We start from the raw sequence: 144179 nt of genomic DNA on the forward strand, positions 1-144179 counted from the left end.
GGATTTACGTGTCCCAATATGGAAGAAGTATTCTAAAGGAAAGATGACACAATTGTGGTTGACAAGAGAAGTCAAATTCAACATAAAAGCAAAAGAGAGGGCATATGAGAGCAAAATATAGTGAGAAGTTAGAGGATTGAGAAGATTTTAAAAACCAACAGAATGCAACTAAAAAAGTCATAAAGGAAAAAAGGTGGAATACAAAGGTAAACTAGCTAATAATATTAGATTAGATTATGAGGACACACAGTCCTCTTTTATTGTCATTTAGTAATGCATGCATTAAGAAATGATACAATGTTCCTCCAGAATGATATCACAGAAACACAAGACAAACCAAGGCTGAAAAACTGACAAAAACCACATAGTTATAACATATAGTTACAACAGTGCAAAGCAATACCATAATTTGATAAGGAACAGACCATGGCCATGGTAAAAAAAAATGTCTCAAAGTCTCTCAAAAGTCCCATCATCTCACGCAGATGGTAGAAGGAAGAGAAACTCTCTTCCTGCCATGAGCAGGATAACAAAAGTTTCTAAAAATACATAAAATTTAAGAGAGGCAAGAGTGAAGAGTGAATATCAGACTGCTGGAGATGTAGTAATAGGAGACCAGGAAACAGTGGACAAACTGAATAAGTATTTTGTATCACTCTCACTGTGGAAGACACTAACAGTATGCCAGAAGTTTGAGTGTGTCAGGGGGCAGAAGTGTGTGAAGTTGCCACTACTAAGAAGGTTCTTGGTAAACTGAGAGGTCTGAAGGTAGATAAGTCAAATGGACCAGATGGTTTACACCCCAGGGTACTGAAAGAGGTAGCTCAAGAAATTGTGGAGTCACTTAGTAATGATCTTTCAAGAATCAATGATTCTGGCATTTTTCTGGAGGAGTGGAAAACTGCAAAATGTAACTCCTCTCTTCATGGGAGAGATGGAAGAAAGGAAACTATAGGCCAGTTAGTCAGTTGGGGAAATGTTAGAATTGATCATTAAGGATGTGGCTTCGAGGTACTTTGGAGGGACATTTTAAAATAGGCTGTAGTCAGCTTGTTTTCCTCAAAGGAAAATCTTGATGACAAATCTGTTGGAATTCTTTGATGAAATAACAAGCAGGATAGACAACGGAGAATCGGGGGATGCTGTGCACTTGGATTTTCAGAAAGCCTTTGTCAAGGTGCTACATGAGGCTGTGTAAAGTTAAGAGCCCATGGTATTATGGGAAAGGTACCAGGATGGATAGAGCATTGGCTGATTGTCAGGAGGCAAGAAGTGGGAATAAAGGGAGACTTTTCTGGTTGCCTGCCAGTGACTAATGGTGTTGCACAGGGGTCTGTGTTGGGACTGCTTCCTTTTATGTTATTTGACAATGATTTGGATAACAGAATTGATGGCTTTGTGGCCAAGTTTGTGGATGATACAAAGATAGGTGGAGAAGCATGTAGTTTTGAGGAAGTAGAGAGGCTACAGAAGAACTTAGATTAGGAGAATGGGCAAAGAAGTAGCAGATGGAATATAGTGTCAGGAAGTGTATGGTCAAGCATTTCAGCAAAAGAAATAAAAGAGTAGACTGTTTTATAAATGGAGAGAAAATTCAAAAATCTGAGGTGCAAAGGTTTGGGAGTCCACATGCAGGATTCCCTAAAGGTTAATTTTCAGGTTGAATCTGGGGTGAGGCAGGCAAATGAGTTTTTAGCATTCATTTCAAGAGGACTGAAATATAAAAAGGATGTAATGTTGAGGTTTTATATAGCATTGGTGAGGTCTCACGGAGTATTGTGAGCAGCTTTGGGCCCATTTTCTAAGAAAGGATGTGTTGACACTGGAAAGAGTTCAAAGGAGGTTCATGAAAATAATTCTGAGTTTGAAAGGCTTGTCAAACGAGGAGGATTTTATGGCTCTAGGCCTCTACTCTCTGGAATTCAGAAAAGTGAAGGGAAACTTTAATGAAACCCATCGAATGTTGAAAGGCCTCAATAGAGCGGATGTGGAGAGGATGTTTTCTATGGTAGGGAAGTACAAGACTAGAAGACACAGCCAGCAAATAGAGGAGCGTCCTTTTAGAACGAAGTTGAAGACAAATTTCCTTAGCCAGGGAATGGTGATTCTGTTGAACTTGTTGTCACAGGTGGCTGTGAAGGCAAAATTATTGGGCATATTTAAGGCAGAGGTAGATAGATTCTCGATTATTCAAGGTACTAAGCAATATAGGGAAAAGGCAGGAGATTAGGCCTGAGAGGGAAAAAATCATCAGCCAAGATGAAATGGCAGAGCAGACTCGATGGGCCAAATGGCCTTAATCTGCTCCTATATCTTATCACATCCACCCCTTAACTGAGCTGAGCTGGCTGATGCTGACCTTCCACCCCCCCCCCCATCACCCCACCCTCAGTGAGTGTCTTTCCCATTATTCAGGCAGACACCAATCTCTGGTAAGGGGAAAAAAAAAGGATTAGAGGTTATTAAGGGGTAAAAGGGGTATTTAGAAAAAGCCACTGAAAAAGAGGATTGGAGAAAGTGATTACAGTTAGAGAATTTCCCAGCTTCATTTGCCCTCACTGAAACCCACACAAGCCAGCCCAGTTAAGGGGCTCAGTCATTTTTTTTTTCCGCACTAAAGAATCAAAGGGAATAAACGGATTGGATTCTTAAAGCAATCTGATACTGAGCTTCTGAGGAAAGGGATGGATGCTAGGGCTAATGTGCTGAACTTCAGTGGACATGTTGGAATGGACGATAGAAAGATGGATGGTTATTTGGTATGGAAGAGTCGAAAAGGGATTTATCCTAGGCTAGGTTAAATGTCAGCACAAGATCTTGGGCCAAAGGATCTGTACTGTTCTATGCTTTGTGTTCTATGAATGTAGCTGCCAGCTCCTTTCCTTGGTGTGGAAGTGAAGGTGACAGGGGAGTAATTGGGCAGCACTGCTGTATTTTTATTTCCTAACTGCACAGAGGCAGATACATTAGGGGTGTTTACCAGACTCTTAAATAGGCAAAACCCCAGAACAGACAGATGACCCTGTAGGAATGAGGTGTGGAGCAGTTTCTTTAGCTAGAGAGTAGCGAGTCTGGGGAATTCACAGCCCCAGATGGCAGTGGAGGTCAAATCATTGGGTATATTTAAAGTGAAGGTTGATAGGTTTTTAATTAGTAAGGGTGTCAAAGGATACGAGGGAGAGGTGGTGGGGAGAGGGGGAAGGCAGATTAATAGGGTTTCAGAGGGATAAAAAAAAAGCCATGATGGATTGTAGAGCAAATTCAATGGGCCAAGTGGTCTAATTCTGCTGCTATGTCGTATGATAGTATGGTGCACATAAGCACAAGAGAGATGTAATCCCCACTCCCCCTCAGATGTCAGGGCTAGGGGTGAGTGGAAGACTATACAGGAATCTTGAAAACAAAGATTTCAATACTGAGCTACTGAGTAGACCAGTGAGAACTGGAAGATAGATGGAGAGGTATGGGTGGATGTCACCTTCACAAAGTGCAAGGGCACATTACACACTGGCAAGCTCTTGGTACTGACACTGTAGAATACAATCAAAGGTTTTCAAAAGGTTCACTTTATTGTCAAAGTATGCAGGTAAAATACAAATGATATTCATCTTCTACAGATAGCCTCGAATTAAAGTAAAAACGAGAAGACATCAACCCCCTCCCCACATGAAAAGAAAAAGAAAAAAAACTTGCTAATACCAAACTCCCAATCCCTCCCTCACCAAAAAAGCGATATCAAACCCCCAACACCCTCCCTCCCAAAAAAAATCAAATTCCCAACACCACCCCCTTGCAAAAAAAAAACAGCGACAATAGCATCAGCCCCCCCAAAATCACATAAACTAGCAGATCACCCACACAGAAAAACCAACAAGAACATCAGGCCCCAAATTCCCCAAACCCCACTCCCTTACAAAAACTAACATATTGTCTACCCGGAACCCCAACCTGCCAATCGGGAACAAGAAAGAGAACACCGAAAACTGATGGAGAGCAATACAGTCCAATAATCACATAAATCTTAGAACTTCAGGTTCCAAGGTTGTCAAGCTGAGGAGTGTTAGTGGGGACAAGCTCCCACTACCTAACAGTACTCCTCATGGCATGTGCCTCAAATAGCCTCTGACAACCAAGTCCAACTCCTGGCCTTTTCGTGTAGTTTAGCCTCTAAGCCCGGTGGAACTGTTTCTACTGACGGGAGAAGGGGCGAAGGCGGGTCTTGGCGCCTTAAAACCAGTGCTTTGGGTAGATGCAGCTCGTCAGCCTGGGAAGGCAGCCCATCTAAGAGAGGGAAAACTCTGATTTCAAACTTCTGCTGCCTTGCGGCCATACCCACTCATGGGAAAGGCTTTAGGAGTAAATCCTGAGAACAAATCCGGAGCTGGAATCCCTAAGGCAGTCCGACATTGCCTTCAGCCTCGTTCTGGCAACTCCTGCGACGACAGTGGTGCCAAGTTGTATCGGCCCTTGCCCTTCCCTTGGACAACATCAGTGTCATGAAGAGGGACACTTACTGCATTGGCAACTGCCGGTCTTCCATACAACCTTGCCCAGGACTGCACCCCGGAGAGGACACTCCAGTGTCACCTCACCACGACGGCTTGAAGCAAGATTTTCCAGGCGCAGATCCATGGTCTCATGAGACTAACGGATGCCACCACTTACAACTCCGAAAACATCCTCCTGTCAGAATCGAACTTAGCCCTTCTGCGAAGAGCGACCGCCATGCCCCCATGACACCATGACACCGACCCGTGGCTACGAACCCAATAGCCTGTGGCCTCCGTGAAGAACGACCGCTGACCTCCTCCGCCAATCACCTTGATACTTCAAAACTGAGCCAGTCATGGCCCCGCACCCACAGTCTTTCCCCAGGAGGTGACTTTCAGTCCTCTCCAGGGACAGCAGAGCACTAGATTATTCGATGGAATTCCACACTGCACGTCACAGGCTCCAACAGTTTCCAAAACGCATTCAAGACCAAAAGAAGCAGCACAAGACATAGGAAAAGTGAAATAATTGAAGAGATTAGCTATCTGAAAGATGTAGCCCGAGGAATCATTGCTCGCTGGCGCCATCTTGACTAGAAGATAAAGGAAGTACAAAGGTAGCATTATGGAGACAAATCCTTGACAATAACCTTAACGCTGCAGTCGGTGCCTCTGGACATGGAGGCTGTGACCTGGATACCAGCCAGCGTGACTGAGATGGATTGGTTCTGGTTAGATCCGAAAACCGCCAAGCACTGGAGAACAGCGGACTGCTGCCTATTCTTGATCAAACCATACATGTCGTCTCGCTCAGCAGGATCAGCTGTCACATATAAACCAACCTGCTGGCACAGCTCTCCTTCCACCACAGGGTTTTCGAACATCACCCCAAAGAAGCACGATCCCACCTCGTAACTCAGGAGTCCACAGCAGAGAATTTCCCCCGGGTTGGTGGAGTACTTGCTCACACTCTCTGCATTAGGGGGGACCACCTCTGGTTTAATGACTGTAGAATTACCATCAAGGAAAATCCTGAGAATGCAAGAAGATTTAATCAAAATAGTTCTTTTCTTTAAAAAAAAGTTGGTAATTATCATTAGTGTGGCATGGTAGCGGGGTAGCATAGTGGATAGTGTAATGTTTTATGATACTGACCCGGGTTCAATTCCCGCCACTGTCTTTAAGGAGCTTGCATGTTCTCCCTGTAACCACACGGGTTTCCTCCAGGTGCTCGAGTTCCCTCCCACATTCCACAGACCTACCGGTTATTGAGTTGTGGGCATACTCTTTTGGCACCTGGTCTATGACAACACTTGCGAGCTCCCGCCCAGCCCCCTGCACATCCACAGACTGGCTTGGCCACCGATGCAAATGATGCACTTCACTGTATGTTTTAATATTCTGATGTATGCGTGACAAATAAAGTTAATCTTTAGTTTCATCATGCTTTGTAAATGTTTACCTAACTTAGGGCTGCTGTCTGGTTCGACGACATGGCTGGGGACATACTCTGTGGCAAGGAGGGGGTGGGGAACAGGAAAACACAAATGAATTATAATCAATAATGACACATAACAAACCCAGCCATATGACACACCATAATTCTTCCTCTGCAAGGAAGGAAATGGTTACATTATCCAATGCTCCACATCCAACACATTATCGTCCACAACTTCCACCAGCTTCAACGGGATCCTACCACTAAACATATATTTAGCTTTTCCCCGTTCCACGGGGATCGAACCTTCTGCTATTCCCTGCCCATTTGCCCATCCCCACTAATCTCCCTTCAGGAACTTATCCCCGTTAGTGGTCCAAGTGCACCTCCACCTTCCCTTCCATTCAGGGCCTCAAACGGTCCCTCCAGATGAGCCAACACTTCACTTGTGAATGTGCTGGGGTTGTCTATTGTATCCAGTGCCCCCGATGCAGCCTCCTTTACACTTGTGAGACCCATGGTAAATTGGGTGGGGGGGGAGCGCTTCATCGAGCACCTCCACACCATCTGTCACAAGCAGGACTTCCCAGTGGCCAGACACTTGAATTCTGATTCCCATTCCAACATGTCGCTCCGCTCCATGGCCATCTCTTGCACTGAGGAGGCCACCAACAAGGTGGAGGAGCAACACCTTATAATATGTCTGGGTAGCCTCCAGCCTATTTCTCCTTCTGGTGAACCAAATTCCTCCCCTCCACCACCACCAACCCTTCCTCCATTCCCCACTCTGACCTTTTACTTCTTCTCAACTGCCTATTACTCCCTGCTAGGTCCCCCCCTTCCCTTTCTCCTATTGTCCAATCTCCTTCTTCTGCAGTCCTCAACTTTCCCACGCACTTGGCTTCATCTATCATCTTCCAGCTAGCCTCCTATCCCTCCCCCACCTTTTTATATAGGCATTTCCACCCACCTCCCCCGCTGTCCTGAAGAAGGGTCTTGGCCAGAAACATCGACTGTTTACTCATTTCCATAGATGCTGCCTGACCTGCTGAATTCCTCCAGAATTGTGTGCGTGTTACTCTGGATTTCCAGAATCCGCAGATTTTCTTGCATTTGGGACTGCATTATCATTCCCATCCAGTGATCATAGACAGAATTACACAGCTCAGAGACAGGACCGCTGAATCCACACCAACCTCAAATCGCATGTCATTGTGTTTATTTTATTCAGAGAGACAGCATGGTAACAGTGCCTTCCGGCACAATGAGCCTGCGCCACCCAAATACACCCTTGTGACTAACTAACCTGCTACCTGTGTGTTTTTGGAATGTGGGAGGCTACCAGAGCATCCAAAGGAAACCTATACAGGCACAGGGAAAATGTGCAAACTCCTTATAGACAGAGGTAGGAATTGAACCCAGGTCGCCCATCATCTCCTTCCAGGTTCTCCCACTCAGCGATGCATTGTGGGTAATTAGCCTACCAGCCCACACAGCTTCAGGAAAGCAGTGAGTCTACGGCAAACCCACAGAGTCATAAAGCACCAGACATCAGGACTGAACCAAGGTCACTGGAGGTGTGATGGGGCTGCTCCACCTTCACCAGCATTCATTCTCACAGAATGCCAATTCACAGAGCAGACTATTGCTGTCCTCTGTAAGAAAGCAGAATCCATCATCAAGGGGCCCCCACCATGCTCTCTTCTCACTGCTGCCATCGGGAAGGAGGTGCTAGAGCCTGAGGTCCCACACCACCAGCTTCAGGAACAGTTATCACCCTTCAACCATGATGGTCTTGAACAGGCATGGATTACTTCACTCACCTCAACACTGAACTAATCACTAAACACAACACTGAACTAATCACTAAACACTTTCAAGGACTCTACAACTCATGGTCTCAGTATTAGTTATTATTTTTTTTGTATTTGAACAGTTCATGTTCTTTAGCATGCGGGCTACTTGCCAGTCTTTGGGGATAGTTTTCATTGATTCTATTGTATTTCTTTGCTCTACTGTGAAAGGCTGCAAGAAAACTAATCTCAGGATAAAATTTAGTGACAGATACACAAGTTGATAATAAATTCACTTTGAAGTGTCCTTTGAATAATCATACCCCAAGCACGGCAGGCCTATAAATTATGATCAGGAGAACGCAGTGCTGTAAGTTCGCACACCACCTACCTGGGATCATTGAGAGACAGAGTACTACTGTTGTTAATAGTTGTAACCTCAACAGATGCCATTTTCATCTTAGCAGAAGATCAGCTGGAAGAAAACAAGAGTAATCAATGCTTACATAACAGAGTCTGGACTTCACAGTTCTCAGTTGGGTATGAGTGGCGTGGAGGCCTCAACTCGTGAAGAGAAATAGCCGAACAAGAAAAGACAAACTACTGAATGCACCTTCCTTTATCTGATCCCCACCATCCGAATCCATGCTTTCTTCTCACCGCTATCATCAGGAAGAAGGTACCAGAGCCTTCGGTCCAACACCACCGAGTTCAGGAACAGTTCACCATCAGGCTCTTGAATTAGTGTGGACAACTTCACTCACCTCAACACTAAACACAACCTTTGCACTCATTTGCAAGGACTCAGCAACTCAAGTTCTCAAGCATTGTTTTTATTACTTGACTCATGTTTGTATTTGACCAATGTGTCAGTCTTTCCTTGGGCATATTTTTTTCATTGTTTCCATTGCACTTTTTCGTTCCACAGTGAGTGAATTTTAAGAGTTGTATTTGGTAACATACATGCACTTTGATAATAAAATTTACTTTGAAATTTGAAATGGAAGGCCAAATTGTTTTTCAACCTCTCCCAACACCTGTAGTGCATTAATATGGATAACTTTGATTAACAGAAGGCAGACTGGAACTAGAAATCCTGAGGGTGTGGTCTGTTATCTGGCGATGGATTGGTATTTCATAATCAGAGATGATTAAGTACAGTTTTTTTTGGGGCGGAACAACAAGACATAGGGTATTAGGGACAGGAATCTCAAAAATTGCATTCAGGCAGTTGTTATCATTATCTTTGGTGAAAATGATCTAATATTTTTAAAGTATAGAGGGTGGATACCGGTGGCATTAGTGTAGTTCAGAGGCATTGATGTAAATGCTTAGCCATGGTTTTACAGCAAAGAACAGGAGCAAGCTCAGGGGTCCGATAACCGATTCCTGATTCTACATCAGATATTACAGAGTATAATAAAGGCAAGACAGCGGCTGTACTTCATCAGGAGTTTGAAGAGATTTCGTTTGTCACCTAAAACACTCGAAAACTTCTACAGATGTACTGTGGAGAGCTCTCTGACACCGTCTGGTATGGTGGAGTTGGGGGGTGGCTACAGCACAGGACCAAGAGCTAGAATTAGTCAGCTCCATCTTGGCTACTAGCCTCCATTGTATCCAAGACATCGTCAACGAGTGGTGCCTCAGTAAGGTGGCATCCATTGTTAAGGACTTCCGTCACACAGGACGTGCCCTCTTCAGGAAGGAAGTACAGAAGCCTGATGGCACACACTCAGTGACTCAGGAACAGCTTCTTCCCTTCTGCCATCCGATTTCTGATTGTACATTAAATCTATGAACCTCACTTGGTTTTTACAATATCCCTGTTTTTCACTATTTTTTGATCGAACTATTTAATATACATACATAATTACTGTAATTGATTTTTTTTCTATATCATCATGTATTGCATTGTACTGCTGCTGCTGCTAAGTTAACAAATTTCACGAAACACGCTGGTGATAACAAACCTGATTCTGATGCTGACGAAAGTGTGGGGGATGAGCATACACAGACTGGAAAAAATTCAACCAAGTCCTAAATAACTAACATTATAGTCATGCCAGCTGAATGTGGCTATTTTATAGTTAATTATTATCTAGGCAATTTTGCTTATCTCTAGCCTGAGTCCACTACCTAACATCCAATGAGAGGCCTAGGAAAACTTACTTTCAAGCGCCCAATTACTTTCCAAGGCGCTAATTTTTAGTCTTTGCTTTCTGACACAGTACTCCTCCACCAGTAGAGGGCAATGCTTCCCTTTATTTCAGACTTCAACATCGAACGCTTTCCCATACCCAAGTACCAGTTTTAGCGATACAATTTCTGCAATTCGCAAGTGGTACAGAAAGTCCTGTTGGATTAGGCTGTAGAATTATTATTTTCTTGTATTTTTTATAAAATTGTGTACAAGTTCAACGATTTGCCCAATATTTATGGTACAGTTGCTTCTCTATTTTTCTAAAAGCTCCTTGGTTTTCTGTAGGAGGTGTAACGCCACCTGAATCTGGCTATTTTATATTTAGTCATCATCACTGCAATTTTATCTCGAGTAAGACACAACCACAACTTTTTTTTTTGTCTTTTCTTCATTCACTCTTGTAACCCTTAAGCAAGTTTTAATCTTGACTTCTGAAGAACCTCTGGATTGCAAAAACACCAGGATCCAACAGTGCTAAAGTGGTTTAAATCCTGAAACAGAAAAAAACAACAAATTGCTGGTGAAAACTCAACTGGTCAGGCAGCATCTGTGCAGGGAAATGGATGGCAAATGTTTTGTGTCCAGACGCTTCGTTGTGCATTTCCTGTCCTAGAGCACCTTCACCAGAAGTCCTGGACTAGTTCACCACAAGCTTCTCACGGGCAACTAGAGATGGATAGTTAATTATGGCAACACCTCAAGCCCAAATTATATTAACATTAGACTTTTTTTAAACTTTGTCCTTCCTTCTCACCTCTAACAGATTCTCAGCAGAAAGAATTGACTTTATTTCTGACGTCCTTCATATACATGAGGAGTAAAAATGTTTATGTTACATGTTCATCTAAATGTGCAATTTATAGTAAGTAGTATGGTTCAGCATGAATTAAGGAGTCCGATGGCCTGGGGGAGGAAACTGTCCTGGAGCCTGTTGGTCCTGGCTTTTATGCTGCAGTACCGTTTCCCGGATGGTAGCAGCTGGAACAGTTTGTGGTTGGGGTGATTCAGGTCCCCAATGATCCTTTGGGCCCTTTTTACGCACTTGTCTTTGCTGCCTCTCAAGCTCAGCGACCCAGTTTTGATTCTGACTCCTCTGCTGTGGTTTACTTGTTCTCCCTGTGACTCTGTGGGTTTACTCCTCATGTTCCAGTTTTCCACCAACCCCACATTCGAAAGGTGTGTCGGTCAGTAGGTTAATAGCCTACTGTGAATTTCCTTAAACCAAGTGGATGGCAAAATGGGGGGGGGGGGGGAGAGTGTTGTTGATGGAAATTCATGAGATCAAAGTTAATATGGCAATAAGTGGGGAGCGGAGCATATTTATGAGATTGCCCTGAAAACTAGCATGTACTCATTGGGCCAGATGGCCTCCGAAGCCAGTGGGGGAGGCACAGATGACTGGAAAGAAAAGCCACTTGCTCATATCACTTTTGAAAATCACCCTGCCCAGAGGACATCAAGGAGCCCTTCGCAAGTACCAAGTCACAGGTAGACAGAGTTTTGGTCTTCATGAGTCCAGGGACATTGAGTATAAAAACTGTGGAGACCACACATCTAGTGTATTATCAGCTTTGGTCACCCTGCTTTAGGAAAATGTTACTAAACTGAACATTTTTCCCCTTCTGTCTTTCTGTATTTGCAGAAATCATGTTTAAGTGTCTTTATGATTTAAAAAAATGATTCAATAATTAAAAAGGTCACTCTTGCACACAGGGACATAAATGGAGCTTCTAGGAATGCTCCCCAAGGACACGTTTTACTACATACATAAAAATGACACACAGATCAGTTATAAATCTTTCACACTGCAAAACATTCTTGAAAGGTCAAATTGCTCCAGGTAGGGTGCAGAACTACCACAACCACATGAATTTAAATAATACCTTTGCTTGACCAGAATTACACACACACAAACTGAGGCAGTTTATTCAAAGGTGTAAATTTCATTTTAAAGAAGGAAAGAGGCTGAGAGCTCGAATGTGGCTTCTGAACCTGATGACGGTGAAACTGATGAAAATCTGTGACATAAAAAGGCCCTCAATGTGGTAAATTCAATCAATATAAAAACTGATAGCTTTAAAAATCAATTTGATTATTTAGTTATGCAAATCAATTATAGTAGCTTTCTGCTACCTTGGAAGCAGTGCATTGTATATTGTACAACAAAGATAGAATGGAAATATATGACAGGCACTCATTATGAAGGCATACTCCCTCATAGTGGTTGGATAATTGGACTTGATAAACTCCGGTACAAGATAATTGAGCTTAAAACTACGTGCTTGCTTCTGCTGTGTGGAGTTTGGACATTCTCTTCGTGACCGCTACTCCGATTATTGTCTCTGATATCTCAAAAGATAAGTTGTTAGGTTAACTTGCTAGTTAATATTTTAACTATAAACGTAGTTGCATGACAGGGGAATGAGGGGTGGGGGAAGTTAATGAGCATATGAGAGAGAATCAAATTGATTGGGAATTCTAAGAGCCGGTAACTCAATAGAGAATAGAAATGTCAAACCCAATAACTAATTCCTTCAGACTAGATCCTAATTCCATCAATTCTATCCCAACCATCGCGCAGTCAGTTTCAAAAGTTTGTTCAGAAATTTTAAAACTTTTCCTTGAAGATACTCCACCACTCCTTTTAGTTACAGCATTGCACATCAAACGCACCCACAATAAACAGTTGAACTTGGATGACTCCTGTCCCGTTTGTTAAAGTGAGTTTCAATACAGACTACACCTGTCACTTCAGAAACCACACCTCTCCTTTTCCAAAGAAAAGTCCTGAAAACAAACGTTTATAATCACAGCACAATCAAAATTTCCTGAGTGCTCAGCATTCTTTGTGGCGCAGACCACTCGGAAAAATAAAGCAAGTTCACCCGGATTAAACGCGACAGTAAATATATATTTTGCATGCTGGTGTGCCAAGTTGTCATTTTCTTTCCATCATTAATATAATAACTTTAAACAATAAGGAAATACTTCACACAAACTATCTATTAATAAACACATTTTAACCAGGGAGAAAAAGACGGGTACCTTATCTGCAAGGTTGTATCCAAATTTGTAACAGCTGTTTGCAAAGTTTGTATCATTGTAGGGAAACCCCACCCGCCGGAAGTGACATTTAACTCCTCGGAGAGGAAAGCCGAACGACGGGGAAACAAAGGGAAGGCGAAAGCCCCGCCTACTTCACTGAGCATGCGTGGCTTTCGATCGAAACGAAGGGGCCGGGACAGATGTCTCCCCGCCCATCCGCTCCTTTCGTCTTCCGCCCCGCCGGCCGAACTCATTGGAAAATTGTCCCAAGGATCCTGGCTTCTCATTGGCGGAAGCCGTTGCCAGTCAACGTATATGACATCCAGCGGTGAAAGAGGCGGGCGGAAAAAAAGTGAGAGAGAAAAGCTGCTGAGATTGAGTCGAATCGTCAACACGGAGAGCTGGAGAAAAAAAAACACTAAATGTAAGTTTTTTTTTCCATCTAATAAAGTATTTTTATGATTATTGTAAGTACTCGATGTTTTATGTCGATTTATGTTGTGGGAGTTTTGAAGTGGATTTATTTTCAGACCTTTCGGGAATATTTTACTCTTTTCGTTCTGTACTTTGTAGTTTTAATTTCTTTTCCCCTTTTTTTCTAGTCAATTTCTCTGGACAAAACGCTATTAATAGCCTTTTTATGTAACCCTTCAACAGGGACGGATTGACTTGATAAAAGAAAAAAATCAGGAATTTGCAATCAGATTAAAAATCTTACTGTAAATTACAAGTTTCATCTTGTAAATCTACATTTCGTCTTTTATGATTTCTCTGTAGTTTTATACTCTAGGAATAGATCGCAACATTTTTTTTAGGGGGAGGATGGTTCTGTATTTTCAGGTCAAAATAGATAACGACTAAATGTTTTATTTTTCTTAAAAATTCTGCTTCGATTTCTTTCTGAACTTCGTTTGCACCCTGCTCTCCCAATTCTGATTTGAGTTTTGTGTAGTTGAAGCACTTTGCCAAGTGAGGGGGAGGGTTTTGTGAATGTCCCGATTGGAAGGGGAGAGATCAGCTCCATGGAAAGCCCCTTACTGTTGATAGCTGTTCAACTCCGTACTTTCTTCATGCCCCATCTAATACTAAAAGGCTGCATAGTCGTTAGTGGTGCCCAGTCACTGGGAAAGCATGCTTATTGTATATTAATCAATAATAGTTTAAAAGTACTTAAATGACTGTAAAGGACATTCCATCTGTCGTGGAAGATGTCATATAAGCAATTTGTTTCCTTCCTGCATTTCAGAGGAAGCACTTTGGGTCATCCTTAAGCCATACAAGATGAGACAATTTTTCTTTTAGTTGGTTGTGGAGAAAACAGTTATCACCCTTAACATTTTTTTAAAGTGCATGCTTTCGTTTGCATGTAAAGGAAATACGGATTTAAGCAGTTTCTTTATGCTGATATTAACAGTTCGGGAAGAAATTGTCTCTTGTAATAAAGAGAAAGGGCTACAATTTACTAAAGCAACAATGGCATAGCTTGAAATTTCCTTGGAGGGCCATTAATTACAGAAACAACTTGGGTATTCCCTTCTCTTTGGAGAGGAATGTTTTCTTTTCATTTTTTTGTAGTTCTTAATTTGCATATATAATTTAATTGTACTTTGGTGTGACTAATATTCAGAACCTTATTGACTCATATCTTTCATCTGCCATTTTTCATTGTGCTACTTAAATCTTTAAGGTCTGTTCTGTATTTAATTACCCACATGCATTTATTTATTGATTTATCACAAGTTGTTCTTTGCTGTCACTACCCTGCACAGTAGCTGGCAGTGGATCACACTTTCTATAATAAGCTCATGAATATACATTTAGAAGTACTAACCATCTGTGGCAGGTATTGATATATAGAAGAATTATGAGTAACATCCTTTTTGTTTAATTCATTGCCCTTGAAGTATTTTTGACAAGGCTTTTGTTTATTCAGTAGCTACCAATTACATAATTGAATGTTTATGGATAGGTAGTTAAGCCTAGCAATGTGAGAAGTCAGAATTAATCTAACCTCTACTGTCATGTGTCCTGTGTTAATCATTGTCACTGCTGATCTCCTAAAGCCAGTCTGGATACCCCTCTGTTAATATTCTTAATTGGAAGAAAATAATAAGGTGTAAAAAGTATAAAGAGATAATAAGCTAGTTGAGTGGTGTTGCAGCTACAACCTTGCACTCAACGTCAGTAGGACCAAAGAGCTGATTGTGGACTTCAGAAAGGGTAATGTCGGGGGAACCCAAACCAATCTTCAAAGAGGGATCAGAAGTGGAGAGAATGAGCAGTTTCAGGTTCCTGGGGATCTAAACTGGTTTCAACACATCAATGCAGCTATAAAGAAGGCAAGACAGTGGCTTGGGGTTTGAGGAGATTTGGTATGTCACCTAAGACACTCGTAGATTTCTACAGATGTACCATGGAGAGCATTCTAACTGGCTGCGTCACTGTCTGGTATTGGGGGGGGGCGCGGGCTGCTGCACGGGATCGAAGTAAGCTGCAGAGAGTTGTAAAATTAGTCAGCTCCATCATGGGTACTAGCCTCATTGATATCCAAGATATCTTCAAGGAACGGTGCCTCAGAAAAGTGGTTTCCATCATCAAGGATCCCCATCACCCAGGCCATGCCCTCTTCTCATTGTTACCATCAGGAAGGAGGTACAGAAGCCTGAAGGCGTATACTCAGTGATTCAGGCTTATATATACATATACACACTGTAATTCATAGTTTTTCTATATTATCATGTATTGCATTGTACTGCTGCCGCAAAGTTAAATTTCATGATATATGCCAGTGATGTTATACTGGATTCTGATTCTGATTCTAATTCATTGAAGTTTTTGAATTTACATGTTAGGTTGCCATGATATTGAATGCAACATTTAAGAGAAGTTTGAATAAGTACTTGGATGGGAGGAGTATGGAGGGCTTTGGCCCAGATGTGGGACTAGACAGAATAAAAGTTCAGCTCAGATTAGATGGGCCAAATGTCTTGTTTCTGTTCTGTAGTGCGCTATGACACTATGACTCTTTGATGATGTAAAGTCCAGTATGTGACACTTAGTCATCATTAAATATAACCCAATATAACCTTTCAGTCAATAAGTGTTGCTGTGGGTTGTTAGCACAGAGTTTACAGTATAATGTTTTATCTGGAATATTTTAAATATTGTGATTGATCATGATTTAAAATCATTTAATTTTGTTCAGAGGCTTAGCTAAACCAAGAATTACAGTAATTGTTTTCCTCCTCACAAGTTCCTTATTTGGTGGGCATATTAAATATAAGTTTGTTGGTGTTAGCTGGCTGGTGGCGTAGTGGCATCAGCGCTGGACTTCGGGGCGAGAGGTCCCGAGTTCGATTCCAGCTGGCATCCTTGCATGCTGTCCATCCGTGGGTTAAGAGCTGGTGATCTCTTAAAGAAAAAACTCACGTGGCAGAAGGCAATGGCAAACCACTGCTGTAACTTGCCTTGTACACGATTTCCCAATACGTCAGAACGGCGTGGAAAGAAATAGCTTGCTAACCAGAAAATTCCGGATGCAACATACCTTTTTGTTGGTGTATCATGGATTTATTGGCTCAGAGTAAAATAACAGCATGTTATGGGATACCTTCTTATAAAAGCACGAAAAATAAAGTAATTTAAGCTGTGGACACAAGTGTGGCCAATTGCTGAATGATTTGTGCGCCTCTGTCATTAGCTTAACAGATATGAAATCACTCTTGTCAACTTGCCTCTGAACAGTAAAAAGTTGTTGAAACTATGCCAGAAGTATGTATTAAACTCGCCATAGAAATGCAGAGCGTATAGGACACAGGAAATGTAGTACTTTATGGTTCTGAACTGCCAGGTCAAGAAAAGGAAAAAATGGAACTTAACTGCAGATGGCAAATCGTTCCTAGAGATGATATATATTAAATTTTCAGTTTTATTTTATTTCTCCTTTTAAATCTTCTCACTTGATCCAGTCATATTGTCCTTTCTTTATATGTCCCTTTCGCCACTCATGTTGAACTGTTCAGCCATTGTCAGTTATGCTGTTCCAACCATTTGCAATGCAAAATGTGGTGCGAACTGAAGGAAATAAGCCAACTCATGGCAACTGCTGCAAGAATCCCTGCTCAAGCAAATTCTAGGCCATTATGCCTTTGATTGGTTTCCAAGTGCTACCTAACTGAAAGCCAATGGTCTGATGCGAGCCCATTTGTGCATGCTTTTTTCATTATTGCACAATGTTAAACATCCAAATTTAGGGGACAGTGGCAAAAATCATCAAATTTGCGAATCTAGTGTGTAGTTTGTTGTTGTTAATTTCTTTATCTGGGTATTGAGGCGTACAGAAATCTCCTAGTCACCACTGAATGCATCTAAATCAAGCTGCATCTATGGACATGGATACTGCTGATGTTTGCTTAATGGACAATAACACTTAACTCTTTATATTGTTCTGTAGAATATCTATCTATTAAATATATAATTACCTTAATTTTATACTGAAAGACTTGGACTGGAATTCCATTTCTCATAAAGACCTTTTAGAGATATTCCCCAGTATGTCGGTGTCACGTTTTCAGTAATCTTAATTCTCTAACGAAATACAGTGTATAAGTTTTTGAATGTTTGATTCAAGCTGTTGACTCAAGTCTTTTTAGCACCTTCAGTTACTCTGAGTCAAAGGATAATTTTTATTGAATAAGCTTGTGCACTCCTGTATTTGGAAACATCCGCTTGTTGTTTTGCTTGGTAATCAGAGATTTTCCATTATTGGATTACCTCCATCTTTCATTCCCTTCGCCAAGAAGGTCTTTTACTTGGGGGCTGGGGAGGGAGAGAAGTTTTTCTTTTAAGAAAATCATCCTTTTCATTATGATTCTTGAAGTATAGCCAATGAGGAAATTATATCAGTGTAAGGGAAGTTATCATCAATTAATGCCATTTAATTGACTTATTGTAACTTCATATGTCTCAGTAAATTTTGTTCAATATAAATTTAGAAGTCAGCGTTTGAACATCTGGTGTGCCACTGCGTAATGGTTTATTTACATGTTTTATTGATTTTGTTTTGAGAATGTATACAAATTTTAAGTGTGTGTTTAACCTGATTTGAAATATGGTTTAAATTCAGCTTTTGTGCTCCAGTTTTAGTTTTAAGCACATTTTTCACAATTAGGCTATTGGATTCAAATCGAATATGCCTTAATTAACTTGTCACATCCATTAAATTTACTTGAAGCAGAAGAAATTAAATCTGGAAAGTAATAAACTATACTTACCATGGAGTGGACAAAGAGCTGGTGTGTTCAGTAAGGAACAGCTGCATCAAGGTCACAGAAGAGCAGATGTGGCAGGAAAGCAGAGGAAAAGAACAATGATCTGAAATGAAGGGATTAAACATTTTGTTGTTTCCAAGCTGAGCTGCTTTCAGCCAACAATTTTGAAGAGTAACGTGCTGGTTACTCACTTAATCACATTTGAAAAATATACTTAACTGTTTGAAGCAGAAAATTTTATTTGAAATCTTAAAGCAATAAATATTTAAGGGCAGAGGGTTGACTGCTGTGCATGTTCCTTTTATTAAACTAACTTGTAGTTTATTGAGTAAACATTTTTCACCATTCTCACTACAATTTGAAATCTTAATAATGAACACAGTAGATGTATTACATGAATGAACTCATTTTCCATTATTTGAATGTAGGTATGCCATTTTGCTTCTCATTTAACTTGCTTAAAGCGAACTAATAATGTCATGGACCATGAAAACAAGAATCAATGAAACATTTGTTGAGGTATACGGTTCTCAGTTGGGAAATAAATAAACCCAGCTGGTCCCCTATATATGTAGTTTATTAAATTCCCGCTTTATGTCCCGAAGCCCAGTAATGTCATGTTGACTCAGGGAATACTCAGAAAAGGAATCTGGACAACATACTTGTATAACAGTATTGTCCTCTCTAAATAGCAAGTCAGGCAGCATCTATGGAGGGGAATAAACAGTTGACAATTTGGATTGAAACCTTTCATCGGTATGGGAAAGGAAGGGGACAAAAGCTAAAAATGCCATGCTTCTTCCCCCTTCCTTTCCAGTCCTGATAAAGGGTCTCAACCAAAAACGTTGATAGTTTATTCCCTTCCATAGCTGCCACATGACTGCTAAGTTCCTCAAGTACTTCAAAGTGCATTGCTCAAGATTTCTAGCATCTGCAGAATCTCTTTTGCTCTCTCCATCTAGTTATCGTGTTTAACCATTTAAAAAAAAGGTAATTTGTATTGTCCCACATTAGTATGGCATTTGTGTAGCCGTTGATCTGCAGAATTATTTTACAATTTGTGTTTGAATCCCTCTACTTCACTTTGCCTTCCACTAGCAACACTGAGGTTATGTCGTTAGCTCAGCCATTCAAGGAGGTGGATCCATCCTCTCTGTTACCACCACAAGGGCTGTTTCCACTGGCAGTGAAGTTCTGAGTGTGCAGGAGGGCTCTGATAGACTTCCTTTCTTGCTGCTGATGAATCACATTCTTGGTGCATGTTCGAATGCTATAGTGATGAGGCATTCTGCTAGTCTGCTCAAGGAACCAGCTTGACAGGATCTACAATTTCCCTTTTCCTGTAGGGTCTTAAAGGCATTTCCTGTAAACCAATACCTAATTAACTTTTGATCAACAGATTTCTTTCACTCAAACTTTTCTGTGAGGGTCAACAGATATGGAATAGTCCAACTGAATGGTTTATTCTGCAACAGTATGTCCAGACTTCTACCTAAATAGATAGCTAGGGGCATGGGGATAGACAGAGAACCTCAGCACTTAGCAACGCATAGTTTTGTACAGAAGCAGCACAGAAATCAATATAGGTACAGATAGCCATCTGGTTGAGGGAATGTTAGATATGTTTTTCCTTTCATACTTTTTAGAGCTTCTCTTGTTATTAGTCTTTGTGGTGTGTGTTAAAGTATCCGAATTTGTCTATCCCTCCTATTAGCTAATACTCTCTAATCCAGATAACATCTGGTCAGCCTATTCTGCACCTTCTCTAATGGCTCCATCTCCATCCTGTAAAAAGGCAACCAGAATGGTAACGTAGTGGCTAACACAATGCTTTACAGTACTGGTGACCTGGATTCAATTCCTGCAGTTGCCTGTAAGGGGTTTGTATGTTCTCCCCTTGACTGTATGGGTTTCCTTCAGGGGCTGTGGTTTTCTCCCACAGACCAAAGATCTACCAGTTGGTAGGTTAATTGGACATTGTAACTTGTAAATTGTCCCGTGATTAGGCTAGGACAGGGGTAGGCAACCTTAAGCACAAATAATTTTCTAGCATGCGTTATTCATTAATTTGAGACAAAACATAACTATATGTATTTAAATGGATAATTCCCATATTTCAAGTTTTTTTATGGCATTTATCTGGCCCACAGTCCCTCATTAATACATGATCCGGCCCACAGAGACAAAAAGGTTGCCCACCCCTGGGCTAGGATATAATTGGGGGATTGCTGGGTAGCACAGCTCAAAGGGTCGGAAGGGTCTATGCCACGCTGCATCTCAATAAATAAATTGCCTGCAGTGCTCCATATCTGACCTAAGTGAAGTTTATACAGCTGTAGCATTACTTCCTGACATTTATACTCTCACACTGATCAATAAAGGCAAGTATGCCTTATGCCTTCTTTACCACACTATCTGCACTTTTAGGATGTTATGGACTTGCACTCCTATTGTCCTCTGTGGTCTCTGTCTATATTTCTTGCTAACTCACTTAAAGCACTAAGTATAATCAAAAACCCACCGACCTTGACCATTCTCTCTTCTCCCTTCTCCCCTCTCCCATTGGGCAGAAGATACAAAAGCCTGAAAACACGTACCACCAGGCTCAAGGATGGCTTCTATCCCACTGTTATCAGAGTCATGAACGTACTTCTTGAAGAATAAGATAGACTGTTGACCACACCATCTGTCTTGTTATGACTTTGCATTTTATTGTTTCCCTGCACTGCCCTTTCTCGGTAAATTTTACACTTTATGATGCTTTCCTTGTTCTACCTCAATGCACTGTGCAATGATTTAATCAGTATAAACGGTATTCAAGACAAGCTTTTTACTTTGTCTCTATATATCTGACAATAATAAACCAGTACTAATACCAACATCCTTTATAGATCAATGCTCCTAAGGGTCCTAACATTAACTTCTGGTTAATTGGGCCATCAGTTAATCAGGGCAGCTGCTTATTTGGAACAACTCTTAAGAACAAAAACTAATCAGGAAAATTGCCATGATCCCCGTCATTAATTTTGGATACCATGCCACTTAATTTGGGCAGGAGACTGTTACGGCAGTTTTGTGGCCATTAGATGCTACACCATGCTCCGAGTGAACAGTTTTTAAATAGCGTCATACACAGTTTATGGTACTGTAGTATTGGTTGTGTTCTAATTTGTTCTGTATTTCATTTAGATACATAATTTGTTACTTGGTTGTTGTTTTTTATACCTTTTTAACTATTTCTATGAAACTTTGGCTAACTGGGGCATTTGCTTAATTGGACCAAAATGTACTAGTCCTGATGTCTCCCAATTAAGCGGAATACACTATATATATACTTCCCTCTCGCTTTAGGCCTCCAGAAGGCACAGTACCTCATACTTGTCCAGATTAATCTCAGTCTGCCATTTCTCAACCAGTACCTCCAACAGGTCTGGAAATCATTGAGAACCCTCCTCATTGTCCACAACCCTGGCAATTTTTGTGTCATCTGCAAAGTTACCAGTCAGCCCGCCTACATTTTCGTAAAAGGCATTTTATCATCAAAACAGCAGAGGTCCAAAATCAACTGATCCTTGAAGAGCACCACTGACCGTAGACCTCCAGTCAGAATACCGCCCCTCCATTTCTGGCCTCTGTCTTCTGTGCTGGAGCAAATTTTGAATCCAATCTATAAAATCTAATGTGCTGTCATTTCAGTGATTCATTTTGTTTTGTTCAAATACTTTTTGCAATTTTTGTGATGAAGAAAATTAGAAATGTAGTTTATTTTTCTCTGTGATCGGTCCCAGCTGTTGGCATGTTAGATTTTTGTAGCACTCCTTGTTAACTTCTAATTAGCATTACAGTAGTAAGTCGATTCTCAGCAGAAGAGGTGCTAAATAGAAGAAAAGATGTGAGAATTTGAGTCTTGTGAAGCAGAAGGCTCACAGCAATTTTTTTTTTGGAAATTAAAGTTTTGAGGTAAAACATTATACTTAAACTAGGAACCACTGCAATGCCAGAAGATAGTCAAAGAGGAGGAGGCATGGTCGGAAACTTCTGGAGATATGACATGCAGTTTGGAGTCCAATTGAATGATCAAGGTCTCTGCTGTGTCCGGAGAGGATCAAGAGCTGCCTCGTGGAGAAGACCAGAGATGGGGTGTGGGGTCATGTTCGACTCTTCAAAGTGTCAAGGAAGATTGAAGCATCAAGACAAAAGCAGGGGAAATCAACGGTCACTCTCCACGGAAGCCAGAGGTTGGCAGCATTCGGAAGGACACATGTCTGTAGGACGGTGGTCGCTCTTCACAGAAGGGCTGAGTTTGATTTTGATGGAAGGGTGTTTTTGAAATTCTAATATGTAATTATTTTACTATAGTTTATATTGCTCTCCTTCAGTTTTCTGTATTTTCTTTCTTGTTGTCAATTGGCAGGTTGGGGTTCTGTGGACGATATGTTATTTTTTTGTGAGTTGAAGGATTTGGGGCTTCGGGGTCTGATGTTCTTGGTTTTTCTTTGTGGGAGATCTGTTAGTTTTTATATATGAGAGAGAGGGTTGTGGTTTGATGCTATCATTGTTTTTTTTTGCGAGAGGGGGTGGGGATTTTGGAGTTTAATGTTCCGGCCGCTGTTTTTCATGTGGGCGATCTGTTAGCTTTTGTGCAAGGGAGGGGGTGGGGGTGTTTGGGGTTTGCGAGTTTTGTTTCTTTTTCATTTTTTTATGGGGAGGGGATTGATGTTTTTTCAACGACACCCATGTTTTTTCTGTGTTTCATGGCTATCCATAGAAGACAAATATCAGAGTTATACTCTACATGCATAATTTGACGATAATATGAACCAATGAGTAGGTCAGGCAACATCCATGGAAATGTAAACACGAGGAATTCTGCAGATGCTGGAAATTCAAGCAACACACATCAAAGTTGCTGGTGAATGCAGCAGGCCAGGCGGCATCTCTAGGAAGAGGTACAGTCGACGTTTCAGGCCGAGACTCTTCATCAGGACCAAGGGTCTCGGCCTGAAACGTCAACTGTACCCCTTCCTAGAGATGCTGCCTGGCCTGCTGCGTTCACCAGCAACTTTGATGTGTGATCCACGGAAATGTTTTCATTTAATTTAGTACTAGCTGTCCTTAGGATTTGCAGTTGACTAAGACCGCAGTCCAGGTTTTATCTTAATATTATCTTATAATTTTCAAAACTTGATCTTCAGAATTATTGAAATTTAACTCAAAAGGTGTGTGCAAAACTAGTTGGTGGTGAAGGCAGAGGGAACCAGAAAATGTTGCTGAAAAACACAACAAAAACTGTGGAAAATTAATGACTGGGAAGAAAAGACCACTAGGATTGAAGAAACTCAACTCATTACTTACTGTAATTCACAGTTTTTCTCTCTATTCTGATGTATTGCATTGTACTGCTGCTATGAAATTAAATTCACAACATATGCCGATGATATTAAACCTGATTCGGATTAATTCACCAGACTCCATTCATTTCTGTGAAAAAGCACCTGACCAGGGTGAGACTGGGCAAGATGTGCTATACCCCTAAAGATGGCATATTTGGATTGTAAAGAGGTGTTAGCGAGGGGAGTAATAGAGCAGCAGGAATGGTCAGGTGGCTTTTTCAGAGATGTAAACGAGTGTCTGCTGAATAAGTTGATTTTTTTTTAGTCCAAGTGACTCTTTCTTTCCAACCAGTAATTTTCTACATTTTTTGTTGTGTTCTTGACTATGCTTTCTGCCTCCCACTGCCATCACCACCAAGAACTGGTTTTACTCCCAGCTTTTGAGCTTAGATTTCAGTACTACTTATGTCAGGGTTAGCTTTTAAATTTACCTTTAAATTAAGCTGAGTCCCACATTTAGATAGGGTGAAGAATCCTCTTCTGCCATGTCATAGTCCATCTCCTTTGTGCCCTCATTACTCCTTAAAGATACCCCACCATCCCTGCCCCACCTCCGCCTCTTTAATCTACATCCTAACAGTTGTTCTGCTTGTTAATTATTTTGGTTCTGTGCCATCATTTAATCTGAAAATTTAACTTTTTTTCTCTTTCTCCACAAAATGCTGCATGACCCAATGCAGTTCCAGCATTTTCTGTCTTTATCTTTTTAGCACCTATGTACTTGTGCTCCACTAAGGTATTGGCTTTAAATAATATGCTTTAAATTACTATTCACATACTGATTCACATTCACTAACAACACAAGTCCAAAAAAAATACCCCAGTTAAATTGCACAAATTTATCATTGGTTTAACATGTGTTGTTTCTGAAAGTGCCCAACATGTATTTAAAATCAAGCAGTTGTATATTAAAATGACATTATTTTGAAAATCCATAGTTTTTTTCCATAAAATAATTATGCATGAAAAATATTTCCAAATGGATTGCTCTTGAGTGGTTTGAACTCAAGCTATCCTTTGTTTCTGAACTTTGGAAAGTCACGACTGACATATTTCAAGTATTTGTGAGGCATCATGGGAGATGCCTTTGGTCTCTTCAGAATTAGTGCAGAACAATAATACACGTTGTAAGTTGAAGATGGAAATTTACAAATGCGTGTACTGCTTGTTAAACTTTAAGCTGGAACAATTCCTGAAGTTCTACCTCAAAATCAGCACCTGTAACATAGTAGAAAAGAGAATTCTCAATGAGGAATTATTGTGGAAAATGTACTTGTTTCTTTGATCTTTAGACCTTAGTTAGGATGCTACCTATTCGTACAAAGCCGTACTCCAGCTCCTTGAATACAATGCAGAACTCGACAGGTATATTTATATTATAATTTAGAGGCTTATCATAGGTTTCCTGAAGTAGATGAGCTGCATAGAAAAGTACTTGTGGAGGAAAAATTATTACTGGTCTTCAAAGAGGAAGAATGCTAATGTGATATTTCAACATAACTGTCCTTTAGAAATAGATAGCTTTTCTAGAAAAGCTACCTTGTTGTGTGCTTGTAAGTAGTTTGCACTTACACAGTGTATTATCTCAACAACATACACAAAATGCTGGAGGATCTCGGGTCCTGAAGAAGGGTCTCGGGCAGAAATGTCGACTGTTTATTCCTTTCTATAAATGCTGCCTGACTTGCTGAGTTCCTACAGCTGTGTGTGTGTGTGTGTGTGTGTGTGTGGTGTTGCTTTGGAATTCCAGCATCAGCTTTGGATTATCCAAATCCTGAGGTCCATAACATTCACATGGAGAACATGGGATATGAACCTATGTTGCCAGATGCTATTGCACCGAATTTCACCAGCACAATCCTTGTTAGTCACAAACCTGAAACTTCATTAGATTTAAATGTGGAAATCCACATCGAATTTACATCTCTAACTTTTATCCATCATGCATGAAATTGAAGTTTAATTGTCATTCAACCATACATGAATACCCACAAATACAACTAAACAAAACAACATGCCTCTGTAGCCAAGGTACAAGACACAGTACCAACAATCATGCACAGCACAAGGCACATACTGTATAGGATGGCAGTAAACATACAGTCACACAAAAATATATAATATAGACCAAGTCCTTAAGACCATGGATGTTGTCAGTAAGAACAAGCCCACAACAGTCTGCAGAGAAACGCAATTGAGCTGATCTTCCACTGAGTATACACTGGAGAGCAGCACTGATAGGAGTCGCCAGCCTCCAATCCAGCATAGATGCTGCACCTTACCGCCTCTGGCATCACTTCCATTGGGCAGTTGCAATAGGCAGCATTGCGGCATGAGGCCTAGTCTGCATTGCAACTGAGGCCATGCAACTCCGCTGCCATTGGTCCCTTTAATAAACCAATGAATCGGATATGTTTTTTTTAATATATTGCTCAGTGTAGTGTCCTGGTCAGGACACTCTCAATGATTTTCCTGTTTTCAAAAAAAATTGTTAAAATGGGTTTCAAAGGTTCATTTTATTGTCAAAGTATGCGTGTAGAATACAACTCTGATAATTGCCTTCTCCAGATAGCCATAAAATACAGAAAAACCATGAGGGTTGTTGAAAGAAAAGACATTAACTCCCCCCACACAAAAAGAAAAAGAAACTAAACCCACACCCCCCCTCCCTCACAGAGGAAAGTAACCAGCAACAATAGCGTCAAATCTCCAACCCCCTCACACAGAGAAAAAATCAGCAACAATAGCATTAAACCCCCGACTTCTTTTCTCACACAGAAAGCTAACAGATCACCCACACAGAAAAACATCAACATGAAAATCAGACCCCAAATTCCCAACTGCTTCTTCTCACAAAAACTAACATATTGCCCCCCACAAATTAGCCACAAGAAAGAAAAAAAAGGAAAAACTGAAGGAGACCAATATAAAGGACAGTCCAATAATCTCATGAATCTCAGAATATTGAAAACATCTTCTCCTCAGCATTTGAGGAGAACAGCTGCATGAACTCAGTCCTTCCGTGAAGAGTGACTGCCACGCCAGGTCTAAACGCTGCTGATCCGGCTACCGACTGTCATTGCCCCTGTGTCCTCCATTGAGAGTGATCGCTGACCCCTTCTGCAATTGTCTCAATCTTCATTCTTTCTCGACGTTTCGAAATGGAGTCATTCATGACCCGTGCCCCATCTTTGGTCTTTTCCACCAGTCAGCTCATGTTCCTTGTCCTTTTTGGGACCAAAATTATTATTTAGAATAGAAATACTGCCTGCTTGATAGAATTGAATTTGGAGGGTAGCATGGTAATGTAGCAATCAGCATTCTCCTATCGTTTTGGGTCTCCCCCTCCCCCTCCCCCTCCCAATTTCAAATCTCTTACTATCTGTCTCTTCCGTTAGTCGTAACGAAGAGTCTCGACCCGAAACGTCAACAGTTCTTCTTCCCATAGATGCTGCCTGGCCTGCTGCATTCCACCAGTTTGTGTGTGTTATTAGCAATTAGCATAATGTTTTACAGCACCAGAGTTCAGAACATCAGGGTTTAATTCCTGCTGCTGTATGGATGTTTGCGATGAGTAAGGATTTCAGGTTGTATACTGTATATATTTTCTGACGTTAATTTGAACCATGAATTTCCTCTGGATGCTCCAGTATCCTCCCACATACCAAAGTCATTTGAGTTAGGATTAGTAAGTTGTAGGCATGCTATGTTGGCACTAGAAACATGGTGGTTTTTACAGATTGTCCCCAGCACATCCCCAGACTGTGTTGAGCGTTGAAGCAAATGAAGAATTTCACTGTATGCTTCTATTTACATCTGATAACTAAAGTTAATCTTAATCTTAAATTTTATCTCGAATTAAGATTTCATTAGTGTATGCATAGGTTGAAAATGTGATTATAAATACCTTTTTATTTCCAGGGCAGAGATATTTTGTTTAGTAAAATGGTAGCTGGTTTAGAATCAGAATCAGGTTTATTATCACCGGAATGTGACGTGAAATTTGTTAATTTAGCAGCAGCAGTTCAAAGCAATACATAATCTAGCAGAGAGAGAAAAAAGAAAATAATAAATATAATAGTAAATAAACAAGTAAATCAATTACAGTATACATATATTAAATAGATTTAAAAAGCATGCAAAAACGGAAATACTGTATATTTTTTTAAAAATAGTGAGGTAGTGTCCAAAGGTTCAATGTCCATTAAGGAATCAGATGGCAGAGGGGAAGAAGCTGTTCCTGAATCGCTGAGTGTGTGCCTTCAGGCTTCGGTACCTCCTACCTGATGGTAACAGTGAGAAAAGGGCATGCCCTGGGTGCTGGAGGTCCTTAATAATGGACGCTGCCTTTCTGAGACACCGCTCCCTGAAGATGTCCTGGGTACCTTGTAGGCTAGTACCCAAGATGGAGCTGACCAGATTTACAACCTTCTACAGTTCCTTTCAGTCCTGTGCAGTAGCCCCTCCATACCAGACAGTGATGCAGCCTGTCAGAATGCTCTCCATGGTACAACGATAGAAGTTTTTGATTGTATTTGTTGACTTGTCAAATCTCTTCAAACTCCTAATAAAGTATAGCTGCTGTCTTGCCTTCTTTATAATTACATTGATATGTTGGGACCAGGTTAGATCCTCGGAGAGATCTTGATACCCAGAAACTTGAAGGTGCTCACTCTCTCCACTTCTGATCCCTCTGAGGATTGGTATGTGTTCTTTTCCCACAGTTGGTAGTACCTACAGGAAGCGCTGAAGGCAACGTCCATGGTTGAATCATCGACAAATTTATAGATGATATTTGAGCTATGCCTAGCCACACAGTCATTTGTATATAGAGAATAGAGCAGTGGACTGAGCACACACCCCCGAGGTGCACCAGTGTCGATCATCAGCGAGGAGGATATGTTATCACCAATCTGCACAGATTGTGGACTTAGAAAGTCGAGGATCTAATTGCAGTGGGAGATACAGAGGCCTAGATTCTGCAACTTCTCAATCAGGATTGTGGGAATGATGGCGTTAAGTGCTGAGCTATAGTCCAAGAACAACATCCTGACGTAGGTGTTTGTGTTGTCCAAGTGGTCCAATGCCACATGGAGAGCCATTGAGATTGCGTCTTCCATTGACCTATTGTAATGAGTCCTCGTCCTTGCTGAGGCAGGAGTTCAGTCTAGTCAAGACCAACCCCTCAAAGCATTTCATCACTGTTGATGTGAGTGCTACTGGGCGATAGTCATTAAGGCAGCCTACATTATTCTTCTTAGGCACTGGTATAATTGTTGCCTTTTTGAAGCAAGTGAGAAGTTCCACTCGTAGCAGTGAGAGGTTGAAAATGTCCTTGAATACTCCCACTAGTTGGTTGGCACAGGTTTTCAGAGCCTTACCAGGTAATCCAACAAAATTTTGATTTTTGTCAGCAATTACTCCTTTTTAGTCATTTAGTAATTTTTTTTCCATAGGGTTTATTAACTTATTTGTGTAACCTGGCAGTCTGTAATGTCACAGGAAGTAATTGCATAGCATTTAATGACTTCTGTGCACTGTTACATTGCAGATAATGCTGTTTGATAGACAGTAAGCAACAGAACTTCTTCAGTAAGTTTGATTACAGGGAAGAAAGATGAGTGAGGGAGAGAGAAGGATTTGGAATGCTCAGTCTAATTTCTATGATTGATCACAAATAACTTGCATCTTTATAATGCTGATAGATGCAAACCTTGTTACTGGAGCCTTGCTCCTGGATCCAGCACACAAGCGCCATTGCAAAGAAGAAATGGCAGGGCCGCTAATTTCATAGAAGTTTGCGACAGTTCAGTATGTCATCTTAAGTTTTGGCAAACGTCTATACATGTATGATGGAGAATGTACTGATTGGTAGCATCATGGCCTGCTATGGAAACACCAGTTCCGAAGAATGGAAAAGCCTAGAAAAAGTGGTGGATGCAGCTCAGTCCTTCACAGGTATGCCCTCCCCACCGTTGAGCACATCTACAAGGATATAAAGGCATCCATCAAGGACCCCTACCACCCAGACCACTGGTGCCATCAGGAAGAAGGGACAGGAACCTTGTCTCCCCCACATCAACGGGTTCAGGAACGGTTACTGTTCCTCAACTAGAGTGGATAACTTCACTTATCCCAATACCAAACCGATTCCACAAAATATGCACTCACTTTTAAAGACTCTACAACACCTTCTCAATATTATTTTCACCCACAGAACTGTGAATCACTGGATTTTTTTTTCTTTGGACCATCCTCTGTAAACTCTAGAGACTCCAGTGAAAATCCCAGGAAATTAGAATTTTCCAAGATACTCAAACCACCCATCTGGCACCAACAATCAAGCCACACTTTCCAGCTACCCCCAGTATAACCCTAACCTAATCATGAGACAATATACATTGACAGTTAAACAGGTATGTCTTTCGACAGTGGGAGTAAATCAGAGCAGCTGGAAAAAAGCCACACGTTCCATGGGGAGAAAGTACAGATCCCTTACAGAGGATGGATGGATTGAACTCGGTTCTGAGCTATAAAAGTACTGTGCTAACCAGTACACCACCATGGCATCTTCACCATTCTGTTGTTTGGTCTGAGAAACAACTGAACCTCTTGACCATGTTTACATGATTTATGCATTAAGTTACTGCCACATGATTGGATGGTTACATATTTGCATTAATGAGCATGTGCACCGAATAAAGTGGCCACTGAGTCTATGGACACCACAAGCTTCCAAAATACAATTAAATCTGGAGGCATTAACACATCACACATATTCAGTTATGTACATGACAGAACTAGTTTCATTTCTTCACTTCAGCAATGTTCTTATCAGGCTTGCATGCTTTTGATGCCATTCATTATCATTCTGTGACACCGTCACTGACTCGCAAAATAGCACATATTACACATATCACTGACTCACAAAATAACATTCTTTCATTGTTTTTCAAGATGTCATTTTTAACAGGAACATGAGGGCATCTTCATTCAATCTGCACTGGTTCAAAGTGCAGTTTCCCATTTGGTTCACCTGTTGGGATTGGGTGATCAAATACAGCCAGAATAATTGGGTCCTGTAAATGTAATTAATAAATTCATTGAATGGAAACAAGACAAGTGTTGAGATTGATACTTATAGATTTCTACATAAAGGATGATTACATGTGCAGCAAATTTGGCAAACTTTTAAAATTAAAAGGTCATAAATTGGATTAAGATCAAAAATGCCAGAAATGTTTTGCATATCAGGCAGCATGTGGTGTAGGAAATAGTCAACCATTCGTTAGAACTTGGAAAAGTTTTTAAGTCAAGCACAAAAGAGTTGGAGGGGGGAGGGGAGGGAAAACAAAATGAAATTTTTTAAAGATGTTCACCCATTTGGCTCCTGTTACTCCATCAATTTAATGTACTATACCTATACTGATCAAGCAGTCAGATGAATCTTTACAGTACCCTAAAGAGCGGAACTCAAAAGATTTGAACACTGAAGAAATTTCTTACATCTGTCATAAATACCACCCACCTTTCTGTTTTAAAAAGAGGCAGTGTTCTATTGTTGGATAGGAGGGTGGCAATATGTCTCTACGAAAAGAGATGTAAGGTGCTCCTTCCCTCTGCTAGTCTGCAGATCACCCTTAGGCAAGGTGTAGCATCTGCTTAGCCACCCCCCCCCCCCCAAAAATCTGGGTCACGTGAAGCCATGGGAGCAAGTGATGGATGGTTGTATGATCAGCTGGTGCATATCACCATTCTTAGTTGTGCAACCACTGATGCCAGGCAGAAAAATCTCTGAAGAGAATTGATAATGGCTAGGGTCGCCCATCTTGTAAAGACACTGCCCAGAAGGCAGCAATGGCAATCCACTTCTGTAGAAAAATCTGCCAAGAACAGTCATTGTCATGGAAAGACCACAATCGTCCACGTCATATGACATGGCACAAAATGAACAAACAAGTCTTCTTGACTCCTAAGCCAGGTGAAATGTCTTATCTGCATTAACACTGTCAGGATCCCTATGACCGAATGGGAGATAGAGGTTGAGTGACAAAAGCAGAGATGGAGCTGATGGAAAAAGGGTTAGTAAAGACAGGTGTGTAATAACAGGTATGAATGTTGGCCTTTAGAATGGAATTGACTTGAAAAGCTTGAATAGCTGCTTTGGTACTAGCAGTATACATTGCTTGCATCAGTGGTAATCTTCCTGCTAGCAACTCAGAATAATTTTCAGAGCCTGTTCTTAAGTTTGAGTATAAAAGATCTGCTCAACACAAAGGATCAGTACTGTAATGGAGCAGTCATTCTCTCGGAACTCATCGCTCCTCAACATGTGTAATGTGCCAATATAGTGTTACACAGTGTTGAACAGAAGACCCTTGTTCCTGTGATTTGCTAACTGGAAAGGCTGTATGTCCTGTTATGATTTTTTTTTCCTGTTTGGACAATGGAAAAAATCAGAAATAAAAATGCACAATGCTGGAAATACTCAGTGGATCATGGAGATACTGCAGAAAGAAACAAAATCTATTCCATAGACTAAAACTTGTGATAATTTAAATGAAACTTAAATAAAATGGTGATGAAGAATGAGTGTTGTATATTTAATACACTGTTGAATTATATTTAAAGGTGTTTCTAGGCTAATGAAATTTAACAAGGTTCAAAAAGCCTAAAGTTGGCACAGATTTGGATAGTTCCAAAGATAGGATTTTTCAACATACAAGCCTATTACAAAGAAATATTTGTTAATATATTGGACCAGCCTTGATTAATTCTGTCTAGAGTCGTCTGTGCTTTGCAGTATATTTCTTACACCTTGCATCAAAAGAAGAGAAAAGTAAGTTTAATAACATTAACTAATGGATGAACTTTTGTTTCGCAGAGCCATCATGAACCTAGAAAATCTCAGCAAGTCAGAGCTGCTGATGTTCTTCAGTGTGCTTGAGGGGGAACTTGAAGCAAGAGATATGGTGATTGATGTGCTGCGAGTAAGTATCACAGAATCTCCTACTTTGCTATTTCTCATATAGCGGTAATATTAAGCGGTGCATTAGCTTGTTCCAAAACAAATGTATTGATCTTAATTCCAATTGAAGAGTAATTTTGAGAAATGATTAGTGTCATCACTTTTCCTAGCCTTTTGTGATGCTATGTTTGAAGTGATTCTATTATCGGTATTAGTTATTTATCCTTTGGCAAGGACTATTAATATATTGACAATTCTTATTTCTCTATTCCAACATCCCAGAACTGTCAGCTTTGGTGAAATGCTGATCTGCTTAGGTAATTAGTTGATGTGCTGTCATCAGGTAAATATGCAATAGAAACACACAAAAAATGGAAATATTCAGCAAATCGGGCAGCATCTGCGGAAAGAGAAACAGGGTTAGCATTTCAGGCCAATGATCTTTCATCAGAATTGGGAAAAATCTAGAAAGCAGGTGTGTTTTAGGTACCATAGAAGAGAGTTTGAGTAAAAATAATGAAAATGGGTGGTAGAACTTAGACAGTTGCAGTTGATATTTGTGTACTAGATAGGGTGGATGTGAAGAGAATGTTTCCTATCGTGAGGATATCCAGAACTAGAGGGCACAGCTTCAAAATTGAGGGGTGATCCTTTAGAACAGTGGTAGGGAGAATATGTTTTTTTAGCCAGAGAGTAGTAAATCTGTGGAATGCTCTATCACAGACTGAGGTGGAGGCCAATCTGTTGGTATATTTAAGGCGGAAGTTGATAGTTTCCTGATCAGTCAAGGCATCAAAGGATGTGGTGAGAAGGCAAGTGTATATGGTTGAGTGGGATCCAGGATCAGCCATGATGGATTGGCAGAGCAGACTCGATAGGCAGAATGGCCTAATTATGCTCCTATGTCTTGTGGTCTTATAGTAGAGTTAATCTGGAATGATGAAGGAGAAGACCAGAAAAATACAGAACACTGTATTTGCTGTACATTAAAAGACAATGCTAGAAATACCAGCTGGTCAGGTAGCATTTGTAGAGGGTAAAACTCAAGTAATATTACAGGTTGATCACATTGTATCTAAACTAATCATCACAAACTGGAAACTGAAAATTGCTGAATTTGCCATCAAATACTGAAGGCTGTGAAGTGTTTGGGTGCTTAGAAGATAAAATGCTATTTCTCAAACCTGTGTTTGGTTTTGTTAGAACAGCCAAAATCTGTCAGAGTAAGAATGTGATGGAGAATGAATAAAGAAATAATTGGAAGTTCAGGGAAACTCGTCGACTGAACAACAATGTTCTGCAAAGCCATCATCCGGTCTGCATTTGGTTTCTGTCGTATAAAGGAGACCACATCATGAGCATTGAATGCTGCGTACTAAGTTGAAAGAAGTAAATGGCAGCATTGCTGGAAAATAATTTTTGGGCTTCAGTAATGGGAAGGTGTTACATTTTTGTGGATGGTGCAATGTATGTTGGTGGAGTTAGAAGAATGTACAGCATCAGGAATGCTTGAGAAATATGTCTGCTGAAGCCATCTTGTCAAAAATTTGAACTAAACATGGAGCTTCAAAGTGGCTGATTCCTTCCCACTGACATCTTTCAGCATGATATAGCAAAGAAACATTTTTTAAAAATTATTTCTGTGGTGTTAAGAAAATGAGAAAGTGGATGGACAGACAAGTATAATTTCCATTCATAGTATTTACACAATAATTCATGCAATTTTCCATTTCTAAATGCATATGTCAGTGAAGAGACTTGATACAAAGTTATTACTAATTGTTTCATTTTCACTCAGATAGTAGATCTATTTGATTTATAATTAATTAATGCAAAAAGGAGTTTCTTTATAATTAAAGCCGTTGGGTGTCATGTGACAGAATCCTCCTGGTTTTTGGTGGCCAATATTTAAAGTGATCTTATCACAATTGATGTGTTTCAAAATTAAGTAAGTGACATCTACAGAGCTAATTAACTTTCAAAAATTGCAAAATTTGTTCACAAATATTGTAAGAAAATCTAATGGCCTTGCTACATTGCTGGGTATCTATATTTTTCACCAAGGATCTGTCATGCCCCTAATGACTGGTTGCAGAGCTTTGCAAGACCAGTAGTTTGCAATAAAACCCTAATTGCTAGTGAAAAGAAATCTTGTATGACAATAAGAAAGATATTTTGAAGAATACAAGTGCTATATTATTTCTTTAAATGCTGACCATTACCTGTCCGCTAACAGATCCTTTAAGGTAATTTTCCACATGATTACAGCAACCTTAATCTCTCATACATTAGCAGTTTACTTTTATTTAGATTTAAGACCATAATTTTCAACTTAACTGCAGAATTTTGAATATGAAATTCTACCATTATCCTGCTTTTTTTTTTGCTTATCACTCTAAATATGATGGAATGGTGTAGCAGACTCGAAGGGATGAATAGCCTAATTCTTCTCCTATATCATCTGGTCTCAGTCTCTCATTCTACTTGCCCTTCATTCCTTTATCTATTTATTTTGTATACTACTTTTCTGTAAGATGATAACTAGTGTTAATTATTACAATATTGTTTATAAATCATTGAATATATTATAGGAAAAATCTACCAACTCAATGAGTGGTGAGGATTTGAAACTTAATTGTTGTAGGTGCAAGTTTGAGGTCAGTGGCATAGTGTCATCAAGAGGAAGGTGTGCATCCAAATGAAAGAAATACAAGGAATAGGTCAGTTTGATGAAGTTGTCAACAATCCCCCAGTGCTTCAAACTTTTAAATGCATATCTTTCTGTAAATTCTGTTTGTAGCCCTGTCCAGCCATACACTTTTCAGTCCTTCCTAGTAGTTTTTTTCTGCATTAAAACTTGCACCCCACCTGAGTTGGCTATCTCCCCCCACCAGATTCCCTCAACCATTAGGTTCTTGAACCAGAAGGAATAACTTCACTCACTACAGCACTGAACTGTTCTCACGACCGATGGACTCATTTTCAAGGACTCTTCCTCATGTTCTCTGTTTATTATTTTTTTTTTCCTTTTTATATTTGCATAAATTGTCTTTTACATGCTGGTTGTCTGTCTTGTGTGTGTTTTTCATTGATTCTGTTATGTTTCTTTGTATTTACTGTGAATGCCAGCAAGAAAATGGATCTCAGGATTGTTTCTGGTGACATTTACTTTGAATTTTAATGGTACCTCTCTAGTGCTTTCAGATGCTTAGTAGTCGATGAATCTGAAGCATGCAGGTGCATGCCTAAACTTCTTCATAAGATCGGCTACACTTTTCAGCAGTGCTGAAAGCACTTTTCAGAGCTTACAGATAATTAGTTGATGTGGTTAATGGCTTTTCTGCCTTCAGGAACCTCGCTATACCAGCTGCCGGACCCTTTAAACTCTGGACCAGTCTGTTTTTTTCATATTATCTGAGTACTGCCACTCAGCCATTAACTGACACGTCTGCTGTGCCTGAGCCTCATACTCTTCGTCCCCATTGGGCGCGGGCTTGACTCCAGAGAACACTCATAGCCTACGATAACTTTGACAGTGATGTAATAGCTGAAACCAGCGCAGGATTTCCTTCAACTGCTGAAGAACCCATTACACAACTCTTTCCCCTCACTTTGCAGCAACCAAAACAACTTGTCTTTAAAGTCTTCACCCTCAGCTACGTGCTCCCCTTCTCTAAAAGTATGCACTGCCCATGACCCCTCCTCTCCAGGGTATCCCATCCGATCAGGTCACACAACTCCTGTTACGTCACTGCTAGTCTCTATTTTTCCCCAACACTTTTACAAAACTCCAGTTACGTCACTGCTAGTCTCTATTTTTCCCCAACACTTTTACAAAACTCCACAGTTTCATCCACCCCACTCAGAACACAAGCATTACTTATGGATAACCACTTCATTTGCGCCAACCCTTTATCCCTGCGGCATCCATATTAAAGTACCTTAATCAATTTCCTCTGACACTAGCCTGACCACTGGCTTAAACACACAAACCGCATAATCAATCCTAAAACAGCAGTTGTACAGCATCCCAAATCTCCAGGGGATGGCCCCCCACAATTGTAACCTCTCACAAGGGCTCGTATACATACTCTGCTTATTAGCTAACTCTTCCGACAGCCATGTGACTGACTCTGGTGAGAAGCCCACCTTTCATAAACAATATACGTCTAGCTTCAGTATGATTTATGGTTCAACCAAATGGGAATGTCGTGATTTTCTGTTTAAAGGAATCTCAATTTGAGCGAATGCCTTGTAAATATTGCCCGTACACAATTATTGGTCAGCAAGAAATAACAGATCGTACACTGCATACAATTATAAAGAAAATATATTTACCAATTTCAGCTTTATTAAACAGTTAATAGGAAAAAGAAAAGGGCCCATTACAGTTAAACCAATCCAATGTGCACATGGCTGTTGGAGCTCATGCTGGAGTATTTGAGGGTGTATCTCTTACTCACAAGCTGGACCCACGATCTGTGTGAAAGCACCTGCCACATTCTGAACTTCCCTCAAAGTCCATCTCAAACAAACTGGCTCTCTCTCAGGAGCATTGGCCCTTCTTCCTTGGAGTTATTCATCTGAACGAAGCATTTCTTGCAATGGGTACTCTCCCTCCAATGGCGTTCTATGGCATATTCCAACTTCTGGTTCTGGTCATGCATTATCTGAATTAATTCATGAGCTAGATGCTGGACCATCAGGATTTCTGAATAATTGAATGCTGGATTACTAGTGTTTTGCTGGAATCTCCAGTGTTCAGGCCAATATTTATTCCTGGACAAACTGTAAAACTGGTCATTGAAAGTCAAAAAGATTGCAGATACTGGAAATTCTGAAATAAAAGCAAAGTTCTGGAAATAATCAGCACCATTGTGGAAAGAAAAAATCCATTTCCACACATATCTTTCCACAGATGCTGACTATTTCCAGCATTTTGATTTTATTCCATGATTTCAACATCTGTAGTATTTAGAGCCACGCTTCCTAAAATAAGGATATACTTTTTAAGGAACACAATGATTGTCGAGTGCTTTGGGGTATCTTATGGTTGTGAAAGTACCACAATAATCCAAGGTCTGTTTATTGCCATTGAGAAGGAACCATTTATGGGCTGACCATCAGCCTAGTATATTGAAACTCAAATCCACTTGCAAGAAATGTTGGGGAAAAAAAACATTTTTACAATCAAATGAAGAGGGTTTGAAGGGAAGATGACAGAGAATAGTTGCATGGAAATGCATCTAATAAAGGGTAGGTTGATAGATTTAAAATGTAAGTTAGGTATACCTGTGCTTGTTGATGCAGATATCTAATCAGCCAATTATGTGACAGCAACTCAAAGCATAATAGCATGGTCAAGAGGTTCAATTGTTGTCCAGACCAAACATTAGAATGGGGAAAAACTGTGATCTAAATGACTGTTGGTGCCAGATGTGGTGGTTTGAGTGCACAATAGTCTCTAGAGTTTACAGAGAATGGTACGAAAATTATCCAGTGAGCGGCAGTTTTGTGAATGAAAATGCTTTGTTAATGAGAGGGATTAAACAGGCACTCAACATATTGAATGCTGCCAGCAGCGAATAAGAAACAGCCCCTCCCCTCAATGCATTTCAATTCATAGTCAGGGACTACAAGCAGACTTGTTTGAAGAAATCTCTGCCCAGTTATCATCAGCATATAACCTGCAGCACTAACGGTCACAGTACAGTTGACCACTGCTATATTGTAATAAGGAATGCCTACTGTTCCATGCCTGGACCAGATTTCAGGAAACCTGATCACTTGGCTGTCCTCGTACCTGTATTCAGGCAGAGGCTAAGCGTAAGGCTCCAGGGATAAAGACAACAAAGAGGTGGTCGCAGGAGACAGAGGAGCAGCTATGGGATTCCTTTGAGCAGGTGGACTTGGATGTGTTCAATGACTCAAAGGATCTGAATGAATATACCACAGTCGTCACAGACTTCATTTAAAAAAAAAGTCATAAACAAGTGTTTCCCTACAAATCATTCAGTCTTCCCCAACCAGAAATTCTGGATGAACCGCGCAATCCACAATCAGCTGAGTGTCAGATCAGTGGCATTCAGGTCTGACGACCAAGTAAAATACAAGAGGCGCAGGTATGATCTTAGGAAAGATCTCTCACGTGTGAAAAGGCAATCCCATACCAAACTTGAATCACTGAAGGTTGTGCAATAGCTATGGCAGGGCTTAAATGCTATTAACTTTTTCAAAAGTGAAGCCAAGCTCAATGCCTTCTACGCTGTCAAAACATGGTGACACTGGGTATTCAGTCTCTGAAGCCAACATGAGAGCATCCTTCAGAAGGGTGAGCGCACTGAAAGCATCTGGCCCAGATGGGGTAACTGATCAACCGGCTGGAATGTTTACTGTTGTCTATAACTTTTTGCTTCGGCAGTCCGAGGTACCCACCTGCTTCAAGCAGGCTCCATTGTACACCTACCTAAGAAGAACGTACTAACTGCCTCAATGACTCGTCCAGTAGCACTTACACATCCACTGTGATAAAGTACTTTGAGAGATTTGTGATGAAAACTACCAACTCCTGCCTGTAAAGCTATTTGGATTGGCTTAAATTAGTCTAGTGGCATAACAGATCCACATCAGATGCTGTATGGAAAGTTGGCTTGTCACTCAACTTTAGAAAATCTAGATAGCAAAAATGCACACATCAGAATGCTCTTCATTGACTACAGCTAGGCATTCAGTAGAATCGTCTCCTCAAACTGGTGGGAGGAGGAGGTGGCGGCACGACGCAGCTTGCAGCGGCCACTCCGGTGGTGATGGCTGTTATTTGTCAAGTAGGGTGCCGTGCACAATCCTGATTTGATGGAGACGGACTAGAGAGCACGGAGGAACATCTGGTGAAACTTCTGAAATGCCCGCTTTACTGCTGCTGTTGCTACTGTGTGGTCCAGAATCTCTGGAGGAGAAGGCCCTGAGTCCTCGGCTTTGCTTGTTGCTCGGTGACCGGGGCGGGATCGAAGCACTCGGCAGAGGATGGTGCATGGAGAGGCTGTTTCGGAGGGGCTGGTCAGAGGCTCGCAGTTTTCGGACAGACTCAGAGTCCGCTGCGGTCAGGTGCTTCCGGTGGTGCTGCATCGGCAAGTTGGCGGCGCTTGGGGGTTCATGGCAGGGAGAGTTTCTCCCTTCTGCGGCCTGCGTGAGATGATGAGTCTGTTGGGACTTTGAGACTTTTTTTACCGTGCCCATGGTCTGCTCTTTATCAAATTATGGTATTGCTTTGCACTGCTGTAACTGTATGTTATTATGTGGTTTTGTCAGTTTTAGTCTTGGTTTGTCCTGTGTTTTCTTGTGATATCATTCTGGAGGAACGTTGTATCATTTTTTAATGCATGCATTTCTAAATGACGATAAATGAGGACTGAGTGTCCTCGCAATCTATCTAAACCTAATCAATAAGCTTCAAGACCTTTGCCTCAATACCTGCTTGTCCAACTGGATCCTCAGTTACCTCACTTGCAGACCCCAGTCAGTTCAGATTGGCAACAACATCTCCTCCATGATTTTCATCAGCACAGGTGCACCACAAGGCTGCATGCTTAGTCCCCTGCTCTACTCACTTTATACTTATGACAGTGAGGCTAAGCACAGCTCCAATGCCATATCTAAGTTTATTGATGACACCACTGTCATTGACCAAATCAAAGGTGATGAGAAATCAGCATTTAGGAGGGAGGTTAAAAATCTGGCTGCATTGTGCACGTTTACATAGACTGTTGTCGCAGGAAAGCAGCATGCATCATCAGGGACTCCTATGATTCGGATCATGCTCTTCTCTCGCTACTGCCATCACAAAGAAGGTACAGGAGTCTCAGGACTCACACCACCAGGTTCAAGGTCACTTATTACCCCTCATCCATCAGGTTCTCAAACCAGGGGGTTTAAATTCACTCTACTTTACTTGCCCCATTACTGAACTGTTCCCACAATCTATGGACTCTTCATCTCATGTTTTCATATTTTATTTATTTATTTATATTTTTTCCTCTTTTGTTCGCAGTTTGTTGTCTTTTGCACACAGGTTGTTTGTCCGTCCTGTTGGGTGCAGTCTTCCATTAATTCTGTTGTGTTTCTTAGATTTACTGTGTATTCCTGCAAGAAAGTAAAGCTTAAGGGGTTGTATCTGGTGACATATATCATCATTTTACTTTGGCCATTGAGGGCAGAAGAGAATGGCCAGACTGGTTCAAGCCAACAGGAAGGTGACAGTAACTCAAATAGCCACACATTACAACAGTGGTGTGCAGAGAAGCATCTGTGAATGGACAACACATTAAACCTTGAAGTGAATAGGCTACTACAGCAGAAGACTATGACTATATACTCAGTGGCCACTTTATTAGGGCAAAATGACCAGTAGCAGGAGCAGCTACCAGTTCACACCCTCCTTGGAATGGGATCCACCAACAAAACGTTATAGAGATGAGGACATCTGCAATTAAACAGAGCAACATCTGGTCTGTCGTTGACACTGGGAAGAGTGTGACACAGCTTGCAGTATGATGGATCTCTGCATCAATTACACTCGGTGTAGGTTGTGCAGTCAGGCTTGTGAAAGGAAGTTGGATTTTATAAATGAGTGCACATTGTGAAATAAGTATTTGTTTCAGATTTTTCTGTGGAGCAATTGCAAATATTTGGACTGTATAGCCGGGCAAAAGTTGGACCAGTTTAAAAAATAAATAAATAAATCTTATAAGCAAAGATGTAACCTCCAGCAAAGCTAAAGAGGCTAAATGCCAAAATGAGAAAGCAAATATTTAGCATGAACAAATTCAAACATTTAACAACAGATTTGACTTTCAGCAGGAAATTCTAACCTAATGTGTTCACACTATGTTTGCTTTCCAGGAGGTTCTGCCAAAAATTAAGTATTTAGAGATGCCATAATCAATAATGTGATGGGCTTAATGGCAGAACTGTTTCGCATGGTACAGAGTTTAGGCTGAATGAGAGGAATGGTCACTTACAAAATGTGGTTAATGGGAAACGGGGCTTGTGACATAGCAACAGCCGTAAGGACAGGAGGAGAGAGGAGGAATATTTCACTCACAAAATTCAAATATAAAATGATGCAAATAGGAGCAGTACGCTACTACTATAGCAAAGAAAATTAAGACTTCTATCTCAAAGGAAAGAAGAAATTAAGATTATTACATGAAGCCAATCTCTCTGAATGTTTGACATAAACAGAATTTATTTAATCAGTTTATGACAAATATGGTCTAAAAAAAATTAACCTGTTATCAGTTATCCAAATAATTTTCTAATGCACAAGTTATGTTTGAAGTGCTTCAACTGACTTTATAAGGAAAAGTTTTGAGGACAAAGTGAGGAGGGGGGGAGAACATGTTTAGTTGAAATCAAACTCTGGAATGTAAATACTTCATCATTTCCTTCCAAAGGTTATGCTACTGAAAATAATCAACGATTTAGTCATAGTCATACTTTATTGATCCTGGGGGAAATTGATTTTTGTTACAGTTGCACCATAAATAATTAAATAATAATAAAACCATAAATAATTTAAATAGTAATATGTAAATTATGCCAGGAAATAAGTCCAGGACCAGCCTATCGGCTCAGGGTGTCTGACCCTCCAATGGAGGAGTTGTAAAGTTTGATGGCCACAGGCCGGAATGACTTCCTATGATGCTCTGTGTTGCATCTCGGTGGAATAAGTCTTTATACTTTATTGTCGCCAAACAATTGATACTAGAATGTACAATCATCATAGCGATATTTGATTCTGTGCTTCCCGCTCCCTGGATTACAAATCGATAGTAAATATTAAAAATTTTAAATCATATTAAAAATATTAAAAATTTTAAATCATAAATAGAAAATAGAAAAATGAAAAGTAAGGTAGTGCAAAAAAACCGAGAGGCAGGTCCGGATATTTGAAGGGTACGGCCCAGATCCGGGTCAGGATGCGTTCAGCAGTCTTATCACAGTTGGAAAGAAGCTGTTCCCAAATCTGGCCGTACGAGTCTTCAAGCTCCTGAGCCTTCTCCTGGAGGGAAGAAGGACGAAAAGTGTGTTGGCTGGGTGGGTCGTGTCCTTGATTATCCTGGCAGCACACTGCTCCGACAGCGTGCAGTATAAAGTGAGTCCAAGGACGGAAGATTGATTTGTGTGATGTGCTGCGCCGTGTTCACGATCTTCTGCAGCTTCTTCTGGTCTTGGACAGGACAACTTCTATACTAGGTTGTGATGCACCCTAGAAGAATGCTTCCTATGGTGCATCTATAAAAATTAGTGAGGGTTTTAGGGGACAGGTCAAATTTATTTCATTTTCTCAGGAAGTAAAGGCGCTGGTGGGCCTTCTTGGCAGTGGACTGTGCTTGGTTGCACCAAGTCAGGTCATTTGTGATACTGACCCCGAGGAACTTAAAGCTTTTGACCTGTTCCACTTGCGCACCACCGATGTAAATTGGGTCCTGCGATTCACTACTCCTTCTGAAGTCAACAACCAATTCCTTTGTCTTGCTGACGTTGAGGGATAGGTTATTGTCTTCGCACCGTGCCACCAGGTTCTTAATTTCCTCTCTCTACTCAAACTCATCATTACCCGAGATACAGCCTACGATTGTTGTGTCATCAGCAAACTTATACGTTTGTATATTGAGTTTGATGGAAACTTGGCTACACGATCATGGGTGTACAGTGAGTACAGCAGGGGGCTGAGTACACAGCCTTGTGGGGCACCGGTGCTCAGAGTGATTGTAGAGGAGAGCTTGTCCCCTATTTTTTACAGCCTGGGTCCTGTCTGTGAGGAAGTTGAAGATCCAGCTGCAGATCTGAGTGCTAAGGCCCAGGTTCCGGAGCTTAGGAATCAGTTTATTTGGAATGATGGTATTAAAGGCAGAGCCGTAGTCAATGAAAAGGAGCCTTACGTATGCGTCTTTATTCTCCAGGTGTTTTAAGGAGGAATGTAGGGTCAGAGAGATGGCATCTGCTTGAGCAAAAGGATTACATGAGCAATAGTAGAGCAGTGAACAAATAATATACACTCAGTATTAGGTAACTCCTGCACCTAACAAAGTTGCCACTGAGTTTATGCTAGTGGTCTTCTATTACTGTAGGAGATCCACTTCAATGTTTGACGTGTTGCACATTCAGAGATGCTCTTCTGCACACTACTATTGTAACACGTGTTTATTTGAGTTACTGTCACCTTACTGTCAGATTGAACCAGTCTGGCCGTTCTCCTCTGACTTCTTTCATTAATAAATTGTTTTTTTCCTATCGAACTGCTGTTCCCTGGAGGATTTTTGTTTCTCACACCATTCTCTGTAAATTCTAGAGACTGTATGAAATCCCAGGAAAGTAGCAGATTCTGAGATATTCAAACCACCCCATCTGACTCCAACAATCATTCCACGGTCAAAGTCACTTTGATCACATTTCTTCCCCATTTGATGTATTGAGTTGCTGCCATTTGATTGGCTGATTAGATATTCGCATTAATGAGCAGGTGTACGTAATAAAGTGGCCACTGAGTGTAAGTGCCCTATCAATATTCCAAAAGAAAACAAATCTTTAAAAAGTCTCTTTAAGAACTTTGTATCGAAAGTATGATGTCGATCATAAGGACAGAGTCAATTAATTGTTGATGGTACACTGACTAGTTCATTTTCTTAAGTGCTGTTGCTTGAACAAGATGTGTTGTGTAGAACACCAGAAGAATTCCTTGCTCTTTGACTAATACAATGAAAGCATTTTTGTTTATGTGAGCAGATAAAGTCTCCCTTGGTCCAATTACCTATTCAAAGTCTAATACAATGCAATCATAAAGAAGTATTAATCAAAATTATGTATTCTAGGCTTATTTTTGTCAAAGCTTTCACTCAAATTAGAAAAACAAATTAGTATCCTATTAACTGAAACAAAAAAAAAATGAAGGCACTTTTAGATTATGCAAGACTATTTGCAATAAAACATTTTAAATGTTTATTGTTACCTTCAATAGTTCTACTGTACACTTTAGACATGGCAATGTGGATTCCTCAGCCAGATAACCAAAAAAGGTAATTTCCCCAACAAGTGGTGATGGACTTGGTATTAACCACACCACAACAGGCAGACAGGAGTAGCATGAGGGGAGAGGGGAGGAGAATGCAAACAAAATGGGGAGTGCATTTTTACAGTGTTGCTTCTTGTGATGTTACATTGTCATTAAGGAATTTAAATCAGGCTGTTGAATGCAGTCATGTGGGTTCCCCAAAACTGGCAAACCTAGGAGCATTCTGCAGTCTTGAGTAACTGTAGGTTTTCAGTCAAAAAATAATAATTTTTGGCATTAGATTGTTAAATGAAGGTTCATTTGGAACAAAAAAAAATCACCACTTAATTGTTGATGTTAACCAATGTTAGAAATTTTGAGAGTTATGAGCTTATCTGGATGTTAAATATGCTAACTCAATGGGAAAAAGTAGCAACTCTATTTCATATTTTGCAGATATAAACAATGTTACATTAATTAAGTCACCACAGCTAGTCTGTGTCTCTCAGCAATTTCACTCAGTTGTAATGAAAAATCAGACCTACAGATTTTACTACAGGATCTGCCTGACCTGTTGAATGACAGGGAGCAGCTTTTATTTTCAAACTTTGAACATCTCATGTATAATACATTTTGCAATAACTTCATTGTAGGATTGCACTAGCATACACTGTTCTTAATGTTACATAGCTTGATGTTAATTATACATGTTGACAGATCTGTTTTTTTTTTGCCAGGTACTATTCACCCCTTTGATAACTGCCTAAGAACTGAAGGGGTATATTTAAAAAAAACAAAAGCTTTTGATGCAATTAACTGAGCAAAGTTATACTTGTATGCAGCCAAAAGCAAAAGCCAAAAATAGATGATTTTAACATTAATTGAAAAGCAAAAAACTTTAATAATACAGTGCCTATAAAGAGTATTCACCCTCACCCACTGGAAGTTTTCATGTTTTATTGTTTTTACAAAATTGAATCAGTGAATTTAATTTGGCTTTTTTGACACTGATCAACAGAAAAAGACTTTTGTGTCAAAGTGAAAACCGATCTCTACAAAGTGATCTAAATTAATTACAAATATAAAATCAAAATAATTGATTGCATAAATATTCAACCCCTTCAAGTCAGTATTTAGTAGATGCACCTTTGGCAGAAATTACAGCCTTGCGTCTGTGTGGATTGGTCTCTATCAGCTTTGCACATCTGGACACTGCAATTTTTCCCCATTCTTCTTTACAAAATTGCTCAAGCTCTGTCAAATTATATGGGGATCATGAATGAACGGCCCTTTTCAAATCCAGCCACAAATACTCTGTTGGATTGAGGTCTGGACTCTGACTTGGCCATTCCAGAACATTGGCGTTGTTTTTAAGCCATTCCTGTGTTACTTTGGCTTTATGCTGGGGGTCATTGCTTTGCTGGAAAACAGATCTTCTCCCAAGTCACAGTTCTCTTGCAGCCTGTAACAGGTTTTTCTCCATGATTTCCCTGTATTTTGCTGCATTCATTTTACCTTCTAACTTCACAAGCCTTCCAGGACTTGCTGCAGTGAAGCATCCCCACAGCATGATGCAGCTACCACCAGGCTTCACGGTACAGATGATGTTCTGGCAAACTCTAGCCAAGATTTCATGTGAGTTTTTTTTTCCAACAGTGGCTTTCTCTTTGCCACTCTCCCATTAAGCCGTGACTGGTGAAGCTCCCCGGCAACAGTTGCTATATGCGCAGTCTCAGCCACTGAAGCTTATATCTCCTCCAGAGCTGTTGTAGGTCCCTTGTTGGCCTCCCTCACTAGTCCCCTTCTTGCATGGTCACTCAGTTTTTGAGGACGTCCTGCTCCAGGCAGATTTACAGCTGTGCCATATTCTTTCCATTTCTTGATGGTTGACTTAACTGTACACCAAGGGATATTCAGTGACTTGGAAATTTTTTTATATCCATTTCCTGACTTGTGCTTTTCAATAGCCTTTACACAGAATTGCTTGGACTGTTCTTTTGTCTTCATAGTGACTCACCAGCAGTTGGACCTTCCAGATACAGGTTTGTTTTTTTTTGCTTCAATCAATTGAAACACCTTCAGTACACACAGTGATCCCCATTTAACTAATTATTTGACTTCGAAAACCAATTGGCTGAATCCATGATGATTTGGTGTGTCAAATTAAAGGGGGTGAATACTTATGCAATCAATTATTTTATGTTTTATATTTGTAATTAAATTAGATCACTTTGCAGAAATCTGTTTTCTCTTTGACACGAAAAAGTCTTTTTTCTGTTGATTGTGTCAAAAAAGACAAATTAAATCCACTGTGATTCAATGTTGTAAAACAATAAAACATGAAAACTTCTGGGGGGGAAATACTTTTTATGGGCACTGTATATATGAAACCCTGCTCAGCATAGAAGTGAGGAATCAGCTTAAAGCAAAATTCACAAAAAGTTAACAAGGACTCTTTGCATCCTACCGAAATCCATCTTGCACAGTACCCTGGAAATGTTAACTATTACATTACTGATGTAGCAGTTGTATAATTAAATTCGGCTGCAGCAGTTCGCATAGTCCCCATTATTAGTGTACCAAACATTTCTTCAACTTTGTAATTGTTCATGTCATGTAATTTAATTTAAAATAAAATTGCAAAAATATTCAAAAGCTTTGCAAAAACTCCTATCGTGAAAAAGGATACACAGTAGTTTTCAAAGCAGTTATTTACCAACAGTGTGAACTGTACTATAAAATAACAAGATTAATCCACTATGAAAGTAGAAAGTATGGAAATAAATTTAGAACATTTTACAAATATCTCTAATAGTTTTAGAAAAATAACTTGCAATGGATAGGAAAGGTTTAGAGGGATTTGGTCCAAATGTAGGCAAATATGACTCACAGGTTGGCAAATTGGTCAACCTGCACCAGTTAGGCCAAAAGGCTTCCCTGCTTTATAATTCTCTGGTCAGTGATAAATAATAGTAAATATAACACAATATAGCTAGACCTAAACAAAGGTAAAATCTTAAATTACATTTTGGCAGTGGAAAGCCCATAATCATGCTAATCACATTCAATAATTGTGTGCATAGTCAGGTGATCTATAGAGTAAAATAGATATGAAAAACATAGTGCATCTTTATTGTGTGAAAGACTGGTTAATTTAGAATATAATTTAGCTGAAGTAATAATTGGATTAATTTGTTAATACAAGACAACTATACTGCAATCTTCTTTATACCTGTGTAAAACCTACTGAAATAATTAGCTCATCATTGTTAATATTTGAATGAAAGTTGAGCTTGGCAATTCTCCACCTTTCTTTTGAATATTGAATATTTATGATTAAATTATTGCAATTATAAAATGTATTAAAAGCATTTATCAACTATTACTTAGTATCTCAATGTTAACTAAATTTCAGTGTATTTTATCTGTATTTGTTTTCTTAAGAGATAGATATTTTTAAGTTTGAAAAACACTATAGTGTGTGAAGTTCAATATCATGAACCACTTAAGGCTGTCAATGTTTTTGTAAACATTTCACTGATGACCTGGTCTCTTAATATTATGTAATTCAATCCCAGCACTAATAAGAAGCCATTGACATCACCAATCCTTTGAAATACCTGTTCAGTTAGTTTTCCTCCTGCGTATCATTAACCTATAATTATTTTTATTTTTTTTCTCCTTTCCATGTCTATATCCACACCTTTCTGAAAGCTATCATTAGTGCTGTTTTCGTCTTTTACAGAGGATTTTCAGCATCAAAGGATACTGCATTTAAAATAAAATCTCTCTTCAGATTCTTTTCGGTTATCTGATAAATCTTGCCTACACCTCCAAGACTTTAACATCCTTTTTAAAGATTGAATCAAAAAGTGGACGTTTAAAATCTCAGAATCGAGTTTATTATCACTGACATACTGTATGTTGTGAAATTTGATGTTTTATGATAGTAGTTATAGTTAATACATAAGTGTTTTGCTATAAGTTACAATAAGAATTATAAAAAATTATATGTAGTGCAAAAATAGAACAAAATAGTGAGGCAGTGTTCATGGGTTCATGCGTTGTTTAGAAATCTGATGATGGAGAGAAAGAAGTTGTTACTAAAACATTGAATATCTGTCTTCAAGCTCCTGTACCTCCTCTCTGATGGTAGTAATGAGAACAGGGTATGTCCTGGGTGGTGAGGGTCCTTAATGATGGATACTTCCTGCTTTAGGCATTGCGTTTTGAAGACGTCCTCGATAATGGGAAGACGTGCCCATGATGAGTTTACAACCCTCTGCAACTTTTTCCAATCAGCATTGGAGCCTCCATACCAGATGGCGATGTAACCAATCAGAATGCTTCCCACAATACATCTATAGAAATCTACAAGAGACTTTGGTGACATACTATTCCCCTCATTTAATTAACAAAGTGGTTTAGAAAGATTTGCAATTTTCAGTGAAGCATTTATGTTCAGGGGCCCAGTGGGACTGCTGGTAGAGCTGTTGCCTCACAAATTCAGAGATGTGAGATCTATTCTGAGTTGATAGGAAGGTGGGGAAATGAACTAGATTACGGTAGGATTACTGTAAATGCACACTGACTAGTTGGTGCTGATTCAGTGGGCCAAAGGAACTGTTTTGATGTAGAGCTGGTCAACATGGATCGTAGTAAGGAGTTTGACAAGATCCTTTATGTTAGGCTCATCCAGAAGAATAAGATACATGGAATCCATAGTGACTTGGCTTTTCGGATTCAAAACTAGGCTCCTGGAAGACAAGTGATCAAAAATACCTATTCTGTGTTTCTGTAAATGTAGTCCACTGGCTTGTGAGTGTGTGGTTGAGGAATTAAGTCCTCAACAAAGAAATTTCAGGCTCACATCTCACTGCTGAACAAAGGTGTTGCTGTACTGTCAGAGGCATTACTATCAGGATGTGCTGTTAGCCTGAAGCTTTATCTGTCCTCTCAGTTCACACTAATGGTGTTGAGGCATTTTTTTTTAGAAAGGAAAATTACCCTTGGTGTGTTAGCTAGTATCTATCCTTTGTTCAACCTAACTAAAATAGATTTTTCGGTTATTATCATGTTGCCAATTGTAGATACTGGTTCCTTGCAAATTGTTTTTCTTGCATAACTGTACTTCAGTTTTAGAACCTTTCAGGATGACCATGGATTGTGAAATTCTCTTCTACATAATGTGAGATAGGCTTGATGGGCCAACTGTTAATATGCTCTAATTTGCATGATGACCTGTACATTTGTTCAAAATATATGGTGAGCTTGGCTCCAAAGAACAAGGTCAGAACAAAGGAGTATGGAATGCATCTAAATTATACTGGAAAAGAGCCCACCTACTACTCTCTTTTACAAATCGTTTTTTGCTTTAATGACAGTGCTGCCGCGTGTAACTTTGGAGGTTCTGTATCCATTTTAAAAAAGTGTCCCGCAATGTTGCTTCATTTGTTTTGGATTGTTGTCAAACTTTAATATAATTTACATGCATGGCTAAACTGTCCTGTGTAGTTAAGTAGCTTCAAGATATTGATTGTGCTGAAATTGAATTGATATATTTCTGAAGCTACATTTCATGAAGTCAATGAGTAATAAATTAAGTGTGCAAAACGATCAGATGACAAGCTTTATTAAAGCTTGCCAAGCCCGTTGGTGTTTTAGCTAAAGAAAAAAATGTACATCTTAAGCTCTTCAGATACATGATTTAAACAACAGTAAATCAAAGAGACCACTTTGAGGATATGAGTTCCCAAAAATGATTTAGAAGATCCATTTTAAGCAAACACAGTGATTAAACTAATAATAGTTATAAGTTCAGAAAGCATGACTAAATGATTGCCATAAACTTGTTCAATGGAAACTAATACCAAAATGCATCTCCTGAATGGGGAAGTATAGTATAGCTTGGCTAGGGGATTGACAACGCCTTGATTTAGAGGCTGCTCTTTTTTTTGTTTTAGCCATCAGTGATAATTTTAGTCCAGCTCCTCCTAAGCATTAATACCTGCTCTGAAAGGATCATATTCACCATGGAATTTAGTTTTTTTATGAGTTTTGGATGAGTTCAATGCCTTTTATGCATGCTTTGAACAAGAGAATAAAACTGTACCAGGAAACTTTATAATCTGCCTTTTGAAGCTGTCATCAGAACATCTTTCAAGAGGGTGAACCCTTGCAAAGTGTCAGGCCCGATTGCATACCTGGCAAGGTACAAAAAACTTGTGTTGGCCCACTAGCTGGAGTGTTCAGCTGCTCACTGCTGTAGTCTGAGGTTCTTGCCTGCTTCAAAAGGACACCAATTATACCAGTGCCAAAAAAAAACAGCATGAGCTGTCTCAACCTCTATCACCCAGTAGCACTCACATCTACTGAGATAAGTGCTTTGGGAGTTTGGTCATGACTTGAATTAGCTCCTGAATGAGAAAGAACCTGTACGCATTGCAATTTGCCTACTGCTACAGCTACAGCAGGTCTAGAGTGGATGCTATCTCACTGGCTCTCCACTAGGAAAACCTGGAAAACAGCAATACACATTGTGATATATACAAGCAGACTTGCTTGCAAGTTCTGGAGCCATGAACCAGAACTATGTAAGAAATGTTGACTCTTGAAACAATGGTTAATTATGAATGTTTTTCTTCCTGTCTTCCTCTTGGTTTGGCACGAACACATTTAAGTAAGAGTTTGGGAGGGATGGTGGGGGGGATGGGAACAGGAGGCGACTCTGGTGATGGGTAGTGGTTTCAGCGGTAGAATTCCAGTGACTCAGTTACAATTACAAAGGTCATTTGCTCTGGAGCCACACAAAAAGGAGTGGCTGAATATCTTGCTGCTGTGTTGTCTGCATAATAAATGGGAGGAAATTCTGCACTGAGCCTTCTTTGTTTTATTTACTGGCACATGCGAACAACATTTCAGAAGGGTCAAAGAAAAACAGCATTTAAAAGATGATGGGAAGCTCAGCTAAGCCATTAGGCTGAATATGGTGAAGCTGATTTTTCTAAATAAAATAAAAATGGCAGATTGGATGGAATTTTTCATTGAAATTTCTTTGTGTTGAAATTTATTCAATTTTATCCATTTTTTAGAGTAATTCATTATCCTATGGCATAAACACAAGAAATTCTGCAGATACTAGATATCCAGAGCAACACACAAAATGCAAGAGGAACTCCATAGATCAGGCAGCCTCCATGGAATGGAATGAACAGTTGCTGTTTCTGGCAAAAACACTTCATCAGGATTGGAAAGGAAGGGGAAAGAAGTCAGAATAAGGAGGGGGGAGGTGGGTGAACGGGGTATGGGAGATGGTGAGAAACTGGGAGGTGATGGGTAGAAAAGGTAAAGGGTTGAAAAAGGAATGTGATAGCAGAAAGGATTTAGACCATGAGAGAAAGGGAAGGAAGGGGGCATCAGGGGGAGGTGATGGGTAGGGGGGGGGAGGGCTGATAGCAGATATTTTCCTGGATCCAGCTTGTAATTGAGGCCATCCTTGTCCTTGCCAAAATCCTTTCGACTTCATTTTCATTGTACTTGAATGAAATTACTGGCCATTCTAGGACCAACTGGTCTTTTCAGTTTATAGCACTTTCCTGAAGAAAAACTGAATCAAATAATATCGTAGTTTTAGAGCAAGACTTAGAAATTCTATTATAGAGCATATGTGGTTCTCTTTGTGAACTGCAGCATGTTTGTCCATGCTTATATCAAAGGAATATGAGGAGATTGTCCTTCACCTTCCAAAAATAGTCTACTAGAGTGGACCAGAAGATGGACGGCCTGTAGTGAGTGACCCTCCTCCCTACTCCCGACAGCCATTAGGAGTGTGAAGGAATATTGTCCACTTACCTGCAACTGTAGCAATACTCGCAGTTCAATACCATCCAGAATATTTGTTATATTCACTATGTCATACATTCACTTCCTCCACCAGCACACTCACTTATATATTATCTACAGAATGTCCTGCAGTTACTCCTAGCATATCTTATGGTATCCCTTAAAATCCCATTGCGCTGATTACGAAAAATTAACACGCAACTATTAAAAAGCATACGCACTCGAGATTCTGCAGATGCTGAAAATCCAGAGGAACAAAAATAGAAGCTCAGCAGGTCAGGTAGCATCCATGGGGAGGAATGAACAGTCAATGTTTTGGGATGAGACCCTTCATCAGGGCCGAGGGATTCCAGGGGTGGTGGGAGTCCAAAGGAACAAACATAAAATACTGGAGGAACTCAGCAGTACAGGCAGCATCAATAGAAAGGTTTGAACAGGCGACATTTCAAGTTGAGACCCTTCATCAGGACCAAATACTAAAAAGCAAGCTGAAAACCTGAGAATTTTAATCCTGCTGTCAAGGGGATTGTATACATAAATAAGGAAGTTGTGTCATATTGCATTTGCTATCAGGCCTCATCTGGTCAACTACCATCATACTTGAGTACGACAGGAAAGATTTTGGTAGTCTTGCAGAGTACGACGGTAAGTTTTTTATGGCAAGGCTGAAAAAGTTTAGTTTTGGTCTTTTTTGTTAACATGGAGCAAAGGTAGTCTAACTGAGATTTGATTTTAAATAATACATTAATTCAATTAAATGACAAATTCTTTTGTCCAGATAAGGAATCTGGGGCATTGGCGTAATATTAAAATCAAAAACGCCAATGTAGATTGATATAGACTTGGAACTCTGCTTACTAGTTCTGCCCCTTTTGGCATCAATATAGCTGTAATTTTAAGTTGGGATATGGAGAATCTTGATCAGTTATAATTGAATTTAATTATAAGGAAAGTATCGGGGAGAAGTCAGAGGTAAGTTCATTACAGAGGGTGGTAGGTACATGGAATGCACTGTCAGGTAGTGATAGAGATAGATACATTAGGGACACTTAAGAGACTCTGAGATAGGCACATGAAAGAAAAATGGAGGGCTATGTGGAGGGAAGCAGGGTTAGATTTATCTCAGAGTAGTTAAAAGGTTAGCGCAGCATCATGGGCTGAAGGTTGATGAGCTTTGAAAAGCCAAATCTTATTCCTATTCTATTTTTCCAGTAAAGAAATTCTCATGTTACAGTACCGGGAGTTAGGATATTGAATGTGTGTCCCATGAATTTGCCTAGTGTTCATGCGATAGGACTTGGTTGATCTATACTTAAGGAGATGTACAACTATACTTTAGCATGCATGCTATCATGTGTATTACATGATAGATACAGATATAAACTGGAATAGATAGAGCGTTCCTGACTTTGTAAGGAGTATGTTGTCAATGACCAGTGAAAAGGACATTCTGACAAGCTTTTAAATTGAAAGGCTATAAGATGATCTGTGATAGATCACTCATCCCAAATTGCTTATTGTGTACGGAAACAAGTTTCAGCATTATCAAGATGTATTTGAATATAGTTCTTTTTTCTTGTTACTGAAACTTTTCAGCGCAGACTCTGAATGTGAAGAAAGGTATAAGATTACTTTAACTTGCACAGTGTATTCCTAACAAGGAGTGATTTTAAACCTGCCCTTCCTCATAGTGCTGACCTTTAATATCATTGTAAAAACGTGTTTGACAAGAAATACTTAACTTTAAATCTAGGTTTCTCTAGTACAGATTAAAAAGAACCACATTGTACCTTAATACCACAGCTTACAGTTATATATGTTCACAGGCTCAATCTAGATAAAGCCTGTATTGTACAGAATATCAAAGAGAAAATGGATTGCTGTTTTTTGGAGATAAATATCATCTGATAGGCTGCATTCTTTGATAATTAAAAGCTGGGTAACTGAGAAATATTCTACTTAGAGTTTAGTGTCTCCTTTGATGAATAACTGAATTAGTTGGAGTGAATGAATGGAGATTAAATGTTTAGAATTTTGTACAATTGAAATTAGCCGTAACAATCCATTGAAACTTATTCCCTGCCTAAGCATAATACTTGCCAGTTGCCTGAAGAAAGTTTCTGGTACTAACCATCACAGCTGAACGGACAGCAGAGTACTTTACACTTTTTCTCATTTTTATATCTTCTTTTATCTCTTAATTAGTTTTGATGAGAGAAATGATGGAGTTCACGTTTACATGATTCTTCATAAATATGAAGTAGTGTGCAGTAAATCAAGATGTATGTACATGTGTCCCCATGAAACAAGAAAAACTAGGTCAATCAGTGGCTGCTAGTGATGCTTCAATAGGAGGGATATACGGATGGTGGAGAAAGGAAGAAAGCAGAACGACAAGTTAAATTGTGGTTCTTTATTTCTTAGCAACTGATTCAGACTGATGTTTCAAGAGGACTGAGAGCATGATGCATAGTTTCAATCTGTTTAATTACATCAATTTCCATAGGTTTGGTCAGATTAGGACATCAGTGTGGCAAAAGATCTGAATCATAATCAGTTCGGGATTTGGTGATGGAAGTTCTTGTCACTTTTATTACGAAGGAGGGAGGGTCAGAGAGTGACTGACTCAAGGTAAAATTGAAAAGCAGCCAGTTTCAAATGATGCACTCTAGGACTAGGACATGTTCAATGGTTCCATTGAATATAGAGTACACAACCTGAAATTCTGAATACAACCATGTGCAAGAGCAAACTTTCATTGAGCATTCAGCAATTAGTTTGCTCTTTTTTTGCAGAGTAGGGGCCAAACTATCATTTTCTAGATCAGTTCTGTCGTGCAATATGGTAGCGAATGTATCTTGGCTTGGTGGCCCAGGGAATGAGCCATCATTAGATTTTTATCAAAAATTCAAAAAAAAAAGCAAAAAACCTGGAGCTAGGATCATAAAAGCTGTCAGAATTTTGTAAATCCTGATCTTTTAATAAGAGAACCAGCCATTCCTTTCCTATCAAAGTCTCCCTGTACTGGAATACTGCTGTGATTTAATTTTCACGGCCCCAGCCTCTGCTAAGTAGCAGATCAGAACTTTAAGGAAATATGATTGGATCAGACCAGAACTCAGTTGTTCCAACCCAATTACTTTTATGGCATGGACATATATAAGCAAAGTAAGACACATAATCCACTGCTGCAAAACTACAGGCAGGATCATCTTTACCTTAGATTGCTGTATCACCATTTCTGGCTACATTATGCCCTGCTGGCAGAGTAGACTCACAAGAAGTCTGCATGTTATTATAGCAGTTAGCATGGTGCTACTGCAGCTTGGGGTGTTCCAGAGTTCAGAGTTCAAGTCTGGTGCCATCTATAAGGATTTTGTATGCTTTCCCTATGAACCATGTACGTTTCCTCCCACCGTCCAAAGACATACCGGTTAGTAGGTTATTTGTAAATTGTCCTGTGATTAGGCTACTGATAAATAGTTAAGTTGCTGTTCTGTGTGGCTTGTTAGGCCAGAAGGGCCTGTTCCGCGCTGTATCTCTAAATAAAAAATAAAAATTAATAAAGTGGGACTTGGTCTTGTGGAGTTAAAGTTGCCTGGTCATATTTCCTGCATTACAAAAAATTATAGGTTTGGGTTTAGTAAGACCATGAAAACTTCCATCTGCTCACACTTTGCTCTCAGTTAATGAAATGGTACCTTGCTATGTTAAAAAACACTTGAAGTACTGAAGGAGCCAAGAATACTGTCAACAACAGCAGAATGATATGTTATTCCATTTAATGTATTTTGCTATTACATATTTATCAAGTTGGAAAATGCAATGGGAGCATACAGAAGTATATTCTACAAAGAAATCGGTAGAAGTTTCAATAGTGCATACAGGCTTTAGACATTTCTAAATGTTCCCACAGCAGAGAAAGCCCCAGGGAATAAATATCAGTGTACATACATAGTTCTATAGTTTGATTGTTTTCTAAAGTGAAACCAGAACTGCTTTCATTAACTGGCAAAGAGGTTTACTTTATTTTGTGTTTTGAAAAATGTTTTTTAAAGAAAATTCATTATTTTTATCATTAAAATTTAGCATGCTGAATGTTGTAAAAATTGCCTCGAAGGTGATGTATGTAGTAGACACACTAAATTAGCCAGTAGATGATCACTATGACTAAACCTAGCGTTATTTCTCCACTGGGAACAGTATTCCAGGTGGTAATAAGCTTGTGTGAAAGTATTTGTTGCTGGCTGAAATTCTCTTCCAAGTGCAAATTCTGCTTCATTAACTTCACTATAATTTACAGTTCCATAATTGTGCCCATTGGAATTTCTATTGATTTAATACTGTTGGGCATATAGCTACCCATTTTAACCTTTGGCTCATGCAAGAAAGCCTTTTTTGAAAAATCTGTAATCTGATAAATACAGCCGAGCCTCGATTTTTTTTTCCATCATCAAATTCCACTACCCTGTTATTTTGTTTTAAAGAGCATTGCCTAAAGTTTTAAGAATGTTTCCACTTTGTTGTCGGTCACTTAGTGAAAGCACAATGCTGAATCAAAAGCACAAGCCTGATATACTGTATAATGTCCAGCCACTTTTGAGTTAAAGGCACTGGTTTCTCAGTTTACACTTATTTATACGAAGAATTGCAGAATTACACTTATTTATATGAAGAAATATCTGTTCTGTGAAAAGTACTCTTATTTGCACTGTGGGGCAGTTGTCGTCATACCAAGCAGCAGACCTTAACTTTTTCTATGTCATTTATGGAGTATGAGTATTTTGTTAACCTTGGCCATACATGCTAGTTGTCTGAAAAGGCAATAACTCATATTTGCTCTCTGGAGTGATGAAAAATTTATCAGAGAATACAACCTAAAACTAGTTAATTCCACCAAGAATTTGTCCTCTTTATTTTGCAACTGTTGCTTATTTCTAGCGTTTGGCCCCTGATTACTAACAATTACAGTATTTTGGTTTTTGTTTCATTAGTTTAAACTATTTCTAATCAAGACTGCCTTCAGTGGGAAAATACTTAAATGTTCCTCTATAGTGAAGCTGATTTCAAATAGTAGAAGGTGCAGCAGCCATTTAATTATAAATAGTAACTTAAGAAACCAATTGCGTGTGTTCTTGCATTGCATTAATATGGTATCCTCCCTACTATGTAAAGTGCAAAATCTTTGACAATTGGAATGTCAGCTGGCAGCACAGTTGTATAATATAAATATTTTTTTCAATGTATATGGCAAAAGGTATTTTTGCTTTTTTGGAATTTAGAGTTGGATAGGGTGGGGTGAGGGAACAGGCATGGAGATATTGGCCTTGGGGCCTGGAGACGTAAGGACTTGGATCATCATCTTCTCAACTATATTTCAGTGCTGCATTCCTTCTGAAGACTCTTCCTTGATAGTGATGAAAGAATTTGAGTCTTCAGCTAGATGGTTCTCACAGATTTACTGCCAACTATTGCTTGAATATTCTTCCAATTAAAACTCACCTCTGTTTGCGAAGGAGATTCCTGAGGGCCCGTTGAATATGATGGTCAGTTTTTGTCAGTGTGATTTGGTACAATTGAGTAGCTTGTTAAGATTGCTTCAAAGGTCAATTGAGTCAGTTATATCTGGGAAGCAAGTAATGTTAAGAGGGAACCATTATAACCAAATGAAACTTAACCTTGACCAGATTATCATGAAAATTTTCCATGTTCTTCAAATCCCCTCCATTTGCAGTGTAAAGGCCTCCAACCTGATCTTACCTACCCATCCATCTTCAGATGATAGACTCCACTTCAGACTCTTCATACACTTCAGTTCTTTAAGGTTGTTACTGAATTCTATTCCATTCCAAATCCCACTGGCCAACTCTGCTGTTGTTAACCACTATTGGCTTCTGTGGCTTAAATAGGTAACTCTACACCTTGTACTTACAGCCTTCCTGATTGTGCGCCTTCCAGTCCTACCTACGCTTAATCTCTCACTGAAGCTTTGTTCCAACTTCAGCTTCTCACTCACAGTCCATCCCCTCTATACTTTCACTGTTCTGAGCAATCTAAGTCTCACACTCCAGAAATACCTTCACCACAAAATGTAATGTTGTTTACATCATAGGCTTAAAGGCATTTCTTAGGCAAAAGGTTACTGCAAATATTATCTTTTTGATGTTTATTGTACTGTTGCAGATACTATCTTGTGGAAACTCCCTGTTCTCTCTGGTGAAGTGAAAGGAAGCCATGATGGTGTTTTGAAGAGATGAGGAAATATCTATTATGAATTAGAATATAGAAAGAAGATAGAGAGCCTAATGGTGTGGTGTCATTATAATTGTCTTTCCCTAATGTCGGCAAAACAATAGAGCTGGTCATTGACTTTAGATAGCAGGGCAGAGCACACTCTCACCTATGTATCAGTGCTGTTAAAGTGGCGATAGTTGAGAGTTTAAATTCCCAGGTCTGAACATCACTCACAGCTTGTCCTGATCCAATCACTAGACAGTGAGACCGTGAAAGCACACCTCTGCTTCCCGTTCCTCAGAAAGCTTAAAAGAAAATTCAACACCTTCTTGTTGACCTTCACTAATTTTTATCGATGCACCATATCCTATGTGGATGCAGCTTAGCACATCTGAAAACCAGCCTCCCCTCGATGGATTCTACATACATTTCTCAGTTCCTTGGAAAAGCAGCCAATATAATCAAAGACTTCTACCACCTGAGGCATTCTCTCTTTCCCACCCCCTCCTCATGCTTGAAAACACACATCACTAGGTTAAAGGATAGCTTTTGTTCCGCTGTTGTAAAATGATTAAATGGATTTCTTGTACGCAAATGATGAACTTTTGAGCTCGCTGGCTACCTTTTCATGGCTCTTGCACCTTATTGTCTACCTGCAGTGCCCTTTCACTGTAAGTGTAACACCATATTCTGCATTGTGACTGCATTTCCCTTTCACTGCCTTAATGTACTAACATTTTGAAATTATCTATATGGATGGCATAAAGAAGTGTATTTTATCTTGGTACATGTAACAATAATAGACCAATACCAATATGTTTGTATTTCAATCACCACTGGAGTATTCAATGTTAAAGCACTTCTGGATGTCGTGAATTTTTAAAGGATGGGGATTCTTTATTTCTGAACTTAGGAACTTTTCTATTTTTTTGAAAGCTTTGTGTGTTTGCTGCTGGTAGTAATATTGTTACTTGGAGACTAAGAATGGACAGATATTAACATAAGCCAAATGTAAATGCGTAGGAGACCAGCAATACTGTCATTCGAAGGAGCAGAGCATAAGATGTTTTTTTGTCTTCTGACAGTTCCACTTCCTTCAGCAGGCTGTGACATTGGAGTATTTCTTTTGTAAAATATCTTCAAGTTTCACGTTCTCTGCTACAGAGCTATTACAATGCCAGTCAAAATAAGAACTCAAAACACAAGTCGGCAGCTAGCCCACTCATGCCTGCTCTGTTCACTCTATAAAGCTATGGCCGATCTTTTCCCTGCTCCCTGCCTCTTCCTGCGCTAACCCAGTATGTTTGATTCGGTTTTTATTCAGAAATCTATTGAATCTATTTAGCAAAAATAAAAGTTATTGCTGTTTAGATAATGCAAACACGAGGAAATCTGCGGATGCTGGAAATTCAAGCAACACACACAAAAAATGTTGGTGAACGCAACAGGCCAGGCAGCATCTATAGGAAGAGGTACAGTCAACGTTTCGAGTCCTGACAAAGAGTTTTGGCCTGAAACATCGACTGTACCTCTTCAAATAGATGCTGCCTGGCCTACTGCGTTCACCAGCATTTTTTTGTGTGTGTTGCTGTTTAAATAATTAGCTTTTTAAATGTATTGATTTGTTTTAGTTAGTTTTATTGTCAGTTTAGGCTTGGTATACAGCAGTGCTGAACCCTGGACTAAAACGACTTAACATCTTTTCTGCTTTGTTGGTTACATTTGAAGTACATAACTTGTACTTTGGTAAATTAAGGTTAACCAATTTCCCCCTGGGATCAATAAAGTATGACTAACCTAACTAACTAACTAACTGACTGAGAAAGGCATTTATGTAATTGGATGCACCAGGCCAACTGCAGAATTGTTTTTTGCCCCTTTACTTTCCTATATAGGTGCATTTGCTTAGAGATTGGATTTTGCCTAAGTTTGATGATGATGTCAAATCAGCTTCCCACAAAAATAATCATGATCCAGAAAATGATGTCTACAATGTGACCCCCACTCAGCAAGATCACATTCACCTTGGCACAGCTGCCAACAGTTTGCGATGCAATAATCATGAAAGGGCATCTGCCCCTCGAGGCATATACTCCGTAGTAGCCAGATCATCAGCAATGCATTAAATGGCTGCCATGGAAACAAAAAAACTCGCAGGGGTGAAGAGAAAAAGTCCCCAGATTGAAAGTAACAGGAATAGGTGAAAGCACATTAATGAAATATGATTTGATTGTCCAGGGGACATCAAAGTCAAAGAAAAATTGATTGTCGAAGTACGAAGTGGCATGGAAAAGTTTGGGCACCCCGGTCAAAATTTCTGTTACTGTGAACAGCTAAGCGAGTAAAAGATGACCTGATTTCGAAAAGGCATAAGGTTAAAGATGACGCATTTCTTTAATATTTTAAGCAAGATTACTTTTTTATTTCCATCTTTTACAGTTTCAAAATAACAAAAAAGGAAAAGGGCCCGAAGCAAAGGTTTGGGCACCCTGCATTGTCAGCACTTAGTAACACCCCCTTTGGCAAGTATCACAGCTTATAAACGCTTTCTGTAGCCAGCTAAGAGTCTTTCAATTCTTGTTTGGGGGATTTTCGCCCATTCTTCCTTGCAAAAGACTTCTAGTTCTGTGAGATTCTTGGGTCGTATTGCATGCACTGCTCTTTTGAGGTCTATCCACAGATTTTTGATGATGTTTAGGTCAGGGGACTGTGAGGGCCATGACAAAACCCTCTATTTGCGTCCCTTGAGGTAGCCCATTGTGGATTTTGAGGTGTGTTTAGGATCATTATCCTGTTGTAGAAGCCATCCTCTTTTCATCTTCAGCTTTTTTACAGACAATGTGATGTTTGCTTCCAGAATTTGCTGGTATTTAATTGAATTCATTCTTCCCTCTACCTATGAAATGTTCCCCGTGCCACTGGCTTCAACACAAGCCCAAAGCATGATCGATCCACCCCTGTGATGAACAGTTGGAGAGGTGTTCTTTTCATGAAATTCTGCACCCTTTTTTCTCCAAACATACCTTTGCTCATTGCGGCCAAAAAGTTCTATTTTAACTTCATCAGTCCACAGGACTTGTTTCCAAAATGCCATCAGGCTTGTTTACATGTTCCTTTGCAAACTTCTGACGCTGAATTTTGTGGTGTGGACACAGGAAAGGTTTCCTTCTGATGACTCTTCCATGAAGGTCATACTTGTGCAGGTGTCACTGCACAGTAAGAACAGTGCACCACCACTCCAGAGTCTGCTAAATCTTCCTGAAGGTCTTTTGCAGTCAAACGGGGGTTTTGATTTGCCTTTCTAGCAATCCTATGAGCAGTTCTCTCGGAAAGTTTTCTTGGTCTTCCAGACCTCAACTTGACCTCCACCATTCCTGTTAGCTGCTATTTCTTAATTACATTACGAACTGAGGAAACGGCTACCTGAAAATGCTTTGCTATCTTCTTATAGCCTTCTCCTGCTTTGTGGGCATCATTTATTTTAATTTCCAGTGTGCTAGACAGCTGCTTAGAGGAGCCCATGGCTGCTGATACTAAAGACCTGTGCTGATCAACTGGCTGAAGTGTTCACTAAAATTTTCTTGCTTCTGCAGTCTGAGGTACCCACCTGCTTCCAGCAGACTTCAGTTAAGTCGGTGCCTAAGAAGAACGTGGTAACCTGCCTCAATGACTATCATCCAGTCGGACTTAAATCCACAATCCTGAAGTTGTTTGAGAGGCTGGTTCTGAAACATATCAACTCCTGCCTGAGAAGCGACTTGGATCCACTCCAATTTGCCTACTGGAACAACAGGTCCACGGCAGATGCCATCTCAGTAGCTTTTCACTCAACTCTGTAACATCTGTACAGCAAAAATGCATCCATCAGGATGTTCTCAGCTCAGCATTTAATTACCATCATCCCTTCAAATCTAATCAATAAGCTTTAAGACCTTGACCTCAATAATTCCTTGTACAATTGGATCCTCGATTTCATCATTTGCAGACCCCAGTCAGTTCAAAATTGCAACATCTCCATCAGCACAAGTGCACCACAAGTCTGTGTGCTTAGACCCCTGCTCTACTCACTGTACACCTACAACTGTGTGGTTAAGCTCAGCTCCAATGCCATATTTAAGTTTCCTGATGATACCACTGCTGCAGGTGGAATCAAAGGTGGTAATGAATCAGCATATAGGAGGAAGATTGAAAATCTGGCTGAGTGGTGCTACAACAACAATCTCTTAATGTCAGCAAGACCAAGGAATTGATTATTGACTCCAGGAGGAGGAAACCAGAGGTTCATGAGCCAGGTCGCATGGAACAGGGATGGAGAGGGTCAGCAACTTTTAATTCCTCGATGTTTCGAAGAACTTGTCCTGGGCCCAGCATGCAAGTGCAATTATGAAGAAAACTCAGCAGTGCCTCTACTTCCGTAGGAGTGTGGGATGACTTGGCATGACATATATTAACTGGATGCATCACAGCCTGGTATGAAACACCAATGCCCTTGAATGGAAAATCCTACAAAAAGTAGTGGATACGGCTCAGTCCATTATGTGTAAAGCCTTCCCCACCATTCAGAACACCAACAAGGAGCTTTGTCACAGGAAGGAGGGATTCATCATCAGGGGACCACCACCACTCAGGTCATGTTGTCTTCTTCCTGTTTCTATCAGGAAGAAGGTACAGGAGCTTCATCCCTTAAGCTGTTAAACTAAAGGGGATAACTTCACTTGCCCTATCATTGGAATGTTCCCACAACCTATGGACTGGCTTTCCAGGATACTTCCTCTCATTTTCTTGATATTTATTGCTTATTTATTTTTATTATTATTTCTTTCCTTTTGTATTTCCACAAATTGGTGTCTTTTGCACATTGGTTAAATGCCAGTTGTTGTGTGGCCTTTCATTGATTCTATTATGGTTATTATTTTATTACGGACTTACTGAGTATGCCCGCAAAAAATGAATCTCAGCGTTGTATATGGTGACATATATGTACTTTGATAATACATTTGCTTTGAACTTTGAAATACCATAGAATTCGTGGAAAAAAAACTATACAGAAACTAAGACTGACAAACTATCAGTGTGCAAAAGAAGACAAATGGTGCAAAACGCAACAGGAGCCTCCGCTCCCGCACCAGCAGGCACAGGAAGAGCTTCTTCCCTGAGGCTGTGACACTGCTGAACCTCTCATCACAGAGCTAAGCAGTATTGCATCCGTATTGTACTGTCTCAGTACTTTTATATTTGTGTGCTGTAGCACTTTTTTTATTTGCAGTTATTTTGTAAGTAACACTATTCTTTGCATTTCTGGTCAGATGCTAAATGCATTTCATTGGCTTTGTATGTGTACTTGGCACAATGACAATAAAGCTGAATCTAATATAATCTAATCTAAAATAAAATACCGAGAACATAAGACAACAATGATCAAATTCTGTTGTTACAACCTTACTGACTGAAATGTTACTTTTTTGCTGCTGATGTATCACCACTTGTACTGCATTATGAATCTTGAATTGATCATTTGGTAAAGTGGCTTAAAATGAAGTTTCACCTGGCGTTTCAAGCAGTATTTCTCAATGCGAAATGATTGTGGATTCCATTGGTTTTAATATGCCCAGCTGATCTAAAAAAGTACACTCAGTGGCCACTTTATTAGGTACAAGAGTGTAACTAATTAAGTGGCCACAGGAGTGGAAACCAGTGTGGTCTTCTGCTACTGTAGCCTATCCACTTCAAGGTTTGATGTGTTGTATGTTCACAGATGCGGTTCTGCACACCACTGTTGTAACATGTGGTTATTTGAGTTACTGTTGCCTTCCTGTCCTCTTGAACTAATCTGACCATCCTCCTCTGACCTCTCCTATAAACAGGGCTTTTTCATCCAATGAACTACCGCTCACTGGATGTTTTGTTTTTTGTTTTTTTTTCACCATTCTCTGTAATTCACTTGTGCGTGAAAATTCCTGGAGATCAGCAGTTTCTGAACTATTCAAACTACCCTGTCTGGCACCAACAAGCATACCACAGTCAAAACCACTTAGGTCACTTTTCTTCCCCATTCTGATATTTGATCTGAGCAACAACTAAAGCTCTTGACCATGTCTGTATGCCTTTATGCATTAAATTGCTGCCATATGATTGGCTGATTAGATATTTGCATTAATGAGCAGGTGTGCCTAATATAGTGGCCACTTAGTGGTGTATGTATTATGCTGAAGTCAGAATCCATGAAATCAGATATATCACATTAGAAAACAGATTTTGCAGCAACCCATTTGAAGTTACTAACATTAAGAGAGTTCTACGCTGCCATTTATTTTCCCGTTTTCATAATTTGTTAAATAAGTATTAATTTGGAATGGGTTTAAGACAGCGATTAAACTAACAAGTATTCTCTGATTGGTTGCAGGCACAGCACAAAGATCGTTTCATCCAAGAACGCTATGGAAAGTATGACATCAGTGACCCATTCCTTGCTCTGCAAAGGGACTGCGAATCAATCCGTGATGGGAATTGTGTTGATAAGCAACCAGTGTGCACCAATCCATTATCCGTGCTTAAAGTAGTGATGACGCAATGCAAGAAGATGCAAGACAGAATGTTAGCCCAGCTGGCTGCTGCAGAGAGCAGGCACAGGAAGGTATTATAAAATGTTATATTGCATGATGCCTCAGGTTATAGGTTGTTCTCAATTTGAGGAACTTCATGGGTTAATGCATTAAATAATCCATGCATAATGCATAAAACTTCTATTAAGTCTTTCAGAGAGCTGGCATAGCCAGATTGAGTTCAATATCCTCTTCTACTTTAAGCTTCTATGACTTTTACTTTTCCTTGTCATTCTCCTTCAGAAATATAATTGTACTGGGACAATTTGTTTTCTGCGAAGGATGTAATAGAGAAATGGAGGTCATTTAAAGGTGAAATTTTGGGGGTACAGGATCTTTATGTGCCTGTTAGGTTGAAAAGAAAGGTTAAAAGTTTGAGAGAGCCATGGTTTTCAAGGGATATAGGAAACTTGGTTCGGAAAAAGAGAGGGATCTTCAATAAATATAGGCAGCTTGGAGCAAATGAGGTGTTCGAGGAATATAAAGAATGTAAAAAGAATCTTAAGAAAGAAATTAGAAAAGCTATAAGAAGATACGAGGATGCTTTGGCAAGCAAGGTGAAAATAAATCCGCAAACAACAGGAATTCTGCAAATGCTGGAAATTCAAGCAACACACATCAAAGTTGGTGGTGAACGCAGCAGGCCAGGCAGCATCTCTAGGAAGAGGTGCAGTTGACGTTTCAGGCCAAGACTCTTCGTCAGGACTAACTGAAGGAAGAGTGAGTAAGGGATTTGAAAGTTGGAGGGGGAGATCCAAAATGATAGGAGAAGACAGGAGGGGGAGGGATGAGGCGGAGTCTCCCAGTGGCCACACATTTTGATTCCGCATCCCATTCCCATTCTGGCGTGTCTGTCCACGGCCTCCTCTGCTGTAGAGATGGGGCCATGCTCGGGTTGGAGGAACAGCACCTCATGTTCCGTATGAGGTAGCCTCCAGCCTGATGACATGGACGTCGGCTTCTCTGGCTTCCGCTGGTGCCCCACCTCCCCTTCGTACCCCATCTGTTACTTATTTTTATACACACATTCTTTCTCTTACTCTCCTTTTTCTCCCTCTGTCCCTCTGGATATGCCCCTTGCCCATCCTCTGGGTCCCCCCCCACTTGTCTTTCTTCCCAGACCTCCTGTCCCATGATCCTCTCGTATCCCTTTTGCCTGTCACCTGTCCAGCTCTTGGCTCCATCCCTCCCCCTCCTGTCTTCTCCTATCATTTTGGATCTCCCCCTCCCCCTCTAACTTTCAAATCCCGTACTCACTCTTCCTTCAGTTAGTCCTGACGAAGGGTCTCAGCCTGAAACTTCGACTGCACCTCTTCCTAGAGACGCTGCCTGGCCTGCTGCGTTCACCAGCAACTTTTATGTGTGTTGCTTGAAAATAAATCTAAAGGGTTTCTACAGTTATTTTAGTGGCAAAAGGATAGTGAGAGATAAAATTGGAGAATCAGAGTGGACGGATATGTGCGGAGCCAGAAGAGATGGGAGATATTGAACAATTTCTTTTCTTCGGTATTCACTAAGGAAAAGGATATTGAATTGTGTAAGGTAAAGGAAACAAGAAGGGTAGTTATGGAAAGTATGACAATTAGAGAAGAGGAAGTACTGGCGCTTTTAAGGAATATAAAAGTGGGTAAGTCTCCGGGTCCGAACAAGATATTCCCGAGGACCTTGAGGGAAATTAGTGTGGAAATAGTAGGGGCTTTGACAGAAATATTTCAAATGTCATTAGAAACGGGAATGGTGCCGGAGGATTGGTGTATTGCTTATGTGGTTCCATTGTTTAAAAAGGGTTCTAAGAGTAAACCTGGCAATTATCGGCCTGTGAGTTTGACGTCAGTGATGGGCAAATTGATGGAAAGTATTCTTAGAGATGGTATATATAATTATCTAGATAGATAGGGTCTGATTAGGAACAGGCAACATGGATTTGTGCGTGGAAGGTCACGTTTGACAAATCTTATTGAATTTTTTGATGAGGTTACTAAGAAAGTTGATGAGGGTAAAGCGGTGGATGTTGTCTATATGGACTTCAGTAAGGCCTTTGACAAGGTTCCACACGGAAGGTTAGTTAGGAAGGTTCAATCATTAGGCATTAATATCGAAGTAGTAAAATGGATTCAGCAGTGGCTAGGTGGGAGACGCCAGAGAGTATGGTGGATAACTGTGTGTCAGATTGGAGGACGGTGTGTAGTGGTGTGCCTCAGGGATCTGTACTGGGTCCAATGTTGTTTGTCATATATATTAATGATCTGGATGATGGGGTGGTAAATTGGATTAGTAAGTATGCAGATGATACTAAGATAGGTGGCGTTGTGGATGATGAGGTAGGTTTTCAAAGCTTGCAGAGAGATTTAGGCCAGTTCGAAGAGTGGGCTGAAAGATGGCAGATGGAGTTTAATGCAAAAAATGTGAGGTGCTACATTTTGGTAGGACTAATCAAATAGGACATGCATGGTAAATGGTAGGGCATTGAGGACTGCAGTAGAACAGAGGGATCTAGGAATAATGGTGCATAGTCCCCTGAAGGTGGAATCTCATGTCGATAGGGTGGTGAAGAAAGCTTTTAGTATGCTGGCCTTTATAAATCAGAGCATTGAGTATAGGAGTTGGGATGTAATGTTGAAATTGTATAAGGTATTGGTAAGGCCAAATCTGGAGTATTGTGTACAGTTCTGGTCACTGAATTATAGGAAAGATGTCAATAAAATTGGGAGAGTACAGAGGAGGTTTACTACAATGTTGCCTGGGTTTCATCTAAGTTACAGAGAAAGGTTGAACAAGTTAGGTCTTTATTCTTTGGAGCGTAGAAGGTTGAGGGGGGACTTGATAGAGGTGCTTAAAATTATGAGGGGGATTGATAGTTGACGTGGCTAGGCTTTTTCCATTGAGAATGGGGGAGATTCAAACAGGACGAGTTGAGAGTTAAAGGGTAAAAGTTTAGGGGTAACATGAGGAGGAACTTCTTTACTCAGAGAGTGGTAGCTGTGTGGAACGAGCTTCCAGCAGAAGTGGTTGAGGTAGGTTCGATGTTGTCATTTAAAGTTAAATTGGATAGCTATATGGACAGGAAAGGAATGGAGGGTTATGGGCTGAGTGCAGGTCGGTGGGAATAGGTGAGAGTAGGAGTTCGGCACGGACTAGAAGGGCCGAGATGGCTTGTTTCCGTGCTGTAATTGTTAAATGGTTATATGGTTATTTGGTATTAGGTCAACGGCATGTAGAAATTAACTCATAGAACAGGATGTTCTAAGAAGTTTAATTTCTTCTTCATTATTATGTCCTAATGTATTTTCTTGGCTTGTCGTAGTACTGGACAACAAGTAACTTATTCTCAACTTGCCTTCATCACTCCATGCAGTTTGCCTGAAAGCTTGGCAGATGGAGAGAGTGGCTGCTCATATATTATTTTTGTGATATTCCTGATAACTTGTACTGTGAATCAGCAAACATTGGCTACAAATAACTTCTCCAAACCCGCTGGACACATTAAATCAATAGCAATTTCAGAATATAATTATCTAAAGCGTGGGATGTCAGTGTTGGACGTGTTAACTCATTGACACAGCTGGCATCAGGATACTGCTAGCGTAATCAAAGCAATTAAATTGCCAGTGTGACAACTCAGGTGATCTTTCTGCAACATTTTTCAATATCTTCCTTTGAAAATGCCTCAACTGAATGACACAGAGCATGTCCCGCTGGTGAATACCACACAAGAGAGTAAAACATGGAATATAGGATTGAATTCTCCGTGTATATAGCTAACATGATAAATGTTTTCTGTGGCCTAAGGATACACTAAAGCAATGCACAAAGGTAAAGTATTTTTGAAGCTCAGTCATTGCTGAACAGTGGAGCAAAGTAGTAGCAAATTAGCCAAAAGCAACATTCTTCAGGCAGTATTGCTGTTGGCAGATTCACTAGATTAAAGAATAAAGTTGGCTGGAATATCGGGAGAGCTTCCCAGAGTTATCTTCGGATCTTCTCATATTGGTCCAATGCCCTTATGTGATCTGTATACATTTGAATTCATTCAACTGTATAAATATAATTAAATCCACTTGTACAGCCCCCTACGTTGGTGTATGCTATGCTGATTTATGTAGGCAATTTCTATATTTTAAGAGCTTTAGATGTTTACAGTAATTTTAAATTCAAAGGAAGAGCAGAAATTGAATATAATGATTAAAACTAAAAAAATTCTAGTCTCTAATAACATAGTGCCATTTTCATGGCCATTCTCCAATCAATGGCATACCTGATACATTCACTGTAAATAGCATACGTAACCCAAAAGAACACATTTACCACATAATGCTGACGGTGGAGATTGCAATTGTGGGATGTGAATTAACCCCAGAGGACGGCACTAAAATATAGAGATGTACTGTACATGTTTAACCAGGCATTCTGTTATCTATGAATCAAGCTATTGACAGTGTTAATGAGATGGAGAATACCTCCAGATGGAATTTAAGTTTAATTACCTACAGCAATTGTGCTTCAAGGCAGAGTTGACCCAAATCCCAATAAGAGAACACTAGACAAATTTTCTTTTAAATAATTCTGTATTATATTTATTATTTTTGCAGGCATAGTCAGGAAATCTAAGACATCTGTTTGGCCTTGGGGTAATGAAATTAATACTCTGCAGGCTAGCTGCCTACTAAGGATCTTCTCTACCCTCCAAAAAAACTTCTGCTCAAACTGAAAGATGGAATGACAGCCATTCAGCCCCAAATCAAGTTAGATCATGATTGATCTGTTACCTCGCTACCTGCCTGGTTTTATGTTCTGTCTTACTTCTTCCTAATTAAAAATTCCAATAATCTTAGTTTTTAAATTGTTTTAGATTTTAAAGGATTTAGATTTGTACAGTCCTTGCCATTACCTCTAATTTGTAATGTTTTTTTTATATTGGACTCTTCTAACAGAGGAAATATTTCTCTTCATCCACAGTATGAATTCTTTTAATCATTCCTGGATAAATATTCAATCCTCTTCAAATATGAGACCTATTCCTGGTTTTGTTTTCGGGCTACATATCTGATATTCACAAACTTAAAGGTCATGATGCCTTTTGGAGAGGTGGTGCCTAGAGCATTCCAAATGGAACTTAATAGACAATAGGTGCAGGAGTAGGCCATTCGGCCCTTCGAGCCAGCACCGCCATTCACTGTGATCATGGCTGGTCATCCACAATTAGTACCCCGTTCCTGCCTTCTCCCCATTTCCATTCACTCCACTATCTTTAAGAGCTCTATCTAACTCTTTCTTGAAAGCATCCAGAGAATTGGTGTCCACTGCCTTCTGAGGCAGAGCATTCCACAGATCCACAACTCTCTGGGTGGAAAAAGTTTTTTCTCAACTCCATTCTAAATGGCCTACCCCTTATTCTTAAACTGTGGCCTCTGGTTCTGGACTGCCCCAACATTGGGAACATGTTTCCTGCCTCTAGCGTGTCCAATCCCTTAATAACCTTATATGTTTCAATCAGATCCCCTCTCATCCTTCTAAATATCTAAACTAATAATTTTATAAAGCTTAGGGAATATAAAATCTAGAGACCAAGATTAGATTTACCATTTTAAAGTCCACTTCTGTACTTGAAGTCCAAAAAAAGTCTACTGCTCCGGGTTTCCTACTGTTTTTAAAAAAAAAAAACTTCCTTAAATTACTTGTAACTTATTAGTCATTGTCCATATATTTTTCCCACCTTGTTTTCTTTTCGTCTGAGCAAATTTTTATTTTTTTGATTTTTTGATTTCTTTAGCATTTTGTCTGATTTTTTTTGCGAGAGCAAGCTGCTAGCTCAACTCTCAACCCACCATGGATGGAAAGCGTGCAAGGAGTTGGCCATATTTGAACCCAGGACCACTGGCCTCAAACTCTGGTGCTGATGCCACTACACCATCTTCTGGTTTAACCTCTTCTGTAGCCAATGAAAACGTATTGCTTTTAGAAATGAGTGGAGAGTATTGTGTTGTCTTTGAGAACGATTGCATTACTTAGTATGACTCATCCTCAAGATCCGTTTCTGTAATGAAATATTTGATTGTTGCTCACACCTTTTATTGATTAAGTTGTCATTTTACTGTGACGGTTCGCTAGAAGAATCTTGTCCTTTGCCCCTTGTGACACATTTATAATTAACCCGTAAGTGACCAGTGCCAATCAGCTGATACAGTAATTAGATTTTATAAACACAAGAAAATCTGCAGATGATGGAGATTCAAAGCAACACACACAAAATGCTGAAGAAACTCAGCAGGTCAGGCAGCATCTGTGGAAAAGAGTAAACAGTTGATGCTTTGGGCTGAGATCCTTCATCAGGACATTTTACAATGTGTTTGCTGGAGTTAAATTCTGCATCTTCAACAGATATTGGCAGCAACTGGGTGTGTTTTAAAGATAAAATATGGCAGTACGATACTTTGAGAGTGCATTAGATTTACCTCAGACATCCCACCTCTCCCGGGAGCTCCGGGAGTCTCCCGCATATCAATAGCGGCTCCCTGATGCCCGCAAATTATATACAATATCCCGGAAATCAATTTTTTAGAGAGGGAGAGGGGAAAAAAAAGAAAGAAAGAAAATGAATAAATCCTGCTTGATCTCTCTTTGTGCTAAGTAGACTATCAGTTTGCTCTGTGGGCGGGCTTTACAGTTGGCCTCTGTCTCTCTTCCGTAGTCCATCAGTTCAGTTACTGCTGTCTGTAATGACGCTGAAATCATCCGGACAACTGTTGGTGACGAAGTACAAAAGGCTGGCGAAGAAATTCCCAAGGCTGGCGGTGACAACCTGACTACACGAGGTTGTCCTATGCGGGCGGGGCGCGTTAGCATCTTAAAGGGGATTAGAGCGGGGTTTAAATTGGAGCGAAATTCCAAAATCGTCCCCTAAGACATCTTTAAAAACACACTCGCAGCAAGCAAATTCTTCGGGGTTTTTTCCCTGAAATACTTCCACTTACAGGTACATCGAAGCCCACAACGGGCTGGGTTTAAGCGCAGCCGTTTTCAGAAGAAAAACCGATTTTAATAAATACCCAGCCCCCACCGAGGTCTTGTCATTAGGACAGCAAACTGTTTACCTGTGCTGTGCACTTTATATGCATTTTGAATTACACTTTATTAAATAATATGGTAATATATTGTTTTATGTGGTGTGCGTGATATATGCATTGTGGCTACACCATGGTCCGGACAGAGATTGTTTCATTTGTGGACAATCAGCCAGATAGTCATAGTCATACTTTATTAATCTCGGGGGAAATTGGTTTTCATTACAGTTGCTCCATAAATAATAAATAGTAATAGAACCATAAATAGTTAAATAGTAATATGTAAATTATGAAATAAGTCCAGGACCAGCCTATTGGCTCAGGGTGTCTGCCCCTCCAAGGGAGGAGTTGTAAAGTTTGATGGCCACAGGCAGGAATGACTTCCTATGACGCTCTGTGTTGCATCTCGGTGGAATGAGTCTCTGGCTGAATATACTTCTGTGCCCACCCAGTACATTATGTAGTGGATGGGAGACATTGACCAAGATGGCATGCAACTTAGACAGCATCTTCTTTTCAGACACCACCGTGAGAGAGTCCAGTTCCATCCCCACAACATCACTGGCCTTACGAATGAGTTTGTTGATTCTGTTGGTGTCTGCCACCCTCAGCCTGCTGCCCCAGCACACAACAGCAAACATGATAGCACTGGCCACCACAGACTCGTAGAACATCCTCAGCATCGTCCGGCAGCTGTTAAAGGACCTCAGTCTCCTCAGGAAATAGAGACGGCTCTGACCCTTCTTGTAGATGACAATAAGCTTGAACTTGAAGATACAGAACTTCTAAATCACTCATTTAAAATCTCCCATTTCGATGTAAAAAAGTAAGTTCTGATCCCAACTACTGCAGGCAACATGTGTGTGTGTGTGTGACTATGGACGTATATGCGATCAGACGTTAAGCAGTGCACACCTGTAATAAGGATACACCTTATGCTTTTATTTCTTTTAGGGACCACAACATATTAGGGAGGCTAAGCGCAGGGAAGGCTGCTCAAGTATTTCGCAGTCCTTTTCAGCAGAAAACCAAAGTCTGACAGAGAAGGTCACTAGAGCTGAGGTGTACTTTACATCTTTCATTGTTGAGCATAACCTGCCATTCCAGATGTGTAAGCACACAGGCAAGCTATTAAGGAAAATGTTTCCTGATTCAGAAATAGCAAAAAACTATGCCTGCTCGTCAACCAAGACAGCAGCTATTGTGAACATGGCACATTAAGACAGAATTCAGAAGTCAGCTGTCTCACAAAACACTTGTGAATCTAATGTCTTGCAAAGTTAACAAATTTATTGAGACAGACTGCTGTGAGGTTGAGACCTCCGTGAAGGAGGTTGAGACCTCCCTGAAATGAGTTTTTGCAGGGTGGGGTGTCTGTTTACCTTAATGCTGGAATTTACAATAAAATAAATATAGAACGCATTGTTCCTGAATACTTACATTCATTTCACAAATTCTGGTAATTTCATCTGAAATGGTAAATAATAAATATTTTGCTTTTGAGTGTAATATTTATTATTTACTGAGCAGACATGATGCAATCTTCAGTAGCAGAGACAGCAGCAAGTCACTGTCCCACATCTGTGAAACAGCTTGTGGCCAAAAAAGCCTATCTGCACTTTGCTCAGTTCCTCCAACACTATAAGCAGCCTTAATGGAATAGCAATAGTATCCAGCTGAGTAGAAATTGGCCAATTTTAGCTTAAATTGGTTGTAAAAACTGCAATATAAGCAGCTTGCGAACAAGTGCAATTTGTCTATTTAGCTCCTTTTGAGGAATGCATCAAGCAAATGAGAATAAACTCAAGGTTGCTCATTATTGTCAAGGCTCAGAATAAGGTCACTGAGTGTGTGATGGCTCTCAGAACTATCCCATCGATCCTGAATCCCCAAAGAATTTCTCTTAAATGATTCTCTCTATGGTGTGCATCAATGCCCCCAATTTTCCTGCCATACACTTACACAAGAAACCAGAACACTGGGGGAAACTCACAAGGTTATAGTGAAAAAGTGCAGACTCTATATGGAAAGCACCGAGTTCAGGATTTGAACCCAGATCACTGGAGCTGTTCACGTGCATGTTAGTGCAATACATTGAATGGTAGAATTTCATAGCTGAAATTTATTCTTTTAACAAATGTGCTGAATGTGCCATCAGGAAGGAGGTACAGAAGCCTGAAGGCACATAATAGTCAGTGATTCAGGAACAGCTTCTTCCCCTCTGCCGTCAATTTCTAAATGGACATTGAACCTTTGAACACTACCTCACTTCTTTTAAATTATTATTTCTGTTTTTTCACTCTTTTAATTTAACTATTTAATGTGGATATACTTACTGTAATTCATTTACTTTTTTCTATATTTATCATGTATTTCATTGTACTGCTGCCGCTAAGTTAACATTCAACAACATATGCCGGTGATATTAAACTTGATTCTGATCGTGATATAATTGGGGAAAATGTGCCTAATTTTAGTGCTTCGGCAGTAGACTAAGTCAGGTAATAGTGTCTAATAAAAGCAATAGAAAGGTGTTGCACTGATGCAGCATGAGTTATCTTTCTGACAAATTGAGATGGTAGGCAGAGTGAAGGAGCTTTTCCTTACAACTAAACTCAGGAAAACTGACATGCAACTTCAACCATTTCTCCACAATAGAGGCGAGATGAAAAAGAAAGCAGCGGGTTATTGGAATGTTAACCGTTCACTGGTCATAAGCACATGACGAGATCTGATTGCAATCATAATTATATTATGCATGGTTCCTTACTTAACTGGGTCATCAAAATTTATATCAACGTGCCCTGTAGATATCTAATTAAACCAAGGCTCTGTAAGATTTTGCCCTAAGCATCTGACTGATGTGTTTCCAACATTTCAAAGGCACTTACTTGACTGAAAAGTATTTTCTAATATCCTGAAGTCATGAAAGACATTTTAAAAATATAAATTATGTTTTGTAATGAAGCACCTTTCTATTCTTAACATTCATCCTACCATATTGCATTCAAGGGGCATATATTTAAATTAGTTTTACAAAATATAGCAGGGAACCAGTTACCTAACCAGCATTTGAAATGTTCGTACAGAGTTGTTAATGCAGTGACTATTGAAAATAGTTGTAACATTATCAGAAGCCTTTCACAAAATGCAGAAATTAAAATTGGAAGATTCAATAAGGTTACTTTTTTTTTCCTAGGTTATTCTGGACCTCGAAGAGGAGAAACGAAGACATGCCCAGGACACAGCCGAAGGTGACGACGTGACTTATATGCTGGAGAAAGAACGCGAGCGACTCACACAACAGGTATAAAGAATTTTGCCCATTTTTTTCCTTTGAGCCAGTGGAATAGATCAATCCTGTTTTAGTTCTGAGAACAAAAACTTTTTTTTAAATTTTGTGTGCAGCTGAACCAGTAATTCAAATTAGTTTGTTCCCAGTCATTGGGACCAACCTATTAATAACACTTCAGAAAGAGAATTGTAAGAGTGTCTTGTATGGCCCATGTATAAAATATTCCAGAAAATTCAGTAATTGTTCATCAAGTGAGACAGAATCGGTGAGAAAAGACTCATTTCACCTTTCAGGATGATGACCATCTGTCAGATGGGGAAGGAATGGAGGGAAGCAATAAAAAACGGTCTGCTTCCCAAGGCAAATAACATGGGCGTAGGTTCTCAACAAGCAATGTACCTGTATCATAGTGTACTTATACAAATGACGCAGGAGGCCATTTGATCATCACATTCATTCCCACTCTATATAGAACAATCCCACTAGTACTATCCCCTCTCCCCTTACTTCTCAGTACCAGTGCAACTTGGCGTCTTTCATACATGTCCAATAGCTGCCCCACTCATTATGTGTATATTTATCCCATTTGCCTAGACTCAAGGGAAACTCAAAGTAGCCAGTTAACTTTTAAGCACATCTTTATGGACAGGCAGAAAACAGAGCATCTACAAACGATAAGAGCTGCACAGTACCAGAGGGAGCATGCAAATTCCTTGCATACAGCATCTGAAGTCAGGATGGAATTCGCGTAACTGCATCCTGTGCTGTGGTTCTGCATTGATTCACACTTAGATTACAATCTGTAATAGAGCAGGAGAAATGAAAGGAGGAGAAGTGCTTAAAATAGTGAAGGAGTGTAGTAGTGGGATTTAAATTTTTTTTAAACTGTGGCTGGGAGAAGCAGAAATAATATCTGAAATTACTGAAGGAAATACCATGAACTCTGAATCAGAAATAATACTGGAAATGTTAATCACTTTGAAATTATTGAGATTTCTGTCTAGCCGGGATGTTGTAATATGCCTATCCAAAAATGAAGTTCTGTACCTTGAACTTATATTATGTTTAAATGAGCAATTGTGGAGGGTAAGGTCAGTGTGATAGTGGGAGGGAGAGTTAAACTTGATGACAGGGTGGCCCATAAAGTCATATTCTGGTGCAGCAATTTACTAGCAATAGGTGAAAGATTATGTCACCATCCTATTTAGATAACTAAAATCTCCATTCGACCAATCTTTGCATGTCTAATGTCTAAACCAAATTGTAATTCAATCTTGAAAATTGAAGGTACTTCAGGCACAGGAGTTTCAACAAGTAGAAAGAAAAACACCATACAGCTTGACTTCGTGCATTATATAGTATTTTCAATATAGAAAACTATCTCAAGACTTTTCTAGTGAGGTACTGGAAGATAAATTGACATTAAGCCCAAGAAGAATTTGAAAAGTGACCACTATCATTTTGCAGGAACCAGTAGCTATCGGAAGAGTCTAGAGGGTAAGGGTGAGAAAACTTCTTAAAAAAAAAAAATAACATGTCATATTTAACCAACATTAGGGAGTGTGACCTAGACATTATTATCAAATACTTACAAATAATATTTTAATATATTTTTCGTGGCCGTATGTGTGCTTGCTATCTTGAATGTGCTGCGTGCCTTATGCCGTGTATGTTTTGCACCTTGCCCCAGAGGAGCGTTGTTTTGTTCAGCTGTATTCATGTATGGTTGAATGCTAATTAAACTTGGATTTGATTTGATTCAGTGCTGCTGTGAGCACATTTGACTGGTTTCTGCACCATCCCATCATACATCTTCACAGTGCTGTGATTTGGCTTCATGGAGCTGCTGCCACAGTGGCTCCGATGGCACATGCTCCATTCCACTACAGTTAGCCATTTGCCTCAATCCAATTGGGGAATGCTGTAGTAATGACAGCCAAGTTCTGTTGGAAAATCGTGACGAAAGTGCTGGTGTTGTTCCCTGTAAATGAGAGCAACTTCCATAATTCTGTACGTGTGAGTGGAAATCCTCAAGCTGCAGTGAGCTGTTTCTGTTGTTTTTCTTAACTAGGCTCTTGCTGAAACTCTCAAGTTCAATGATAATAAATTGCTGCAAGTTCCTTCCCTATGGTGCTGAATACACACAAAAAATAAACCAACCCACATCAGCAAAAGCAGAAGTTTTGAAGAAGGAGATTGTCGTGTAGGCTGGAGTATAGCAACAGAGTTTTGGATGATCTTAAGGAAAAGTAGAACAGAGAAAGTATAAGAGCTTAAACAGCTCGAATAGCTTGATAGGGATACAAGTTTCAGGGTGAAAGACTACAATATTATGGGGCAGAAGTAGATAGTAGTTTAGGATTTAAAAAGTCTGTCTCCGTTTAGAGTTGATTTGAAGGTCAAAAGTTTAAAACATTGGTAATGCAGTGTAAAGAAACATCATTATTTTTGTGTCTATGGTTGTAACTGGGATTTGTGGCTATCATAGCAGCCCATTGTGTTGTTAGTTATTCATTGGCTTTATTGTATGGTTAGAAAACACCTTGCATCATATTCCATTTGCAGTAGGGAGTAGCCCATTGTATTGCACGTATACAGCTACCAGCTGTATGACACAGCACTAATAGAAGAAATAAAAGCATAGACTATTTTCTACGTGGAGAGAAAATTCAAAAATCTGAAGTGCAAAGACTTGGGACTTCTCGTGCAGGATTCCCAAAAGACTAATTTGCAGGCTGAATAGGCGGCGAGGGTAAATGCAATGTTAGCATTCACTTTGAGAGGACTGGAATATAAAAGCAAGGCTGCAGTGTTGAACAACACACACAAAATGCTGGAGGAACTCAGCAGGCCAGGCAGCATCTATGGAAACGCTGTAGGCCAAGACCCTTCATCAGGATTGGAAAGGAAGAGGGAAGGAGTGGGACTAAGAAGGTGGAGGGAAGTGGAGGAAAAAGTACAAGGTGACACCAGGAGAGGGGGATGGGTGAAGTAAAAAGCTGGGAAGTTGATTGGTGAAAGAGACAAATGACTGGAGAAGGGAGAATCTGATAGGGGTGGATTTCCCAGTGGCCATCCATTTCCATTCTACTTCCCATTCCCATTCTGACATATTAGTCTATGACATCATCTACTGCCATGATGAGCCACACTCAGGTTGGACTGCAACACCTTTTATTCCGTCTGAGTAGCCTCCAACCTGATTGATATCTCGAACTACAGGTAATTGACCTCCCTCCTCTCCTTCACCATTCCCCATTCCTGTTTCACTCTCATGCCTTCTCTTCTTACCTGTCCATCACCTCTCTCTGGTGCGCCTCCCCCTTCCCTTTCTTAAACGGTCTTCTGTCCTCTCTTACCCTTTGTGCCATGAGGAGATATCTGGTGGCCCTGTCCAAGTCACTGCCACATTTCTGGGATTCTCCCTCCTCCGCCTACGATGGACCTTTCCGATACTTTGTCCTCCGCCAGATCCACACTTTCAACCACCAGTTCTTTGCCTTTCTCGCATCCATCAAGGATCGGAATGTCACCCATCTTCAGACCGCAGATCCCGCAATCTCCAGCTCTGGCAGCCCACGATCCCTGCTGCTTCCTGCTTGGACGCAGTACTATTGGATGATCCCAGATTACGAATCTTTTTGAATCCATCCCCAGCCCCGACAGCTCTGGGCACCTCCATATCGGTGACACTACCATCACCAACGCCAGTTCCAATGATCCTGAGCGGATTCAGAACCTGGATTCCACTGCCATCAGTGGCAGTTCCGATGACCCCAGACACCTTCAAACTGTTAATTGCATGACTGCTAACTCCAGCTGCAGCCTGGACCTTGACCGATAGCACTTCCACAGCGGGTCTTTACACTCTGCCACTGGAACCCCTGCCTTCCCTTTCCCTACCACCACTGCAATCCCGTGTCGCTCAGATCCCTCCACCAGCTCTACCGCCTCTGAGGCAGAACATTCTGTCCTCAATAAGGGCCTCACCTTTGTCCCCCTGTACCCACACCTCAATGAGTTCTGCACCCGTCATGACACTGAGCTCTTCTTCTCTGTGCCTACTTCTTTAGCAAGGACTCTCCACCCCGCACCGATGATACCTTCTCCTATCTTCAACCCTCCTTCTCTTCCTAGACACCCCTCTCTCTGGTCTCGTGGTTTCTCTGCATCATTTTGTCGCTAACTGCTGACGAGACATCAACCGTCTCGACTTTAGCACGCTTCTTCCAATTCCAATCTCACCCCTTCTGAATGTGCTGTTCTCCACTCTCTCCACACTTGTAATATTGTTATTCCCTTCTCTCATTTCCTCCGTCTCAGCCTCATCTGCTCCTTAGATGAGGCTTTTCATTCCAGAACAACTGAGATGCCCTCCTTCTTCAAAGAAAGGGGCTTCCCTTCCTCCACCATCAATGCTGCCCTCACCCAACATAGATTGGGGGATCGCTTTGTCAAGCACCTTCATTCCTTCTGCTACAAAAAGCAGGATTTACTTCCCATTCCCATTATGACATGTCAGTCCATGGCCTCCTCTGCTGCCAGGATGAGGCCACACTCAGATTGGAGGAGTAACATCTTATATTCTGTCTTGGTAGTCTCCAACCTGATAGCATGAACATCAAATTCTCAAGCTTCTTGTAATTGACCCCCCCCTTCACCATTCCCCATTCCTGTTTCCTACTTTCCTTCCCTGCCCATCACCTCCTTCTGGTGCTCCTTCCCCTTCCATTTCTTCCATGGTCTTCTGCCCTCTCCTATCAGATTCCTCCTTCTCCAGCCCTTTTATCTTTTTCACCAATCAACTTCTCAGCTCTTTACTTCACCCCTCCCCCCGCCTTCTTAGTCTGATTCCTTCCCCCTTTCTTTCCAGTCCTGATGAAGGCTCTTGGCCCGAAACATCAACTGTTGACTCTTTTCTATAGGTGCTGCATGACCTACTGAGATCCCCCAGCATTTTGTGTGTGTGTTGCTTTGGATTTCCGGCATCTGCAGATTTTCTCATGATGTAATATTGAGGCTTTACAAAGCACTGTTGAGGCCTCACTTGGAGTATCTTGAACAGTTTTAGGCCCCTTAGCTAAGAAAAGATGTGCTGAAACCAGAGAGGGGTCAAAGCAGATTCACAAAAATGGTCACAGGATTGAGAAATATTATATGAGGAGTGTTTGATAGTTCTGGGCCTGTATTCACTTGGAATTCAGAAGAGTGGGGTGGGATGGGAATCTCATTGAGACCTATTGAATGTTGAAAGGCCTCAGAAGAATGGATGTGAAGAGGATGTTTCCTGCAGTTGGGGGACACAGCCTCAGAATAGAGGGAGTCCATTTAGAACAGCAATGAGGAGGAATTTCTTTATCTAGTGAGTGGTGAATCTGCAGAATTCATTCCTACAGGTGGCCATGGAAGCCAAGTCACTGGGTATATTTAAGGCAGATGTTGACAGATCCTTGATTAGTAAGGGCATGAAGAGATACAGGGAGAAGCCAGGAGACTGGGGCTGCAGGAGAAATGGATCAGCCATGATGAAATGATGGAGCAGACTTGATGGCCAAGTGACCTAATTCTGCTTCTACATCTTACGATCTGATTATACATGTAATGGAATCATATGCCTGGTTGGAAAAACTTGTATGGTCCAGCAAGACAGCCAGAAATAGAAAATAAAATATGGCTGAGTGAAGTCCATGAAACCTAAGCTTTTCACTATTTTTCATAATTTCAGCAAAGTAACAATGTGCCCTAAATAACTGGAATTGTTTCTGTCATTCTGGAAATGATCAAGTTTCTGTTTTTAAAAAACTGCCATCATTCAACATCCACTACAAATTTGACTAGGCTATGAGAAAGCAATGACTCTTCAGGGGAAAAAATCTTTTTATTTTATTATTAACCATTTCTGTACTTTTTTTTTTAATACATTCTGTCAAGACTTATGGTTTTATCTCCAAATAAGTCAATCAGACTAAATCTTGTCTTGGAAACCTCAGTCTTAAGACTGTGCTGCTGGAAAGTGTGTTGACCTAACAAGTTCAAGTTTATTAACCTTCAGACATTGACATGAATACTGCCAAATGAAACAACCATTCTCTAACACAATACAGGTTTCCCCCGTTATCCAAAGGTAGAGCGTTCCTATGAAACAGTTCATAAGCCAGAATGTCGTAAAGTGAATAAGCAATTACCATTTATTAATATGGGAAAATTTTTTGAGCGTTCCCAGACCCAAAAAATAACGTACAAAATTATGCCAAATAACACATAAAACCTAAAATAGCAGCAACATATAGTAAAAGCAGGAACGATATGATAAATACACAGCCTATATAAAGTAGAAATACTTTTCTGCAGCACTGTCTAGTGCAGCGAAAATCTCACGACAGCACTCTGCAGAAACACTCTCCAGTAACCTTTAAGCTATGAAGCTGCAAAATCATACCAAATAACACAGCCTATATAAAGTAGAAATAATGTATGTACAGTGTAGTTTCACTTACCGGTATCAGGAAGACTCCAATAAATTGCAATTTCGTCACAGTTAAGCACTTGCTTATATGAATAACCACCTTCTTTAATTATTTTCTTCAGTTCTGCTGGGAACTTTTCGGCAGCTTCGGTATCAGCCGAAGCACTCTCTCCGGTAAATGTTAAACTATGAAGCTGCCCTCGCTTCGAAACCAATCAAACCACCCATGACTACCTTTAAATTCCACTTTTGCAACACTTTCATCACCATCGTCCAGTGCTTTCTGTTTCAGCTTATTAAAAAGGCTGACTGATTTCTCCTGTATAAGAAAATTTAACAGAACCCACGCTTTGTACACCCATCAATCCACACAAGCAATAGACCTTCCATTTTATCCATTATTGGATGCCGACTAAAAGAGACCACTTTGCTACGAGCAGAACCAATAGCAACATCGGCAGCTTTCAAAATTCTTTCTCTCTGCGTATAAATAGTGCAAATGGTGGACACAGGCAAGTTCAACACACGGACAATGTCCTTACTTCATTCACCACGATCAAAACGCTTAATTATGTCTAGTTTTATGCTAAGTGTAACACCCTTACGAGCTCTTTTAGGCTTTTCCGATACCTTAGAACTCATCTTGCTAACGGATGCAAAAAATAAATCGAGATAAAGCACGTGTTTAAGCAATGGCGGCTAGAATGCAGTTCCGGATGAGGAGCTTAGCTTTTCGAGCGCGTGCTGACTTTTATCACGCGCTGCCTTTTTTCGTAACGGTGAAAACACCTTCTGTTAGCGAAAACAGATAACTAACGTAGGCCTTTCGTAACAGCGAGGTGTCGTAAAGCGAACGTTCTGAAAACGGGGCCACCTGTACATATAACTCACACACAACACAAGGTAATGTTACAACATATAAATTAACAATTAATGAAATATTTCCAGAAGATTGATATTTAGCATGAGGTGCAATTACGACACAAACTTGTCCTGAGAAATTAATTTTTGTTAGGCATCATTCTGGTTGCTTTCATTTCCATATTTTCCCATGTATGCAAATCCTTTACCAATATAGGAACTAAAATAGGATATAATACTCCTTGGGGCTGTATCAAAATTTTATATAGTCAAGCTGTATTCCTCACTTAAACTGGATGTTCTTTGCAATTCTGCATAAAATTTAACCTGCTTTCTTTACAGCCTGCTTACATAATGTGCACTTTGAATTAATGAACAACAGTGAATCTCACACTTTGTGAAATTAATGCATTCCTTGCAAGGAAAAGTAAAACAAAAAGTTGAAGGACAGTTCACTGAAGGCCACACTTTCACATTACTAATTAGATGTTGAAGTGAATGTGCAGAAGCCCAACAGTCTGCCTAGTCATTTGCCTTATCAATATGTATATGATACTTGATGAAAAGTTAAAGAGTATATCAGCAGCAGGCAAGTTGGACCCTTGTGCTGGCTCTGCCATTCTGTAACATCATAGCAGATCTTGTACCTCTATCCCTCTTTCATACTGTAACCCATTTCCTTCATTCCCTTGATATCCAACCACCTATCCATCTTTCTTAAATAAACTCAATGGCTCAGCCACCACAGCAGTAAAGATTTGCAAAGAATCACTGTCCTCTAGATTTAAACTCGAGATAGGTTGCCTGTGTAGAATACAGACAGGAAGTATGTGTGTGAGGCCGATGTTCTGTACTGGGTGTCGGATGTGGGAAGTCCGGGAGACTCCCAACCTCCCAGACGGCCACACCTGTGCCAAGTGCGTCGAACTGCAGTTCCTTAGGGAACTGGAAATGCAGCTCGATAACCTTCATCTGGTCAGGGAGAGTGAGGAGGTGATAGAGAGGAGCTATAGACAAGGCATCACACTGGTCCCTCGGGAGACAGATAAGTGGGTAACAGGAGAGGGAAGGGCAAGAAGCAGATACTAGAGAGTACCCCTGTGGCTGTCCCCCTTAACAATAAGTATTCCTGTTTGAGTACCGTTCGGGGGACAGCCTACCTGGGGGAGGCAACAGTTGACACGCTTCTGGCACAGAGTCTGGCCCTGTGGTTCAGAAGGGTAGGGAAAGGAAGAGGATGGCAGCAGTGATAGGGAACTCTATAGTTAGAGGGTCAGACAGGCGATTCTATGTACGCAGGAAAGAAACACAAATGGTAGTTTGCCTCCCAGGTGCCAGGGTCCAGGATGTTTCTGATCGCATCCACGATATCCTGAAGTGGGAAGGAAGAAGTCAAGGAGGGATTGTCTATTGAGTCTCTGTGGGTGGAAGTTAGGAACAGGAAGGGGTCAATAACTCTATTGGGTGTTTTTTCTAGACCACCCAATATTAACAGAGACAATGAGGAGCATATAAGGAGACAGATTCTGGAAAGGTGTAATATGTACCAGAGGTCGTGATACATATTGGTACCAATGACATAGGTAGGAAAAGGGAGGAGGTCCTGAAAGCGGACTACAGGGAGTTAGGAAGGAAGTTGAGAAGCAGGACCTCAAAATTAGTAATCTCGGGATTACTGCCTGTGCCACGTGACAGTGAGTATAGGAATAGAATGAGGTGGAGGATAAATGCATAGCTGACAGATTGGAGCAGGGGGCAGGGATCAGATTTCTGGATCATTGGGACCTCTTTTGGGGCTGGGGTGACCTGAACAAAAAGGACGGGTTGCACTTGAATCCCAGGGAGACCATTATCCTGGCAGGGAGGTTTGCTAAGGCTATCGGGGAGAGTTTAAACTAGGATTGCTGGGGGGTGGGAACCAAACTGAAGAGACGGTGGAAGGGGTGGTTGGCTCCCAAATGGAGAAAGCTTATAGGCAGTGCAAGAGGGAAGATAGGCAGGTGATAGAGAAGGGATGCGCTCAGACCGATGGTTTGAGATGTGTCTATTTTAATGCAAGGAGTATTATGAACAAAGCAGATGAGCTTAGAGCGTGGGTCAGTGCTTGGAGCTGTGACGTTGTGGCCATTACAGAGACATGGATGGTTCAGAGGCAGGAATGGTTACTTAGAGTGGCAGGCTTTAGAGGTTTCAGAAATTACAGGGAGGGAGGCAAAAGAGATAAGGGCGTGGCACTGCTGATCAGAGATAGTGTCGCGGCTGCAAAAAAAGAGGAAGTCATGGAGGGATTGTCTATTGAGTCTCTGTGGGTAGAAGTTAGGAACAGGAAGGGGTCAATAACTCTATTGGGTGTTTCATTTTATAGACCACCCAATAATAACCGGGACATCGAGGAGCATATAGGGAGACAGATTCTGAAAGGTGTAATAATAATAGGGTTGTCATGGTGGGAGATTTTAATTTCCCAAATTTTGATTGGCATCTCCCTAGAGCAAGGGCTTTAGATGGGTTGGAGTTTGTTAGGTGTGTTCAGGAAGCTTTCTTGACACGATATGTAGATAAGCCCACAAGAGGAGAGGCTATACTTGATCTGATATTGGGAATTGATCGTGGTCAGATGTCAGATCTGTCAGTGGGAGAGCATTTTGGAGATAGTGATCACAATTCTATCTCCTTTACCAGAGCATTGGAGAGGAATAGGAACAGACAAGTTAGGAAAGCGTTTAATTGGAGTAAGGGGAAATATGAGGCTATCAGGCAGGAACTTGGAAGTATAAATTGAGAACAGATGTTCTCAGGGAAATGTATGGAAGAAATGTGGCAAATGTTCAAGGGACATTTGCGTGGAGTTCTGCATAGGTACGTTCCAATGAGACGGAAAGGATGGTAAGGTACAGGAACGGTGGTATACAAAGGCTGTTGTAAATCTAGTCAAGAAGAAAAGAAAAGCTTACAAAATGTTCAAAAAACTAGGCAGTGACAGAGATCTAAAAGATTATAAGGCTAGCAGGAAGGAGCTTAAGAATGAAATTAGGAGAGCCAGAAGGGGCCATGAGAAGACATTGGCAGAGAGGATTAAGGAAAACACCAAGGCATTCTACAAGTATGTGAAGAGCAAGAGGATAAGACGTGAGAGAAGAGAACCAATCAAACGTGACAGTGGAAAAGTGTGTATGGAATCGGAGGAGACAGCAGAGGTACTTAATGAATACTTTGCTTCAGTATTCACTTCGGAAAAGGACCTTGGCGATTGTAGGGATGACTTACAGCAGACTGAAAAGCTTGAGCATATAGATATTAAGAAAGAGGATGTGCTGGAGCTTTTGGAAAGCATCAAGTTGGATAAGTCACCGGGACCAGATGAGATGTACCCCAGGCTATTGTGGGAGGCGAGGGAGGAGATTGCAGAGCCTCTGGCGATGATCTTTGAATCATCAATGGGGACGGAAGAGGTTCCGAAGGATTGGAGGGTTGCGGATGTTGTTCCCTCATTCAAGAAAGGGAGTAGAGATAGCCCAGGAAATTATAGACCAGTAAGTCTTACTTCAGTGATTGGTAAGTTGATGGAAAAGATCCTGAAAGGCATGATTTATGAACATATGGAGAGCCATAATAAGGTAAGGAATAGTCAGCATGGCTATTGGCAGGTCAAAGGCAGGTCGTTTCTTTCGAGCCTGATTGAATTTTTTGGGGATGTGAATAAACACATTGAAGGTAGAGCAGTAGCTATAGTGTATATGGATTTCAGCAAGGCATTTGACAAGGTACCCCATGCAAGGCTTATTGAGAAAGTAAGGAGGCATGGGATCCAAGAGGACATTGCTTTGTGGATTCAGAATTGGCTTCCCGCAGAAGGCAAAGATTGGTTGTAGATGGGTCATATTCTGCATGGAGGTTGATGACCAGGGGTGTGCCTCAGGGATCTGTTCTGGGACCCTGCTCTTCATGATTTTTATAAATGATCTGGATGAAGTGGGAGGATGGGTTAATAAATTTTCTGATGACACAAAGGTTGGAGGTGTTGTGGATAGTGTAGAGGGCTGTCAGAGGTTACAGTGGGATATCAATAGGATGCAAAACTGGGCTGAGAAGTGGCAGGTGGAGCTCAACCCAGGTAAGTGTGAGGTGGTTCATTTTGATAGGTCAAATATTTGACAGAATATGGTATCAATGGTAAGACTCTTGGCAGTGTGGAGGATCAGAGGGACCTTAGGGTCCAAGTCCATAGGACACTCAAAGCTGCTACACAGGTTGACTCTGTCGTTAAGAAAGCATATGATGCATTGGCCTTCATCAACCATGGGATTGAGTTCAGGAGCCGGGTGGGGGGGAGTGTGGGTTGGTTAATATTACAACTATATAGGACCCTGATCAGACCCCACTTGGAGTACAGTTCTGGTCGCCTCACTACAGGAAGGCTGTGGAAGGCATAGAAAGGGTGCAGAGGAAATTTACAAGGATGTTGCTTGGATTGGGGAGCATGCCTTATGAAAACAGGTTGAGTGAACTTGGCCTTTTCTCCTGGGAGCGACGGAGGATGAGAGGTGACCTGATAGAGGTGTATAAGATGATGAGAGGCATTGATTGTGTGGATAGTCAGAGTTTTTTTTCCCCAGGGCTGAAATGGCTAACATGAGAGGGCACAGTTTTAAGGTGCTTGGAAGTAGATACAGAGGAGATGTCAGGGGTAAGTTTTTTACGCAGAGTGGTGAGTGTGTGGAGTTGGCTGGAGGCGAATATGATAGGGTCTTTTAAGAGACTCCTGGACGGGTACATGGAGCTTAGAAAACTCGAGGGCTATGGGTAACCCTAGGTAATTTCTAAAGTAAGGACATGTTTGGCACAGCATTGTGGGCTGAAGGGCCTGTATTGTGCTGTAGGTTTTTCTATGTTTCAGTAGGATCACCACCCATTTCACTCTATTGCACTGTCTCTGCCAAGTAGATCCTTTGGGTCGTCATAGCTAAACCATAGGACACCGGAGCAGAATTAGGCCATTCAGCCCATCGAGTGCTGCATCATATAATAGCAGTAAAAGTGCAGAGATCTCGAAAAAGCACTTCAACTAAAAGGATGGCTACATTATAATAAACAGCTTGTGCTTTTGTTCAAAATAAACAAATTCTCTTGAAGGAAACATATTTCTAAGAGACAATCTTTTAACTAAAAGCCCTGGATATTTACTGTTTGAATTTTAAATCAATCTCATGAACCTGATTTGAATAGTTTTTGATCTCAATGGTTGCTATGTGACCAGAACTCTGATTCATGCTTTTATTGTTTTGTTGCTTTCCTTGTTCTGATAACATTGTGGGCATGCTATTTTGGCGCCAGAATGTGTGGTGACACTTACCCCCATCCTCAGCATAGTTTTAGGTTGTGATGGTTGTTTAACGTAAATGACACATTTCATTGTGCTCCTATGCACATGTGATAAATAAAAGAATCTCAATCTCTAGGAAACTGTGGCAAAAAAAAATGTTCATGGAAGAATGCACCTGCTGGTATGGTGGAGGCACACAGTCTGCACCCTCAACGACTTGCATTCTTGTGGTGGGTGTGATGATTTCTTTTTCTCCTGGTTCTCATTAATAATGGATCAGTTTCCATATTGAAGTTTAGTTTCCATAAAGATTTTATTTATATTTTTAACTATGAAGACAGATTTTTTTAGTTAAGTAATACACAGTTTGAGGGAAGTGCAAAAGAACAACGGGGGAACCTGACGAAGTTTTAAAAATATTTAGGGAAATGCAGTGAGATGTATATCAATGATCTTTGTGCAACCTAGAACTGAGCTTCTGCCCCTGTGCCACATGACTGATGTTTCCTGTCTCAAGTATATAAGTTAGCCTGATTGTATGGTGTATGGACATAGCACATTATCACACATACACTCTTTTGTCGCTTGATTAAGATCAATATTCAATTTAGGATTATGATATACAGTTGTGTTTTCAAACAATGGCAGGTATCCTTGGCAATAGATCATGAATAAGCCATCTATGAAACAGACTTGAGAGTTTATAAAAGAAAAAAGGTACGGTCTCCATTTTTAGCAATGCATACTTTATTATTATCCTAAACTATTACTCCAGTTTTTCCTGCCCCTCATTTTATTTGATTTCTAGCGTTTTAACCTGCCTTTGAAATAGGTTGAATGAAAAAAATGCAGCATTGGAGCGTGGCAGTTAGCGTAACACTTCACAGTGTCAGCAGTGGGAAGATTGAGTTTCAGATCTTGCCACTGTCTATAGGAAGTTTGTGTGTTCTCCCCATGACCATGTGGTTTCCTTTAGGTGCTCTGGTTTGGTATGTATGCTATGTTGGCACTGGAAGCATGGTACCCCTAGCATATTCTTGAATTGTGTTGGATGTTGAATCAAAAAACACATTTCCCTAAATGTTTTGATGTACATGTGACAAATAAAGCTAAACTTTAATTTTAAAGGTACAACTGTGACCTGCTTATCCTATATTTTACACCTTAGTCTTGTGATAAGTAGCAGAAAAGCCACGTCACTTCAATTACCTATAGACGAAAATCTTCACAATGGGGAAAATATAGGTTGTAGTAAAATAAATTTGTTTTTCTCTTTCTTCCCCAAAATGCATCTGTGTAGCTGGAGTTTGAAAAGTCGCAGGTGAAGAAGGTGGAAAAGGAGCAGAAGAAGGTGTCCACGCAGTTGGAGGAAGAGCGATCGCGGCACAAGCAGCTGACCACAGTGTTGGTGAAAGAATGCAAAAAAGCAACTAACAAGTCAGCAGAGGAAATGCAGAAAGCTGCAGAGCTAAAATTAAAGCTTGAGAAAGAGCTGGAAAGGAGCTGCAAATTGGAAGAAGAGTTGACCATTGAGAAGAGACGGGCCTTGCAGAAGGAAGCCCAAATGGAGAAGCAGCTCTTTGAATTTGACACTGAGAAGGAGCAGCTGAGAGCTAAGCTAAACCGCGAAGAAAACCAAACACGTGCTCTCAATGAAGAAGTGGAACATTTAAAAAAAATCATTGCAGAACTTAAAAGTGGAGCAGGAACCTCAATGAAAACAACAGGGAATGAAGCAGGCTCATCAGTAGGGACTGGGTCTAATAAAAGTAAATTATGCCAAGTAGATCTTCCATATGTGGAAGTGACAAGCAGAAGTGATACAAAACCAGGACATTGCACATCACCTAAAATGCCAGTGTTTGTTCCACATCTAAACGGGCACTGTGCGACACTTGCATTTAATAACAACGACGATCAGTCAACTGATGACAATGAAACGGATGGCATTTACGCAAATGAGAACAAGCCTGTTTCTCCCACTCCGGATCATGTCAGTGAAAATGGAGCTGCCACAGTGACCGCGATCTATGCTCCACATTTCACTGGTTCTCCAAACAACACCGTAAACTCGTCGGCTGCCTCTTCAGTATCTTCCTCCCCATGCTCATCCCCTGTGTTGACAAAACGACTGATTGGTTCAGCTAGCCCCACGACCAGCTTTCAGTCCTCCTACCAAGCTGGGCTAAATCAAAGGTTTCATGCTGCTCGATTTAAGTTCCAAGCACAGGCAGAGCAAGATCAACAGACTGGTGTTCTACAGAGTCCTCCCCCAAGGGATCTGTCGCCCACTACCTTGGACAGTTCAGCTGCCAAACAGTTGGCTCGTAATACTGTGACCCAAGTCCTTTCTAGGTTTACAAGTCAGACGAATACCCTCAAAACTACAAATAATTCCCCGTTTGGTACTGACTATCGGCAGCTGGGCACTTCAACAAAAGCTCCAATCAGTGATGCCAATCATTCACCAAACAGTAGCAAAGTCTCTAGTCCTCAGAGTCCACTGGTACCTTGTATAAGATCGCCAACGACATCAAGGGTGGATCGAGGCAATCCACCACCCATTCCTCCTAAAAAGCCCGGCCTTGCACAGTCTCCAGCTTCACCACACCCACTGGGGAGAACGTCAGCGGATGGTGGACCAACGCAAATCGGGCTTGCTTCTAAAAATGAGTCAAGTACCCCCAGCTCTGTGCAACCACAGCGTTTCTTTAACTGGCGAGAAACAGGGAATCATGAGGATGTCTCATCAAAATCGTCTTTGGACCATGGTGCAGTGATGGGCTCAGCGGATGGTACTGAGGCTGCAGTTTGTGTTGCACCACTACCCAATGAACCAAACCCTACAGCCTCCATAAAGCTCTCAGCCGTTTCTGTGGATGGTTGTAACACCACGGTGGACCTTCCAAACACTTGTGGCATGGATAACAGTTTGATCACACCATCCAATAAAGAGATTGATATACTTCTACCAACCAGTAGTTAAACTGTGTAGAAACCAGATGTGAGTTGATGCTTTTTTTCACTCCTTCCAGATAATTGGAGTTTTGTAATAACAATTTATTATTTATAGCACATTTTGTATTTATACAATATCCACTTTGCTCTGCATTTTACAAACTTTAGCAGTTAGTGTTTTATATTTACCTTTTTAGTCTTGGTATCAATAACATTAATTTATGGGTTAAATGGGAAAAATTAACTAAATGTATAAAAATTCAGAAGCTCCCATTTAATAAAAGACTTTTCAGTACATTATTACCAGTCATCAATTAATGGATGGAATCACTGAATGCTCCCCAAAATGTTTTGAAGTTCCTTCGGGGTGTTTTGTCCATTCACCATAACCATGGCTTTTATTGGTATTCACTAATGTAATTTTATAATCATGAAAAGTACATTGTGAAACTAAAATGGGAAGAGATTTAAAAAGGGAATGAAAACTCTATAATTTGCAAATCTGGTTAGGTTCATTTTGCAGCCCAAGCCAGCCTTTATGTAAGGGATGATAATGGTACTGGGAAATCCAACAGGAATTTCACAGAAAACTGCAAACAATTTTCTGATGGTCACTTTGGTTCTTATAATGTTAAATGTGGGTAGTGGGTAGAAGATAGTGGATCTGAGAAACATAAGTTTGCTTACTTCCTTGTCACATAACTAAAATAATTTACCCTTCATTATTGTTTTGCTTTGATGGTGGTGGTAGTAATTAAGAACTGTTTTTGCTCCTGCAATGAGTGCATTTAAAACCTTTAAATGTAATATCTCTTCAGTGAAGACTTCAGTTAAACTATATATATTTAATTATTTTATTAGTTATCTAACTGATCCTGGGAGTGTTAGCAAAGGTTGCTGGTGATGTTTTTTTTCATCTGGATGCTAAACTACTAGAATAGACCTGTGATTGATGTTTTAAATGCTGTATTCCTCTGGTTTGATTCATTAATTGCCAAGGATCTGTATATCATATCAGAGGGAGTTCGAGTACTTTAACAACAGATTCAAATGTTTCTTCGATTTGTAAGTAGCACAGCCAAAGGGATTGCACAGTGTTCTGTTTTACATCCATTAGTTAAGTGTCATTAAACTTTATTCAAAGTCAGTTCAACTACTTGTGGTATTCAGGGGCAGTCAAATTTTGAGCAACTACGTACTGTAATAATATCTTTATAATTTCCAGAGGCTTGTTTAAATGCTCAGTTTAGCTAGAAATATGCAATGAGGAGAGGAAATCTATGGTGTGCACAAGGCATACACAACATCAAGTACAAGAAGATGGTACAATTTTTTTAAACTGAGCCTATAAACCGATGTTCTCCCCAGTGGGTGTGGTGTGTTTTTTTTAGGTTTTTTTTCCTTCCAACACCCCACAATGAGAATCTCATTGTACACATTCATATGACTAAAATGGCAACACAGATTTATTGCTGGATCTCTACCACAACAATGAAGCTGGAGTTTTATCAGACTGTCCAATGGTTTGGGAAAATGGCTTTGCTTACTTACATGCCACCTGCCCCCCATCTCCCTACACAAATAGATTAGTCTTCCACCATGATAGGCATTAACATAGACAAATCAGAATTTAAATAACTTCAAAATCTGATAAAGTATTAATTTTAGTCATCTAAATGACAGATTAAAAATTGTATGTTCGATTGGCAGCAGTCATTTTAAACACAGTTTTGTAAACTGCAGGATAGATATGATCCACTGAGGAGATCCAGTGAGAAATTGTACTAAATTTGTATCACAGTCTGTGTTCTTTTTTTTTACCACCTGTTTCTAAGCATCAGGGTAAATTGGTGCGACTACTAGAATGGAAAATTTGAAAATTGTTTAGCATCTTTTTGCACCTTGGATCTATAGCTCAAAGGTCTTCAGGTGAGTTGAATTGCCTTAAAATGTGGTAAATGTTATTTAGGTGCAAGTGATGGCCATTTTGTACATAGTAGGAATCACAGAGCAATAAGTGAAATCCTCCGTTAGCATTTTTAGATATAATATTTCTTTTAATACTCAGTATTTTAAAGGCTACAAAGACTGTGCACTTGAGACTCTCAAAAGGCTCACTCAGCCATTTAAACTCTGAAATAAAGGGCCTTCAATTGCCATTCTTGCCCAGTCCTTGATTAAACCTTGGGAATGAATCATTTCTATGAATTAGAAAGCTACCTTTGGTATTTCTGATGCCCTTAGAGTTTGATCTTACTAGATTAGGAGGTAGTAACTTTGAAACGTTACGTTTCCAAAAAAAAGCAAGTTCCTAAAATGTCTGAGATTTCTTTGTTTTTTTTTAAATAATCTGTTCTGCAGCAATCAGTAGGCATCGGGAAACTAGCAGTTTGGACCTCAGTAGTATCACCGTCTTGGAAGATGAAATGCAGTTGTGGGAGGACCAGAGTATTCCATGTCATCTCATCCTGCCTGTCTTCTGGCATCAGCTTTTATCAGTTCTAAGAGGCACAACACCCAGCTGAACCAGAACTGTATCTCAACCCTCCTCCAATATTCTCCCTGCCTTGCTTAACAACAGAAGTTCAAAGCTTGTTGGATCACACAAATTCTCAGATAGCCTGCTGACTTCTGGGATGTGTCGATAAATTCATGTGTTTCCATGTAACGGAGGGCACAAAATAAATAATTTAAGACAGTGCTCCATAAGCTGTGAACTAGCTTAACAAAACATTATGATAAGCAATGTGACTTCAGATTGACATGGTTTGCTATGATTGGTTTATTCCAGATCCATGAACATTGCAAATGAACCACTACTGCTTTATAAGAAATTACACATGTTGGTCCCAGTAGGGTATATATCATTGTTACCAAAATGTGATCAACAATTTCGGCAACAGAACAACAGATTATTGCTTCATGAATGGTCAACTTTAAGTTATCAATGTTTTGTGCATTTTTGAAATTCAGTGGCGCTTTTCTAAAATACATTTTATGTTCTTACTTTCTTAAAGCTGCGTGGGCCACCTGATAGGCATAGCGAGAAATGAAATCAGAGAGGTAATATCATTGCGTAGCGTGAATACATCCCAATTAATCCATTTGGCTGTCTTGCACACTGAGTGCTGATCAGTGCCCCCCCAGGACTATTTGCTGTGATTAGGGAAGTTGCAAAGAATGTAGGTGAGGCATTGCCTCATTTAGATATACAGATATTCCATTGACAGTAAATCTGGAACTCCACGAGGTAAACTAATAATAGAACAAAGACAGGTAGGGCAAATGAGGGCCAGTTTCAAGAAGTCCTTTGTACTGAGAGATGATTTTGAAAATGGTTGAGGAACTGTAGACAAATTAACTGCAGAAGGTAAGTACTTATGTCCATATTGGAAAAGTTGACAGTTCTAGTATAATTTTAAGTTTATGGAAGTGCTGAGTAGTAGCTGAAGAATATAGTCAGTATAATACAGCTAACAATACGTATTTATAAGTAAATCATGGAAGTGAGTTGCCGTGGAGAGAAAATTGCAAGCTACTGGAGTAAGGGTTGTGCGGCTTGTGGAAGTTTTTGGAATCATGTTTTAATTGTTTCCTTAATGCCACGGGTGTTTTAAAAATAGTTTTCCTTTGAGGATTTTTGTTTTAAATTTTGCTACCATGCTGTGACAGTGATTTGAAATTACATGATGTAGGTGGTAGAATGGTGGTGGATAGTGATGTAGGATCGGGAGAAATAGGGAATAGTGACTGATAAAGTACAGAGTTTCTTGTTTTCTACAACAAAACTTCACTAAATGATGCTAAATAGTTAAAACCTTGCAGTTATTGACAAACTTTTAATAACAGTAGTGATTTCAATAAATAACAATTATGCAGGTATTAAATTGATAAATGCAACCCAAAAGATGCAAAACATTTTTTTCCCATATTGAAAGTAAACTGGTTTGATAGAAGTTTAGCCCATCCTATTGAATCTGAAATGAGGAGACTTGTCTATTTGTGTTTCATCTTTTCAAATTGGAGGCTTAACTAAGTTTTAGACGCTGTTACTTGTGCTGATTGGAGTCATTTAAAAACAATCAAAATTCATTGTACATTTTGGAGTTTAATGAATGTTCTAGTGGCATTTGTAAAGTTCTGGAATTAATTTCAAATGAATGGTAACTCTTCAGGATACAGAATACATGACATCTTGCAAAAGTTAACATGAACCAGTGAAATTGACCTAATCAATATCTTCAAAAAATCACTGAATTGTTCTTTGGAATGGAATTAATTCATCCAATTAATTAAATCTAACAATGAGAGCGAAACATTGTGGATGGAATGTGGATTCCTTCCATTATCTGTGAAGCAAGTAATTTTATGATTCTTGTTAATCTAATTACTTCTTCAGTATCTTACAATTACAAATTACTCCAAGTTAATTTACAGAAGTTACTCTTAAAATAAATCATTAATTATAATTTTTGATAAGTGGGAAGAGAAATGGTTCTCAATTGAATTAAAAATGAATATTAATTACACTACATCTAAAATCTCTCGTGACAGAGTACTGAGAGCAGGTTAAACCTGCCCGGTTGCTTGAAAGTCTTGTCAAATGCATCCTACTGAAAACACTTAAAAACTTGAATCTTGAAGCAATTGAACTTTTAAAGTTATCTCCCTCCCTCTGCTTTGCCAACTGATGCTTTGTGGAGGTTATTTTAATAATTATTCCTGAGATTGTCAATAATGCTCCATCCTATTCCGCTTCTGACAATACTTCTAAAATTGAGTATGTAAATCTTTTTAAATTGTTAAATATTTTCTTGTTTTACATGTGTCTGTGTGCAGAGACTAAAATAAAATCAAAAGAATTACATTTCGTAAGTTTAAACTACAGTGCAGATGTAATTTTGAATTTCCCACCCCAGAAGCCAGCTTACTTTTCCAAAGTATGTAATTATGAATGCCACTTCTTTAAAAAAATATATACACCACTTTACTGATACTGATACTGAAGGCATTTCTATTGAAGCTTTCCCACTTATTTAGTCTTCTGTCTCAAACTAATTTTCTATTGACACACATACAACAACTCAACTAATGGATGTATGTACCACACACAGATATTTAAGACCAAACAAAAGCCACACCTTGGAAACTGACCTGAAGTGTATCAGAAGCCTTTATTTATGATTAGCTGTTTTATATCTGATCTCTACTGTAAGTGCTGGGGCATTTGTTTTCAGAAAAGCTAAATGCAGTTGCTTTGCTCTGGTAGATCAGAACTACTTCTGCGTTCAGGTGTACACATTTTTTTTGTCTTAATTTACTAAACAATATGTTAAGCATATGGTTTTAAGGAAATAAATTTTGATGCATACAGTATGTATTTTTTGAGATGTGATTAATCTTATTCCATAAAATGTTGTTGCCAAGGTTTATTTTGCCACACCACATGGATCTTCACAATCCAAATATTGATCAATTTCTGCATTTGGAAAATGATATTCAAAAACTCTAGTGTTCTGCATTTCCATTATTGTTTGTGAATAATTAACAGAATGGGAAGCATCCTTTCTGGGTATTGAAAAAAGTGCTGAACTTCACTGATTATCAATAGGTTTCATTCAGGAACCACTAACTTGATTAAGGCGAGGGTGTCTGAACCATGTATAGACCAAGTATACCCTACGTTATTGAATTGATGTCAGCATGATGGAAGTTTCTAATTTTCCCCTGAGGAATCAGTCACCAGCCAGCAATCCTATTGCTCAGTATTTGGAATTGCTTGATAACCACCTACAATAATTTCTGTAATGGGACTTACTCTGAAAGAGATGGCCGGTCTGGGTAATTTGGGGGGATGCTGAATAAACTGTAGTACAACAAGATTCTTAAAAGGGGCTAGAAAAAAACGTGTTGAGGGATAAAGGAAGTGGGGATATTGTCCATTTGAATGGCGATGATAAATCAGTATGTATGTGGCACTTAATATGAATCATTGTGCTTTCTCATCGCATTTGAAGTAAATTGCATTTTAACATTGCTTCCATTTTTATTGTAACACTAATTCACAGTGTAAAATAGTGTAGTGCTTCCATCTCATAATTGCATAATTGATTGGACCAATTAGTATTCTTAGTTTTAAAACATTCATAGCAATATATTTTTAATAATTTATAAGCTATAAAACTGTTTTGATACTGTAGAATTGGTATTTTTTCCAGACTTTCAATGTACTGTGTACCTAAAAATGCATGTAAAGGGGTGATTCCTTTTTGTGCTTCATTTACAAACTTCTAAATCTGAAGCTGCTCTATCTAACAGGATTTTGTTTGTACTGCTGGGATATTTCAACTAATTCAAAGTGCAACTTCTAAGTGCCTTTTGAATCTGCATGTTGTAAATTTTAAAAATGTAAAGGAATTGCATATATTCACAGTTAATGGTAATTACCATTAATAAAACCAGAATTCATACCAAGGAGTCTTGTGTCTTATTTACTTAGTCAACAAAGCATTTAGAGATCAAAATACGAGAGTAATTTGCATACTGGAGATGATCAACAAGCTCTCACTAGTATAAGGTGGATCAAGAATCAACTTTATTCACCAAGCACTGTACATTTACATGTACACTCTGGCCATTTTATTAGGTATTTTCTGTACCTAATAAAATGGCAACTAAGTGTATGTTCATGGTCTTCTGCTGTAGGTCATCCACAGAGATGCTCTTCTGCACACCACTGTGGCAACATGTGGTTATTTGAGTTACTGTCGCCCTCTGGTCAGGTTGAGCCAGTCTGGCCATTCTCTTCTGACCGCTCAAGGCATCTTCACCCACAGAACCACTGCTCACTGGATTTTTTTTTTTTGTTTTTCACACTATTCTCTAAACTCCAGAGACTATTGTGTGTGAAAATACCAGGAGATCAGCTGTTTCTGTGGTACTCAAACCACCCAACAATCATGGTCAAAGTCACTTAGATCAATTTTTTCCCCCATTTCACAATGCGTTTAATAGGGAAATGCACAACTCTGTTTACTGCTTACAACTAACTTCTTTGGGAACACAAAAAAACTGAAGTAATGGCAAGTTAATGGTAGTTAAAGTCATGTGCAGCAAATATATAAAATAAAAATCAGATGCTCCAAAGCTAAAATAAAATCCAAAAATGCTGGAAGCACTCAGTAGGTAAAGCAGAGGGAGAAAGTAAGTTATTTTTAATTTGCAGAGGAGTGGGAAGTTGGATTGAACAAAAGGAATATAATTTATAGAGAGGCCATGGGTGCCAAATGGATAAGTTGTAAAGATTATCTGGTCAATGGGTTAATGGGACCCAGTCAGAGAAAGTGAATGAAAGCAGTGACTTTGGGGTAGTTAAGGAGAGACCATGCAAGCAAAGAAACATGGAAGTTGCCAGATGTAGAGACTGCCTTCTGATCGCTGGTGGGATTGCTCTGCCAAGGAGAGGGAAAGGCCAGCTGCTGTGCCCAGAGAATGTTATTCAGGTTTTTTGCGATTTGGATATGGACTTGGACTATAGACTGGTTTTTCAGACTTTTTTTTCATGTGTTTTTCACCAGATCTTTCCTGTGTTTGTGTGAGGGGGAGGGGGATTTGGGGGGAGGTCGATGTGCCTGTTTTTTTGTCCAGGGAGGAGGGATTTGGGGGTTGGTGATTGTGCTTTCCATTCTTGGTTTCGTGGCTACCTGGAGAAGAAGAATTGCAGAGTTGTATACTTTGATAATAAATGAACCTTTGAATCTTTGATGTAGTGTGCCCACCAAGTCAGGCTGTGCTAATGGAGAGAGGAGAGAAAAGATGAGCTAATATCACAGGTCGATGTCTTGCCTCAGAATTTATATATTCAGTAATATTGCGTAGAGTTGTCCATTCGAGCCATGCCACCCCAACAACCCCACAACCCTGATTAACTCTGTAACCTAATCACAGGACAATTTACAAAGACCAATTAAATTACCTGGTGCATCTTTGGACAGTGGAAGAAAACCAGAGCACCTGGAGAAAACGCACGCATTCGGAGACCATACAGTGACTTCTTACAAAACAGTGGCATAATTGAACCCAGAACTCTGGAATGCCCCAAGCTGTAATAGCATCGCGGTAACCACTATGGTAACCACATGGTGCATATCTGCTATTCTGAATTAATAAAACTTAAAGAATTTGATACTGATTCTGCAAGGCTGTAGCATGCACCAAAAGAGAATGAGATATTAGATGTGCTTATCTTAGATCTCCTCGTGAGAGTGCAGAAGGACACAGAAATGTAATGGAGAATTAAGGTGATGGGCAACAGAAGCTCTTAGTCTCCTCTGTGGAGCATTCTATGCAGCTGCACTGTAAAGCAACCACCCATTTGGTTTCTCCAATGTTAAGGAGGTCATATTATGAACAGTGAATGCAGTGCGCCAGAAGGAAATGGAAGTGTATTGCACACCTCTGCCCTCACCCCATCGCCAGCACAGAGCAAGGATAGTTTCCCAGGTCCTCACCTTCCACATGTGCAGCATCTGGAGTCGATGAAACATTTTTACAGCTTCAACAAAATTTAACCACCAGACCCAACTTTTCTTCCCCTTTTAGCATTTTGAAGGGACCTTTTTCCTTCACGACTGCCTGGTCACTTTTTCCATCCCCAACAGCTACCAGCTTTCCTATATCTCTGGCTCACTCACTTATGCATTTGGGCTCATTAACAAGTAGGCAATACTTGACCTGAGTGCTTCTAGAATTTTTGTATTTTTTCCAGATTTTTGATTTTCAATCTAGCAGTTTGCCTAGCTATTCTGAATGATGCTGATTACACATTACTGGCACATTAGTTGAATTATTTCTAATTTAGTGATTATGGAATATCCCATGTCTAACTGAGGAAAAGCTGCTCTTTAGAAGTTATAACCATATAACAATTACAGCACGGAAACAGGCCATCTCGGCCCTTCTAGTCCGTGCTGAACTCTTACCCTATCCTATTCCCTCGGACCTGCACTCAGCCCATAACCCTCCATTCCTTTCCTGTCCATATATCTAACCAATTTAACTTTAAACGCCAACATTGAACCCACCTCAACCACTTCTGCTGGAAGCTCATTTCACACAGCTACCACTCTCTGAGTAAAGTTCCCCCTCATGTTACCCCTAAACTTTTGTCCTCTAATTCTCAACCCATGCCCTCTTGTTTGAATCTTCCCCACTCTCAATGGAAAAAGTCTAACCATGTCAACTCTATCAATCCCCCTCATAATTTTAAACACCTCGATCAAGTCTCCCCTCAACCTTCTATGCTCCAAAGAATAAAGACCTAACTTGTTCAACCTTTCTCTGTAACTTAGGAGATGAAACCCAGGCAACATTTTAGTAAACCTCCTCTGTACTCTCTCAATTTTATTGACATCTTTCCTATAATTCGGTGACTAGAACTGTACACAATACTCCAGATTTGGCCTTACCAATGACTTATACAAATTCAACATCACATCCCAACTCCTATACTCAATGCTCTGATTAATAAAGTCCAGCAAACCAAAAGCTTTCTTCACCACCCTATCCACATGAGATTCCATGTTCAGGGAACTATGCACCATTATTCCTAGATCCCTCTGTTCTAAAGCATTCTTTAATGCCCTACCATTTACCATGTATGATTAGTTCTACCAAAATGTAGCACCTCACATTTTTCGACATTAAACTCCATCTGCCATCTTTCAGCCCACTTTTCTAACTGTCCTAAATCTCTCTGCAAGCTTTGAAAACCTACCTCATCATCCACAACACCACCTATCTTAGTATCGTCTGCATACTTACTAATCCAATTTACCACCCTATCATCCAGATTATTAATATATCATTACAAATAACATTAGACCCAGTACAGATCCTTGAGGCACACCACTACACACCATCCTCCAATCTGACACACAGTTATCCACCACTACTCTCTGGCATCTCCCATCTAGCCCCTGCTGAATCCATTTTACTACTTCCATATTAATGCCTAACGATTGAACCTTCCTAACTAACCTTCTGTGTGGAACCTTGTCAAAGGCCTTACTGAAGTTACCGATCTTTTTGATAATATTTTAAACCAATGCTTCTGTTTCCGTTTCAAGTGATCAGATTCCTCCTTCTTCAGCCCTTTACTCTGCCATCTCCCAACATTTTACTTCAACCTCCTACCCCACCCACCCACCTTCCCCCTTGCCTAGTTTCACCTATCATATTCTTTGACTATTAGCACATAGATAGTGCAGTAAGACTGGGTCCAGGGTTAGTGGTATGTTCTTTGTGTGAGAACTCGTGGAGATCTCCAGTCTCTCTGTTTAACTACATCTGCACAAACACAAAATGCATTGAGCTGCAGTGGCCTGGTCTCTGGCATTGAGTCTGGTTCTGGCTCAGAATGAAAGGGGGAAGAAGTGTAGTGTAGCAGTGATAAGGGATTCCATAGTTAGAGAAGCAGACATGAGATTCTGTGGATGCAAAAGAGGCACCATATGGTATATTGCCCCAGGTGTCAGGGTCAGGGACACCTCAAATTAAGTCCACTACATTCTGAAGGGGGAGGGAGAACAGTCAGAAGTTATGGTGCATATTGGTACTCACAGCATAGATAGGAAAAGGAAACAGGTTCTGAAGAGAGAATATAGGGAGTTGGGTAGAAAGCTGAAAAGCAGGATCCTAAAGTCAGTAATCTTTGAATTGCTGCCTGTGCCACACACCAGTGAGGGTAAGAATAGGATGATTTGGAAGCTGAATACTTGGCTGAGGAATTGGTGCAAGGGGATTTCTGGATCATTGAGATCTGTTCTGGGGAAGGTATGACCTATTCAAACAGAACGGGTTACACTTGAACCCAAGGGGGACTGCAGGCAGATTTGCTAGAACTGTTGGGGAGGGTGTAAACTAATTTGGTGTGGGGTGGGAACTGGAGTGATAGTGCTGAGGATGGAGCAGTTGGTATGCAAGTATATAGTGAGACTGTGAAGAAGGACAGGCAGATGATAGGGCAAAATTGCAAACAATTCAGCTGTAATTTTTTTTAAAAAATTAGACTTCATAGAGAGATTAAATATCCAAATATTTCATGATGCTGGGTGCCCCTAAGATATTCAGAGGTAGAAGTCCTGCCTGAATTTTCACAAGATAAGTTAGCTGCCCCCCCTCAAAAATAAAAACACCGTCACAGCAGATAAAATGTTTTAATGGTTCTCAGCAACCAGTGTTGCAATCTTTCTTCTCTGCTACTCTAAGAACATTATTCAAAAACATTCATAGCTTGTTACAGTGTTGTCAGGTTGTCAGTTACCCTAACTTGGGACAAAGTTTAATCGACTGATTATGTTCCACGGCTCCTTGGGTGTAACTTGTTCTGAGCAGGCCCTCATCATTCCAAAAAAGTACACATGACAGTATTTACATGCCTAAGGCCTCTCCAATCAGAATCAGCACAATTTTGGTCAGGAAGTTAAAAACAATAATCCACATAATGAAAATACAGTATTTACCACACAGACTGGTGATGAAAGCCTTGCCATTGACAGATAGCGCAAGATTATTACTGGTTTTGTAAGTGCTGTGGCAAGACTCTTTCATTTGTTCCAAAAGGAGTTCAAGAGAGTGACATGGTTAAGTGGTCCAGCCCCCAAACACAAATGATGACTAAATTTATCCCATATTTGGTGATTCATGTATTGTGCATTTTTTGTAACCAGTGTTACATTCTGTCTCATAGTTTGAGAATGCCATTGTTCCTAGTATTTAAATACCTTGGAGTTAAAATCTGCCTTTAAGTCATTAGAATACTATCCACCAAACACAAGGCAAAGAGGGCTTTGATCTTGGGATCAAAGTTCAGGAAGGGTAAGATCAATAAATTCTGATAGATTTGACCAAACACTTTCCTAAACAGTTTGTTCATGCTGTAATGTTTCCAGCTGTCCGGGAGGTGGTACGTAGAGGGATTGTTGGTGGTAAAGTGATGATGCAAAGAAAGAAATGGCAAATATTTGTTTTTTCTACCCGATATGGGATTTTTTTAAGTTCCTAATAACGTATCTGTTCCTCTATGGTCAATGTGTAATTTCAGAGATTCTGATTCTGCTTCAGATTTATTTATGTCATTCAAAGATTCAAAGTATGTATGTAGTATGCAACCCTGAGATTCGTCTCCCCCACAGACAGCCACAAAACAAAGCATCAAACACAAAGAACATCAAACACCCTCACCCCATGCACAAAAAAAACACAAAGGGCAACGAAAAAGCAAGTGAAAAACACAGAATAAAAAACACAAAATCAAACGAGTCGAGGCATATTCGTACGTACACTGAAACATACAGTGAAATGTGTTGAAAACAACAGGAATTCTGCAGATGCTGGAAATTCAAGCAACACACATCAAAGTTGCTGGTGAACGCAGCAGGCCAGGCAGCATTTCTAGGAAGAGGTACAGTCGACGTTTCAGGTCGAGACCCTTTGTCAGGACTAGATGTTTGCGAGATGTTTCCAAGATGTTTGCGAGAAAGATTTGCAGTTTAACGATCCGGCTGACAGTCGATATCTTACAAACATTTATGGACGGTTAGAGGAAAGGGACAACGAAGGGTCTCGGCCTGAAACATCGACTGTACCTCCTCCTAGAGATGCTGCCTGGCCTGCTACATTCACCAGCAACTTTGAAGTGAAATGTGTCGTTTGCGTTAGCAACCAACACGCCTCAGGATGTGCCAGGGCAGCACAGAAGTGTGCTGCACACTCTGGCACTAACATTACATGCCCACAATGTTCAAGGCAACAAAGCCAGAGTGGAAAATGCCACTCATACATTCTCAGAATTGTAAAAAAAAATGTAATTACAATTAGTTTCATGTCTTCAAACGATCTTTGTTTGTAAAAGTAAGGAACAGATGGAATACATTATCGGGGATTGGAAAGAATACCAAATCCAGTAGTAAGGCTTATTTCTTTTTTTCTCTGTTGTATGAAATAGGAATGACTTCCTTCATTGGACAATTGTGAGGCCCCACTGCTTGCAGAGATCTGTTCAGTTCACTAAAGGGACACTCCCTGACTGGAATGCCATTCTACCAACTGTTTCAATAAACAGCTTGCTGAGCAGATGGTATCGTTGGGGCTCTGTTTGTCAGCAATCATATGTCGTCATTGAAAGAAGGAATAAACTGAGAAATTAGGCAGGTATAAAGTTGCTCAAGGTGAAATTTTATACAGTATACCAAAGTAAAAACCAGCAAGTCGGCAAATAGCATAAAATTTAACAACTGGAACAGAATGACTCTTATCTTAAAGTCCACAGTGCTTACTTTCATAATCGATCATGACGGGGATTGTATTAGAGCACATTTCCTCTGAGAATATCACCCACATTTGCTAACTAGCAGCCAAAGGTGATTTTGTTCAATATGACAGCATACAGTATATACTCTCACTGGCCACTTCATTAGATACCTCCTGTACCTACTAAAGTGGCTGCTGAGTGTGTGGCTATGGTCTTCTGTTGCTGTAGCCCATCTACTCAGAGATGCTGTTCTGCACACCACTGTTGTAACGTGTGGTTATTGGAGTTACTGTTGCCTTCCTGTCAGCTTGAACCAGCCTGGCCATTCTCCTCTCACCTCTCTCATTAACAAATTGTTTTCACCCACAGGACTGCCACTCACTGGATGTTTTCTTGTATCTCGCCATTCTCTGCAAACTCTTGAGAATGTTGCGCGTGAAAATCCCAGGAGATTAGCCACTTCTGAGATACTCAAATCACCATCCACCTTGAGTCCATGGTCAAAGTCACTTGGATCACATTTCTTCACCATTCTGAAGTTTGACCTGAGCAACAACCGAACCTCTTGACCATGTCTACATGCTTTTAAACACTGAGTTGCTGCCACATATTGGCGATTGAATATTGACATTATTGAGCTGGCATACAGGTGTACCTCGTAAAGTGGCCACTGAGTAAATAAAACTACTCCTTTTGATGTAAACAAGCAAACATGATAACAATCTGTAAATGCTGGCAGATGAGGTTGTTATGGTATATGTTAGTAGTTTCTATTGAACTCTTCCACACAAATAGCTTACCAGTTAAACATGACTCAGTTCCTTCTACATGTATTCACAAGTTACATGGATAAAGGAAAGGTACATCGCATCCAGAGTTTTTCCGGTTAGCGGACGATTTCCCTCCACGTCTCTCTGATGTAGTGGGGAACCGCGAACGAGGCAATTTACAGAAGTGGTTTGCCATTGCCTTCTGCCGGGTGAGTTTCCAAAGAGATCACCAGCTGTAACCCAGCACGAATGGAAAGCGTGCAGGGGAGCCGGCCGGCTGGATTCAAACTCGGGACCTTTTGTCCCGAAGTCCGGCACTGATGCCACTACATGGATAACCTAATAAAAATGATCCCATCTTTTGTCAATAGACAAATAAAAAAATGAAAGGGCAGAATATTGACTGTAACTGTTGTTAGAAATGTGGGCAAAGTAGACTCTGGAATGTGTTACAACTTCCAGTGAAGTACACTAACTGATGTTAGATGCTAACTTCACAGCGTTTTTTCTGACTACTACACTAGACAACAAATTTTTTCAAAAGTGTTACTTCCTCAGAATTTTTTTTTGGTTTATCATAGACAGCTTAAAGCAGAACAAAAATATAATTTCATACTGCTTGTATCATGTAGGAATTTGGTGAAACATGAAATTAACTTTTATTGAATAATATCCTGCTGTTGTTTCAGAAAAAGCATCAACGTAGAGTTTAAAAAAAAGAAATTTGTATTCACACTGCATTTTCCATGGTCTCTGGTAATTCTGAAGTCCCCTCCATCTGTTTAAGTGTAGTCACCATAGTGATTAAAGAATAGTGGGATCCCTGTTGTGCATAGCAAGATCCCACAAACAACATCTGTTTTCAATGATGCTGACAGACAATCCCTGGAGAGCTGTTTTTAGAATAGTGCTCCGGGGCATTTTATATCCGCTTGAGAGGCCAGGTGGGACTCGGATATAAAGTCATCCAAATACTGCACCTCTCTCGGTACTGCACCTCTCCATCCAATACCAGAAGCCCAGCGGCGTCTCTACTTTCTGCGAGGGTTGAGAAAAGTCCATCTCCCACCCCCCCAATCCTCACCACATTCTACAGAGGTTGTATTGAGAGCATCCTGAGCAGCTGCATCACTGCCTGGTTCGGAAATTGCGCCATCTCGGATCGCAAGACCCTGCAGCGGATAGTGACTTCAGCTGAGAAGAACATCGGGGTCTCTCTTCCCGCCATTACAGACATTTGCACCGCACACTGCATCCACATGTCAACCACAGCCAACCAGTCAACCTCGACGCTTTGCAATTTGCCTACCGGAGCAACAGGTCAACGGCAAATGCCATCTCTCTGGCCCTACATTCCTCCTTAGAACACCTGGAGAATATAGACGCATACGTAAGGCTCCTTTTCATTGACTACAGCTCTGCCTTTAATACCATCATTCCAAGTAAACTGATTTCTAAGCTCCGGAACCTGGGCCTTAGCACTCAGATCTGCAGCTGGATCTTCAACTTCCTCACAGTCGGGACCCAGGCTGTAAAAATAGGGGACAAGCTCTCCTCTACAATTACTCTGAGCACCGGTGCCCCACAAGGCTGTGTACTCAGCCCCCTGCTGTACTCACTGTACACCCATGATTGTGTAGCCAAGTTTCCATCGAACTCAATATATAAATTTGCTGATGACACAACAATTGTAGGCCGTATCTCGGGTAATGTTGAGTTTGAGTACAGAGAGGAAATTAAGAACCTGGTGGCATGGTGCGAAGACAATAACCTATCCCTGAACATCAGCAAGACGAAGGAATTGGTTGTTGACTTCAGAAGGAGTAGCGGACCGCACGACCTAATTTACATCGGTGGTGCGCAAGTGGAACAGGTCAAAAGCTTTAGGTTCTTCGGGGTCAATATCACAAATGACCTGACTTGGTCCAACCAAGCAGAGTCCACTGCCAAGAAGGCCCACCAGCGCCTTTACTTCCTGAGAAAACTAAAGAAATTTGGCCTGTCCCCTAAAACCCTCACTAATTTTTATAGATGCACCGTAGAAAGCATTCTTCTAGGGTGCATCACAACCTGGTATGGAAGTTGTCCTGTCCAAGACCGAAAGAAGCTGCAGAAGATCGAGAACACGGCACAGCACATCACACGAACCAATCTTCCGTCCTTGGACTCACTTTACGCCACACGCTGTCGGAGCAGTACTGCCAGAATAATCAAGGACACGACCCACCCAGATTTTTCCATTCTTAGGCATAAGTGTTTTCATACCAGGCCATGATGCAACCAGTCAGGATTCTCTCTAGTGTGCATCTATAGAAGTTAACAGAGAACAATAGTTAACGCAGGATTATGTATAAAAGTTAGATATCTAAGCCTAACTAACATTTTCTCCTTCACAAAATGTTCCCTACACAGATTCAGAAACATTCTGTTCACACTGTAAATAATTAGTGAACATCATTATCAAATTAATACCAATCCCGCATACATCATCTTCTTCAGTGTGTCTAAATTGGGTTTGCGGATTGTTCTTGATGACTGGTTCATTGCTGAATACAAGCCAGAGAGGTGAATCAGCTTCTAAGGGGAGGAACTATATTCTCTTTAAATCACACGTTCTGACTGTGATCCACATTCAAAAGCTTCTCCTGATTCCTGCATGGTTGCTTTTACAGGTACAGTACTGTTTATTGGACGTGTGCTAAGCTATTCTGAAGTGACTGGCATCGTTAATAACAGAAGAAACTGAGACACCTTACAGAGCGGGCGACAGAGTAGAAAGGCTTTGGCTCAACAGGGCTTCGGCAATAATGGGTCGAGGCGAGGTAGGTTGCCTGTGTAGAATACAGACAGGAAGTACATGTGTGAGGCCGATGTTCTGTGCTGCGTGTCAGATGTGGGAAGTCCGGGAGACTCCCAGCCTCCCGGACGGCCACATCTGCGCTAAGTGCGTCGAGCTGCAGCCGCTTAGGGACTGCGTTAGGGAACTGGAGATGCAGCTTGATGACCGTCGTCTGGTCAGGAAGAATAAGGAGGTGACAGAGAGGAGTTATAGGCAGGTAGTCACACCGGGGCCTTGGGAGACAGGAGAGGGAAGGGCAGGAGTCAGATACTAGAGAGTACCCCTGTGGCTGTTCCCCTTAACAATAAGTACTCCTGCTTGAATACTGTTGGGGGGACAGCCTACCTGGGGGAGGCAACAGTTGACACGCCTCTGGCACAGAGCCTGGCCCTGTGGCTCAGAAGGATAGGGAAAGGAAGAGGATGGCAGTAGTGATAGCGGACTCTATAGTTAGAGGGTCAGACTGGCGATTCTGTGTACGCAGGAAAGAAACACGGATGGTAGTTTGCCTCCCAGGTGCCAGGGTCCAGGATGTTTCTGATCACGTCCACGATATCCTGAAGTGGGGGGGAGAACAGCCAGAGGTCGTGGTACATATTGGTACCAACGACATAGGCAGGAAAAGGGAGGAGGTCCTGAAAGCAGACTACAGGGAGTTAGGAAGGAAGTTGAGAAGCAGGACCACAAAGGTATTAATCTTGGGATTACTGTCTGTGCCACATGACAGTGAGTATAGGAATAGAGTGAGGTGGAGGATAAATGCGTGGCTGGAGCAGGGGGAAGGGATTCGGATTTCTGGATCATTGGGACCTCTTTTGGGGCAGACCTGTACAAAAAGGACGAGTTGCACTTGAATCCCAGGGGGACCAATATCCTGGCGAGGAGGGTTGCTAAGGCTATCGGGGAGAATTTAAACTAGGATTGCTGGGGTGTGGGAACCAAACTAAATAGTCAGAGGAAGAGGTGGTTGGCTCACAAATAGAGAAAGCTTGGAGACAGTGCGAGAGGGAGGATAGGCAGGTGATAGAGAAGGGATGCGCTCAGACCGATGGTTTGAGACGTCTCTATTTTAATGCAAGAGGTATTATGAACAAAGCGGATGAGCTTAGAGTGTAAACCAATACTTGGAGCTATGATGTTGTGGCCACTACAGAGACTTGGATGGCTCAGGGTCAGGAATGGTTAATTTGAGGGCCAGGCTTGAGATGCATCAGAAAGGACAGGGAGGGAGGCAAAAGAGGTGGGAGTGTGGCACTGTTGTGGCTGCAGAAAAGGAGGAAGACATGGAGGGATTGTCTACGGAGTCTCTGTGGGTGGAAGTTAGGAACAGGAAGGGGTCAATAATTCTCCTGGGTGATTTTTATAGACCGCCCAATAGTAACAGGGACATCGAGGAGCAGATAGGGAAACAGATTCTGGGAAAGTGTAATAATAACAGGGTTGTCGTGGTGGGAGATTTTAATTTCCCAAGTATCGATTGGCATATCCCTGGAGCGAGGGGTTTAGATGGGGTGGAGTTTGTTAGGTGTGTTCAGGAAGGTTTCTTGACACAATATGTAGATAAGCCTACAAGAGGAGAGGCTGTACTTGATCTGTTATTGGGAAATGAACCTAATCAGGTGTCAGATCTCTTGGTGGGAGAGCATTTTGGAGATAGTGATCACAATGCTATCTCTTTTACCAGAGCATTGGAGAGGGATAGGAACAGACAAGTTAGGAAAGTGCTTATTTGGAGTAGAGGAAAATATGAGGCTATCAGGCAGGAACTTGGAAGCATAAATTAGGAACGAATGTTCTCAGGGAAATGTACAGAAGAAATTTGGCAAATGTTCAGGGGATATTTGCATGGATTTCTTCATAGGTACGTTCCAATGAGACAGGGAAAGGATGGTAGGGTACAGGAAGTATGATGTATAAAGGCAGTTGTAAATCTAGTCAAGAAGAAAAGAAGAGCTTATGAAAGGTTCAGAAAACTAGGTAATGATAGAAATCTAGAAGATTATAAGGCTAGCAGAAAGGAGCTTAAGAAAGAAATTAGGAGAACCAGAAGGGACCATGAGAAGGCCTTGGCAGACGGGATAAAGGAAAGCCCAAGGCATTCTCTAAATATGTGAAGAGCAAGAGGATAAGACGTGCGAGAATAGGACCAATCAAGTGTGACAGTGGAAAAGCGTATATGGAACCCGAGGAGAAAGTAGAGGTACTTAATGAGTACTTTGCTTCAGTATTCACTACGGAATAGGATCTTGGCGATTGTAGGGATGACTTACTGCGGACTGAAGAGCTGGAGCATGTAGATATTAAGAAAAAGGATGTGCTGGAGCTTTTGGACAGCATCAAGTTGGATAAGTCACCAGGACCGGACGAGTTGTACCCCAGGCTACTGTGGGAGGCGAGGGAGGAGATTGCTGAGCCTCTGGCAATAATCTTTGCATTATCAATGGGGATGGGAAAGGTTCTGGAGGATTGGAGAGTTGTTGTTCCATTATTCAAGAAGGGAATAGAGTTAGTCCAGGAAATTATAGACCAGTGAGTCTTACTTCAGTGGTTGGTAAGTTGATGGAGAAGATCCTGACAGGCAGGATTTATGAACATTTGGAGAGGCATAATATGATTAGGGGTAGTCAGCATGGTTTTGTCAAGGGCAGGTCATGATTGAATTTTTTGAGGATGTGACTAAACACATTGATGAAGGAAGAACAGTAGATGTAGTGTATATGGATTTCAACAAGGCATTTGACAGAAAACCCCATGCAAGGCTTATTGAGAAAGTGAGGAGGCATGGAATCCACATTCCTTTGTGGATTCAGAACTGGCTTGCCCACAGAATCATATTCTGCATGGAAGTTGGTGATCAGGGATCTGTTCTGGGACCCCTGCTCTTCGTGATTTTTATAAATGATCTGGATGAAGAAGTGAAGGGATGGGTAAGTAAATTTGCTGATGACACAAAGGTTGGGGTGTTGTGGATAGCGTAGATAGTGTGAAGGGCTGTCACAGGTTACAGCGGGACATTGATAGGAAGCAAAACCTGGCTGAGAAGTGGCAGATTGAGTTCAACCCAGATAAGTGTGAGGTGGTTCATTGTAGTAGGTCAAATACGATGGCAGAATATAGTATTAATGGTAAGACTCTTGGCAATGTGGAGGACCAGAGGCACCTTAGGGTCCGAGTCTATAGGACACTCAAACAGCTGCGTAGGTTGACTCTGTGGTTAAAAAAGTATATGGTGCATTAGCCTTCATCAATCATGGGATTGAGTTTAGGAGCCGAGAGGTAATGTTGCAGCTATATAGGACCCTGGTCAGACCCCACTTGGAGTACTGTGCTCAGTTCTGACTGCCTCACTACAGGAAGGATGTGGAAACCATAGAAAGTGTGCAGAGGAGATCTACAAGGATGTTGCCTGGATTGAGGAGCATGCCTTATGAGAATAGGTTGCGTGAACTTGACCTTTTCTCCTTGGAGCGAAGGAGGATGAGAGGTGACCTGATAGAGGTGTATAAGATGATGAGAGGTATTGACTAGAGGCTTTTTCGCAGGGCTGAAATGGCAAGCGCGAGAGGGCACAGTTTTAAGGTGCTTGGAAGTAGGTACAGAGGAGATGTCAGGGGTGAGTTTTTTACGCAGAGAGTGATGAGTGCATGGAATGGGCTGCCAGTGACGGTGGTGGAGGTGGATACAATAGGGTCTTTTAAGAGACTCCTGGACAGGTACATGGAACTCAGAAAAATAGAGGGCAGTGGGGAACTCTAGGTAATTTCTAAGGTAAGGACATGTTCAGAACAGCTTTGTGGGCTGAAGGGCTTGTATTGTGCTGTAGGTTTTCTATGTTTTTTTCTTTGTATAAGTTTATAACAGGCATAGATAGAGTGGACATCCAGTGCAATTTTTAGGGTGGCATTGACAAATACCAGTGGGCATCTGTGTAAGGCAGGGGTTCCCACTCTTTTTTATGCCATGGATCCCTACAATTAACCAAGGGGCCTCTGGGCCCCAGGTTGGGAACCCTGGGTTTAAGATGAGCGGAGGACCGTTGAGGGGAGATGTCTGGAATGGACCTCTGAGGATGATGGTAGAGGCAGATGCATTAGGGATGTTGAAGTGACTCTTAAATGGATGAAAGAAAATGGAGGGTCATGGGCTGTATGCTGTAGGAGGGAAGGGTTTTTTGGTCGGGGAATAGGTTAAAAGGCTGGCGCAACATCATAGGCTGAAGGGGTGGTTCTGTGCTGTATTGTTTTATGTTCTATGTTTACTGGCACCTGTTATGTTTCATAACTCCAAAACATAAAACTAACGGAAAGAAAAACACAAAGCCAGAGAATACCATGTCTACTCTTAGTTTTACTTTTAATGGGACGTACACATATGACAGGGTGACGTAATGAATTATGCCATTCACATGCCTTTACATATAAACTGTAATGAATTATGTAAACAAGCTTCAAACAATATATTTACAATATTACTCAAATATTACTGAAATATTAAATACACAACATCAGCCATGATAAAACCAAATACCTTCATGATAATTTTATCACTAGGAAGCCATTTGCTACTCCTACGCATGTAATGGGCTTTACCTGATCAAAAGTACAATAGGAAGCCAAAGGTCAGTGCTGCTCATTCGCAGAATGTCAGTTCCTGCACTGATATAAGAAGCAGTGCTGAAGAACAAATGGAACATTCAGACTGAGATAGGTAGATGCGGAAATTCGGTGGGACGTTAATCTTGATGTTCACTATGAATGTATTTTATACAGATATCTGAGACCGGAGCCAAGGAGCATCAGGCCCACAGTTTTCCCTTTGTGTTCTTGGTTCCTCTGATGCACACATGCACAGCTACCTGAATTGTTCAATGCATTCAATGGACTTCGATACATGAGAGCATGCTATGTTTCCTTAGATTCTGCATTGTCCTTAGATAGCATAGTTAATTCATGCACAACCAGCTCTCTCCCCACACCACAATTTGGAAATTTCTTGGGCAAATCCCTTTGAAGTGAACCCTTTGTTAATCTTAGAAGGGATCTCCCTAAGCGATTCTAAGTTACTGGAGTCTGACACTGTGTAGGTCAACTTTAAATAGGAAACACGCCCTTTTTGATGTTGTCCTTCAGAATACCACCACCCACAGATAAGTCCATGACCCTAACCTAATCATAATATCATCCCAGCACTGGCAATTTGCAATACCCAAACACCAACTTGTTGTCCTTAGACAGGAATCATGGAAGACTTCTTCCATTCCAGCTTACTGCATTCTGAGATAGACCATTGAACAAGAACATTACAGCACAGAAAAGGCCTTTTGGCCTGCAATGTTATGTTGTTGTTTTATACTACTCCAAGATCAATATGGAGGAGGAGGAGAAGATGGCAGCACGACGCAGCGCGCGCGGCCTCTCTGGTGAATGATATCTGTAATCTGTCAAGTAGGGTACCATGCACAATTCTGATTTGATGGAGACAGATGTGAGAGCACGGAGGAACATCTGGAGTAACTTCTGAAATGCCCGCTTTGCTGCCGCTGCTACTGTGTGGTAACCGGAATCTTCGGAGCAGGAGGCCCCAAATCCTCGGTTTTGCTTGTTTCAGCGGCCAGGACGAGGTCGAAGGCGCTCGGCAGAGGATGGCACTCGGGAGGCTGTATCAGAGGGCCTGGTTGGAGGCTAGGAGTTTTCGGATGGACGGACTCAGTGTCGGCTGTGGTCGGCTGCTTCCAAGGCATCGGCAAGTTGACGGTGCCTGGAGGTTTATGGCAGGGAGTTTCTCCCTTTTGCCACCTGTTATCGGGGACGCGGGAGTCGATCAGGACTTGAGACTTCTTTTTTACCGTGCCCATGGTCTGTTCTTTATCAAATTATGGTATTGCTTTGCACTGCTGGAACTATATGTTATAATTATGTGGTTCTGTCAGTGTTAGTCTTTGGTTTGTCCTGTTTTCTGTGATATCACTCTGGAGAAACATTGTATCATTTCTTAATGCATGTATGCATTTCTAAATGACAATAAAAGAGGACTGAGTGTTCTCATAATCCCTCCTGTATAGCTCTCCATTCTTCTTCATTGATATACCTATCTAAGAGTCACTTAAATATCCCAAATGTCTCTGTCTCCACCACCAACCCCAGCAGTGCATTCCATTCACCCACCACTCTGTAAAAAACCTACCTCTGACATTCCCCCTATACTTTACTCCAATCACCTTAAATATATGTCCTCTTGTACTAGCCAGTGCCGCCCTAAGAAAAGAGGCACTAGCTATACACCCTCTCCATGCCTTTTATCATATTATATACCTCCATCAAGTCACCTCTCATTCTCCTTTGCTCCAAAGAGAAAAGCCCTTGCTCATTCAACCTTCTCCATTAAGACGCTCTGTAATCCAGGCAGCATCCAGGTAAATCCTCTCTGCACCCTCTCCAAAGCTTCCACGTCCTTCCTATGATGCAGAGACCAAAACTGAATGTAGGTGTTCAATGGAAAGCAAGAACTCAAGTGACACAACCACAGACTCTGATGCGATGTCTGCGTGCCCTCGCCTGCGGGGAGGCAGAATGGGTTTGGCAACCACACTCGAGGTTATGCATGTTGCAGCCAATTAGTGTTTCATTGTGATGGCATTTAACTCCCTTTTTCCCATTTCAGTCCTGGTGAGACTTGACCAAAAGCAGAGCAAAGTCAAGGCTCCCAGCTTACTGTTGTCCTGGTTCTGGAGAAGAAGACTACCGTTTACATGGTTGCTGTTAAGGAGCGGTACTCTGTTTATTTCATGTTAAGCTACTACTGCCAAGCCACTGTGTCAGCATTAGCTTTAATTTGAAAGTTCTAGTTAACAGCCCTGTTGGCCTAGCTTTTACTGATTGTCCTTTATTTCTGCACAGTTCCGGTTAAAAGTCAGTGAACTATTTTATTTATTTATTTACTTTGAGAAACAGCGTGAAATAAGCCCTTCCAGACCTTCAACCCGCATCGCCCAGCATCCCACTGATTTAACCCTAGCATAACCACAAGACAATGTGCAATGACCAATCAACTTGTGGGTGGAAACTGGAGCACCCGTAGGAAACCGATTTTAGTTTATCCTCCACAAACCTTAGCTCGGACTGGGCTTGTCATTCTAAGAGTATCTGTCACACTGGTGTAGTCACTTCTCCGAATGCAGCTTCAACTGACTGTAACTCCTCTCCTACCTGGCTAGTGAAGGCCAGGACCAAGGTTAGGTGTTCTCCTGCCCTGCTGGGTCCATTTCCTTCGGATGAGACTTGCTGACAAGAATGTGTGTTGTGGCCCAAGTGCTGGGAGAGAGGGAGAGAGGGAAAGAGAGACACTGAAGCGATCAGCTACGGTAGTGTAACAGTTAATGCAACACTATTACATCTTGGGGCATCGGAGTTCGGAGTTCAATTTTGGTGTCCTCTGTAAGCCGGTTTGTGGCTGAATTGGCCAGCATGTCTCATGCAGTGTGACTGCTACTTTTAGAGCCACAAGCCCAGTCCCAGCTAGATGAGCAGGCGTCAACACCCGCATCGACGGTAAGGCAACTTACCATAGACAGCCAGATCTAGATAGCAGTGATTACTGCCCTCACGGTCACGGTCCAGCAGCTTAGTACCAACAGGCAGAATCAGGTGACAAGCATTATTACTCTTGCTGCCGCAAAGCAGCAGCCCTTAGCCATGTCCGTCCCACTCCCTGCATCTCCCAGACTCTCCTCTTCAACAGCCTCAGCAACCTCAGCCTCTAACGCCCCAACTCCCGTAACCACGAACCGAATAGAACCAAGTATTCCTCACCAGCCAGATACTCCAGTAACCTCAGTGGCTGTAGAAATTTTATTACTCGGTGTGAACTGACCTTCCAGGCCCTGCTGGTGATGATCATAAACCAGCATACGTGGTGAATCTGTTAGACGGACCCCCACTCAACTTGTTCTGTGCTCTAGGGGATAAAGGCCAGTCATTTTGGCAATTTGTTGTCGTGATCAAGGGAGCTTTTGATCTTCCAGTATGGGGTCGTGAGTCTGTTCAACTACTCCTGGATTTGCACCAAGGTAGAGGGACAGTGAGGGACTACGCAGTAACGTTCCACATGCTTGCGGTGGAGCTTGGCTGGAGTGAGAGATCCTTCATCATTGCCTTCTTGCTGGGACTGGGCACAGGTATCTGACATGAGATCACAATGTGTGATGAACAGGACAGCCTGGTTGACTTGACTAATCTGGCCATTCGAATTGACAGCCGGGCAAATGAGTGACGCAGAGAAAGAATGCCCTCAGCTACCCATTCCATAGATCATAGTTTGCCTTCACCCTTTCTCGCAGCACCCGGTACGCAGTCTGCAGAAGAGCCTGTGCAGGTGAGGCGCATACACCTCTCTCAGGAGGAACAAGATTGGCTCAGTTAAGTTTTTTCCTGCTTCTATTGTGGTGAACCAGGCTTCTTGTCCCAAGCATCCGGTGAAAGAGGATACCCATTTGCAGGAAGGGGAGTTCTGATGGGTCGATTCTCCCTACAAGCACCTTCCCCAACTGTGTAATGCTCGTAGCTTCCTTGTCATGGGGGATTCAGACCCAAGGGCTTGAGGCATTTATTGCCTCCAGGGCAGTCAGAAACTTCATCAATCTCTTCTAGCTCAAACATAGAAACATAGAAACATAGAAAATAGGTGCAGGAGTCAGCCATTCGGCCCTTCGAGCCTGCACCGCCATTTATTATGATCATGGCTGATCATCCAACTCAGAACCCTGCACCAGCCTTCCCTCCATACCCCCTGATCCCTGTAGCCACAAGGGCCATATCTAACTCCCTCTTAAATATAACCAATGAACTGGCCTCAACTGTTTCCTGTGGCAGAGAATTCCACAGATTCACCACTCTCTGTGTGAAGAAGTTTTTCCTAATCTCGATCCTAAAAGGCTTCCCCTTTATCCTCAAACTGTGACCCCTCGTTCTGGACTTCCCAACATCGGGAACAATCTTCCTGCATCTAGCCTGTCCAATCCCTTTAGGATTTTATACGTTTCAATCAGATTCCCCCTCAATCTTCTAAATTCCAACCAGTACAAGCCTAGTTCATCCAGTCTTTCTTCATATGAAAGTCCTGCCATCCCAGGAATCAATCTGGTGAACCTTCTTTGTACTCCCTCTATGGCAAGGATGTCTTTCCTCAGATTAGGGGACCAAAACTGCACACAATACTCCAGGTGTGGTCTCACCAAGGCCTTGTACAACTGCAGTAGTACCTCCCTGCTCCTGTACTCGAATCCTCTCGCTATAAGTGCCAGCATACCATTCGCCTTTTTCACCACCTGCTGTACCTGCATGCCCACTTTCAATGACTGGTGTATAATGACACCCAGGTCTCGTTGCACCTCCCTTTTTCCTAATTGGCCACCATTCAGATAATAATCTGTTTTCCTATTTTTGCCACCAAAGTGGATAACTTCACATTTATCCACATTAAATTGCATCTGCCATGAATTTGCCCACTCACCCAACCTATCCAAGTCACCCTGCATCCTCTTAGCATCCTCCTCACAGCTAACACTGCCACCCAGCTTCGTGTCATCCGCAAACTTGGAGATGCTGCATTTAATTCCCTCATCCAAGTCATTAATATATATTGTAAAGGATGAGGGATATTGTAAGTGGAGAGTTCTTGCTCAACACTTGAGAGAAAATATCAACATCGAGTCCCTGAATGGCCAGCCACTGATTACTGCAAGATTCACCTTTCCACAGAACCCCTCCAACTTGTGCAAGAAGGCAGCTATAGAGAGATTCATGAAGTTTCCGGCTGCCCGAACCATCCACAGTCAAACAGGTGAGGCACTTCATGGGGTCTGCTATCCTTTCTTGTCACTTCATCAGAGTCCTCAGTTCCATTGTGGCCCCCATAAATTCACTTACCAAGAAAACATCTGCAAGATTCCTTTGGACAAACAAAACAGTCCAAGCATTCTCAGATGCTTTACACTTCCCCAGTGCTCCATCACCCAGACCCACTCCATCCTTTCATCATTGACGCATCAGGCATTGGCATTAGAGCAGTACTCTGCTAGTACTCTTCACTGGATAACCGGCTGCACCCCCATGCCTTTCTTTCCCATCACTTGACTCCTGCTGCGTGTAACCATGACGTCAGGAACTTAGAACTTCTGGCTGTCCATGAGGCCCTAGAAGCATAGCAACACTGTCTGGAGGGGACAGAGCATCCTCTTCCAGTTCTGGCAAATCACAAGAACCTCTGCTACATTCAGTGCGCCAAAGACTCAACTCCTGTCAAGCCTGTCGGGCTCTCCTGATCATCAGTTTTAACTTCACCCTCACCTACCATCCTGGCAGCAAGAATACCAAGGCCAATGCTCTCTCCTGGCAGTTCGACGTGTTGGGGGACAAAGCCAACCCAGAGCTCATCTTTCCTTGCTGGTGTATTGCTGCTCTGGTGACTTGTGGAATAAAGGTGGAGGTGACAGAAACCTAACAGTTGGATGCAGGGCCAGGTGGGATTCTTCTATCCAGCTGTTTGACCCTGCCATGGAGTGCCCCAAAGTGTTGGAATGGGCACACTCCTCCAGTCTGGTAGGACAGCTGGGAATTCAGTGGGCATTGGAATTTATCAAGAAACGATTTTGGTAACCATCTATTTTCCATTGGCCAATGAGACTGCCATCCTAATGATTCAGGCATGTTCAGACTGCACATCTTCCCTCAGGAGATAGCCTCTGATCATTCACATCCCATTTTGGGAAGGCCTTCTGTTGTCTTGTAGGAGCCACAGCCAACCTCTCATCTTTCCACCCCCAATCTAACAGCCAAATTGAGAGAGTGAATCAAGAGCTGGAAACAACCCTGTCTCTTCCAACCTGGAGCTCCCAACTGGTTTGGGCAAAGGTTGCCCAAATAACCTCCAGTTGTCATCCACTGGCATGTACCGCTTTAAATGCCAAAAGCAATTCCAGCCACCACTTTTCCCTGACCAAGCAATTGACATGGGAGGTACTGCTCTGAACGGTTGGTCTAATGCTCCAAGTGCATGTGGAGACAGGCCAGAACTTCTCTGAAACAACATGCCCGAGAGGCTGATCAGCGTCGTCTCTCAAGCCAGGGAGAAAGTCTGGCAGGCGTCTAAGGACATTCCCTTGAAAGTTGAAAGCTGCAAGTTGGCCCCACACTATGTGGGAGCGTCTGTAGTGGAAAAGGCTATCAATGAGTTCTCATATAGTTTGCATTTACCATCATCAATAAAGGTTCATCCAGTATTCCAGTTCAAGGCGGTGACCACCTCCTACTTCGTTCCAGTCACTCATCTCCCCCTCCTCTCACTTGGTGCATAGGTCCCTGGACTATACTGTGTAGTGTCTCATGGATTGCAGTGGTATGGCCCTGAAGGATGCTCTCGGGTTCTGGCCCATGACATCCTGGGCAAGTCCCTCATCCGCAACTTACGGCAGACACAGGTCGCTGGCACCATGGGAGGGGGATGACTAGGGAGGGGGGCCCTGTCACAATCAGAGAATCTGGGTGCCCTTGCAGGCGGGCTGCAGAACGGGTTGAGTAATCACACTCCTGCGAATCCACATGCCGGTCAATTAGCATTTCAGTGTGGTGGCATCTAACTCCCTTCCTCTTGTTTTACTCTTGTCAGGACTTTGACCAAAAGCAGCGCAAAGTCAATGCTTCCTGCTTACTGTTGTATTGTTCCAAGAAAGAAGACTACCAGTTAGACCATCGCTGTTAAGGAGAGGCTTTTATTTAGTATTAAGCTACACCAGCTGAGCCGCTGTGTCGATATAAGCTTTGGTTTGAAAGTTCTAGTTAATGGTCTAGCACTTCTTGTTTTTTTTCCTTTTATTTCTGCACAGTTCCTATTAAAAGTCAGTGAAATGTTGTTTAGCTTCAGTGTGTCGCTCTCTCTCGGTACTTGGGCCATAATGCACATTGTTGTCATTCAAATGTGTGATCTAGCCAGAGTTTTATAGAGCTCCAGCATTACTTCACAGCTCTTAAAATCCATGGCAAATGAAAACATGCCTAATGACGTGGAGCACACCGCCCTCTCAAAAGATCCCCTGAATATTTTTTCTGCTTTCACAACTGCAACATAAGATGACATAATGATATTTATGACTGCAATATTTTTCCTCAGCTTGGAGTGCTGAAATTGTTGTGTGAAAGGAAGAGTGCAAAGCAACACGGACATTGGCGCAGATGGGCAACATCTTGAACACATTTGGTACGAGATATTTTTAAAGTATCATTCTATTTTGGTGTTTGTGCTCTGTGTGAAACACTTTATTCTGCACTCTGGTGACATTTTACCTTGTGCTACCTCAATGCAGTCAATGCACTGTTGATTGACACGAATAGTACGTAAGACAAGCTTTCACTGTAGATCTGTACATGTGACAATAATAAAACAGTTTATCTCTGTAATGTGAAGGCTTAACTTACTTGCCAGCCAAAAGCCACTTATGCAGATCATCTGGAAACCTGCTTGAAGAATGTCTTTCCCATTGGCTAGCTTTCGCATTAGGGCACCACGGCACCGGCCTCCAATTCCAGACACACCCGGGGTATAAGAATAATACGTGCAAGAGACTCTGCCTCTTTCACTAGGGGCTCTCTTCAGAATGAGGTCGCAGCCAGTGCTGAAGAACCATTGGGAAAGTGTGCTGCAGACAGGGGGACCCACACACACACACACACACACACACACACACACACTTACACTTAGATAAGTACTTGTTTGTTGAATATCTAATTTCATTTTTGTGTAACTTGGGAAGATTTAGTGACGTACTGGTTAAGTTAGCAGTGTTACTGAATGTTTAGTGTCATAGATTTTGTAACTTAGGGTGGTTTGGCTGAGTATTGTTTGACTTAGATGCTTGGTTGAGTGTTTCACTGCTTGTAAATAAATAGTTAAAGTGCTTGATCGCAATCAGTGTCTTCTGTCCCACTTACTGAATCTGCGAATCTACTTCTCCATAACAACTACCATCTCTGTCTCCCATTCCTTTCCCAGCCTTTTTATCCAACATTATCACTGTACATTTCTGTTCCTTTTTCCTCCTGTGTGTAAGTGTACTCTGGTACCTGTTTCACTATTCCATGAGATTAAAAAAATCCTCATCCCTTTTTGCTTAAAAATGTTTATTCTCATTCCCTTTTAGATATATCCATCCCAGATAAATCTAAAAGGGAAATGAGAATAAACATCTTAAGCAAAAAGGGATGAGAATAAATCCCAGATAAATCTAATACAAAACTCAGGATTTTTTTTAACTCAAAGCCTGGAGGAGATTTTGTACCTTGATGAGTAGTTACATCAGAAATTACCTCAAGAGTACTTACCACTTATCATCTTAAACACTTCACGATTATTAAAATAGATTTTTCCAATATATGAATCTGTTTAAAAGGATTTAATGAAGTAGCCAGAACAGTTAAAAAGGTTATTAGAGTTCAGGGGGATAGTGTGGCTGAATGTGCAGAGAAGAGACATTTTCTGAAGGGCTTTAAACACATAGCATGATATAGGCCTCAGCTTGAGTCGTTCCCATTCCTCATGAATCACAGGCAAAGTTTTGACTCGGATAAGGTGACAGGGTTTTGCCAGGCTCCAGATATGGGCGACCTGCTGTTCACCATTGTCTCAGCTCTCCATCAACATCTCTGCCAGTACGACACTACCTCATGTCATGGCGTGAGTTGTGAACTTTACCCATCAGAGGCAAAATGAGGAGTTGAAACAGGTACCACCTTTATATTCCTATCAAATAATAGAGAGCTATTGTCCCAGTGTAGGGAGATGAGAGTAGGCAGTATAAATGGTTCAGAACAGATAGATGGGCCAAAGGGGCTGTTTCTGTGCTGTACTTTTCTGTGATTCTATGACTCTAATTCTGGTCTTCTCAACTTACACTTTCTCTACAATTTTCATTCAAATCCTTCCACAGTGTAAAACCATTCCCTATCAAACCAAAACCTTCCCTTTTATAAAAGCCCTCGCCTGTTGCCTGGTGAAGACGCCCTCTTAGTTCTTGCATCATCTTTATGAACGTTCTAGCATTTTCTGTTCCCTCTGTAATAACATACTGATCTGAGTCATGAGCATAAATCGAGTCTGGTTCAACCAATGGATTATCTGATTGAGATGTGGCTTTGTCAATATTTTATTTGTCCTGCTGAGAATAACGATTCTTTCTGTGGTCTTTCTTCAGCTGGTGCAGATTCCGAATCTTCCCTTTGGGAAGTAATTGGGATTGAACTGGACCCAGAAGATCTGTCGACTTATTGCTTTGAACCTGAATGGAGAACATGCAACCAAAAGTACACAATTCCTTTTACAGCAGAAACCAGAAAGTTGCTATATGCAAATAAAGATCAAATTTCTACCATGGGAAATATTGCCAGGATTTCTAGAATGCCAGCTAGACGTTTGAGGAGAATGATGTCTTTTAAACAATGTACAACAGCCACCAGAAGACCAAGGATAAAAGTAGTAAAACTCTCTTCTATGTTTACCACCAGAAATAAAGATTTGCATTTATCTAGCACTTTTAATATGCATAGACACCCCAAGGTGTTTCACGGGTATTTTATCAGAAAGAAATTGTGCACTGCTGCTAAAAAGCTTAGGGAAAATGTAATGAAAAACTATGAGTCAAGCATCGCTGGAAATATTTCAGCAATTGTTACAAAGAACCCTGGAGCACCAACTATTAGAAACCCCCGTAAGAACCCAAGGCTGGCAAGGACTAGAAACTCTCTGGTGACTCCCACTGGAAGTCATTGGATTGCTGCCATCAAGAATACTGATGGTTCTTTGGTAGCTGTACCTAGGTTAAACGTCACCAAGAAACGTTCAGCAACTGTCAATGAGAACCCTGGGAGAATTATCCCTGTAAACCCAGTGGTAAATGCCTCTCAAATGTCAGGAGCAACCAATCAAAATCCTTTGATGATAGCTACTGGAAATCCAAGGATGACTACTGGGAGCAATTTAAAGGTGGCCTCTGGAAATCCACGGGTGACAACTGGGAATGACTTTTTGTCAGTTGCCATTAAAAATTATAATATCCTCATTAAAAATGATACAAACCAAAGCCCAAGAAACATCAAAAACAGGTACACTGTCACCATTCAACACTCCAACAAGACTGCTGTCCAAAAACCCAGCAGAAGTACCAGTGGAAGCATCAGTGGCGTTTCTAATCAACCATCCAAAATTATCAACACGCAGTCCCCCCGTGGGAAGGTCACTAAAAAAATGAATGAGATCCTTAGTCAAAAATTGAGCAGAATTGACATTAAAAATCACAGCAGGACCATAATTCAAAACCCTAGAAGAAGCCCTATTCAAAAGTTCGGCAGAAGCACCAGCGAAGAAATTAATACTATCACTATTGTAAATCCCAATAAAAGCCTCAGTCGAAAAGACAAATTAAATGCCATTAGGGACCGTGACAGAATAGCCACTCAAAATCCTGCCACAACCAGTGTCAGAAATGTCAGCATTATTAATGTTAAGAAACTTACTTAGACCTTCAGTTAGAAGACAGAAGCAAAACTCAGCATTTTATATTTGGCATTTGTATGAGATTAAATAATTAAGCAGAATTGTTATTCAGGTCATTATTAAATTCCCTCTTTTGGCACTAATAATATTTGTGCATAGACTTCATTGAATGAAGCAGCTTAGGGGGAGAAATGCAGCAAATAATTGCCTCTTTAAGAGAATGAAATGTAATTTACACATGGGTCAAAATTTGGTATGAGATTTCACAAGGATCTGTTTCCTTCTCATCATGGCCTCTATTTTTCTTCTGTTTCTCCCAGGAAGGAAGACATTTCATTTATGTAGCATCTCAGAATATCCCTTAAACCATTGATTGTTTTTTATACACAACAAGCTCCCAGAATTCAGGAAGGAGTTAAGTGACCAAGTACCAAGCAGCCTTGCTTTTAACTGTGGAAGAAGAATTAAAACTATTCCAAATTCAGCAGCAAGAGCTCCATGAGATTTGACACTCGAGCCTGATTAGTATGTTACACTAACGGCCATATTTAATATGGCTGTACTAAACATAGCTATCGAATATTGAAAGGCCTAGGTAAGGTGGACATAGAGAGGAGTGGGGGAGTCTGGAACCAGAAGGCAGAGTATCAGAATACAAGGATGTTCCTTTAGAACAGAAAAGAGGAGGAATTTCTTTAGCTAGGGCGTGGCAAATCTGTGGAATTCATTGTCATGGATGGCTGTGGAGGCCAAGTCATCGGCATATATTTAAAGCAGAGTTTGATAGGTTCTTGGTTAGTAAGGGTATCAAAGGTCACAGGTAGAAGACAGGAGAATTGGGTTGAGAGGGATCATTAATCAGCCATGATAGAATGGCAAAGACTCGATAGGTTGAGTGGCCTAACTCTGATCCTATACTTTATTGTCTGATGGTCGTAGAGTCATACCTGATTAGTAGGCAGGAGTGGAATGTTAGGAAGCAGGAGATGAGTGGTTGAAATGGCCAGAGAAACAGGATTGCTTCCCATTCCTTGAAATATAAGAATCAACCTGGATCTTCTTCAATGTCACAAATCAACCTCTGCCAGCTACCAGCTTCCATCCATACACCCTCCACATCAAGGCACACCATGAGTGCACACATAGTGTTCTTCAGCAGTGGAACTTTCATGGTTTACTCAGTGGCATGTGTCCTGGTTCAGAGTGAATTCTCAGTGGAAAGTGCTTCCAACAGAAGCAACGGATATTGTCATTTGTTGAAGGAAGGCCTTTGACACTCAAGTGTTGGGATGGAAGACTATGATCCAGTCCCTTGATGGATCATGAAATATATAATAGGAGAGGCTGAGAACCATTCAGCCCTTCCTGACTGTTCCACCATCCAATGAATTCAAAACTGATCTTTCATCACTTCGTCACAGAACCACAGATGGAACTTCACAATGCTTATCTGAATTGCGGCAGGTACAATTGTTTCCTCCCATGCATTGCTACTCTTTGCTCGGCAGGAAGAACTGCGCCTTGAGGGAATGTGTGTGGAGATGGACAAAGTGGACAAAATTAGTCAGGAACCATCTGGAGCAACCTCATTGGACAAGCAGAAAGGAAGTTCAAGAAAAGATTAGCGTTATTTGTCATATGTGCATCAAAACATACAGTGATGTGTGGTTTGCAACAAGTCAAATCAGCGAGGAGGATGCTGACAGCCAATATTGGATGCCTACAACTTACGACCTCTAACTGTACGTCTTTGGAATGGGAGTGGAAATCGGAGAACTCGGAGGAAACCCACCTAGTCACAGAGAGAAAATATAAATTCCTTATAGACGGCAGCAGGAAATAAAACCCAATTGGTGATCATTGGTGCTGTAAGGCAATACACTAACCACAATGTTACCGTGCTACCCAGCAACCTAACTATGATAGCCCGTTACACTGCTGTGCTGCACAGAGCCAGGGACCGGTTGTTTCCTGATGTTTCTGCTGATGGTGTCCTGCAAGATCCCAGCAATTCTCCATCCCAACCCAATGATTACATGAAAACAAAGTAAAAGCTGTTTCCACTCTATCACTTTTATTGAGAAATAAAATTCAGTGCTCCATCTTTACTTAAAGCAAGTTTTTTTCCCATTATACTAATTGCTGAATATAGTGAAAACAGACATTAATTGAAATAGCCATTCATTCATTTGCTTGCTGCTAATGAATGATTCAAGTTAGCTGTGAATGCCCAGAACCCTCTACTTGAAATTAACATAGATAGATTTTATAAGTGCACAGAATAGCATTTTAATATTATTTATGCCATCAAAAATTTATATGTAACACTCAAACACAATTACCACCTAACAGCATGGCAAATGCATGGATAAACTGTAAAAAGGTGTTTGCAGTGATTTTATACTGTCACGTTCATCCTGAGAAGTTGCTGGCCATTATGTCAAAGACATTGGAGTCCATGATGGTGAATGGGGAGCCCAGTGTTTACTGGTCCTTGATCTTCTCCAGTACTGCACCTACACAGTCTCAAGGTTTGCTTGTATTTCATATTGCTCCAGGATTCAAAGCCAATGGGAAGTCTCCTCTTGTATCAAGGGCTGGTAACGCCTTTGTGTGCTTGTACCGCAATCACCTGATTGATTCTCCACATGGAAAAGTTTGTGCATGGCTATACACTACCTCAACAAGTCCGAGATTAGCCGCACTAAAAGTTCAGATAAATTTATTTAAAAATATGTAAATATCCCATATACGACCTTGAGATTCATTTTTTGTAGGCATTCAAAGTAGAGCAAAGAAATACAACAGAATCGACGAAAATCTACAAAGACTGACAAACATCCAATATGTAAAAGAAGACAAAATGAACAAATAAAAATAATAAATAAATTCCGGGAAAATGAGTTGTAGAGACATTGAAAGTGAGTCTAAAAACATAAACACGAGGAATTCTGCAGATGCTGGAAATTCAAGCAACACACATCAAAGCAGGCCAGGCAGCATCTCTAGGAAGCGGTACAGTCAACGTTTCGGGCCGAGACCCTTTGTCAGGTCCAAAACGTCGACTGCTCCTCTTCCTAGAGATGCTGCCTGGCCTGCTGCGTTCATCAGCAACTTTGATGTGTGTTGCTTGAAAGTGAGTCCATAGGTTGTGGCATCAATTCAGTGATGGGGCGAATAATGAAGTAGAAGTTATCCTCGTTGGTTCAGGAGCCTGATGGTTGATGGGTAATAACTGTTCCTGAACCTGGTAATGTGGGACCACAAGGCTCCTGTACCTCCTCCCCAGTGAGAAGAGAGCATGGCATGGCCTGGATGGTGGGGGTTCTTGCTGATGGATTCTGCTTTCCTGTAGTAGTGCCCCTCATAGATGTGCTCAGTGGTGGGGAGGTTTTTGCCTGTGATGGACTGGGCTGAGTGCACCAATTTTTGTAGGCTTTTTCCATTCTTGGGCATCATTATTTCCCTTTCAAGATGATACTACCACTACACCCTCTATCATAAAGGCCAAATGCCCACAGGGCGTTGTATTCAAGTCAAAATCCTGGGCAATGGATTTGATGCAGTTATTCACCTATGTTGAAGTTGCCTTCTTCCAAACTAACTCACAAATGCTCTGGGTGTAGTGGTAGAGGCTTCCTAAGGCAGGCTACCAGAACTAGTTGAGACAGGACAAGGGAGGTGCTGTATTGGGAGGTGCCACACTTACATGACTCCTCTAGGCTGGAGAAGATCCAACATGAGTTTTCTCCACAGAGATTAGTGTTTGTATGGAACACGTTGTCAGTGGTTCAAGGTTCAAAGTAAATTTATTAGCAAAGGACATATGATTATTATTATAATTATGATTATGAGGACATGCAGTCCCCTTTTATTGTCATTTAGTAATGCATGCATTAAGAAACGATAAAAATGTTTTTCCAGAATGATATCACGAAAACACATGACAAACCGACTTAAAAACTAACAAAAACCACATAATTATAACATATAGTTACAACAGTGCAAAGCAATACCGTAATTTGATAAGAACAGACCATGGCACAGTAAAATTCTCAGAGTCTCTCAAAGTACCATCATCTCACGCAGATGGTAAACCTCCAGCACCACCAACTTGCCGGTGCAGCATCCCGGAAGCATCTGACCACAGTCCGACTCCGAGTCCATCTGAAAAACTCCCAGCCTCCGACCACCTCCTGACATGGATGCACCAAGTACCATCTCTGCCGAGTGTTTTGACCCCGGCCCCGGCAACAGGCGATACGCAAAGCTGAGGATTTGGGGCCTACGTCTCCAGAGATTCTCGATTGCACAGTAGCAGCGGCAGCAAAGCAGGCATTTCAGAAGTTACTCCAGATGTTCCTCTGTGCTTTCACAGCTATCCCCATCAAATCTGGATTGATGCACGGCCCCTAGTTACACATATCGATATTCATTCGGAACGGCCGTGTGCACTGCATCGCGCCGCCATCTTCTCCTCCCTCCTCTATATATAGTCCTGAGATACATTTTCTTGCAGGCATACACAGTAAATCCAAGAAATGCAATAGAATCAATGCAAGACCACAGCCAACAGGACAAACAGCCAATGTGCCAGAGAACAACAATGCAAATACAAAAGAGAAAATAATAATAATAATAAATAAACAAGCAATAAATATCAAGAACATGAGATGAAAAGTCCTTGAACGAGAGTCCGTAGGTTGTGGGAACAGTTACATGATGGGGCAAATAAAGTTGACAGAGTTATCCCTTCTGGTTCAAGAGCCTGATGATTGAGGGGTAATAATTGTTCCTGTACCTGGTGGTGTGAGCCCTGAGGCTCTTGTACCTCCTTCCTGTTGGCAGCAGCAAGAAGAAAGCATATAGCCTGGAGGTTCTTGATGATAGATGCTGCTTTCCTGTGACAACGCTCCATGTAGATGCACTTAATGGTGGCGGGTGAGGCGGATACACTAGGGCAATTAAGAGACTCTTAGATAGGCATGTAGATTGAAGAAAGTGGAGGGTTATGTGGAAGAGAAATGCTAGATTGATTGCGGGAGTAAGTTAAAAGGTTGACAAAACATCATGAGCTGAAGGACATTTACTGTGCCGTACTGCTCCATGTTCCATATAGTCTGTACCCGCTCACCACTCACGTGCCTCTCCCCCTGAATGAAGACACACACTGCTACTCTCCATTCATCTAAAGCACCTCCCACCCATGGTGGCCTTTTTAAGTTCCATATAATGCCTATCTGCAGCCATCTCTATGATTTGGGACAAGATTAAGGCTATCCATCTACTGAAAAAAATCCACACAATTCACAATGGTAATTCCTTTAATTAAGGCACATCTCTGTTCCAAAGCGATAGGTTTACAATATTTATACGTACATGTTGCAGCCAAATATTTGCCTCAACTTGACATCAGGGTACAGTGTTAGAACCTAGGTTGAACAGCTGTAAGACATTTCCTTCAAAATACAATAGGTCCTTCATAACAGAATCAGGAGCAGGTTAATTATCAGTGACATATCTGGTGTTTGCTTGCCTACAGCTACTGATGGTGGTATGGCATCAACAGACATCTTTTGAATGGCAGTGTCTTTGTACAGACTTCATCCAGAGGGATACTCCAGAGATCCAGTCAATGCCAAGGGCATTCAGGTCTGGCTGGTCTGTTAGATAATAGTCACCACTGACCTGGTTACCGCTCAATTCATCATGCAATGCGTTCAGCCAATCAGCTCAAGGGTTCCACCCGAAGCACTGCAGATGGACTGATGTGATAATTTGACTGGTGGGGACACAAGTGCTCACCACGCGTGTTTGGAAATAAAAATGGTGATATCTGACACCGCAGCAATTTATAGATTGATCAAATGATTGTTGATAAATACATTGACCTACCTTCAACTTTAAACATGACCATTAAGTTCCTTGTAGATCCTGATGGCTTTTGAAACTTCTTGTCCTTGTGTATCACTGGAGGAGAAGACAGCGAAGGATGGCAAAAGCCTCCTTTGTGACCACGGTTTTGGCACTTGCTGCAAATGTGTTTCTTGTATTGGCAGTTTCTTACATAATGCCACACACCACAGTTCAAACAAGCTGTGTTTAGCTACTTGCTGAATGTTGATGCCTGGGCGACTGGAAACTGCATTGAAATGGTTCTGTTCGACCAGGTTGGAATCCTGTTTCAGACATTCTTGAGTGCCAGCTTATAAAGTCCTTTCAGAGACTTGCTCCAGTCTGGCAAAGAACCGTCTGCGAATGTCTGCATTGCCAGGTGCCTCAAGTCCACAAATAAAAATCAGACATTTGAACTGTGATTCAGTCGTGTTGCCCAGTTTGAGCTTTTCACATTTGCGATTGACAATGGCGGCATTTGTAACGATGTCATCGGTGTCATGTTTAATGAGGTTTAGGCATTGTTCTATCTCCTGTCTTCAGGTCTTATGAGTAGTTATAGGTGAGTGAATAGAACAAATTGGTGATGAGGCGTTCTATTATATGACATGCCAATTTCAGCAGAAGACTTACACGCAGTTCTGCAATAGCAGTAAGCTTAATTTGAGGTGGGCTAACTGAAGTTAATTGAAACGTTGAGCTGCAGGTTATCAGTGAGTCCAACAACATCGGTGCTTAGCACTGAACAGAACTCATGTGAGTCAGTTGTTGAGTCTATTACCAACTTCCAGTTCAATGCCATATCGGGTGTTATATTTGAATCATGGCTTAAATGTTATAAATATATATTCTGGGTTGAATTCGCCAGTATGGACGACATGTGGAAGACATGAACTTGGCTCCAAAAATTGAATACTAGTGAATGTACTGTAAGTTTTATTTCAACTTCACTTTGCCTAAGAAACTACGTGACCTATCATTTGATGAAACTATCCAACAGCTCACAAGCATTTTTGGAGAGCAATCATCTCTCTTCAGTATTCACTGCCAACTTGTATTGGTCGGCTGACTTTCACTAACTGATCGTTATTCCAATCAATATCTCGAATGTTCTTCGGTTAAACATCGTGCTTTGGGATAAACAGTTGAGTTTTGAGTTTAAGGTTTTGTAGCTGCAAGGTTTAACAGAATAAAGGATTATTTCAAGTTTTGGCTTTGTCCTGTCTGCTGGCTTCGGGTCTCATCAGTAGCTATAGGAGGACGAAGGCAACGTTTTGCAGTAGCAGTACAGTGCAGACATAAAAAATACGAGTGACAATAAGAAATATATTTTTAAAATAAATGACTAAATAAATAATGTAAACCATAATACAAGACCACAGTAGTGAGGTAGTATTAATGGGTTCATGGACCATTCAGAAATGAGGAAGAAGCCGTTTGTCCTCAGCTTCCTGTACTTCCTCCCTGATGGTAGTAATGAGAAGAGGGCATATCCAAGATGGTGAGGATCCTTAATGGCAGATGCTGCCTTCTTAAGGCACTGTCTTTTAAAACCATACCACTTCCAGTCTCTAACTTCTCATGGACATTATTGACCATCATGGACACTAGCCTCCCCAGCATCCAGAAAATCTTCAAAAGGCAATGTCTCAAAACATCAAATTTCTTGACATATGTCAGTGATAACATCCTGATTCTGATTTGGCTTACTCTGAAATAAACTCGGAACATACACATAGAGCGTCAGTAGCTTTTGCCAGAGTATGGGGCAGAGAGTTCTGCTTTCACATAGACATGTTCAAACTCAGACTGCCTGTGCGAGGTCTTTGAATTTCCTGTTTGTGCTGACCAACTCCAAAACCTTCCAATCTATTCTGGTCACATTCCTGAAGATCTATTCTGCAAATCTATGGCAGAGTCAGGAAAATATTGAGATCTCAATCGCTGTCACTGAAAGTACTTCTGACATCATAAGATCTGTCTTCCTCCTGTGGCTGGGTACAAAGCCCATCAGAAATATTTCTTTAATTTCCTTATTAGAATAAACCTTGCATGGATATGAGAATTTTTATTTTATCCCTAGAGTCCTTAAAGATTTACAGAGTCTTTTACACGAGGCGTGAATATAAATGAAAATCTAATAGCAGTTTGCTGATGGAAATGTCCAACAGGTCATCAACTTTCTGAGATTTTCCCTGACCCCAAATTACATCAAGAGTACTGCACATATATCATCTTAAACACTTTACAAATATTAAAGTAGAATTTCCAGTGTTTGAATCTGATTAAGAGCATTTAATGAAAGAGTCAGAACAGTTAAAACGGATATTAGAGCTCAGGATGATCGTGTAGTGAATGGACAAAGAGACATATTCTGTTACAAACAAGAGAGTAACTACAGACGCTGGAAATCCAAGTAACACGCACACAAAATGCTGGAGGAACTCAGCAGGACAGGCAGCATCTATGGAAAAGAGTACTGTTGGCATTTCAGGATGAGGCCCTTCATCAGGACTGGAGTAAAAAAGATGAGGAGTCAGAGTTAGGGGTTTTTGACAAGCACCAGATGTGGGCAATCTGCTGCTCACCATAGTCTTAGCTCTTCGTCAACATCTCTGCCAGTACAACACTACCTCGTGTCACGGAGTGGGATATGAACTTTACCTTTCACAGGCAGAACTTTGTGACCATCATTCTTTCAATGAGACAGGCAGCATCTATAGAAAGAAATAAAAGTCAATACTTTTTAGTGGAGTGGAGGGATGGGTTAGTAAATTTGCTGATGACACAAAGGTTGGTGGTGTTGTGGATAGTGTGGAGGGCTGTCACAGCAGGACATTGATAGAATACAGAACTGGGGTGAGAAGTGGCAGATGGAGTTCAACCCAGATAAATGTGAGGTGGTTCATTTTGGTAAGTCAAATATGATGGCAGAATATAGTAATAATGGTAAGACTCTTGGCAGTGTGGAGGATCAGATGGATCTTGGGGTCCAAGTCCATAAGACACACAAATCTGCTGCGCAGGTTGACTCTGTGGTTAAGAAGGCATACAGTGCATTGACCTTCATCAATCATGTGATTGAGCTTAGGACCGAGAGGTAATGTTGCAGATATATAGGACCCTGGTCAGACCCCACTTGGAGTACTGTGCTCATTTCTGGTCACCTCACTCTCGGAAGGGTGCAGAGAGATTTACAAGGATGTTGCCTGGATTGGGAAGCATGGCTTAGAAGAATAGGTTGAGTGAACTCGGCCTTTTTTCCTAGGAGCGACGGAGGATGAGAGGTGACCTGATAGAGGTGTGTAAGATGATGGGAGTCATTGATCGTGTGGATAGTCAGAGGCTTTTTCCCAGGGCTGAAATGGCTAGCACAAGAGGGCACAGTTATAAGGTGCTTGGAAGAAGGTACAGAGGAGGTGTCAGGGGTAAATTTTTTACACAGAGAGTGGTGAGTGCGTGGAATGGGCTGCCAGTGGCGGTGGTGGAGGTGGATACGATAGGGTCTTTTAAGAGACTCCTGGACAGGTACACGGAGCTCAGAAAAATAGAGGACTATTGGTAACCCTAGGTAATTCTAAGTCAATAACATGTTGGACACAGCTTTGTGGGCCGAAGGGCCTGTATTGTGTTGTAGGTTTTCTATGTTTCTATGCTTCCGGCTGAGACCTTTCATCAGGACTAATGATGAGTCCTGATGAAGGGTCTTGGCCCAAAATGTCAACTCTTTATTCCTCTCTATAGATGCTGCCTGACTCGCTAAGTTCCTTCAGCAGTTTGTCTGTGTTACTATGGATTTCTAGATCTGCAGAATCTCTCGTATTTATTCTTTTAATTAACTTAATGGATCTTGATATAAGTGCTGATGCCAAGATCAAGATTGTTTAATGTCATTTCCAGTACACAAGTGAGAACAAAATAATTGTTACTCCAGATCTGATGCAACACAAGAAAAAACACACACACAAAGTAAGATAATGAACACAATAATTTAAAAAAAAATTCATTTTGCAGCTTTCAGAAGGCTAAGAATCATACGAGGTGAAAACAGTGCCCAGGATTGATGCTCACCCACATACTTTCTAAATCTACCAGGATATTGAACAAGCAGAATGAAAGCTGAAAGCACTGAATGCCAGCACGAGGCCTGTGTGTTTATGCCTCTGTATCACTAATTGTTGCAAATTGACCATGATAATCAGAGTCTGAATTTAGCAACAAAGATTATAAATCAAGGCTGCCTGCTGCACGGAAATCCTTCAGTCACAGGGCTGTGTTGCGGCACAAGTCATTCCGCCCTCCAGCACAGGGGTAGCCTTGAACAGATCTTCTCCAGCAATGATACTCCAGGGTCGGACCTGGCATGAAAAGAATGCCTCCTCTGCCCTTCCCACAGCCCCTTCACCACAATCACCATATCGGATGTCAATGACTTCATTACAACCTGTATTCTGGAACAGTATTTGAAAGATTCAAGCCCCTATTTGGGGACTGGACAGGTAATTAAGCTGATGCCAGAGGGAGTGTTGCACTGTTAGAACTGCCAGTGAGAACATTAACTAAGCTCTGACTGCCCTCTTCAAGTGTACGTCAGTGACCTCATGATATTATTTTAGGAAAAAAGTAGAAGGAACTTTGTCCTGTATAGCAAATTAGCAAATTCTGCAATAACGCAACTTGCTCTTCACCTCCAAAGCAATTTCCTTGTCTCTTTAATTCACTATTCTCATGAAAGGTCATTGACCTGAAGTGTTACCCCAATTCTCTCTCTCTCTCTCTCTCTCTCTCTCTCTCTCTGCAGATGCTACCTGACCTACTAACTATCCCCAGCATTGTCTGTTAATATCCTGCATTGATTTTGTTTTGAAAGCATTACATAAATGGGATGATTAGAATTATTGCTGGGCCATATGCTCATGATTATTGTGAACAAATGAGAACACATCACTATTCCATTTTTCAAAAAAAGACTCTTACAACTCTATCATGTGTGCATGCACAGTACGTCCAAAAGTCTGTAAACCCTGTGATTACCTAGCAGGGACAAAAAGAGCATTTTTTACAATATCTTCTTCTCTAATATTAACACATGGTAGCAGATGCAGAAGGTGGAGCCTTATTCCATTGTGTCAAGTCCCATTATAATGTTGTTTTGATCATTTTTTCCCTAATCACTACTGTAAAGTCTGAACATTGTCCATAGCTATCCACAGTTGCTAAACTTTACTTTTAAGATGGAAGCATGCAAAATATATTACTAGTTACACATTTCATACTTACTTGTAGGTGCTGTATTTCTCTATGTACTGTTACGTAACTGGTAACAATTAATATCAATCGAGACAGGTTAAATAAAAACAACCAAACATTTATTAAACACAGATAACCAATAAAAAAAAACAAACGAAAACCTTAATCGGAGGTTAACCGCTATGCAGCCGTTCAACAAGTCATCACTCGGCACTGGTTCTTAAAGCATTAAATGCAAAAACAGTTTTTAAAGCGGTAAAGTCAGATATAGTTCTTAAAATGGCAAATTTGAAAGTCCAACAGACTTATACGTTCAATTGGGAGAGACTTCTCTGGAGAAGGATTTCTTCATAGACGCGACCTTCATATTGGTTCTGTCCAAAGGATTCACGATGCAGGAAATAAACAGCTTAAAACAACTGACCTTAAATTCTAGAGAGCACCTTGCATGAACTCTTTTCTCTTTCGGCAAGAGTTATCTTCGATGCAGGTCACTACTCCTTCAACGAAGACTCAATAAGGTCGATCCTTTGTTAAACTGCCGAACGATATCAACTCCTCTCAATCCTTCGGGTCCTGTACTTTGATAAAGTCTTCACTCTCTCGTACTACTGCTGGAATAAGGTACATCAACACATCTAGCAAAAATTTCCAGTCCAGCACTATTGTACCTTGCAACAGAACATAATACTCCGTTTTAAAAATGAAACTGCGTCATTAAAACAAATATGCAACAGAAACGGAGACACATCAACGTTATAGCTGGAAAACTATAAACTAAAAAAAACTAACTGCGTCATCTGCTGTTTTCCCTTATATACCCGTGGTAAACACGTCCTCACGTGACCTCACATCGGCGGGAAAATTACATCAGGTGACCTCCAAAAGACCATTACATCATTCTCACAAAAAAAATCACAGATCTCCCTGAGGTATGTAACAGTACTTTTACATACAGTACATAACCTTCCATTTTCTCTGCTTTTCTTCCCGCTGAGCTAAGGCTCCCATGACATAAGTTCCAGGCCTTTCTTTCTTGCTGTTCCTTTAAGATGAATTGATGTCCTCAGACTTGTTAGAAGGACAATATTATTCTCCCCCAAGATCAGGTACTGTAGTGCAGAATATATTGCTACCTCAGAGAGATTAATAAAAGTATTCATATATTGTTCATTTTCAGAGATATAAACTGAGTATGAGAGCTGTGTGCTATTTGTTACTGATTCATCTGGGATCTCCATTGTGCTTTGCTTTTGCTTTAAATTAGCTGTGTGTAAATGTTCAGAAAATAAGATTTAGATACCAAAAAGTTTGTTGTATGGATAAAATCCTGCATGGTTGCCCATAAATGATTGGGCAAGGAAGACGTAGGAATGTCTGTCATATCTTTCAGTCCATCACTGACCACACTTGAATATTGTGCACTATTATTCCTGCTTATATTATTAAGCACACTCCCCCAGTGCTTTCTAATGAATAGCTGCTTTCATTTAAGTAAAATCTAGCTTTAAAATACATATTCTTGTTTTCAAATATTTTCATGGTCTGGCCTCTCCCAGCACCATAAACTCTGAATGGCAATGACTAGTTGAAAACAGTAAGGGTCAGTGGCTGGCACAGCCAGTAGTGACCCAGTCCAGTCCTGACCACCAGCGCTGCCTGTGTGTTTGCATATTTCCTCTGCCACTGTGTGGATTTTGTCCAACTGCACCATTTTATCCCAGCACCCCATTTGTAGACATATGTTGATAGATTAATCGGTCATCATAAGTTGTCTCTAATATAGATGAGTTCATGGAAATGTGAGAGAGTAAATTGGGTTAGCGTAAGATCAGTCTGAAAACGTGTGTTTAATCGTCAGCGTGGATTTTGTGATCTCTGATGCCCCCGTTTATTTTTTATTTACTCCTGTCTTGTTTTGCAGAGGATCAGAATCAAGTTTATTATCACTGCTGCCAAGTTCGCCGCTCTGTGGCAGCAGAACAGTCCAAGGCATAAGAATTACTGTCAGTTAACAAAAAACAAATAGTAGCAAAAGACAAGTTCTGAGCTGGTGTTCTGAGCATGTTCATGGACAATTCAGAAATCTAGTGGTGAGAGAAAGAAGTAGTTCTGCAAGCATTAAGTATGAGTCTCCGGGCTCCTGGTATTTCAAGAGGGCATGCCCCAGATGGTGAGGGTCTTTAATGATGGATGCTGCCTCCTTGACGTATCATCTTTTGAAGATGTCCTTGATGGCAGGGAAGATTGTGTCTGTGATGGAGCAATCTGGGTCCTTAACCCTCTACAGTATCTTGCGAATCATGCATTGGAACCTCCATACCAGGCAGTGGTGCAACCGATATGAATGTTCTCTGCTACACATCAGTAGAAATTAAGAAGTCTTTCATGATATACCAGATGTCCTCAAACTCTTAACAAAGTAGAGCCACTGGAATGGCTTCTTCACGATTGCGTCAATGTCCTGCACTAAGGGTGGATCCTCTGAGAAGCTGAACTTGAAGCTTCTCACTCGTTTCACCACTGACCCCCTCAGTGACAAACTGGTGTGTGTCCTCCTGACTTCCCCTTACTGAAATCCACAAATAAATCCCTTGGTCTTGCTGACATTGAATGCAAGGTCGTTGTTGCAAAGCCCCTCAACTGCTTGATCTCTCTCATTCCTGTACACCTTGTCACCATCTGAGATTTTGCCTACCACAGACGTGTGATCAGCAAGTTTATAGATGATGGTTGAGCTGTGCCTAGTTACACCATCATCAGTTTAGAGAGAGTAGAGCAAAGGGCTAAGCACACATCTTTGAGGTGCGCTGTTGTTGATTGTCTGCGAGGCGGAGATGTTATTTCCAATCCGCATTGACTATAATCTCCCAATGAAGAAGTAAAAAACCCTGTCGCAGAGGGAGATATAGAGGCCCAGGATTTGAAGCATGTTGATTAGTAGTGAGGGGATGATGATGTTCAAACCTCTCATTTATGGCTTCCATAATTTATGTAAATATATATTCAATGGCCACTTTATTAGGTACACTGGTACACCTGCTCATTAATGCAAATATCTAATCAGCCAATCAAGTGACAGAAATGCAATGCATAAAAGCATGCAGGCATGGTCAAGAGATTCAGTTGTTGCTTAGATCAAATGTTAGAGTGGGGAAAGAAATGTGATCGAAGCGACTTTGACTGTGGAATGATTGTTGGTGCCAGATGGAGTGGCTTGAGTATCTCAGAGACTGTTGATCTCCTGGGATTTTCACACACAAAATTCTCTGGCGTTTACAGAGAATGGTGTGAGAAAGAAGAAACGTCCAGTGAGCAGCAGTTCCATGGGCAAAAATGCCGTGTTAATGAGAGAACTCAGAGGAGAATGGCCAGACTGGTTTAAGCTGACAGGAAGAAGACAGTAACTCAAGTAACCACACGTTACAATAGTGGTGTGCAAACGAGCCCTCTGACGGCACAATGCATTGAACTTTGACGTGGGTGGGCTACAGCAGCAGAAGACCATGAAAGGTACACTCAGTGGCCACTTTATTAGGTACAGAAGCCCACTGAGTATATGTACTGTTTATTTATGCTCTGTGTGTTGTCCGAATCTCTGTGTCTGCGATATTGCTGCAAGTTTTTCATTGTACCCGTACTTCGCTGTACTTGGGTGCGTGACAATAAACTTGACTCCTGAGCCAGAAGGTCTGTTCCTGTGCCTTGAGGCGAGAAGACCATAAAACCACAAAACAAAGGAGCAGAATTAGATCATTCAACCCATCGAGTCTACTCTGCCATTTAAATATGGCTGATTTATTATCCCTCTCAACCCCATTCTCCTTCCCCCCCCCCACTTAACTTTGACACCCTTTCTAATCAAGAGCCTATCAACCCAGACATCCCACCTCTCCCGGAAGTTCCGGGAGTCTCCCACATATTAATAGTGGCTCCCTGATGCCCGCAAATTATATACAATGTCCCGCAAATCAATTTTTTTGAGAGCCAGCGAGCGCGAGAGTGAGAGAAAGAGAGAGAGCGAGAGAGAGCGAGCGCGAGAGCGAACATGAGAGCGAGCGAGAGTGAGAGAGCGAGAGAGAGCGAGTGCGAGAGTAACCACAAGAACGAGCGAGAGAGAGAGTGCGATAGCGAGAGAGTGACCATGAGAGAGAGAGAGAGAGAGAGAGAGCGCAAGAGTGCCATGGCAGAGTGTTCCAAAAAAAGAAAATATAAAATGTACGTCACCCCAGACTACCCTAAAGTGTACCCCTGCCTAATAGGGGTAAAAAGTAATGACAGTGTTGCTCGCTGCACTGTTTGCAACAGTGACCTTTCTATTGCCCATGGTGGGTTAAAATGTAAAAAATATGTTGAGGTGAGTTTAACAGGTGTCATTTGTTCATTAGCATAGCTAACATTATTTAAACTAGCTGGCTAGCTGCTAAGGAGCTACTCTGTTGCAGACATCCCACTTCTCCTGAAAATTCCGGGAGTCTCCCGCAAATTGATGGTGCTACCTCCCTGAAATGAGTTTTTGCAGGGTGGGATGTCTGTCAACCTCCACTTTAAACCTTCACCTTGAGCTGCCTCTCTTTAGGACTCTATGCCTATGAGATAATATTGTTCAGCAGAGTGATGCATTAAAAATGTCTCATACCAAATGTGTTCAAGATGTTGGCCATTGCACCAATGTCTGTGTTGCCTTGCGCTCTTCCTTACACACAACAATTTTAGCACTCCAAGCTGAGGAAAAATGTTGCAGTCATCAATGGCATTATATCATCTTATGTCTACCTCTGTTGCTGTTGTGAATGCAGATAAAATATTCAGGGGATTTTTTGAGGGGGAGGGTGCTCAATGTCATTAGGCATGTTTTCATTTGCCATTGATTTTATGAGCTGTGAAGTAACGTTGGAGCTCTGTAAAACTCTTCACATTTGAATGACAAGAATGTGCGCTATGGCCCAAGTGCTGAGAGAGAGACACGCAGGGCAAGAAGCTGCAGGATGTTCTCGAGTCAGCCAGTCTAACACAGTCACGACCTTCCCCACCATCGAGGACATCTTCAAGAAGGCGTCAGGCATTACTAAGTTCATGCTCTCTTCTCAAAGCTACCTTCAGGGAATAGATACAGGAGCCTGAAGACACACACTCAGTGGTTCAGGAACAGCTTCTTCCCCTCTGCCATCACATTTATGAATGGTCCTTGAATCATTGGTAAATAAATCCATAAACTCTACCTTATGGCAAATGAACCCATGAATTCTACATCTTTATTCCTTTTTTTATTTTTGCACTATTTATTTTTTTAATTTATTGTAATTTTATACTGTAATGTCATTGCACTGTGTACTGCTGATGCAAAGCCACAAATTTCACATCATATAAGGCAGTGATACTAAATCTGATTCTGAAGTTTCTGATTAGTTACTGGTCATTGCTGCTGACAAGCATGCTGTGTATTCCTTCCCTTTTACATTTAATGGACAGGTAGTTGTAATGCTGACGCCTCCAGAGAGCATCTGTACTAACTTGAATGAGAAGCAGTTAACCTTAAATTCCTGCACTGCTAATAAATTAAGGTCAGCTCCCTTCATGGGCAGGTCAACATTTTCTGTAGTATTGAGGCATGCAAAGTTGGTTACGCACTGAGTTTGTTGATTTTAATTAGCGTAGTTAGAATTTACCTCGGCATGAGTGGGAATTAATCAGTCTGGATTTCAGCCTTCCCAGTATCTTCTGCCTTGAAACGTGTAGAATTTGGATAAATTGATTATTTGAACTCATTATCTATTCTTTTTTGTGAATAATGAGTTATCAGAGATTATCAGAGGTAACACAAGTTATCAGAGATTCTTGACATAAAGTTTAGGACTTTATTCCTTGGAACATAGTAGACTGAGGGAAGATTTAATAGAGGTATATCGAATTACGAGGGATATAGATAGGGTAAATATAAGCAGGCGTTTTCTATTGAGTTTCAGTAGGACTACAACTAAAGGTTATAAGAAATGTTTAAGGGGAACATGATGGGAACTCCTTCACTCAGGGGTTCATGAGAGTGTGGACCAAGCTGCCAGTACAAGTGGTGCATGCAAGCACAATGTCAACGTTTACGAGAAGTTGGGATTGGTACATGGATGGTAGGGTTATGGAGGGTTATGGTCTCAGTGCAGGCTGATGGCAGTAGGCAGTTTAAATGGTTTGGCATGGAATAGATGGGCCAGAGAGCCTTTGTCTCTGCTGTACCTGTCCATGAGGCTAGAAGGAGTTGAAAACACAAGGCATTGGGAACTACTTTCCAACAAGAAGGATAACACAGGAGCAGGTTGTAACAGGAAGGGTTAACATAAGCTATCCATACAACATTGTCCCAACAGCAGTTAGTCCAAGAGATGATTGTATTGGAAATTGGGGAAAAGATTTTGTAAGTCCAATGATTGTTAGCTTTGCTAATTACTGTGCAAAGTCGATAATAAATGGCACCAAGGTTGGGGTGGTCCAGCCTCACACACAACACAAAATGAAAAAGAGAAGCATTATAAGAATCTTCTGTCTTTACCTAACACCACCATCTACCTCCACTCCAAACCTCAGGCCCAGGTCTATCTAGAAAATTAGCTTGTTTCAAGCTCTGAGCTTGTTAAAATTTCTGAGGACTTGGTTGCCTTTTAATACATTGGGTGAAAACTGATAGGACCAAACAATGTTAAAAAGACTTCAAGAATATTTAGGATTCTTCCAGAGGCAATCAGCTTCTGTTGCTTGTTAGACTGGAAAATCGGTTTATTATTGTTACCTGTATGAGGTATAGTGAAAAACTTAGCTTTGCTTGCCGAACATACAGATCATTTCATCCCATCAGTGCATTGAGATGGTACAAGGTGCAGGCCCACCTAGTAAGTGAACAAAAGCTTGTTAAAAGATCAGAATACTTTATTGTCTTTTAATATACAGGTGAAGACAGATAGAATCAGAAAAGGTTGAAAAGACTAACAAAATTTAGGGTTCATACGGAGGCAATTAGTGTATTTTGTCTGATATGTGGTGGTGGTGGGGCTACTACACAGGATCGAAATAAGCTGCAGGGTTGTATACTTAAGTCAGTCTTCACAGTATCTAGGGCATCTTCAAGGAGCGATTCCTCAAAAAACTGGCATCCATCATTAAGGACCCCCATCACCCAGGTCATACCTTGTTCTCATTGCTACCATCAGGGAGGAGGTAAAGAAGCCTGAAGGCACACACATAACGATTCAGGAACAGCTTCTTCCCCTCTCCCATCCAGTTTCTGAATGGACATTGAACCCAAGAACATCAACTCACTACTTTTTTTTATTTCTAGTTTTTGCATTACTTAACTATTTAATATATAATTACTGTAATTCACAGTCTTTTTCTATTATTATGTATTGCTTGTACTGCTGCCACAAAGACAACAAATTTCACGACATATGCTGATGATATTAAACATGATTCTGACTCTGATTCTCTTAGATTGATAAATTGGTTTATTATTGTTGTATGTATGAGGTACAGTGATATACATTGTTTTTTTTAACATTGTGGGGACCTTTTTTGAATTATTTTCAAAATCTTTGATTTGCTATTAAGCAGAGATGTTGGCTAATAACATGTTTTACTATATGTTAAGGATTCCTTCCTTTTCCTTTTTTTAACCTAACAGCTGTTTCTTTTTCTGGTAGTGGGTTTAGATTTTCTGTATAATAGAATTATCTCTTTTCAATATTATGTTTAAATTTACCAGTTTCCCTCGGGATCAATAAAGTATGACTATGACTATGACTATATGGGGTAATTACACTTTATCTGTGATTTCAATATATTGTAATCGATACATATTACATACGTTGTTTTGCTTGCCATACATAACAAATTATTTCATTACATCAGAGTGTGAGGTGAAAACAGTAACAGAAAGTAGAATAAAGTGTTGCAATTACAAAAAAACTGAAAGCACATTCCACCACACTTAGGAACTGCTTCTATCCCAATATCATAACACAGGAAGACAACAAGATATAAGGGAAAACAAGGTAGATTGTGAGGTCAGCAGTCCATCTTATTGTACCAGGAGGCCATTCAATAGTCTGACGACAGTGGGATAGAAGCTGTTCCTGGGTGTGGTGGTACATGCTTTCAGTGTTTTCTATCTTCAGTCCAATGGGAAGAAGAGACTGTCAAAGGTGGGTGAGGTCTGTGAATATATTGCCTGCTTTACTGAGGCAGCGAGAAGTGCAGACAGAGATGTGAAATTCCCTTTACTTTAGGATTCTGTCAAAGAATGATTTATGAATAGAAACTCCCAAAGGTCTCAAGTTCAAGCTAAGCCAGTTGGAGAAATCAGGAAACGCCAGCCATTAAAGGGAGACAGAAATGTACTGCACACTCTCTCAAAATCAAAGTTCAAAGTAAATTTATTATCGAAGTAAATTTCACCATATGCTACTTGGAGTTTCATTTTCTTGCAGGCATTCACAGTAAAACAAATAAAATATAATAAAATCGATTTAAAAACTACACACAAACGAAGACTGACGATCAATCAATGTGCAAAAGAAGATAAAACTGCGCAAATAAAAAATAACTAAATAACTAAATAAATAATACTGAGAATATGCATTGTAGAGTCCTTAAAAGGAATATAGATTGTGGAATCAGTTCAGTGTTGAGGTAAGTAAAGTTATCCAAGCTGGTTCAGGAGCCTGATGGTTGAAAGCTAAGTACAAAGAAACACAACAGAATCAATGAGAAACTGCACAATAAGATGGACAAACAACGAATGTGCAAAAGACAACAAACTGTGCAAAGAAAAAAACCAAATAATAATAATAAATAAACAAGCAATAAATATCGAGAACATGAGATGAATAGTCCTTGAAAGCGAGTCCATAGGTTGTGGAAACAATTCAGTGTTGGGGTAAGAGAAGTGATCCCCTCTCATGCAAGAGCCTGATGGTTGAAAGGTAATCATTGTTCCTGAATCTGCTTGTGCAGGAGCTGAGGCTCCATTGCCTCCTTCCTGATCCCGAATGGATCAGAGAAAAAAGCTAATGTTTCAAGATTGTTCTTTCCTGAAAGGTAGCCAGTGCTCAGATAACAGTGAGTGTCAAGGCTGTAGCTGATAGGAGAACATAACTCACTGCTTTTACCTGTGTTCTGGAGTAACAATCATCAATTTAACAACTGGTAGAATTGAGATGTTTCTCGGTACAACAGCGCCCTCTAGTACATGATTCAAGTCAAACAGCTAATTAAATCAACTGCTCACACTGCGGA

At 40.9% G+C, this 144179-nt stretch overlaps 1 protein-coding gene across 2 annotated transcripts; it reads left to right on the forward strand.

The window, feature by feature from the left end:
* The first annotated feature begins 13310 nt into the window (after positions 1-13310).
* cttnbp2nlb (CTTNBP2 N-terminal like b) lies at positions 13311-97759 on the forward strand. 2 transcript variants are annotated; one of them, XM_072278737.1, is made up of 6 exons: positions 13311-13393; positions 32517-32622; positions 65132-65362; positions 75591-75698; positions 89637-91340; positions 93656-97759. In XM_072278737.1, the coding sequence occupies exons 2-5, from the start codon at positions 32524-32526 to the stop codon at positions 91320-91322; spliced, it is 2124 nt and encodes a 707-aa protein (XP_072134838.1). In that variant the 5' UTR covers positions 13311-13393; positions 32517-32523; the 3' UTR covers positions 91323-91340; positions 93656-97759. The 2 variants fall into 2 exon arrangements, with proteins under 2 accessions (XP_072134838.1, XP_072134837.1); XM_072278736.1 differs by having other exon boundaries at positions 89637-97759.
* Positions 97760-144179: the final 46420 nt, after the last annotated feature.

This window comes from Mobula birostris, chromosome 14, assembly GCF_030028105.1.
Source record: "Mobula birostris isolate sMobBir1 chromosome 14, sMobBir1.hap1, whole genome shotgun sequence".
Classification (NCBI taxonomy): domain Eukaryota; kingdom Metazoa; phylum Chordata; class Chondrichthyes; order Myliobatiformes; family Myliobatidae; genus Mobula; species Mobula birostris.

What these genes read in the sequence shown, in the direction of transcription:
- cttnbp2nlb (XM_072278736.1), top strand. Translation starts at nt 32,524, where the DNA reads ATGAACCTAGAAAATCTCAGCAAGTCAGAGCTGCTGATGTTCTTCAGT. An exon ending in TGGTGATTGATGTGCTGCGA is followed by an intron (nt 32,623 to 65,131) that starts GTAAGTATCACA and finishes GATTGGTTGCAG; the next exon opens with GCACAGCACAAAGATCGTTT. An exon ending in CAGAGAGCAGGCACAGGAAG is followed by an intron (nt 65,363 to 75,590) that starts GTATTATAAAAT and finishes TTTTTTTCCTAG; the next exon opens with GTTATTCTGGACCTCGAAGA.